Below are 126869 nucleotides of genomic sequence, written 5' to 3' on the forward strand. Positions count from 1 at the left end.
CGTAAATTGGAGACGAGGACTCAGATTTTTTCTTTATTTTTTGTAACATGCCATAATAATTTGGCATAAGATATTTATATCTACATTTTTTATACTAATTTTGTGCAAGAGAATGCACATTCACCTGTTCATACGTCATGTTCAGGAACAAACTAACATTAATGATGCTAAAATGCCTGGAGAGAAGCCCCTAGGATTGTCCGCTTTGCTTATACAGACTTCTTGTGCAGTGGGAAAAAATGCACTGCTACGTGTTCCATATCGAGGAGACGACAGGGACAACCTCGAACTTCAATCATCATTTGGTAAGACTCCACCCAGAGAAGGAAGTGACACGCTATGTTCATTGCTCTGTTGATAGTGGGCGGGGCTTGCTGAGTGATGAACTAGCTAGTGTTAACCCTCTCTCATGTGATTTGCCCTGTTGATAGTGGGCGGGGCTTGCTGAGTGATGAACAAGCTTTTTATCTGTAGCCTGTTAACTAAAATGGGGCAGCCGAGCAGTAACGGTAGTCCAACACAGTAGCAGAGACACTTTCACATAAAGGCAGCAACAGCCACCGTCAAATGGCGCAGCTGGAGTCTTGTTCTCGGACTCGACTCGAAATTTTTTTAGTGACTTGGACTTGAACTCTGGGGACTCCAGACTGGACTCGGACTCAAGGTTTAGTGACTCGACTACAGCACTGATTCACACATCTCACCATACTTGACCTCGTTTCCACCAATATTTTCTTTTGGTCCATATAAGTTTAAAGATTGTCTCCACCAATATTTCCAGCGTGGCACTGATAATCTTTTTTTTTTTAAATGACACTTTCACGTCATGCTCTACGAATATTTCCAAGGCCACACTGAGCTAACTAAAAAAAATCATTTAATCAAGACTTTATTCTTATTTTATACATGATTCAAATTATTTTAAAATATAATGCTTTAACAAATGTGCTTTTCATTTCTTTTTAAATAGAATCATCTTCAGAATCAGAATTTGTCATTGTACAGAGTACAACAAAATTACAAGCTTATCCTTAAGTGCAAGGACTACATTAAAATAAAACATGCACCGAAACAATGTACGACACAACATACATTCAAAAAGTTACATACATGCGTATTGCATTTGTATTATTGCACTGTTAAAATAATAAATATTGCACATCAATCAAGGATGAGTTAATGTTTGCACTATGCTTTATTTCATTTCATTTTCATATTTCATTTACGATTTAATGGAAATCAACATGATTGGCTTTAAATGAGAATATAGTCAGCGTAAAACAAATCACTGTATTTGTGATGTACATCTGTGTGTGTGGTTTTTATATATATATATATATATATATATATATATATATATAAAAAATCACCACAACAGCTTGAAGTATGGCAGTTCGCACTTGGCATTCGAGTGTGTCTCCACATGCGTCTTTGAGTGAACACTTGTGATTGGATCTCACTTCCACGCTGAATATGGAAATAAACATGTACGTCATTTCCATTTACAAAGACCGAATGTGGTGGTGTTGGTGGTGTTTTTAACTCGTGGGAGGCAGCAATGCACTTCCCGTGCATTGTCTGCCGACAATTAGAAGAAGAAACTAAAACTTGCTAGAAGGGTGCTCGGTTTGAGTGCATACTTCCACCAAGCCACATATTCAGATTTGTATCAAAATCTAATGAATTGTTCCTTGGCCTATGGCTCACCTTTCCTCAAAATTTCATCAGAATCCATTCACTACTTTTTGAATTACATTGGAAACAAACAAACGGAGGCAAAAACATAACCTCCTCCAACAAAGTTGTCAGAGATAAATATTGCACTGCACTTTAATATGGCGCCATCGGTGTGTGAATGAGTACATACTTCTGCTTACACAGAGGATGATTTTGAGTAGGTGGGCCTTCGCTGTGGCACAGGACATATTCTTGTACACACGGCTTAAAGAATGGTGCCATATGCAGCTCAGATGACCTCCAAATGTGGTCTGAGTGATCGAATTATAATGCGTCTTGTGGACACATTGGACCCCATTCACACCTGTATAACCTGAGACCTGATCAGCCAGGACACATGTTGATGCCAGGTGTGAACCGGGCCATACTCGTTTGCACCTATGCCAACCTACTAGTTTGTTTTTGAGTAGTTAAAGGAAACAACAGAACCCCAAGGAAACCCACATGGACACGGGGAGAACCCCTGGAACCCTGGTGCTGTGAGGATGCACCACTATCCTTGCTGATTGTCATATCTTCTATTTTCATTCCATCTCATGCTTATGGAAGGTTTTTTTTTTTTCTACTGTAAACCGATGTAACTCGTTTTTCTTTCTTGCGTTCTTTCACCATATTCAATGTATTATAATCTAACCATTAACAATATTTTAACTTGACCTTCACGTATTTACTGATTAGGAGAGATGAACTAAATTAATTGAGACAGAAGAGATGTATGGGGGGGAATACTGACCTAAACAAGTATTTTCAAGTCTCATCCACAGTACTTTGTGCTGTGATTGTATATTGGTAACTGACACAACAATTTTTTTTCCTTTTTCACTGAGCATAGATACAGTGTGTGTTGTTAAAACATACCGTAATTACTTTTGTTGTTTTGCGTTATTTAGCAACTGACTGGTGGCACAGTGGATAAGGCGTCAGGTCACACATCAACTGCTGAGTTGTCTCACTTGTAAGTCACGTTGGATAAAAGTATCAGTAAAACGAAATAAATGTAAATGTCGTTGAAACACAGGTATCAACACTCACTATTCAGTCAAAAATGGAAAAAGTGGGTTGGTACCAATCGACATGGAAATGTTCTCAACATAAAAAATACAGTGTATTTTGGCACACTCTTCTTCACAACATGGCTTTAGGCCCTGATAAATAAAAACATAGACTTGAAAGAGGGTGTACTTTCTTTTTCTTGTGACTGTAGTTCTGAAAACTAGAGAGCTGAGCAGGTCTGAGCTCAGCCTTTGTCCGAGTGGGGTACATAAATAGAAAAAATAGCCCGCTCAGAAACACATCAACGCCAGGATTCGAACCGACGTTGCAAAATCTGTTCCTTTCCTGGACAGCGCTCTAGATCGCTCAGCCATGGAGGATTACATCGCAAACTGAGGTTATGTAACGTGTGACTAGGGCTGCACGATATCAGAAAAATATGCGATATTCGATAACATGACTGAATATCTCGATATCGATATGTATCACGATAATTAAATATGTTTTTCTTACCTCTACTCGCCGTTCTGCCCTGTATCTAGCATTTAAAAAAAACACCCAATGCATCACTTCCATTCCAACATTATTTTTTATTGGAAAAACATGGCTACACCTGCAATGGTGTCCATCAATCATCTTTAAATCTCTTAATTTTTGTGAGCACAGCAGAAAATGTCTTAAGTTGAAGTAAACAAAAAACTGAAAACTACATTACATTAACATAAAGCATTCAAAATGGCAATTTCAGCGGCTCCCGGGAGATGAAGGTGAGCGACACAGATTCACCATAAACTCAAACACAATCTGTTAATAACACATGCGGGTGAGAGAGCAGTGGTGTGTGTGTGTGTGTGTGTGAGAGAGAGAGCGGTAGTGTGAGTGAGCGAGCGGTAGTGTGTGTGTGAGAGAGAGAGAGAGAGAGTGAGAGCGGTAGTGTGTGTGAGAGTGAGAGGTAGTGTGTGTGAGAGAGAGAGTGAGAGAGAGCACGGTTTTATGTTTTTATGCTTCTGTACAGCAGTGTTTGTCCCAGTGAGCCGCCCCACCACTGTTTTACAGGTACATGTCTTGCAAAGTACCCGAGTTTGCAGTACGTCACCCCTCCTGAATCCAAAGTACTTCCAAATAGCAGACGTGCGTTTTTTTTTTGGTTTTTTTTTGGAAACCAGTTCCTCCTCACACAAGTTTGTCTCACCACACTTGCTCCCGCCTTCCGCCATCACCACGAGGCTTTTACTTGTTTTGCAATAGGGGGCGGAGTTATCCCGCAGCGCTTGTTGACATTCAAATGTGATTGGACGGCACAGAAAAATGTGCCTTTTATCGAAATTTAAGTAATTTTTGCGGTATGTGTATCGCAAACTATGATATCGCGATTTCGATATATTGTGCAGCCCTACGTGTGACTTACATAATCAGTACGCAGTGGCGCCACACTGTGACTGTGGAATTGCTACCTGAGGCTGGCACGCCAGTTACATTCTTAAACACACTCGAACTCTGTTAAACACACACATACAGACAGGCGTCTCTATAGGCGTCAGCTAAAGGCTGAGCCAACTAGTGGTTTTCCTGAATAGAAATTTGTGCGTTTCTTATTTGCACATATCGTATTCACAAATAAAGTTAGCATTTGTTTCAGGAAGACTGATCCCATGATTGTCTTTCAGGAGTTTCTCCAGTCTGTCCCCTTACGGTATATCTAATCGCACCTTTAAACTACACTGAGCAGAGTGGCTTTTCAGAAGACCCTTCATGAGAGGCCAGCCGCTTTGGGTTGTTACAGATTTGTAGAACTGCACATTACAACGACAGGTAAGATTGTTTCGTAAGTGCTGTCAGTTTAGGTGTGTTAAGAACCGTAGATGGATATCAACGCACATGAGATACAGCCAGTATTTCCTGAGACTGGTTTTATGAAAAGAACCTATGACTAAGAAACAGGCTCACTGAGCTGTGTATCATTAATTTGATTCTGTTTGAAGCAGTGAGTAAGTATGAAGAGAATCTGTTTTAAGTTTATTTTAATTGTGTTGTGGTTTTTCATCGCAGCAGTTGGCAGGGTGTGTGGGACAGGGCCATGGAGGCACCTGAGGGGGAAGGCCGTACGTTCATGCAGGTGATCAGTGAGAAATACAGCCCTGAGAACTTCCCTTACCGCCGGGGGCCTGGCATGGGGGTGGTTGTACCGTCTGGCCATCAGGGGTCTCCTATGAAAGGTATGACCAAGTCAGACACCGTGAAAGCCAGTCAGAATTGTTATATGAGCTCAGTCAGCGCTTATCAGTATAAAGTCGAGCAATATGTGAATCAGGAGGTTGTATATTTTATTACCCTACCAGACCGACTGAATCTGCCCAGTATTCTGGTCCTGAATGGTTGTGGAATTAGCCATGCAGGGGATGAAGGAGAGATCGCAGCTTTTTGTGCTCATGTGGTTGAACTGGATTTATCTCATAACAAACTCCAAGACTGGCATGAGGTACCATAGCTGTTTTGTTTATTTGTCCTGGCCATAACTGTATGGCAGTAAGAAATCTACCAACTCGTTGCCACACATTACCAGTACAATTTGTCTTACAATATCAAATGCTAATGCTGTCATTTGCCTCTGTTCAGATCAGTAAGATTGTTATGAACATTCCAAACCTGGACTTCCTGAACCTTAGCTCAAATCCGCTGAGTGACGCAGCGCTGGAGTTGGACTGCGCTGAAGCTTTATCTAGAGTGCGCCGCCTCGTCCTAAACAACACTCAGATTTCTTGGGACGTTGTTCACGCTTTCACACGCGAGATGCCTGAGTAAGAGCACCACAGAACTCTAAATACGTTGAATTTCTATGATCCAATCTTGAGCATAATGAATCTCAGTAACAAGGATCTTGTTCTGCCCTCTGGACTGTCCTTATACTGTTTCCCGGAGTTCCTTTAGGGACAAAGTCAAACTTTTAAAAGTTTACTGATAAACTTCGTCTCAGTTAAAACCACACATCCTGAGAGCAGTGTTATAGTTTTATAGACTTTTATATATACGGTAAATAATGTTTATCATGGGTTCACTTTATATATATATATATATATATATATATATGGTCATGCTATGACTGTTGAAAGGTATCAGCATGTGTGCACACATATACAAAATGGTATCCAGGTGATATGACCATGAGGAGGAGGTGGATGTCACGGTAGGGGGTCTGTTTAAACCAGTGCTCTCAATGACAGATGAACAGTTGAGCTGATGATCCGAATGGTGTATACAGAGCATTAAAAGGAAACACACTTCAGGTTCACCCACATGGAATACTGCAAGATCACATGATTGGTTAACAAAATTGATATTACCTTGTCATGACCTCCGGATCTACTGGATCACTGCAATATGACTCTCAGCTGCTCCATTTTAGTATCTTAACTGCTTTTGATGAAAGCGTCAGCCAAATGATCAAATGTAAAAAAAAATTCAGCTATAAAAATGTTGCCGGCTGTTTATTATCTTTTAGATTTAAAAATTTCTGTACAGAATATGTGTCTGATACTGACACCGTACCAGTGTTCTGCAAGACCAGGAAACCGATCAGGTTTTTGCAACGTATATTACTGTGACTGTGTTTTCCATCCTGCTCTGAAATACATTTGGAAATATTGATTTGCTGCTGAAGGTCATCGCCCTTTAACAACAAACCTGAAATCATTCTCTATCCTTTTATGATGACTATATTATTCATGCAAGTAGTTACTCAGTGGGTTTTTTTTTTTTTGGGGGGGGGGGATTTTTTAGCTGACACTCAAAAATGAACTCACCTGCATCCATGTGTGTCCTCTAGATTGGAGGAGCTGTTCCTGTGCCTTAATGAGTACAGCACTGTGATGGTATCTGCCACTCCATGTCCTTCACTGCGACTGCTGCACATTACAGACAACAATCTGCAGGACTGGAACGAGGTGCGCAAGTTCGGCACCATGTTCCCCTCTCTCGACACGCTCGTCTTGGCTAACAACAACCTGAACAACATTCTTGACTCTGAGGACAATCTTCGCCGACTCTTTCCTAACTTGCGTAGCATCAATCTGCACAACTCGGGTATAGATTCTGATAAAAATGTATCATGTAGGCCTGATCTTTCTGTGACGTTAGAGCTTTCAGCTTTAACTCATCACTGCATTCCATAGGCCTGGGAAATACGATGACATGATATTAATATAATGATATACGGACACAAGTCTTTTATTGGGAAATATACCACTTGTATTTTTCATACGGGCTACATCCAGGACATGGAGATTCAAATCCGTGACATAAATCTCCATATGTCACTCGTGAGGATATCAATGAATTGTTTTGATAAATTTGGGTACTTTTTGTTTGTGAATGTGTCTATATAATAAAAAGAAAATCGCACGTTGGCTTGAAGATTTGACGTTTATCTTCTCGTGTTGAAAAACTCGTATTTTTCATATGAAATGCATCGCGGATCTGAGTGACATATTTGAATAATATTGGCTGGCTTTTTTTTTCATGGTATATCAGATATATTCCATTCAGCTAGCATGATATTGAACGAGTAGCTGAATGGAATACATCTGATATACCATGTACATACATACACATTCCTTTCGGGTGTTTAACACGTCTTTCTTTCAAAATTCTCTCAAAATCTTCCGTATTTAACAAAGCAAACCTGGCCATGTTTGTGTACAAATCGTCACAGTCGCTCACTAGCGTGAAAGTTTTACATCTCCGACGTAAAATGTGTGCGATATTGCATGCTATCAAACCAAATGAATGAAACCCACTAGAAGGGAATAGAACACCATGTTTTTATTCCATCGAAAAAGTGTCCTGTCTGTATAATAATTCCTGATTTTTCACTCCGATGATGTCACTTGTAGTGTTTTCCCATTGACTGGACGTGTGTTGTCAAAATGGCAAACTGGTTCAAAATTAAAATTCTTTTGATTGAACTTGTATATATTTTTTGTGACTGTCTACATAATGTAAAGAACATTACACGGTGGTGCAAAGATATGAATTTTATCTTCTCGTGTTGAAAAATGTTTTCACTGTCGCGTCGCTCACTCATGAATATATTCGCCACTTGAAGATAAACTTCATATCTTCACACCACTGTGCAATATCATATATTGTGCCAGAATACAGTTTCCTGAGAGCTGAGTACTTGTATAACAAATTCAAACTCTGATTGGAAAAAAGTGGTTAGATATTAGTTTGGTCATTTACCAATTTCTACCCACTCATTCCACCTTTACATGACACCTAGTAACTGAGGAGGATGAGGGTTCAGATGAACTTCCTCTGAGACACATGAAGTCAACATCTGCATTAACCTCTGGAACTGCTGCTCATGTTACTTCACAGAGCAGCTAATCATTCTCAGAGGATATCACCCAAGATTGTGTCATTATTGTCACTTTGACAGGAGAGAGTAATGCTCTCTCTCCTTACCAGAAAGCATGACTGTGCTATTGCTGGGATTTTGTCTCTTAGTGTCACAATCATAGAGAGAACACAATTTATCACTGAATTTCTCTCTTTTAATGCCGCACTACTGTTCTGATGGCAGTATGTTAGCAAGCTTATATATAGGATATTACACGGCTATGCGAAGATATGAAGTTTATCTTTGGGTGGTGGACATATTTTCAACACTAAAAGATAAACTTCATATCTTCGTGCCACTGTGTAATTTTCTTTATATTATGTGGACACATCCACACACAAAAATATGCAAGTTAATCAAAAGAAATTTAATTGTTAACCAGTTCGCCATTTTGACAATGCACGTCTGGTCAGCGGGAAAACACTAGGAGTGGCATCATTGGAGTGAAATATCTTCCGATATGTCTCTCAGACCTGAGATGAATTTCAGTGTTTCCCTTACCATTATATTGGGGGAGGAGATCTCTATCCCCCAGTGGGAGCTCCCCCCCAACCATACGCGCACACATTTTAAGGTCTGGGAAAAAAAACCAGGAGTGCAATTCTATTGTAAAAATTGTTCACTGCAAAAAATTGAAAACTGAATTTGAGGGGAAAATTACTTAATACTAGTGAAATTATGTTGCTGCATGGACAGATATTTTTACTTGATAAGACATCTTAGAATAAGTTGGTTGCAATCTAGAACTAGGTTTAATAATCTCAAAATTGGTGTCTTGTATTCTTCTAATAGGAAATGCTAGATCGTTTCAGCTATTTTCAAGATATTTTCACTTGCTAAGATATCATTTTTTGCAGTGTTCTCATTATTGTTCTCAAATAAATGAACAATTTATTTCAGAAACTCAAATATGACTCCCTTTAACTGTTTGTTCAGGTCCAAATGCTTTGTAATAGGAGCTGCGGGGATATAGGGCTCCTGCAGGTGACCATCCTCATCCCCCCCACCACCACTAACCTTAGAGAAGAGACTGTATTTTGTATGAAAAGTGTGAGTTTTTCAACATGAGAAGATAAACATCATATCTTCAAGCCTTCATGTGATTTTTCTTTTTATTATACAGACGCATTCACAAACAAAAAGCACTCAAATTTATCAAAACAATTCATCGATTTCGTCATGAGTCAGAGATTTATGTCACGGGTTTGGTTCTCCATGTCCCAGATGTAGCTCATATGAAAAATACGAGCGGCGTATTTCCCAGCAAAACCCTTGTGTCCATAGAATATATCATGATACATATCATGTGATGTACACGTCAAGTGTTTTTTTTTTTTTCAAGTTTCATCAAATGTTGGCAGCATTTTTATACATGTTTAAAAACGTAGCATTGTATAATATAAATTTTGTTAAATCAATTTAACCCATACAGCTTTACCCAACTGTCTCTTAAATTGCTTGTGTGTGTGTAGGTCTCAGTCAATGGGAAGATATAGAGAAGTTAAATTTTCTGCCCAAGCTGGAGGAGGTGAGATTGCAGGGCATTCCTCTGCTGCAGACCTACACCAACACAGAGAGGCGCAGTCTCATGATAGCTCAGTAAGTGTCTCCTTAGCACTACTCTGCTACTTGTATAAGTTCAGCCATTTCCTGCAGGACTCTCAGTACGTCTGTGCTCCTGGCTCAGGTTGCCTTCAGTGAGTTGCCTCAATGGAAGCATTGTTACAGACGAAGAACGTGAGGATGCGGAGAGGTTCTTCATCCGTTACTATCGGGATTACTCTGAAGAGGAGCTGCCTGACAGGTACAGTGCCTTCAACACAGAGAGGGGCTCAGTTATACTGTAACATGGACTAACTGGCCCCTTTAATAGGAACACCTGTATCCCTGCTGTATCCATGCAGTTATCAGCCAATCACATGGCCACAGCACAATTCATTCAAATCATGCAGATACAGATGAAGAGCTTCAGTTAATGTTTTCATTAAGCATCATAATGGGGGAAATGTAATTTCAGTTCATAAACACAAAGTCCTGCAGAGCTGAGCTGTGGTGCTGTGAGGGGGCCAGAGAGCAGAGACAAGAGCACTGTGTCATCTGCATATTTAACCAGGTGACAGTTTGGCTGAGTGGACCTGCAGTTGTCAGTGTACAGGATGAAGAGCAGAGGTGAGAGGACGCATCCCTGTGGGGAGCCAGTGGAGGTGTGAAGGAGGTCTGAGAAGGTGTTATTGACCAGCACTTTCTGTGACCTGTTGGTGAGAAAGTCTCTTAGCCATAGGATTAGCTGGTCATTTAGTCCAAAACAAGAGGTGAGTTGCTCTGCGAGAATGTGAGGCTGCAGGGTGTTAAATGCAGAGGAGAAGTCAGCAAACAGAAGTCTGGCTGAAGTGTTTGGGAATTCCAGGTGTTTATGTATGGTGTCTGTGGTGATGATTTTTGCATCATCAGCATCTCTGCCTGTGCGATATGCAAACTGGAGGGGGTCCATCTGGGTGTCTGTCACCTTGATGATGTGATTTTTGACCATCCTTTCCATTGCTTTCATCACAAGGGGGGTGAGAGCCACAGGCCTGAGGTCATTCAGCACTTTGATGGTTCCTTTCTTGGGGATGGGAATGACTGTGGAGTGTTTCCACAGCTGGGGGACTGTGCTGCTGTCCATGGAGCTCTGGAACAGAAACTGGAACACACCCCCCCAGCTGCTCAGCACAGTGCCTCAGAACACGACCGCCAATGTTATCTGGGCCAGGCGCTGTTTTTTCTTTTGTCTTTCTGAGGGCTCTCACCACCTCCTTTATGTTAAAGATGAGTGCTGAGTCTCTAGGTTTAAGTGATGAAAGATTTCTTTCTTTCTGGTCATTAAATATTAAACAGATGAGTTTCACAAACTTTTCATTAAATGTGTTTGTACAGTTGCAAGTAATAGCATAGCTCATGTGGAGCAAAGCCCTATACTTAAGATAAATGCATCGACCTGATTTTGAACCCGATCGTAAGTGCAAGGCAACATATCTCATAAACACTTGTCCACCAGACAGTGAAATTTGTATCTTTTATTTACAGAAGATAGATGGGTTTTTATCCAGCACTTATTTTTAATAACATGGGATTATTAGCTAACATTTTACAGAAAATATTCACAACAGTTTCATATCTCATCTCATCTCATTATCTCTAGCCACTTTATCCTTCTACAGGGTCACAGGCAAGCTGGAGCTTATCCCAGCTGACTACGGGCGAAAGGCGGGGTACACCCTGGACAAGTCGCCAGGTCATCACAGGGCTGACACATAGACACAGACAACCATTCACACTCACATTCACACCTACGGTCAATTTAGAGTCACCAGTTAACCTAACCTGCATGTCTTTGGACTGTGGGGGAAACCAGAGCACCCGGAGGAAACCCACGCGGACACGGGGAGAACATGCAAACTCCACACAGAAAGGCCCTCGCCAGCCACGGGGCTCGAACCCGGACCTTCTTGCTGTGAGGCGACAGCGCTAACCACTACACCACCGTGCCGCCACAGTTTCATATAAAACTAGTTAAAACAGTTTTATTAGTCCACTACCTTGTTGGACAATTGACAGTTTCTGTTATGTAAGGGCGGTAGATGGATATAATCATACGAAGAGTTTTATTGAAAATGCACGTTGACGTGAGAGATGTAACCAGACAACTATTTGGCATATCAAGTTTGATAGTAATATAATAAGTTCAACTTGTATAGCGCCTTTCTCAAAACTCAAGGTTGATTTACAATTATGGGGGGGGGGGTCCACCAAATAGAGGTCAGGATGTCATTCCAGTGGTGTAGCAGCTACAGTCCCATCAAAAGGCGCATGAAAACAAGTCCCACGCTGCCAGCACAGCCGCCACGACGCCACCAAGCAACATCGCTCGGAACATCATGCCAAGCACTAAAGCACAGAGCGCTGGACAACCACGATGTTAAAATGAGCAATGAGCTCACTGCAGTCCATAGCTACAAGCACAGGCATCACCCACAGCGAACCAAGGCCTGGAGGAAACCGACACCCAAAACTGGGTCCGGAGCTACACCACAAACGGCGGAGAAAATGCTCAAACAAAAACAAACATCAAACTACACAAATACTAAAAAGAAAAAATTTAAAAAAGGAGAGAAAATGAAATAAAAAGCTCCAGAGAAGTGTCAGCCAGAATGCGCACAACGTACTCTCAACCGGAAACGGGCAATGACAAAGTTGATATTTGATTGTACAGTAACTATACAGTAATCATGTATTTACAAGGGCACAAAATCAGCCTGAATAGAATAAAAAAATTATCACATATGAACCATTGAATTGTGTAATGTCGTGTATTTCGTGTCAGTAAATTGCTGCGTTGTATTATGACAGTGACCCCAGTAATGAGACACATCGCAGTCACGAATACATATTTATTCCTTTCATTGATGCCACATGCTATGCGCCAGAAACAATACCACGACGTTTATTATGGTGTGACTCTCCTGGGTGCCTGGTGGACAGCAGTGAACTAGCATTTTCACTTTACATCATTACTATATAGTTACCATCCAATATCAAAATTGATACGTCAAACAGTTGTCTGGTTACATCTCTCAGGTCAGCTTGCATTTTCAACACTCCTCAGGGGCTCTGCTTTTAAGCAGATCCTAAATATCTATATTAAGCTATTTCAGCCTGACAGCATACTAGTGCATCTCAAAAAATTAGAATACCATGAAAAAGTTCCTTTTTTTTCATAATTTAATTCAAAAAGGTAAACTTTCATATACTCTATATTCTTTACATGTAAAGTGAAATATTTAAAGCCTTTTTTGTTTTAATTTTGATGATTATGGCTTATAGCTCATGAAAATCAGAAATCCAGTATCTCAAATTATTAGAATATTCCCTAAGATCAATCAAAAAAAGGATTTACAATACAGAAATGTCCAACTTCTGAAAAGTATATTCATTTATACACTCAATACTTGGTTGGGGCTCCTTTACCATGAATTACTGTATCAATGCGGTGTGGCATGGAGGTGATCAGTCTGTGGCACTGCTGAAGTGTTATTGAAACCCAGGTTGCTTTGATAGTGGCCTTCAGCGTATCTGTATTTTTGGGTCGAGTGTTTCTCATCTTCCTCTTGACAATACCCCATAGATTCTCTATGGGGTTCAGGTCAGGCAAGTTGGCTGGCCAATCAAACACAGTAATATCATGATCAGCAAACCATTTGGTAGTAGTTTTGGCACTGTGGGTAGGTGCTAAGTCCTGCTGGAAAAGGAAATCAGCATCTCCAAAAAGCTCGTCAGCAGATGGAAGCATGAAGTGCTCTAAAATCTCCTGGTAGATGGCTGTGTTGACTTTGGACTTGATAAAATACAGTGGACCAACACCAGCAGATGACGTGGCACCCCAAATCATCACAGACTGTGGAAACTTCACACTGGGCTTCAAACACCTTGGATTCTGTGCCTCTCCACTCTTCCTCCAGACTCTAGAACCGTGCTTTCCAAATTAAATGCAAAATGTACTTTCATCTGAAAAGAGGACTTTGGACCACTGAGCAACAGTCCATTTCTTTCTCTCCTTAGCCCAGATAAGACACTTCTGACATTGTCTCTGGCTCAGGAGTAGCTTGATATTAGGAATGCGAAAGTTGTATCCCCTTTCTTGAAGATGTCTGTTCGTGATGGGTCTTGATACACTGACACCAGCCTCAGTCCACTCCTTGTGAAGCTCTCCCAAGTTCTTGAATCAACTTTTCTTGACAGTCCTCTCAAGACTGCGGCCATTCCTGTTGCTTGTGCACCTTTTCCAGCCACCCTTTTCAGCAATGACCTTTTGTGGCTTACCCTCCTTGTGTAGGGCATCAGTGATCATCTTCTGGACAACAGTCAAGTCAGCAGTCTTCCCCATGATTGTGGCTGTGTGTACTGAACTAGACCAAGAGATGCACTGTGTTCATACTGTTTTACTCAAACTCGAAATAAAATATTCTAATATTTTGAGATGGGGTTTTTATGTTTTTGTACTGTATGCCATACTGATTAAAATTTAAATAGAAAAATGCTTGAAACATTTTAGTTTGTGTAATGAGTCTATAATATATAACATTTTCACTTTCTTAAATAACTGATGGAAAATATTGAACTTTTTCACAATATTCCAATTTTTTGAGATGCACGAGTACACTCACCAGCCACTTTAATAGGAACTTGTTCTTGATTCTAAGATTCCTATTCTTGGCTGCAGGAGCAGAACCCAATGTGGTCTTCTGCTGTTGCATGCTGAGATGCTTTTCTGCTCACCACGGTTGTAAAAAGTGATTTATATTAGTTGCTATATCCTTCCTGGCAGCTCGAACCAATCTGGCCATTTTCCACTGATCTCGCTTATCAACAAGAAGCTTCCACCCACAGAACTGTCACTCGTTCAATGTTTTTTGTTTTTCGCACCATTCTGTGTAAACTCCAGAGACTGTTGTGTGTGAAAACCCCAGGAGATCAGCAGTTTCTGAAATACTCAAACCAGTCCATCTGGCTCAAACCAACACCCATGCTACAGAGAAAGAAAGTCACACTTTGAGATGACAATTTTTCCCATTCTGATGTTTGAAATGAACATTAACTGAAGCTCTTGATTTGTGTCTGCATGATTTGATGCATTATACTTCTGCCAAGGGATGGCTGATTAGAGAACTGCATAAAACAGCAGGTGGATGGATGTACCTAATAAAGTGGCCAGGGAGTGTAATTCATATATGAAACTGCAGTATCTCATGGCAGTTATATGATTTGAAGCCTATTAGTTGAAGTTTGCATTACTGAGTCTCCTTGTAAGTGAATTCACACAAACTGAAAAGCTTTTGTAGGATATACAAATAATTTTCTGACCTCACTGTAGGTGATTTTCATGGATCCCAGGGTTCTTGGAGTTTAAATTATTTTTGCATGCAACTTGATAAATGAGGTCCAACGTATTTAAATAATTCTGGACAACATCCCCACATTAATCAATATACAGGGTTAGTCAAAATTATGTTAACACTTAAATGGTAGAAACCAATCGGATCTTGAGTGGAAGTTCATCAATGGCGTACTGCTGCACCATCTGTAAGTAGACGTCTGACGTCACTGCTGGGGTGTCAAAAAAGTAGGGCCCAATTACGCCAGCAGCGGTCACGGCGCACCACACATTCAGGAGAAAAATAATCCATTAGTGTTAATGTAATTTTGACTAAACCTGTGTGTTAAATTTTATATTTTCTTATATGATGTCTATAATTTTGAAATAGACATGATTACATTTGTGAAATATGAAATTATGGTGATAGATGTTTAGTTAATGTAATTGGTACGTTTCTGTGCACTTTCTGGGACAGATACCACTATTTAGTGACCAGGTATGGGAAGTTGGCACCACTGGCTGAGATCGACCTGCGACCACGCTGCCACGCTAAAGTGGAAGTGCACTGTGAGGATCGGGTAGAGCAGGTGAACATCAGGCTGGACCAGACCGTGGCTGAGCTGAAAAAGCAGCTGAAAACAGTGGTGCGACTCTCCGCCAGTAACATGCGTCTCTACTACATTGACAAGGACATGCACTCGGCCTTTGGGCCTGAAGAGATGAAGTACAGCACAAGGGCCTTGCATTCCTATAGCATTCGGGATGGAGATGAGATCCTGGTGGTGCCCAAGACCAAATGACTGATTGGCACAAGGACCAAGACAACTGTGCTGGAATAATTTATGTCCATACTAACATAGACTCCACAATGTGTGTGAGACATGATACCAGATTTTTTTTTTTTTTTTTAAATCGAGGCTTTTCAGACTGCCTTGGATTTCACAGACATTACATTGTGTTTAAAAGGGCATCTTGCAGCTCACATGGCTGTTCAGTGTGTGCGCCACTGCGCTTGTTGCCATGCCATACATATGGCTTTCTTCATTTATATTGCCTTTTACCATGAATGAGGTTTGCTGTTAACTGTTAGTTTCTTTAAAAGGGAAGCACAAAAGAGCTTTGCCAGTTCAAAAAGTGCATCCTTTGAAACTTGACAATCATCTGCCACCAGTTATATTGTAGTTTGCTGCAGGAGGGAGAAAAGGCATCACAACCTGTGATTGTCCTGAAGGCAAACTGTTGGGTTTGTAGAAGGTATAGGTGTACTCAAAATCTCAGGCCACAACGTTTAACAGTAATTAGTAATCTGACAGTATAATAAGGAGGGATATCCGAAAGAGAAGGGATCTCCCCCCCCCCCCCCCCCCCCTCCAAAATTTTTTTTATTTATGAATGAATGAATGAATGTTTGGTTCATGCATGAATACATTGCAAGTTAGTGTCTACCCTGGTGTTATCTGTCCAGATGATACTTAATCCTCAATATCAGTGTCCAGTCTAAGCAACTATTCTGTGACTTTTATACGTCAGGTCCATAAGTATTTAGACAGTGGTGTAATTTTGCCTCTGTATGAAATGAAGGAATCAAGACGTGATTGAAGTGTAGACTGTCAGCTTTAATTCGAGGGGTTTTCCCAAAAATATAACATTAACTGTTTAGAAATTACAGCCATTTTTTTTTTTTTTTTACATAGTTCCTTCATTTTCACAGGCTCAAAAATAATCAGGCAATTGACTGATCCAGTTTCATGGACAGGTGTGGCCTGTTACCGCATTATTTCATTACAGAAGGAGATAAAATTAATTTCAAATTAAGGAAATAAATATGTATGGACTTGACTGCATGTAAAGGGAAGCTGAAATGGGACAGTGGTCCTTAGTTGATTTGGGTTGGTTTTTTTGGGGGGGGGTTTTTGTTTTTTAATTAAACAGAAAATATCACTAGTCATATTTGCTCATTTTAAATCAAAGAAATATGCACCAACGCAAGCATTATAAAGTAATAGAAGTACATCTGTACTGTTTATAAAAAGTGTAGGGGCTAAGGTTGGAACATGTGTAATAACCTGAATTATATGAAATGTATTGTCGTGCAAGTCCTACCTCCCAAAGTGCTTTTCTTTTTAAATCAAACTCAGACCGTTTGCCTAAGTTCTTTGTAGTCTGCTTGACTTGATTGGAATTTTAAAAAATGCTGCAGAATATATACATATAAGTAAAATATAATATATATGATGTGTAAAGCAGCGTGACTTGAAGTTTCTTACAAAAATATTTTTCATTGAAGAATCTTAAGTATATTTAATCACATATTGAATAGAAAAGGTTAAGGCTTATTAGGAATTTTTCAGGGTATAACAATGTCGTTTGTTTGTTTATTTGTTTTTTTTTCTTCAAATAGTAAAGTGATTTGCTTTATGGAGTAGGAGGTAAATATCAGAACCAGGGATGGGAATTGATACTCGTGCCATTATCGATTTTGTTTCTCGGTCCAATTCTTTATCGATTCCTGATTCATTTTCCGGGGGGGAAGGCCTACACAGGTTGTCAGCATCAACACGGTTGTTTTATATCGGAGTCTGATCACAGTGTAGAACGTCTGCCTAATAACATTTGAACACGTTAAAATAAATTACAGTGCTCCTTTTTTTGGAAGAACATTAATGCTGAAGAAACGAGAGACGCAGGGTTTGACGTGATGATGCACAGTTTTTTGCAATGCACAACTATCATAAAAACATGCTGGCGTAGATAAAAGGAATCGATAACCTCCAAGGCATACCATTCTGATGTACTGAGAAATTTGGAACCTGTTCTCAATTCCCATCCCTAACTAGAACATTTACATTAATACCATGTTAGCATTTGGGAAGAAGATTTCTATAATGATTTACAGTTAAATTGCAATTGATTTTGTTCTTTAGAATTATTGTTTTCCGTAGATAAGGATGAAATTTGCAGTTCTTAGATTAATCTCAATTCTACAAACGGAATCATTTTTGTTTCAGTGCAACTCCTTAACATTCCCTTATTGTTTTATCGTGGTTATTGATTACTCTATAGTATTCTCCTTGACAAGAACTAGATAATTTCTTGTTTTTCTGGTATAAAAAGTATTATGTAAGCAAGAGGTAATTTTATGATCATAATCAAGCAATTAAACACTGTTTATATTATTGATGACAGACACTTCTTGTATCTACTGTGTGTAGTCAGTAGACCGGCAACTGAAGTTCAGTGTTGGTAATTCCAAGCTTAGCGGATACATGGATGTCTGTGTGAGGAACAAATCTTGGAATTTTAGCTAGAAATCCCAATGAACATGAAGCATGGTGTTAACTATGGTGACTGGTACACAGTTGGTTTTTGTTTTCCTCCTCAGAAAGGTTAGGAGTAAATTCTCCACATCATATTTCATAATAATGTGTGTGGTCATCTACTACTGTATACCTTATAGATTGCATATAATAGTATTGCAGTGAGTAGCTGGTTAGAAAAATAATTAAAGTATGAGTTAATCTGTATAACCACAATCATATTTGAAGAGAGAATAAAAGATAATTACTTTGTAGGGCATTTAATTAAGGGACTTACCCATGTAAAACAAGTTTCCCTTAAATTGAAAAAAAAAAGACTACTTAGAGTGGATTCTTTGGATTCAGATGTTAACCTAGTTCAGCTGTTAGTAAATAGATTTTTAAATTATACATAAAATCATATACACACTGTCCATGTTTGTTCCCAGTACGTATATGCTGAAGCCAGAAAAATAATGAATCATATTCACACTGAAAGTGTTTAAGGACAGACATTAAAATAAACAGGAAGTTTGTAAAATGATCCCTTTGTCTAAGTGGTAATGTAATGCATAACACGAAAGATGCTACTGTGTCGATTTTGATTATTGCACCATAATCATATTCAGGTATTATGTATTATTCATTTATAATAGCAGGAAGCATTTGTACAAAATAATAAAGAAATACATTTTAAAAAATGGTTTATTTTGTAACAGTTTGTTTGGTGACTGTTCTATATTGTCCAAGTTAAAGTTATTAAATTAATTTGATGAATTAGGGGTTTTTTTTCAATCATTTTTGTTACGTTTATATCCGATCCACGTTTATTTTGCTTCTTATTTTGTCACTATTCTTAAACCTTGCTTTAACTATTAAACGAGAATGTTTATTACCTGTTTAAGTTTATTATGAATGTACTGTATATTGTGAAAGGTCTCTAATAATATATTGTAACATAAGATAATTTACTCCCACCTTTTGAATGCATTTATTCTGTATGAACATGAGCAGCGAAAACCCGACTGAATGGTTTATCCCTGGTTTATCCATGCATAAACAGCAGTGTGACTTTCACTTCAAATGTGACTGGTTGGTTTGTTTTCACCTCTCACCAATTCACATGCATGTGAACTAATGCTGTTGCTTCAATAAGTTTTCTTCAATCTGTTTTGCATCGAGTTGTCAGTGATTTTCTGGATGATGAAAGAAATTCCACTAAAGTTGAAGGGAAATAAACTAAATTTCTGAGGGATGTTTATAACTCCTGAGATTTTTTTTTTCACATTGGGCATCAGTAACCCTTGGGAAATTAATCATGGTTTTAGTACACCATGTTTACCAAAATTAAGCAATTTTTCTTTGTATCAAAGCAAATCATGAACAAACTATGTTCAAGAGATGTCACTATCTGTACTTGCATCTGTTTAGTGTTGCAAGTATACACTATATGGCCAAAAGTATGTGCACACCTGACCATCACACCCATATGTGCCTATCACAGAACCATGGATATTAACACAGATTTGCCCCCGCCCCGTCTTTCTTAGCCACTCAGATTCATAACTGGTATGCAAGAGGTTTTTTAATCCTACTTGGCTAGTTATAATTTTGTGCGCGCCTGTGTGGAATATTTTCTCATGAATTATTTGGTATTACTGTATTACCTGAAATATAATACAAACCAGTTGTCTAATTTAAAGTACCATGACTGTGACCAGGTGGTTACTAAGGATGAATGAATGAATGAATGCTGTTCATCCTTTTACTTTGTCCCATGAGCTTCATATCTGACCTTTTTCACTTGCGTGAAAGTGAAAATGCACACCTCTAGTATCAGATAGATGTTCTGTGAACCTTTCTGGCAAATTTTCTTTAAAAAAACCACCTATAGTTCTACTATTCTTATCATGAAGGCATGATGAAAGAATCATGGGTCTGCTATTATGTAGATATTTTTACCACTACTAAATGTTATTATATCATTATTGCATTGTTTATTCTTGTTTTACTACTATGTATGCTTCATAATGCACAATGCTATAATGTGGATTGCATTCAGCTCAGCATATATGGACACAATATGGTCAAAAGTGGGCAGCCTGGTGGTGCAGTGGTTAGCACCATCACCTTACAGCAAGAAGGTCCTGGGTTTGAACCTCACAGCCGACTGGGGCCTTTCTGTGTGGAGTTTGCAGGTTTTCCTCATGCCTGCCTGCATGGGTTTCCTCCGGGTGCTCCTAAATTCCAAAGGCATGTGGATTAGATCAACTGGCAACTCTAAATTGCCCATAGGTGTGTATGCAAGTGTGAATGACTGTCTGTTTCTCTCTGTTGGCCCTGCAATGGATTGGTGACCCGTCCAGGGTGTGCTGGACATCACACCCCAATCTCACCTGATGTCAACTGGGATTGGTTCCAGCTTCCCCATGACCCACCATTGATAAGCGGTATAGAAAATGAAATGAATGGCCAAAAGTATGTGGACACCTAACCATCAAACTCATATGTGAGCCTTTCCCCAAACTGTTGCCAAAAAAATGTTTAAATGTACAGGATGTCTTCGTATGTTGTACCTTCACTGCAACTCAGAAGCCCAAGCCTGTTCAGTCATGACAATGAAGCAAGGTTTGTTGAGGTTGGACTGGAAGAAGTCTAGTCTCCTGACCTCAAGCCCACTGAACACCTTTGGGATGAACTACATTGTTCTCCCCAGAGTGCTTTTGCGTGTCGGGGCCGGCACGCTTTAAACTTGCCAACATGCAATTTTTTTGTTCTGACACTTGCTGAAAAATCATGTCAGATTCCTACTTTGCAATGTTTGGGGCATATTTTGAAGAAAAATCAGTGTTTTGGGCTGGTTTGCTGCCATGATGCACTCAGGCAGACCGGAAATGCCCCTGGGAAATCCCCAATCACAACAAACGCCTTCAATCATTTTGCTGCTGCACTGGTACCATGATGCTTCAGTGCATGGGCAAGATCGTGGTTTATGGTTTTTGTGTGATGGGTATACATCTCCACGTTTTAATCATGCCGAAAAGAGGCACAAATGGCACTCAGTGCCCCATAGGTTCATATTTTCGACAGCTAAATGAGAGTAGGACAGAAGAGCCAGAAAGAAGAGGAAAGAAGTGAAACCGAAACTGAAGTCTGAAGTATTAAGTAGGCCGAAGTATAAAGGTGCTACTCGAGATTGTGGCATTTGTGCTGTATTATTATTATTATCTCATCTCATCTTGTTATCTCTAGCCGCTTTATCCTGTTCTACAGGGTCACAGGCAAGCTGGAGCCTATCCCAGCTGACTACGGGCGAAAGGTGGGGTACACCCTGGACAAGTCGCCAGGTCATCACAGGGCTGACACATACACACAGACAACCATTCACACTCACATTCACACCTACGGTCAATTTAGAGTCACCAGTTAACCTAACCTGCATGTCTTTGGACTGTGGGGGAAACCGGAGCACCCGGAGGAAACCCACGCGGACACGGGGAGAACATGCAAATTCCGCACAGAAAGGCCCTCGCCAGCCACGGGGCTCGAACCCGGACCTTCTTGCTGTGAGGCGACAATGCTAACCACTACACCACCATGCCGCCCCATTATTATTATTATTATTATTATTATTATTTAAACTGGAGCAGAACTCATTTAAACTTTTGGTTGGTGGTGCTCTGACAGTGGTTCAGGTAATAAAATTATTATATTCTACATTGTCATCAAATGATGACTTTATTTATTGCTCATGTGGACCCCATGCTGCAAACCACAGCATCACAGACCTCTACTTGTTGTAGCAACCTTTACAATCATGTTAACAGTAAAAAGTGACAGTGTCAGTAGCACCATAAAATGCTCCTAAAAGTCACTAGATACCAACAAATGGCCTCCCTTTAAAAAAAAAAAAAGTTAGGGCTTTATTTTAATCCTGGGGCGAACAATGGTAGGGCGTCACGGTGGTGTAGTGGTTAGCACTGTCGCCTCACAGCAAGAAGGTCCTGGGTTTGAGCCCAGCGGCCAGCGAGGGCCTTTCTGTGTGGAGTTTGCATGTTCTCCTACCCGTGTCTGCGTGGGTTTCTTCCGGGTGCTCCGGTTTCCCCCACAGTCCAAAGACATGCAGGTTAGGTTAACTGGTGGCTCTAAATTGACCGTAATGTGAGTGTGAATGGTTGTTTGTGTCTATGTGTCAGCCCTGCGATAACCTGGTGACTTGTCCAGGGATAGTCAGCTGGGATAGGCTCCAGCGACCCTGTAGAACAGGATAAGTGGCTATGGATGGATAACACTGGTACTGGTACTCCAACTGCACCCCAGACCTCCTCACCCAACATTAGTGTCTGACCAGTGGCTGAATGGGCCATGCTCAAAAATCTAGTGAAGAAGAGTGGAGCTTATTACAACACCAAATTGGGGGGGTTAGACCAAAAGTTTTTTTCTACCCCCTCCAAAATATGGAGATGATCTATCTAAGTATGGAAATACCAATATTTGGCCAACTGAAAAATGCTAACCCCCCTGAAGTTAATAACCCCTCCAAATAGTCAAAAACTGCCTTTTTCACTAATATAAACATTCCTTAATGGAAATAACTCTTAAATATAACATCAAAAATCACAGTAATAACATTTATTTCTCACAAAAAGAGTTGTTAGAAACCCTCATTTTGTCCCTGTTTACGGGTTTGAATCAGAGTAACAAATTCTCCATAAAGTTTCAAGATGTGCTTCTTTATATGTCTGGTGTGGATGGTGTATAAGGTACAAAATAAGCAGTGCTCTTGAACAAGTTCTGCCAGCAACTGAGCGGCAGCATCCCTGGATCTCTGTGCTTGGCCAGCACGCTTTGGCCGCAGCAGATAGAGCGTATTCTGAATGATGTCCTTCCCTGTTGGAAGCATCCCAGAAGGGAACTCAGCCTGCTCTACGGTATGTACTCTACTACACCTACAGTAGTATCTTCTTAGCTTTTGACCGTGTTGCAACAGAAGCCATTATTTACCTGCAAGAATACAAATAATGACTATTTACAGTAATACATTGGGAGATATAATTCAAATATGAATCATTTGTGCATACTGGTTCTTAAAACTAAATTAGTAACCTTAAGTAATGATCCTCTGTGCTTAAAAATAGTTCATATTTGAGGTATTACTGAAGAGTGTGACATTCATCAATAACTTTAAAACTTGCTGAAAAAGAGCAGAATTACCATATGTTTAATTTACTTGAATGAAAGGTTACTAACCACTAAGCTTATTACCTTAAGGGTTGTTTTACAATCAGGGTACAAAGTTTGTGTCACAGGGATCCAAAATTCAAATTGATTCAAACTGGTTCTTGTACCAGTTTTTAAGTGAAGGATAAGTTAAAGAACAGATCTCAGGTAATTTTTTGACATATGTGTAGGTAGTTTTGTGTAATCTGCTATAAGATGGGAGAAACAAATGAAGTGATTCTCGGAGAGGACTTTTTTTTTTTTTGACAATTCAGAATCCACTACTTCCATAGTGCTTTTAAATATAAGGCTGTAAGCTTTGTGTTAGTTGTCTCTAATATTTATGTCCCAATATCTTGACCACATTTTAGGATGAAAATAATCATTTTAGATATGTTATTTTATATTGAAAAATTAGCTGTCTAGGAGAGGATATTTTTTGACACAATTACATACTAATTTGATCAAAATTATCTGAAAACTTACTGGCATTCAACATTAAAACTTAACTATGTTTCCAATGGGGCGGCACGGTGGTGTAGTGGTTAGTGCTGTCGCCTCACAGCAAGAAGGTCCGGGTTTGAGCCCCATGGCCGGCGAGGGCCTTTCTGTGCGGAGTTTGCATGTTCTCCCCGTGTCCGCGTGGGTTTCCTCCGGGTGCTCCGGTTTCCCCCACAGTCCAAAGACATGCAGGTTAGGTTAACTGGTGACTCTAAATTGACCGTGAGTGTGAATGTGAGTGTGAATGGTTGTCTGTGTCTATGTGTCAGCCCTGTGATGACCTGGCGACTTGTCCAGGGTGTACCCCGCCTTTCGCCCGTAGTCAGCTGGGATAGGCTCCAGCTTGCCTGCGACCCTGTATAACAGGATAAAGCGGCTACAGATAATGAGATGAGATGAGATGTTTCCAATGATATGGAACCAAATATTTGTTTTATGGTATAAAGAATGATGTAAGTGCATCCCTTTTGGAGCTACCTGTGGTCAAAAAAGCACTTTTTCTAAATGACACGAACAATTTTGCTAAATATGACATATATTGCCATACATTCACCAAAAATAACGTTATCACCAATTTTTTTTTTTTTTTGCATGGTAAATAGAGCTATCACAGGGCTACAATAAACAACCAAGTTTATTTAGTTAAGCCTTTTGATATTGAAGATAATCAGTGTTAAATGTGATTTTTAGCTTGCGTACCCTGATTGTAAAACAACCCTTAAAATAATGATCATCTGCACTGAAAATGTTGTAGTTGTACCTAGTGGCATACCTGAAGAGGTTCGATAACTTTAAAACACATTTTTAAAAAAGCAGCATTCTAATATCAAACAGCACTGTAAAGTATTTTGTCATATTGTAAGAATGGAAACTTTCAGAGGGTATGTACAGGGGGGTTAGCAAGGTTCAATTTAATAAAATTTGACATTTTCCCACATAGATGGACCATCTCCATATTTCTAGGGGGGGGGGGGGGGGGGGGGACATGGAAAAGGGTTGTTTTACAATCAGGGTACACAAGCTAAAAATCACATTTAACACTTATTATCTTCAATATCAAAAGGCTTGACTAAATAAACTTGGTTGTTTATTGTAGCCCTGTGATAGCTCTATTTACCATGCAAAAAAAAAATTTGGTGATAACGTTATTTTTGGTGAATGTATGGCAATATATGTCATATTTAGCAAAATTACTCGTGTCATTTAGAAAAAGTGCTTTTTTGACCACAGGTAGCTCCAAAAGGGATGCACTTAAATCATTCTTTATACCATAAAACACATATTTGGTTCCATATCATTGGAAACATAGTTAAGTTTTAATGTTGAATGCCAGTAAGTTTTCAGACTATTTTGATCAAATTAGTATGTAATTGTGTCAAAAAAAAAATATCCTCTCCGAGACAGCTAATTTTTCAATATAAAATAACATATCTAAAATGATTATTTTCATCCTAAAATGTGGTCAAGATATTGGGACATAAATATTAGAGACAACTTAAACAAAGCTTACAGCCTTATATTTAAAAGCACTATGGAAGTAGTGGATTCTGAATTGTCAAAAAAAAAAAATGTCCTCTCTGAGAAGTTACTGGGAGACCAAATGGCCAGATTTGGTCTCCTAGTCAATGCCAAACCAGCTTCACTGGGAGACCAAATTTTAAACCAAGTTATGTCTTATCATTTGGTTCAATCAGTTGCAATTAATTAACCAAGTGCCATGTAAGTATACATTTAACAAGGAAAACAAAGATCTATGTTATAAGATATACACACAAGATCATGTTGGTTAAGAAAAACAAAACTAAAATTTGGTTACTGAGATGGCTGATGTCAGAATCCGATGTCGTTACTGTGTAACTTTGAGTGTCTTTGACATAACATTTGTGCTTGGTAATTGCTCTTGATAGCTGTGTAGTCACTGTAGTGTGTTTGTCTGTATGATGATTGGTGAACCATTTTGCATCACAGAATATGCCGCAGCGGTGCAGCCGCATGGACTCTGGGGCCTGTGATTGTATTGCCTAGACCAGTTGGTCTCCTAGTGGAAAATCCTTAAAAAATGCTCTGCCATACACATATGTGGGCGGCACAGTGGTGTAGTGGTTAGCGCTGTCGCCTCACAGCAAGAAGGTCCGGGTTCGAGCCCCGTGGCCGGCGAGGGCCTTTCTGTGCGGAGTTTGCATGTAAATTGACCGTAGGTGTGAATGTGAGTGTGAATGGTTGTCTGTGTCTATGTGTCAGCCCTGTGAGGACCTGGTGACTTGTCCAGGGTGTACCCCGCCTCTCGCCCGTAGTCAGCTGGGATAGGCTCCTGCGACCCTGTAGAACAGGATAAAGCGGCTACAGATAATGAGATGATGATACACATATGTCAAAAAATGACTTGAAATCTGTTCTTTAACTTGTCCTTCACTTAAAAACTGGTACAAGAACCAGTTTGAATCAATTTGAATTTTGGACCCCTGTGACACAAACTTTGTACCCTGATTGTAAAACAACCCATAAGTCAAAATTCTTAAAATAACACACACACACCCAACCAAAGAGGGACTAATGAACAATGGGATGCTCCACGAGCAAACTTTTGGCCATAAAGTGTGTCTTTGCTGTATATTATCATGAATAGTAATTAATTATTGATACTATTTCTCGAATATCCCCTGTCCAGTTAGTCTCCTTCGTGCTATTTCGTATCCACCACTTGAGAACAATGCAGCAGTGTTGATTACTGTTACCAGGGTGATCTTGTGGGCGGGGCTACACAATGACGTTTGAGTGAAAGGTTTGAACCAATAAACTGACAGAACGGGCCTCTGACGTCAGAGTTAAAGTGAGAGGACCGTTATTAGGGCACAGCTTGAGGTTTTACAGAGGCCGAGGTGCGTTAAATTCTGTTAATTAATGTATTAGCGGTGTCGTTTGTGTGTTATTTCTGTGCAAAGTGTGTTCTAGGAGGCTGAAGTGTTGGATTAGAGTATGAGGGAGGTGTGTTGGAGCAGCACAGGGGGATGAGACAGTGCACTTTGTGGTGAGTAATGCTGTGCTGTACATTCTTCCCACGGTTTACAGTTAGCCTGCTAGCTAAGATCTCTCTCTCTCTCTCTCTCTCTCTCTCTCTCTCTCTCTGTGTGTGTGTGTGATTGAACTGTGCATTAGCTTTCCTTTTTCTCCACAACTATCCTAGCAAAAGACTTTCAACTAATAGATAAGAGCTGTTTAATCTTCTTGCCAAAGAAATGAAGCCACATTTCTTTGCAGTTCTCCAGCTTTACACCACTCTGTAATACCAGCCCATGGTTTATTTTATCTCCTTATACACTGTTATCTGCAAGGAACCAATTAAACCCAGAGTTTAGACTTCATTCATTCCTTCATTACAGCATCAGTGGAGCTTTTACTGCAGTGCAGTTTACAGTTTGCCTGGATTTCTAGCAAAGCTTTTCTCCCCAGTGAGAAAGATCTGATGATGATGATGCAAAGCTTTTAGTCTTCTACAAGTTTGTCTGCTTGCAGTGCATTCATCTACCTGCACCTCATCCTCATCCTCATCCTCATCATCTACTGCTTCCAGGAGCTTGGGTGATGAATTGCAGTGTATCTGAGATACGTTTTCATTCGGAAGAGACTTTTAAAGCAGGCATGACATACATTTTATTATTTTACATTATTTCCAGAAAAGGTGGCACGGTGGTGTAGTGGTTAGCACTGTCGTCCCACAGCAAGAAGGTTCTACGGTAGGTTCGAGCCCAGTGCCCGGCGAGAGCCTTTCTGTATGGAGTTTGTATGTTCTCCCCGTGTCTGCGTGGGTTTCCTCCAGTTTCCCTTACAGTCCAAAGACATGCAGGTTAGGCTAATTGGTGGCTCTAAATTGACCGTAGTGTGAATGGTTGTTTGTTTCTGTGTGTCAGTCCTGCGATGACCTGGCGACTTGTCCAGGGTGTACCCCGCCTCTTGCCCATAGTCAGCTGGGATAGGCTCCAGCTTGCCTGAGACCCTGTAGAACAGGATAAGCGGCTACAGATAATGGATGGATGGATTTTATATTATTTCCAGAGAAGGGGGCACGGTGGTGTAGTGGTTAGCACTGTCGTCCTACAGCAAGAAGGTTCTAGGTTTGAGCCCAGTGCCCGGCGAGAGCCTTTCTGTATGGAGTTTGCATGTTCTCCCCGTGTCTGCGTGGGTTTCCTCCAGTTTCCCTTACAGTCCAAAGACATGCAGGTTAGGCTAATTGGTGGCTCTAAATTGACCGTAGTGTGAATGGTTGTTTGTTTCTGTGTGTCAGTCCTGTGATGACCTGGTGACTTGTCCAGGGTGTACCCCACCTCTTGCCCGTAGTCAGCTGGGATAGGCTCCAGCTTGCCCAAGACCCTGTAGAACAGGATAAGCGGCTACAGATAATGGCTGGATGGATTTTATATTATTTCCAGAGAAGGTGGCACGGTGGTGTAGTGGTTAGCACTGTCGTCCCACAGCAAGAAGGTTCTACGGTAGGTTCGAGCCCAGTGCCCGGCGAGAGCCTTTCTGTATGGAGTTTGCATGTTCTCCCCGTGTCTGCGTGGGTTTCCTCCAGTTTCCCTTACAGTCCAAAGACATGCAGGTTAGGCTAATTGGTGGCTCTAAATTGACCGTAGTGTGAATGGTTGTTTGTTTCTGTGTGTCAGTCCTGCGATGACCTGGCGACTTGTCCAGGGTGTACCCCGCCTCTTGCCCATAGTCAGCTGGGATAGGCTCCAGCTTGCCTGAGACCCTGTAGAACAGGATAAGCGGCTACAGATAATGGATGGATGGATTTTATATTATTTCCAGAGAAGGGGGCACGGTGGTGTAGTGGTTAGCACTGTCGTCCTACAGCAAGAAGGTTCTAGGTTTGAGCCCAGTGCCCGGCGAGAGCCTTTCTGTATGGAGTTTGCATGTTCTCCCCGTGTCTGCGTGGGTTTCCTCCAGTTTCCCTTACAGTCCAAAGACATGCAGGTTAGGCTAATTGGTGGCTCTAAATTGACCGTAGTGTGAATGGTTGTTTGTTTCTGTGTGTCAGTCCTGCGATGACCTGGCGACTTGTCCAGGGTGTACCCCACCTCTTGCCCGTAGTCAGCTGGGATAGGCTCCAGCTTGCCCAAGACCCTGTAGAACAGGATAAGCGGCTACAGATAATGGCTGGATGGATTTTATATTATTTCCAGAGAAGGTGGCACGGTGGTGTAGTGGTTAGCACTGTCGTCCCACAGCAAGAAGGTTCTACGGTAGGTTCGAGCCCAGTGCCCGGCGAGAGCCTTTCTGTATGGAGTTTGTATGTTCTCCCCGTGTCTGCGTGGGTTTCCTCCAGTTTCCCTTACAGTCCAAAGACATGCAGGTTAGGCTAATTGGTGGCTCTAAATTGACCGTAGTGTGAATGGTTGTTTGTTTCTGTGTGTCAGTCCTGCGATGACCTGGCGACTTGTCCAGGGTGTACCCCGCCTCTTGCCCATAGTCAGCTGGGATAGGCTCCAGCTTGCCTGAGACCCTGTAGAACAGGATAAGCGGCTACAGATAATGGATGGATGGATTTTATATTATTTCCAGAGAAGGGGGCACGGTGGTGTAGTGGTTAGCACTGTCGTCCTACAGCAAGAAGGTTCTAGGTTTGAGCCCAGTGCCCGGCGAGAGCCTTTCTGTATGGAGTTTGCATGTTCTCCCCGTGTCTGCGTGGGTTTCCTCCAGTTTCCCTTACAGTCCAAAGACATGCAGGTTAGGCTAATTGGTGGCTCTAAATTGACCGTAGTGTGAATGGTTGTTTGTTTCTGTGTGTCAGTCCTGCGATGACCTGGTGACTTGTCCAGGGTGTACCCCACCTCTTGCCCGTAGTCAGCTGGGATAGGCTCCAGCTTGCCCAAGACCCTGTAGAACAGGATAAGCGGCTACAGATAATGGCTGGATGGATTTTATATTATTTCCAGAGAAGGTGGCACGGTGGTGTAGTGGTTAGCACTGTCGTCCCACAGCAAGAAGGTTCTACGGTAGGTTCGAGCCCAGTGCCCGGCGAGAGCCTTTCTGTATGGAGTTTGCATGTTCTCCCCGTGTCTGCGTGGGTTTCCTCCAGTTTCCCTTACAGTCCAAAGACATGCAGGTTAGGCTAATTGGTGGCTCTAAATTGACCGTAGTGTGAATGGTTGTTTGTTTCTGTGTGTCAGTCCTGCGATGACCTGGCGACTTGTCCAGGGTGTACCCCGCCTCTTGCCCATAGTCAGCTGGGATAGGCTCCAGCTTGCCTGAGACCCTGTAGAACAGGATAAGCGGCTACAGATAATGGATGGATGGATTTTATATTATTTCCAGAGAAGGGGGCACGGTGGTGTAGTGGTTAGCACTGTCGTCCTACAGCAAGAAGGTTCTAGGTTTGAGCCCAGTGCCCGGCGAGAGCCTTTCTGTATGGAGTTTGCATGTTCTCCCCGTGTCTGCGTGGGTTTCCTCCAGTTTCCCTTACAGTCCAAAGACATGCAGGTTAGGCTAATTGGTGGCTCTAAATTGACCGTAGTGTGAATGGTTGTTTGTTTCTGTGTGTCAGTCCTGCGATGACCTGGCGACTTGTCCAGGGTGTACCCCACCTCTTGCCCGTAGTCAGCTGGGATAGGCTCCAGCTTGCCCAAGACCCTGTAGAACAGGATAAGCGGCTACAGATAATGGCTGGATGGATTTTATATTATTTCCAGAGAAGGTGGCACGGTGGTGTAGTGGTTAGCACTGTCGTCCCACAGCAAGAAGGTTCTACGGTAGGTTCGAGCCCAGTGCCCGGCGAGAGCCTTTCTGTATGGAGTTTGCATGTTCTCCCCGTGTCTGCGTGGGTTTCCTCCAGTTTCCCCTACAGTCCAAAGACATGCAGGTTAGGCTAATTGGTGGCTCTAAATTGACCGTAGTGTGAATGGTTGTTTGTTTCTGTGTGTCAGTCCTGCGATGACCTGGCGACTTGTCCAGGGTGTACCCCGCCTCTTGCCCATAGTCAGCTGGGATAGGCTCCAGCTTGCCCGAGACCCTGTAGAACAGGATAAGCGGCTACAGATAATGGATGGATGGATTTTATATTATTTCCAGAGAAGGTGGCACGGTGGTGTAGTGGTTAGCACTGTCGTCCCACAGCAAGAAGGTTCTAGGTTCGAGCCCAGTGCCCGATGAGAGCCTTTCTGTATGGAGTTTGCATGTTCTCCCCGTGTCTGCATGGGTTTCCTCCAGTTTCCCCTACAGTCCAAAAACATGCAGGTTAGGCTAATTGGTGGCTCTAAATTGACCGTAGTGTGAATGGTTGTTTGTGTCTATGTGTCAGCCCTGTGATGACCTGGCGACTTGTCCAGGGTGTACCCCGCCTCTCACCCATAGTCAGCTGGGATAGGCTCCAGCTTGCCCAAGACCCTGTAGAACAGGATAAGCGGCTAGAGATAATGGATAGATATTTCAGTTTTTTTTTCTAATGCATGTATGAAAATCCTATAGGATAAGTAAGACAGGCAGATTTGTGCGGCTGTGCTTTTAAAGGTGCCAACTGCAAAATCATCTGAAATTTTTTTTTTAAATGTTTATTGCGCATGGCATTTTCCTATGTCCCACAAGAACGAGCCTTGACTTGCAAGTGACGTCAAAGCAAAATAGAAACCCGGATGTCAGCCATGTTGGTGGATATACAAATGTGGGGTCAAGCGACATTCCAGACAAAACATAGCCACACGTGCACAATTCTCTTTGTTTTTCACTGCTTTAAGCGTTCTTTTAGCTATGCCATATCTTTGTGCTGTATATGGTTGTGGTCACAACAGTATTCGTGACTGTGGCACATTCCGATTTTTTAGAATTCCGTCCGTGATTCGGAAAGAGGGCGAGGAAACTCTGAGGCTTAGTCGGAGAGGAGACGAGCACAGCTGAACAACATCGGCAGGGCTGATCTAACAGAGGCTAACACCAAAACAGCTTGTGTTTGCAGTAATCATTTTATCTCAGGTGAGATTCAAAAGCTTTCTCGATAATATCATGGAAGAATTTTATTTCGTGTTACTAGAAGCTTGCTATAAAATGAGCGTTCTCTTGTCGTGGTTCACTCGGTCGTTGTTATAATTTTAACACGTGTATTACCATTTCGCTTCTAGGAGTGGCAACAAAATTATACGATAGAAACAATCCAGACTGGGCACCCACTCAGAAAATGGGCTATGTTTCGTTCAAGGTCGGACTCGATTCTTCGGCAGCTAAACCAGATAGAATGCGATATCTGGGTACTCGATGGTCAGTAGAAGCGTCTTATCTTCAGAAAAGTCTGACTTTTTTAATAATATGGATCAAAACCACACATATCTAGCTTCCTTTTGTATCGAATCTTTGTTCAATCGTTCAAATCGTGGTAATACTGAGAAAATTCAGCATTGTTTACAGACACGCTTTCAGTGGCTGCCGTCCTAGTTGCTTTGTATATCCACCATCATGGCAGACGCTCATGACGTAGCACATTTTGATCACGTGGTTGCAAGTCATCTATATCATGCGGACAAGGTGTGGTCATTTTGATGTGCTGAGGGTCACTTTTCTCTGTTTTGGGACCGTTTTCCTACCTCTTGAGGTAAACAGTACGGTCCTAGAGAAACAGCCGAACACGAGGAACTTTAACTAATTGCCATAACTATGGAACTGCGTCACACCAAGATGGCGATGCGCAGAAAACATCATGACTCTCCATCGACCTCGGAGAGTTTTGAGTCGCAGGTATGTAATCTGTGGTTGACATTTGCGAATAGACCTGTGAAACAAAAGACAAATAGATATTTTCTCTGTTACTGCTGTTATGTTCTTGTTTCTTTCTCTGTAAGATCAAAACATTAAGTGTATAACTCCATACTCACTACCGTGGAGTCGAGCTCATGCATTCTAAGGCTAAGATAGCTCATCGCTAGCTAGAATGATTTAGTTATCTGTCCAGAAAAATGACACGTCATCTAATCTTGCTCAGTCTTACAGTTGGACTCACTAGGCAGGCTTTCCTTTTCTTTTTTGCTGGGTTTTAGCTGGCGGAAGAGCCGAGTCCGCCATGTTTGCCCGTGCTGACTTGTTTTGGTTAAAAGTTGATCAAACACGCCCCATGGTGGTCATCTGATATTGTTGCTCATTTGCTTCGGCAATCTCCGGAATCGTAAAATGCGGGACACTTTTTATCTCGGCAAAACGTTTACACACAGGATACATGGTGTGTGCAGTAGAGCCCTGCACTCCCGCGGGAGTCCCGCGGGACCCGCCGCAAAGCAGTGCGGCGCGGGACAAATTTTGAAAGCTCATTGCGGGCGCGAGCGGGACCGGAAGTGCACATATGCGCGCGCGGGCGGGAGCGCACATATGCGGCGCGGGTGGGAGCGGTGATAAGCTGCAGTCCCGCTAACTAAAAACGTGCTTGAAATAAAATTTATAAATTATTAATTTATGTCTATCATATATAATTTGTGCTGGATATTTTATTTGGCATTAATAAAAACATTTTAAGATGCCTAAATTTGCAGAGAAAGTCAGATTGAGTGAGAAATGGCATCTTAAACTTGCCACTGATCCCCCTAAGGGGAAATTCTTTGATCACTCTAATGACTCGCAGTTCATACCCAGCTAGTAAGAGAACCATGAGTGAATTGATTTACTTGTTGCGTTAGTCTACAACTTTAATCAGAGAGACAGGTTACACAGTGACAGTAGGCTTGACTCAATGCTATCCCAGAAATCCTTCCTGTAATATGCAAATTTGGCTGTCCAATCAGAGGCGGCCAAATTTGCATATTACAGGAAGGATTTCTGGGATAGCATTGAGTCAAGCCTACCGTCACTGTGTAACATGTCTCTCTGACTAAAGTTGTAGACTAACGCAAGCAGTAAATCAATTCACTTCTTTTACTAGCTCTGCTTTGCAATAAAAAAATTAAAAAAACATTGGTACAAAGCAAGTCCATTCACTTTTTTATGTTGATCAGAGAATTACAATGGTTTCTCATGTGATAAAAATGTGCGATTTGCGATTAAATATTTTAATCGTTTGACAGCACTAATTATTATTATTAGAGATACTACATGCTGAATTCAGAAATAAGGTAAACAATAACAAACGTGAGCTGTAGATATTTATGCTCAAATCCACTCAAAGTAGGGGGCGGGGCACCATCACGCTGTGTCAAGACAAGAACTTTCCTGAAAAATAACGCGAACGTCTGCATCATGCGGGATTTGTGGGCGGGAGTGGGACTGAAAATCATAATTTTTTTGTGGGCGCGGGCGGGAGCGGGACTGAAAATCATAATTCTTTGCGGGCGGGAGTGGGACTGCACAATGCGGGCGCGGGCGGGAGCGGGACTGAAAAATCCGACCCGCGCAGACCTCTAGTGTGCAGCAGCGAAACATCTTGAAATTCCAATAGCAATAGAAATGGAACATTTTGCCCAGAATTCAACTTTGCAGTCAGAACCTTTAATTATTAAATATATAATTAGCTTTACTCTGATTGGCTGACATCTTTTCAACTACAGTTGTGTCTCTGGAGCTTCGGTAGTAATGAACAGTGAACATTCGACGGTTCGGCTGTCGAGTGGGGGTTGGGGTAAGAGTGGGGGTGGGGGTTACCGAGCATGACTTGGGAAGGACTCAGTCAGACGTTTCTCTGTTCTCTGCTGAGATAGTATACAAGGTATGGTCAGAAAGTTCTGAGACTGTTCCTGTCATGAACAAATGGAAAAATCGCAAATGCGCTGTGCATGTTGCCGCTAAAACACGTGTAACACAGGTCCCAATGTTGACAGCGGGACTTCATGCAGCAGACCAACTCATGAATGTTACACGCATGACCGTGTCATGCTCCATTCATTCACAGCAGGAACAGTCTCTGAATTTTTTGATCACATCTTGTACAGGCTATTTCCACTTTTTATTCCCTCAGCATATAATGCAGGGGGATATCGCTATCGTTCTGTCCGTCTGTCTGTTCATCTGTAAACATTTTAGTTTCCGGAGCATAACTCAAAAACTATGAGGATTTTTTTTTTCACGAAACCTGACAGTTATGTTAAGTGACTAGAGGAGTTGTGCCTTTTGACGTTTTGGGATTTCTGTGATTTTTATTTTTCCATACTTCCATGGCAACCAATTCAATTCAGGAAAATTTGGAGTGGGGTTTCATGTGGGGGCCAAAGGGATATCTCATCTCCTAATGACTCTTGGTTTTGTTTTGTTTTTCACTGCAATTAAATAGAGTACAAGAATGTGCTGGCAAAATGTATTTTGCCGTTTGCCTTTCTTGATGGCCGACATTTTAGAAAAAATCTCCAAATCCTAAAATTGAAAACCAAATACATACCCAACGAACAAATATCCAAATAGTCACATATTCAGGTCCAGCCCGACTTTAAGCAAGAACTCCACACTCTCGCTGCAACACATGTTGGATTGTAGCTAACTCTGAGAGGTGAGCAATGGCTTCTGGTCAAGATTACAGCCTTACAAGTGTAAACCCGAGTCAGAAGAGGAAAATGAAGGAGCGGACACTGAACCAGTGGCTTCATCTTCTTGATTCGGATTGCTGTGGGCAGTCATATGTTAATAAAGCGTGGTACCATAAAAAATGAGAGGAGATTCTATCTAAGGTGCATGCACTTTTTAACTGGCCTGTTCTCTCTGCTATGGCCATTACAGCCTTGAAAGGTAATGGTCCACTTTGAAAGACCCAGTACATCCCCAAGTCAAATGGATAGATCTTATTTCAAAACAACTAAAAAATAAAGTTTTCCACGGCATGTCCCCTTTAACCAAAGTGCCTTACAAATGAGGTAAAATGTAATCCATATATAGAGTGTCAAAAGTTAAAGGCTTTGCAGTGGCTCACTGGCAGTCCTGGGATTTGAACTCAGCCTTTTGACTATTAGTATCAGTGTATGTGCAGTGGTGCTTGAAAGTTTGTGAACCCTTTAGAATTTCCTATATTTCTGCATAAATATGACCTAAAACAATATCAGATTTTCACACAAGTCCTAAAAGTAGATAAAGAGAACCCAGTTAAACAAATGAGACAAAAATATTATACTTGGTCATTTATTTATTGAGGAAAATGATCCAATATTACGTATCTGTGAGTGGTAAAAGTATGTGAACCTCTAGGATTAGCAGTTACGGTAATTTGAAGGTGAAATTAGAGTCAGGTGTTTTCAATCAATGGGATGACAATCAGGTGTGAGTGGGCACCCTGTTTTATTTAAAGAACAGGGATCTATCAAAGTCTGATCTTCACAACACATGTTTGTGGAAGTGTATCATGGCACGAACAAAGGAGATTTCTGAGGACCTCAGAAAAAGCATTGTTGATGCTCATCAGGCTGGAAAAGGTTACAAAACCATCTCTAAAGAGTTTAGACTCCACCAATCCACAGTCAGACAGATTGTGTACAAATGGAGGAAATTCAAGACCATTGTTACCCTCCCCAGGAGTGGTCGACCAACAAAGATCACTCCAAGAGCAAAGTGTGTAATAGTCGGCCAGGTCACAAAGGACCCCAGGGTAACTTCTAAGCAACTGAAGGCCTCTCTCACATTGGCTAATGTTAATGTTCGTGAGTCCACCATCAGGAGAACACTGAACAACAATGGTGTGCATGGCAGGGTTGCAAGGAGAAAGCCACTGCTCTCCAAAAAGAACATTGCTGCTCGTCTGCAGTTTGCTAAAGATCACGTGGACAAGCCAGAAGGCTACTGGAAAAATGTTTTATGGCTGGATGAGACCAAAATAGAACTTTTTGGTTTAAATGAGAAGCATTATGTTTGGAGAAAGGAAAACACTGCATTCCAGCATAAGAACCTTATTCCATCTGTGAAACATGGTGGTGGTAGTATCATGGTTTGGTCCTGTTTTGCTGCATCTGGGCCAGGATGGCTTGCCATCATTGATGGAACAATGAATTCTGAATTATACCAGCGAATTCTAAAGGAAAATGTCAGGACATCTGTCCATGAACTGAATCTCAAGAGAAGGTGGGTCATGCAGCAAGACAACGACCCTAAGCACACAAGTCGTTCAACCAAAGAATGACTAAAGAAGAATAAAGTTAATGTTTTGGAATGGCCAAGTCAAAGTCCTGACCTTAGTCCAATCGAAATGTTGTGGAAGGACCTGAAGCGAGCAGTTCATGTGAGGAAACCCACCAACATCCCAGAGTTGAAGCTGTTCTGTACGGAGGAATGGGCTAAAATTCCTCCAAGCCGGTGTGCAGGACTGATCAACAGTTACCGGAAACGTTTAGTTGCAGTTATTGCTGCACAAGGGGGTCACACCAGATACTGATATCTGATATATTAGATAGTAACATGTTTCTAATCTGTTTATCATCAGGTGTCGATTAAGTGGAGTGTACAGCATACATGTTATGTTGAATTAGTTGCTGCTATAGAAATAAAAATATATTAGAAAGAATGCATTCATATAATCATGCGACTCTTAATTATGGTCAAAGGTGCTGTAATAGAAAGTTAATCAACACCTTCAGGAATTCAACAGCGCTGTAGTATTAGGGTAGTATCTCACTGGGCTGCGACAGCCTGCGACTAGTTGGAGACACAACAATTGCGATAAAATATGTGAATTAGCGACAATTTTCACTTGGAATCACACTGAATTGATATTCGCATATTTTATCGCAATTGTTGCGTCTCCAACTAGTTGCAGGCTGTCGCAGCCCACTGAGATACACTCGCACTTCCTGTCTCACGGAAACTGACTTGAGAAGGTTTCGTGACGGCTTTGCGACACCAGCGACGCATTTGCAGCTATTTTGAGAGAAATTTTGTCGCATGAATTTTTTGAACATGTTCAAAATTTCAGCGACAAAGGAGCGACACTTTGCGACTCATGCAAGGAATGTTTCAAGACACTTCTGAAACTCTCTCATGAATGACGTTCGCAATACTGGCTTTACTGTCTACACTCACCGGTCACTTTTTTAGGCACACCCATCCACCTGCTGTTTTATGCCGTTATCTCATCAGTCAATCCCTTGACAGCAGCACAATGCATAGAACCATGCAGATACAAATCAAGAGCTTCAGTTAATGATCGCTTCAAACATCAGAATAGGAAAAATTGTGATCTCAAAGTGTGACTTTCACTGTAGCATGAGTGTTGGCTTGAGCCAGATGGACTGGTTTGAGTATTTCAGAAACTGCTGATCTCCTGGGGTTTTCACACACAACAGTCTCTAGAGTTTATAGAGAATGGTGCAAAAAACAAAAAACACTGAGTGAGTGAGCGAGTGACAGTTCTGTGTGTGGAAACAAACGCCTTGTTGATAAGAGAGGTCAGAGGAAAATGGCCAGATTGGTTCGAGCTGCCAGGAAGTATATAGTAACTCATAGCAACTCTTTACAACCGTGGTGAGCAGAAAAGCATCTCAGCATGCAACTGCAGATCACACTGGGTTCCAGTCCTGCAGCCAAGAACAGGAATCTTAGAATCAAGAACAAGTTCCTATTAAAGTGGCCGGTGAGTGTATAATTGGGTTATCTCTAAGAATATAGAATGTGAAATGAATGTTATTTCAAATAATGTAGAGTCTTGTTGATATTCAACTGTAAAAACCATTAGGTGATGATGATAATAATACAATATCTGATAATACAACATTTTGCTCCTATTTTTATACTAAAATAACATGGAGGAAAAGTGGCGCTCAGGGCTGTTGTTCATTCTGAAGGTCGAAGTCCAATAACTAAAGACTGTTGTTGCATCAGTGCATCAGCAATACATCACAGAGCTGGCCAAATCCAGTTTTTCCATTTTTAATACAATACCAGTCATCAGAGTCCTGCATTTTGTTTGATGATGGACTGCATGTTCATCAAATATTGACCTGCTCCTTACAAAGTTATTTAGTAACAGCCCTCTGCGGCCAAGTCACGCTAAAATGTCACACATGTAATAACAAAGTCGTGTCATGTTGTTCATGTTCATGATCATTGCTGTGTCCACTAAAATCTAAATAATGTTCCATGACATGAACTACTTGAGTGAATTGGAACATAAACTACTATCAAATCTAATACTGATCCAGGATTTCAGGCTGGTATCAACCCCAGATCAGAAAGTTAGCATCCCCTGGTATTTCATACACTCATAATTTGCAATAAAGCTAATCACACACGTCAGCATGTTTCTATCTCAAGCAGACTAGCTTCTTTGCATAATCAGGTGAGTGTGAAGTTCAGTGGCAGATCTGTGGGGGGTAAGGGTTTGATGAATGATCTTCCATGTTGGTTATACAGTATGTGTTTTGGCCTGGAAAAACCATCCATCCATCCATCCATTATCTATAGCGTTCATCTGTCAGGGTTGCGGGGGAAGCTGGAACCAATCCCAGCTGACTTTGGGGGTACACATTGGCCAATTTTTCACAGGGCTAACACAGAGACAAACAGCCTTTTGATGTTTAATGATGCGATTGTAATCATGATTTGGAACAAAATCAGTATCCAGGAAAGGCCTAGTCTTTGAGGAGCAAAATGGGTCGAGGCTCTCCAGTTTGTCAACAAATGCATGAGAAAATTATTGAAGTGTTAAAAACGATGTTCCTCAAAGAAAGATGCAAAGGGATTTGGATATTTCACCTTCTACAGTGCTTAAAATCTTTAAACAATTCAAGGAATATGGAGGAATTTCAGTGCGTAAATTGCAAGGGCGCAAGCCTAAGTTGAACAGTCTGCGATCCCTTAGATGGCACTGGATCAACCATCTATAACTGATATAACCACATGGGCTTGGGATTACTTTGGCAAACCTTTGTCAAGCACGACAGTACAGAGTTACATCCACAAATACCAGTTAAAATTTTACTGTGCAGAAAGGAAGCCTTATGTTAACTGTGTCCAGAAGTGCTGTTGATGTCTCTGGGCTCTGAGGCATCTGGGATGGACCATCACACAGTGGAAACGTGTATTGTGGTCCGACAAATCAGTATTCCAGGTCTTTTTTGTAAGAAATGGACGCCACGTGCTCTGGACCAAAGACAAAAAGGACCATCCAGACTGTTACCAGCAACAAGTCCATACATCTTCTTCAGTTACAGTTGCAGCAGATATATTAGTTCAGATATAAATATATGAAGAACAGTCAACACTAAGCTGTAAATCTCTGCCACCACATGCCAATCTGTACCGTAGCTCTGCTCTTGGTGCTGAACTCATCTGTGAGTTAAGAATCTTCGCTAAGTGTTTAGCATGCCTCTGGTTTAGACTGCTGTTTAGCCTGGATGAATGGATGGTGGTTATATGGGCACCAGTAATGACAAAAGAACGGGTCCTGTTTTCTTTGTAGAAAGAATGTGGGTGGGGGGGGGTGAGTACACCACCCACCTACCCATAAAAAGCCTCAATGTTAGTCCTTTAAGAGCAGATTGGAATGCCACTAAGTGTTGAGTGACTGAGCGAGGTCGTAAGCAACAGCTATATTTACCATCAGGGTAACATGATCTCTGGCATTCTGGATCACTGTGCTCATGCAATCCACTTCGTCTTCTCACTCTGGGGCAACAACCTCCAAAGCTGTACACCATTTAGCTGCATAATGCGCCATTGGTGAGCCTCAAAGCCAGTGTGTAAAGTACTTGCTTTTATTTGTATATTTTCTTAAAATCTAGTATGTATTGTTTGAGTACCATGTAAAAAAAAAATTTTAATGGAAACAAGGGGTGTTACTTTTAGGTCATGCTTTATTTTGAATTGTGCATTTACCAAGAGATTTCTGACGTATTCCAGCCATGTTCTGAACATGAATTGTGCCATTTTGATATCACACAAATAGTTCAACATAGAAATAACCTACGTTTGTTGTGCTGCTGGACTTTATGAAACAAGATAACTGCTAATCCTGCTGTTGTTGTTGTTATTATTATTATTATTATTATTATGGTTTAATTCTCCAGGTTTGAGCATTGACACATTGAAGGTTGGATGGGACATGTGACAAGCTACCCCCTCTGTTTCTCCACTGACTGGAACTGAGAACGGTTCATCATACAGCAGGTACCCCTAAACCTAACACCCATGTCTCCTACACGAGCGCATACATGATACCGAGAAGCAAGTGGCACTGATCACATCCGCGAAGAATGAAGAGGGTTGCAGATTGTTTCTGAACAGGCTTCAATTAGATAAACCAAATGAGCTTATCTAGGTTATTATATCAAATGAATATATCAATTAATATATCAGCAAATGAAATTAGTAAAAAAGAATGATGTTGTATGTATAACCTGGCTGTCGCTGAGGTGGTATAATAATAATAATAATAATAATAATAATAATAATAGTGAATATAATTTAATAGCAGGAGAAGTATACAAATATATTTAATTGTTGAGTCAGTGTTTCATGTGATATTTAGTGTTTTTTGTTGCACTAAAAATGAAGGTAGAACGAGAACAAACATGCTAAGTCATACACATTTTAAAGTTTGTAAGCTTTGTGAACAGGCCGGGTTCAGCTGAGATGAGAAGGCAATCACAGCTCGACCTGAAGTGTCAGTTTAGCCGTGACGGACACCACAAGCTCTTATCTGCTCATATTCCTGGGCAAATATAGACATGCGTGAGACGTTTGGTTTAAGTACTGAACATGCTGACCACAAGCATTGTTTATGTTCCAAAAAACACCTCCAGGTCTGTGATATGAAATGATTAAATTCGTCCTGTGGTTTGAGTGTGTTGTGTTGGGTCAGTATTTTTGCAACTTCATGACTTCAGTACGAAGTCAGTCGCTTTATTATGCACGGAAGTGGGAAGTATGTTTATCAATATTACATTTGACAAGTTTGTGTTGTTTTTGGCTGGAAAAATCATGGAATTGATGTCTCTGGTTTAGATTACTGTTTAGCCTACTTTTCTGTAACATTCTTCATGATATCCGGCTGAGTGTTAACTGTTAAAACCAAAGTAATAATATACTCTCAGCTCTGTTTATGAAAGTCATTATAGGTTAGCTGTGTTGTTGTTGTTGTTGTCTAATGTGTGGCATGATCAACAATGGGTCAAAAGTTTCAGAAAAGCAGTAATTCATCTCATCTCATTATCTCTAGCCGCTTTATCCTTCTACAGGGTCGCAGGCAAGCTGGAGCCTATCCCAGCTGACTACGGGCGAAAGGCGGGGTACACCCTGGACAAGTCGCCAGGTCATCACAGGGCTGACACATAGACACAGACAACCATTCACACTCACATTCACACCTACGCTCAATTTAGAGCCACCAGTTAACCTAACCTGCATGTCTTTGGACTGTGGGGGAAACCGGAGCACCCGGAGGAAACCCACGCGGACACGGGGAGAACATGCAAACTCCACACAGAAAGGCCCTCGCCAGCCTCGGGGCTCGAACCCAGGACCTTCTTGCTGTGAGGCGACAGCGCTAACCACTACACCACCGTGCCGCCGTTAGAAGACCATTTGCTTTAAAAAAAAAAATAGTAGTCTCAGGTCCAGTGAGTGCAGTTTGATAAGGAAATGAGCTGTAGGTTTTACTGAGCATCTTACAGAACCAGCCACAGTTCTTCTGGACACTTTGACTGTCACACTCGCTTCTTCATTTTGCACCAAAACCCAGCAGCCTTCATTATGTTTTCTTTTTTAACCTGAAAAGTGCTCTCTTATGTAATATGCTGCTCAGATGCAAACATGTTTTTTTTTCTGTAACATTTAATTTTGTGCTGGAAAACGAACGTTTGGACTCTAAAATGTTTTTGTACAGACTCGATAATGTAGAAGGCATAAAATAGATTTGTATAACAAATAGGGTGCCTAAGACGTTTGCACAGTACTGTGTTGAGCAAAATTTAAAAAAAAAAAAAACACCATGATACAGTGGCTGAAAAAATGCTTAGAGCGTAATGGTGAACATATACGTAGATCAGATGTTGTAAATAATAAATACAAAATAAAAGATGTATTGTTTTTACTCTCATTAGTTTGTGAGTTTTTGGACACCCTGTGGATTAAAGGAAACATCGATGTGGATTTTAATCGGCATACAAAAATAAATACATTAATAAACGAAAGTCATGAATGAATACATGAGCCAATGTCTTTTATGCATTTTACAGCGCTTACAGTAACAAAGTTTGTATGAAAAAAATATATCTAGGGTGCCTAAGAGTTTTGCACAGTACTGTATGTTCAAAAAGAATGTAGTGCTTAGGGTTTTTGACTCGGTCCCGAGCTTGGGTTCATGCTTGTGTGGAGTTCTGCATGTTCTCCCATGCACTTGTCGGTTTTCTCCAGGATCTCTCTGGTTTTCTCCCAGTCAGATTTCCTCTTAAATGAGCCAGCTTACCCTTCCCAGAATCCAGATTGTTATTTTTGTTTATATAGGCCAAAAGCATGTGACCTCAACTCTTCCAGCTCTCTGTGCAGCAAACCCACAGCAAATTCATTGTGAGTGATCTTTTCGAAACCCATCTCGAACTTTTTCTTTATCTATTGCTGTCTTCACATACTGTATATACCGGTACGATAGTGGTATAACTGTATTGATACAAAGTATACCGGTACAGTTTAGTGCATCTGTCCACACTAGCGAGAAATGTTTGTGGTTTTCTTTCACGGTAGTTGAAATGCGCGTGCGCGAAATGTTTCCGTGGTTACCGAGTAACTTCCTTCCGAGAATATGGCGGATGAAACAACGTGTGTGCGCTTTTTGTTGTCAATGTACAGTCTGTATTTCTGGTGGTCATTTATTCAGTCGAATCGTATAAAACGCGCGAGGCAGTTGAGAAAGAAACAAACGAATCTCCGTTCTTCACTAGGGCTGCACAATTAATCGAATTTAATCGAAAATCGCGATTTTGGCTGCCACGATTAAATTAAATGAAAATCGCGATTTATTTCCATTTAAAATGCGAGCTCTGCTGTATATCTGATCAAGCACTTTTTGACCAGTACTCCAACCATTAGGGGGCGAACCAACGCATGTAAGGTTTCATTACTCCGCCTAAATAAGCAAGTAAGCCAAGTGCAGTGTTGCCAGATTGGGCGTTTTAAGTACATTTTGGCGGGTTTTGAACATATTTTGGGATGGAAAACGTCAGCAGCATCTGGCAACACTGGACAAGTGCGCAGAGCTTCAGTGCAGCGGTATCTTCTTCAAGGGGTGATAGCGTGAGAGTAGGTAACAGATTGAGGTGAGAGAGAAAAGCTAACTATGTCGGAACAACAGTCTATTTAGCACTGGAGGCAATGTTGTGACCTGCCTTCGCTCATGTTTAAAGTCAGAGCATGTTGATAGGCTGGTCTTTCTAGCTAAAAACTTGTAGGCCTCAGTATAATGCTATGTAATTGTTGCAATTGAGTTTTCAGTTCCTTCATCCTTTGGTAATTTCTTGGATAAATTTCATTTATTTGTCATTTGGAAATCAGAATTTCTCTTTTAAATTTCATTCTGCACTGAAAGCTGTTCATATTGTTTGTTTGAATATAGTGAAATAAAATTTAAGTGATTTCCCTAACATCAAGAATAATGATTAATAATCGCGATTACAATTTTGATCAAGATAATCGTGATTATCATTTTTTCCATAATCGTGCAGCCTGATTCTTCACTATTTTATTCAGCGAAGACATCGATTGAGGTGTGTGACTTTGCGCATACGCATTATATTTGTATCGATACAGAGCCGCTTCATCTGTCCACACTACAGCGAAGCGCTACAGTACCGATACAGTTATACCGCTACAGTACCGGTATAGTTGCTAGTGTGGACAGGTGTTGCAGTACGAAAGTAGTATCGTATCGGTACAAAATCCCTAGTGTGGACAGGGTATTAGTGTCATACATGGAAGCTTTGAACAAATTATGTCTTATCTTTTCTTTCATTCGCGGCCACCCATGAGACGGTCGAAACTGGTTCGGGTCCATTACGACGGAATAACTCCATGCAAATGGAATGGATCGGTCGAAAGAATTAACTATAGATACTCTGACAAAATATTTTCCATTTCACCTTACAATTTAAGATTGTTGCAGAGTTGTTGCAGATTGTTTTTGGAATATTGCTAGCATCAGAACTGGCGACTTGCGCTACTTGGCTCAAAGGATTTCGGCAAGGGTGAGCCAGCCCCTTTACTCACTGGGTGTGCATTGTGTCCTGCGATGGACTGATGTACATCCAGGGTGTGTTCCTGCTTCATGCCAAGTGTTTCCAGGTTAAGCTCCGGATCCACCAAAAACAGGACAAAACGATTATTGAAGAAGAATGAATGAATAAATGTGTGCAGTAAACAACAGCAACAAGGACTTTGGCCTTAAATTAATAGAATTTGGTTCATGTATTTGTACAGTGTCTTAGAACAGGACAGATGTCCTAAATTTATTTGAGAGGCCAACGACTGTAATAAAAATGCAAATACAGGGAGTGCAGAATTATTAGGCAAGTTGTATTTTTGAGGATTAGTTTTATTATTGAAAAACAACTATGTTCTTGATGAACCCAAAAGACTCATAAATATCAAAGCTGAGTATTTTTGGAAGTTGGAGTAGGGCTTTCTTAGTTTTAGCTATCTTAGGAGGATATCTGTGTGTGCAGGTGACTATAACTGTGCATAATTATTAGGCAACTTAACAAAAAACAAACATATACCCATTTCACTCATTTATTTTCACCAGGGAAACCAATATAACAACTCAACATTCACTAATATACATTGCTGGCATTCAAAAACAAACAAAAAAAACAAATCAGTGACTAATATAGCCACCTTTCTTTACAAGGACACTCAAAAGCCTGCCATCCATGGATTCGGTCAGTGTTTTGATCTGTTTGCGATCAACATTGCGTGCAGCAGCAACCACAGACACTGTTCAGAGATGTGTACTGTTTCCCCTCCTTGTAGATCTCACATTTGATGAGGGACCACAGGTTTTCTATGGGGTTCAGATCAGGTGAACAAGGAGGCCACGTCATTAATCTTTCTTCCTTTAGACCCTTTCTGGCCAGCCATGCTGTGGAGTACTTGGATGCATGTGATGGAGCATTGTCCTGCATGAAAATCATGTTTTTCTTGAAGGATGCTGACTTCTTCCTGTACCACTGCTTGAAGAAGGTGTCTTCCAAAAACTGACAATAGGACTGGGAGTTGAGCTTGACGCCATCCTCAACCCGAAAAGGTCCCACAAGCTCATCTTTGATGATACCAGCCCATACCAGTACCCCACCTCCACCTTGCTGGCGTCTGAGTCGGACTGGAGCTCTCTGCCCTTTGCTGATCCAGCCACGAGCCCATCCATCTGGCCCATCAAGACTCACTCTCATTTCATCTGTCCATAAGACCTTAGAAAAATCAGTCTTGTGATACTTCTTGGCCCAGTCTTGACGTTTCATCTTGTGTGTCTTGTTCAGTGGTGGTCGTTTTTCAGCCTTTGTTACCTTGGCCGTGTCCCTGAGTATTGCACACCTTGTGCTTTTTGACACTCCAGTGATGTTGCAGCTCTGAAATATGGCAAAACTGGTGGCGAGTGACATCTTGGCAGCTTCACGCTTGACTTTCCTCAGTTCACGGGCAGTTAGTTTGCGCCTTTTTTTTTCAACGCGCTTCTTGCGACCCTGTTGACTATTTTGAATGAAGCGCTTGATTGTTCGATGGTCACGCTTCAAAAGCTGGGCAATTTTAAGAGTGCTCCATCCCTTTGCAATATATGTCCCTATTTTTGACTTTTCTGAGTCCGTCAAATCCCTCTTCTGACCCATTTTGCCAAAGGAAAGGAAGTTGCCTAATAATTTTGCACACCTGATATAGGGTGTTGATGTCATTAGACCACACCCCTTTTCATTACAGAGATGCACATCACCTGGTATGCTTAATTGGTAGGAGGCTTTCAAGCCTATGCAGCTTGGAGTAGGCCAACATGCATAGAGAGGGTAATGTGGTCAACATACTCATTTGCCTAATAATTCTGCACTCCCTGTAAGTCTGTATTTGTTTAGGATTGTTTTGCTAGGAAACATACCTTAGATACTGACTGCAATGCTGTGTGCTACTGGTTAGTTTTTGTTGACTTTGGACGCTAAGGGAACATGGTTTTAGAGTGATAAATTGTCTTATGGGTTTTGGTATCCTCTGTAGTGCGGATTTTTTTTATTCTCGTCTTAGTATGCCAAGTGCTTTGGTCTGCCTCTAGTGCTACCTACCCCAGAACTAAGTGCTGAATTATTGATGCCTCTGTGGACTGCACGGACAGAGAGAGAGAGAGAGAGGAAAGACAGCAAATGTGGATGCATATCATTAACTGAGTGAGAAAGCACGAGAGCAAAGAGAGCAGTTAAAGAAATAGGAGCCTTTTTACTGAACCCAACACGGATCGACAACACCAGATACTTTTATTTATTCAGACGCCGCAGTGGCTCCCGAACAAGAGCCTGACTCTCCATGAGAATGTGCCGTGCCACCTCAACATGCAGCTCTGCTCAGGAGACTCTCACGTTACACACACACAAACAGCAGAGTCTGTAGTGCACAGGCCCAAGTCACATCAGACCTCCCGAGAAGAATGTGGGAGGAAGCTTCACAATGCTATCCCTTAACAAATCTAGCCCTGTTTACACACTTACAGTACTGTATCACACATACCATGTTCAAAATAGACATGTGATGTTTGTCATCAATAATTGAATGGTTTTAAGAGCACAGTGCGCTCAATACACCAAGGTATCCAATATTTATAGCCAGCGATGATATGTTTTCCGATTGGAAATTTGTGTTACAGTTTGGTGAATGAGAAAGAGCGACGTTGTTGAACTTTACTCAGACAAACACAATGTGTTGTGGTATTTCTTTTGCAAAATATTAATGACCATGATGGAAATAGGTTTATTTTATTTTTGTATTTCTAAATTGATTGATTAATTATTGTTATAGTTAATTATTTATGAACCAACAAATTAATCATCATCATTTATTATTATTATTATTATTATTATTATTATTGTAGGATATCTTAACTGTGTCCTGCTCTATGTTTTATTTTCTTTATTCTTTGTTTTCTTTTAACTGACTGTTTTATTGTAGTGTGCGTCTTCTGTTACGGTCTTTGTATTTACTGTAACTTTTATTTGCCGCCTATCTTGGCCAGGACTCCCTGGCAGAAGAGATATTGTAGCTCAGGCCAAGTTTACATTAGACCGTATCTGTCTCGTTTTCTTCGCGGATGCACTGTCCGTTTACATTAAAACGCCGGGAAACGGGAATCCGCCAGCGTCCACGTATTCAATCCAAATCGTGTCTGGTCCGGTGCTGTGTAAACATTGAGAATACGCAGATACGCTGTGCTGAGCTCTAGCTGGCGTTGTCATTGGACAACGTCACTGTGACATCCACCTTCCTGATTCGCTGGCGTTGGTCATGTGACGCGACTGCTGAAAAACGGCGCGGACTTCCGCCTTGTATCACCTTTCATTAAAAAGTATAAAAGTATGAAAATACTGCAAATACTGATGCAAATACTGCCCATTGTGTAGTTATGATTGTCTTTAGGCTTGCCATCCTTCCACTTGCAAGTGGTAAGTGACGCGCATGCCCGATATGCACTGAGATCACACACACAGCGGCTCAGTCCCGAATCACTGCTCGTGCGCTTCACTCGCGCGCTCTGTGAGCTACGCAGGGCCGGAGTGCGCACCCTCCAGAGGGCACTCGCTGTTCAGGGCGGAGTGATTTGGAGCTCAGGATGCCTGCGGAGCCGAGCGTATCCGTGTATTGGCGTTGCTGTGTGCACGCGAATCGTGTATTGGTGTTGCTGTGTGCACACTAATCGTTTTAAAAACGTTAATCTGATGATCCGCTGATACGGTCTAATGTAAACCCCACCTCAATGGGACCTTCCTGGAAAAATAAAGGCTAAATAAATAAAATAAAATAATTTACTATTATTAGGCGTGTAATGATTCACCCAATTCATGATTTGATTCGATTCATGATATGGGGTTCACGTTTTGTTTTTCCCCATGATATTTTTTTGGGGAAAAATAAAATTAAGAAAATGTTATTACCAAAGAAATACAACATTTATTTTCATGTTCTTGATCAACTTAAATATTCCTTTTTTAAATTAAAAAACAACCTTTTGTTTCCTTTTCTTAATGACCTTCAATAATAATTCACGCACGTTTGTAAAGGTTGGCACAAAATATAATAGCCTGTTAACTAAAATATTCCTTTTTATTAAAACTGAAAAAAGTTAATAACAAATAGGCCTTTTCTCAATAAAGATTTATGAACATTTCTACTACCTGCATCTGCTTCTCTTTTCTTTAGCTTTCAGCAGTCTGTAAAAAGAGAGCTCTGATTTCTTGTTAAATTTATTCATACAGTCAGTCCACAACAGCTCTTTCCCATTTTAGATTTTTTTTTTTTTGCATTTTCATGGCATTCGAGCTGTGTTACTTCCACCTAGGGTGAAGTCATGTGCATTCCTGCTGTTGTATATTATTGTCTAAATAACACAACTGTAGGTTAAAGTTGTACATTACAATATGCTACAGGCCTTTAACAATGCAATTGTACAATATAAAACTAAAAGATTACACAGCCTGATAAAAATTGCAGTTCATTTTTTAAAAATTTAATCAGTTTGAATTGTCATACATTTGTATCACAATTTATCATTATATCGTTATTGATATATCGTTACATGCCTATTTGATATTATAAAATAACCCTGAGTATGAAAAAAATAGTTGCTATGAAAATAACGGCAGTTATTATTCTTTTTTTTTGCAGTCGATGCGGCCTGTCACTGTCTCTCCTCTGTCCGAGCTCTCAGCATGTCTCGCGTCTCCTCCACGGCCAAGCGCTACGCTGGCTCTTCCTATACCAGCCACTATAGCTCATACAGCTCCTCCCTGACGCCCTCACTCGGGACTTATGATCGTGACAAGCTCCCCTACAAAACCCCTTCGACGGCTTTCTCCACCTCTAGCTACCTAAGCTCGAGCAGCAGTCGCACACGGAATTACCACTCCTCAGAGCCTGAGCGTGGCCGTCCTATCCCTCGCACTGACCTGCTGAGCGGCCGGCGCAGCGAGAGCCTGAGTCGCACGCCCTTAAAGGGCTATAATTCAGGACTGAATGGCGGCTCAGCCTACAGCTACTCGCCGGCACAGACCAGCTACCTCTCCACCTCTCCCATGCCATCCAGCATCTCCCTAAACCGAAGAAAGTCAGTCAGTCAGAGCGACCTGACACGGGAGTTGTCCTCGCTGGCCCTCAATGACGCTTCCAGCAGCAGTCTGAAGCCAGCATACAGGAGCCGGATAAGTGATGCCACCGAGTCCTATAGCAGCAGCAGCTTGCGCTCAGGCTTCGGGATGTCACGCAGCTCCACACAGGAGGCCCTGAGTAGCAGCAGTAGCAGCAGCCGCTTCTCCACCTCCATCGGACGCTCCAGTTCACCGCTCAGGGAGGAGCCAGTGAGAACGGTAAGCTTTCCTGCACTCACTTCAACATCAGTGGTGTATTTTCTTGCTGGAGGTTATCCTGAGCATTTCATGGATTCTCTTATTCTTGAGCTTCTTAGGGCTGTTATAAAGATACACCAGTTCAATATTACAATAGTCTCTCCACACAGTGCTTTTTGTGCGAAAACAAACCAAGGATAACTCCAAAAGCCTGAGAACAAATGTATCCAGGAGAACTGTTCCACAAGGAAAGAATGTTAAGTCACTGCTCGGACGTATGACACTGAAGTGTTACAGTGTAGGCAAGCAAAAGATATTTGTTTGTGTTGGCAAAAGATGCAAGTGTCGGCTCATTTTTTACAGATTCATAATTTGTATACTCAGCTTGAATCTGTGCGACAATATGGTGGAATGATCTGGATCAAGTGTTCAGATACAAGTACTGCTATTTCAGATATTTTCAGGGTATGACTTTTTTCAAAACCGATGTCAAAAATCTTGTCAAAACTCCAAGTCGGTGGAAAATGTGTGGGGAATTCAGGGGGAATAAAAAGAAACAGTAGCAAAGGGACCAAGTATCGTTTTATGAACTTGGATTGTGTTATTGCTGCTTTTTATAACGTCGATATCAGTATTAATTATGTCACAACATATTCACTTTTTCTGGGACATTGGGGGTATTGTTAAAGGAATACACCACCCCCAGGTGAAACTGAGTCAGTCCCTGCAGTCCCTAGAGTTGGATGAGTGAGCCAAAGCGTTTTGTAGCCGACCCAGCCATTGTCCTGATCTGGAAACGTCCCGGTTAGCTTAGCTTAGCGTAGTCGCTGTAATCCGGCGTGTCCAGCTAGCATTGTCGTTGCAAAAGTGAATCAAATAACTCAAGATTTTTTATAATTATTTCTCATGACCTGTACATTCACATCGAGTCCACATGTCAATGCAAATTAACACGAAGGGATTTACTAGACCAGTTTATATCTGGAACTATTTTCGGCCACAGCACAGGCAAAGCACCGCTGCAGGCGCAAAGACACCACGCAGCACCTGAAAACCCTGGTTTCCCTGGTAACACTGGTGTATTGACGGAAGTTGTGGTGCTGCGTGGTGTCTTTGCGCCTGCAGCGGTGCTTTGCCTGTGCTGTGGCCGAAAATAGTTCCAGATATAAATTGGTCTAGTAAATCCCTTCGTGTTAATTTGCATTGATATGTGTACTCGATGTGAATGTACAGGTCATGAGAAATAATTATAAAAAATCTTATTTGATTCACTTTTGCAACGACAATGCTAGCTGGACACGCCGGATTACAGCGACTATGCTAAGCTAAAGCTAACCGGGACGTTTCCAGATCAGGACAATGGCTGGGTCGGCTACAAAACGCTTTGGCTCACTCATCCAACTCTAGGGACTGCAGGGACTGACTCAATTTCACTTGGGGGTGGCGTATTCCTTTAAGATTTATACAACAGTTTAAACTCTGTTTGGAAGCAGCAGATTACAATGTTTAAAACTGTTAACTTACAATTTTGTACAAAGTTGTGTATTTTCCCTCTTTTTTTCATTGTTACATTCTTTAGTTTCACATATGTGAAGTAAGGGATCATGCCATACAGGGAAAAAACAAAACATGGTGATTCAGGACCCCGACACAGAGCACGGTAACAAGCAGCCGAGTATTCCAAATAGTCCATTAGGTTCTACAGTTGGAACTGCGTCCATGGCAACGTAAACTCTGTAGCCTTCTTTAAAGGTGCCGACTCGCCCTTCCCAGAAGCCTCTGCTCCAAGTAGTGAGTCGCCATATTCGCATCCATAGATATTCTAGTGTTTGAAAAATAATCCGCCACAGTGCAGTGAGATCCTAAGATTTTGCCAAAGTAGTTATATTTTAAATTCTTTTAACCGATCCGTCCCGTCTTCATATGATTAATCTGTTGTAATGAACCAGAACCGGCCTCACGGACAACTACGAAAGAAAGAAAATATCAGGCGTATTCCATTCAAAAGTTCCAAGTATGGCACGCAAATGAAGAAAAACTTTGAGGTGAGTTTTGAAAGGATCATTAACAGTCAGTGCATTTACGTGCACATCCAAATCGAGCTGCTGTTGGTAATCGAGCTAAGGGTCCCAGCAGGGGTGCCAGAGAAATCCAATCCTACATGCACACAAGGAAATCGAGCTATTGTGTGAGGTACATTGTGCACCCGAGCCACAGGTGGCGCTACACGCCCCATCGTGTTGGTACACTTCCGGTTGTCGTCATGAAGAAGAGCTATTCAAGAGTATAAACAAAGTTATCAGTTCCGTGTTCACAAGAAGAGTGTTTGTATGTACGAACAGAAGTGTTCCTAATAAAATGGCCACTAAGTTGAAGTTGATCTGTAATGGTGAACATGCTAATAACTTACCAACTAATTGGAAATGGGTGCGTACATGCCCAGACACAAGTGTTCCTAATAAAGTGGCGGCTAAGGTGAAGTGTCATGCCGACTGAGGCTGTTGTGTTTCCCGCTTGTGGTCTCGTCACTCGTCACTTCCGGAAGGGGCAGTGCTGAAGTAAGTAGCTCGACTACGTAGCTCGATAGGGTTTACATGCACTAAGTAGCTCGGCTACAATCGCATAATCTAGGTCGCGTAGCTCGATTACGAGAAATCCAGTTCGGTTCGATTTCAGCCGAGCTAAGGTGTTTCCATGGCATTTAGAACTTCGATTTCAGTCGAGCTACGGCAGAAATTCAATTTTCTCTATGTGCATGTAAACGCACTGAGTGAGTTTGCAGACGTTTTGCTGAACAAAGAGCTAACAGAGTAGCGGTCAAGTGCTTTCAAACAGAAACGACGAACTGGACTCTGGGATTGAGATTGGTGAGCCAGCCCCTTTAAGCTTAACCTACTTAGTGTTGTAATTCACATTACACTGGACATTAAAATTAATATCAGAAAAATCTTCCATGATGTTTTCTGATGGAGCAATATTTTTTTTCTTGCCGCAGGGTGACACGAAGGAGCCGTCATTGTTGATGATAGAATCAGAATCAGAATCAGAGTCATGTTTATTGGCCAAGTATGCTGACACACACAAGGAATTTGGTTCTGGCAGTTGGTGTCTCTAGAGAGACAGGGGAGGGAAAAAAGCGTGAATATATGAATATGTAACATATGTACATGAAATATAAGAAAAATGTATGTATACAAATACATAATACAATATACTTAACAGTTATTTCACAAAATCGAGTAGTGCATGAGCTGATAGCCGGCGAGGCGCGCAGCATCTTGTATCTTTTTATTCTATCCACATTCACTGGATTTTGAGAAACAGCATTTTTATTTTTATTTTTTGCAAATTTGATAAATAAAAACTTTATACAAAACATCTGACAAAATCATTTCCGCTTAGAATGTAAATAAACCAGCGAAATGACAGGAACGATTTGTGAAAAATGCTATAATAATAAATCTTGAAAAAAAATAAATAAATAAATAAATAAACAAGTTCTTACCATCAAATACTTTTATTCCATATTTTGCTGCTTTTAGTTATTTCTGTTTCTTTTAAATACTTGATGATAAATTTTGGGGTTTTGTTTTCGAACAGTACTCAAGTAGCCAATCAGAGTGCTCGAGTGCTCATATCCAGTGAATGTGGACAGAATAAATATACATATACGTATAAATAATGTACAATACCTATATTATACACTATGTCTAAAATATCTGTATTATACAATACCTAATCTGTAATCTAAATATCTGTAATACAGTGGATATAAAAAGTGTGCACACCCCATTGAAATGATCGGTTTTTCTGATGTAAAAAAAAAAAATGAGACCACAATAAATAATTTCAAAACTTTTCCCACCTTTAATGTGACCTATAACTTGTACAATTCAATTGAAAAACAAATAAATCTGTTGGGGGGAAAAACATAAAAAATAAAACATGTACAATAAGCTGCACTGAAAAAAATGGCTTGTTAAATTAACACAAAAAAATATTGTACATCGGTTGCACCTATTAAAATCATATCCACTAAGACCAATTAAGTCATGTTCAATCAAACAGAACATGACTTAATTGGTCTTAGTGGATATGATTTTAATAAGTGCAACCGATGTACAAGATTTTTTTTATGTTAATTTAACAGGCCATTTTTTTCAGTGTGGTTGTATAAGTGTGCACATCCTTAAACTAATACTTTGTTGAAGCACCTTTTTGATTTAATTACAGCATTCAGTCTTTTTGGGTTCACACCTGCCATCTATTAAAATGACTCTGATTAACCCCAAATAAAGTTCAGACATTTACTCAGTTGCATCCTCCAGCAAAATCCAGGGTTCACAGAGAGCTTACAAAGCATCACAGGGATCTCAGTGTTGAAAGGTGTCAGTCAAAAACATTTCCACGGCATTAGATATACCATGGAGCACAGTGAAGACAGTCATCAAGAAGTGGAGAAAATAGGGGACAACAGTGACATTCCCGAGAACTGGACATCCCTCCAAAACTGATGAAAAGACAAGACAAAAACTGGTCAGGGAGGCTGCCGAGAGGCCTACAGCAACACTGAAGGAGCTGCAGGAATTTCTGGCAAGTACTGGTTGTGTAGTACATGTGACAACAATCTCCCGTATTCTCCATATGTCTGGACTATGAGGTAGGGTCAAAGAAAAACATCCAGGCCCGGCTAAATTTTGCAAAAAAAATACATCAACCCTCCCAAAAGCATGTGGGAAAATGTGTTATGGTCTGATGAAACCAAGGTTGAACTTTTTGGCCACAGTTCCAAAAGGTATGTATGTTTTTGCACCAACACTGTGCATCACCAAAAGAACACCATACCCATAGTGAAGCATGGTGATGGCAGCATCATGTTTTGGGGTTGTTTTTCTTCAGCTGGAACAGGGGCTTTAGTCAAGATGGAGGGAATTATGAACAGTTCTAAATACCCAAAACCTTCAGGTGTCTGCTAGAAAGCTGAAGATGAAGAGGAATTTCATCTTTTAGCACGACAATTTTCTCTGTAGCCGCTTATCCCGTTCTACAGGGTCGCGGGCAAGCTGGAGCCTATCCCAGCTGACTATGGGCGAGAGGCAGGGTGCACCCTGGACAAGTCGCCAGGTTGTCACAGGGCTGACACATAGACAGACAACCATTCACACTCACACCTAGGGTCAATTTATAGCCACCAATTAGCCTAACCTGCATGTCTTTGGACTGTGGGGGAAACCAGAGCACCCGGAGGAAACCCACACAGACACGGGGAGAACATGCAAACTCCACACAGAAAGTCCCTCACTGGCCACTGGACTCGAACCCAGGACCTTCTTGCTGTGAGGCGACAGTGCTAACCACTACACCACCCAGCACGACAGTGACACCCAAAAAGTTTTGGAACGGCCCAGCCAGAGCCCAGACCTAAATCCAATTGAAAATCTGTGGGGTGACCTGAAGAGGGCTGTGCACAAGAGATGCCCTCACAATCTGACAGATTCGGAGCGCTTTTGCAAGGAAGAGTGGGCAAATATTGCCAAGTCTAGATGTGGCAGGCTGATAGACTCCGACCCAAAAAGACTGAACCCTGTAATTAAATCAAAAGGTGCTTCAACAAAGTATTAGTTTAAGGGCATGCACACTTATGCAACCAGCTTATTGTACGCTTTTTATTTTTTATGTTTCCCCCCCAACAGATTTGTTTGTTTTTCAATTGAATTGTACAGGTTATAGGTCACATTAAAGGTGGGAAAAGTTTTGAAATTATTTCTCGTGGTCTCATTTTTTTACATCAGAAAAACCGATCATTTTATCGGGGTGTGTACACTTTTTATATCCACTGTATATCTATCTATAATAAACACTGTCTATACTATGCAAAAAACAATATACAACTATATACGATATCTATACTATGCCTAAGAATATCTATAATATCAATAACATACAATATCTATTATAGACAGTGTACATTATAAAAATGTATGCTATCAACAATATAAACAGCACACCATATACAGACAATATGCCGGATATTTACAGACAAGACACAATATACTAAAAATATACATGACAGTCAATGTACACAGAGTGCAGTGAGGTAGTGCAAACAGGAGTATGTTACAGGAGGTACAAGTGGTGCAATAGTATAATGGCAAGGATGGATCAGGTCAGATATTTATGACATTGATGGCACGGGGAAAGAAGCTGATTTTATGTCTGGTGGTTCTGGTTCAGAATCAAGTTTATCGCCAAGTGCGTTCTCACATTCAAGGAATTTGCTTTGGTGCTTGAACAGTTAAGATAGAAGAATTTAGCAAAGACAAAAAGTAGCTACAGTGTATACATAGAATAAGAAATAGAAGAATCTGAAATATACACATATTTGAAAAGTGGACATAATTTATGGAGTATGTGCATGAGTAGTTGGAGTCCAAGCTGTACAGTATGTCCAGAATGTGCAAAAATAGGTCACATGATGATGATGAAGATGGAGAAGAGACCTGATAAGAGTGCATGAAAGGAAGAGAATATGTGTAGTGGGCTAAGTCAATAACCAAGTTGTACAGTGTGAGCTGGAATGTGCAATAAAAGTTCACAGAACGGAGATGTATGACATGGCCTTGAAATGTGCAAAATCACAGTTCAGAGACAAAATGCATTAATGTCACAGATTGAAAGTGTGAGGTTACAGTCAGTAGTGGTCTCTGACCTTACTGATGAGGCCAGCTGCAGTGGGGAAAAAGCTGGCCTTATGGTGTGAGGTTTTGGTTCTAATGGACCGCAACCTCCTACCAGAGGGGAGTGGTTTGAAAAGTTTGTGTCCGGGGTGAGTGGGGTCGGCCACAATCCTTTCTGTTTCTCTTCAAGGTCCTGGACTCATACAGGTCCTGAAGAGACAGAAGGTTACAGCCAATCGTCCTCTCAGCAGAGCGGATGATGCGCTGCAATCTGCCCTTGTCCCTGTCTGTGGCAGCAGCGTGATGGAGGAGGTGAGGATGGACTCAGTGATGGTGGTGTAAAAGTGCATCATCATTGTCTTTGGCAGATCAAACTTCTTCAAGTGCTTCAGGAAGTGCGTCCTCTGCTGTGCTTTCTTGGTGAGAGAGCAGGTATACGTCTCCCACTGAAGGTCCTGAGTGATTATAGTGCCCAGGAAGCGGAAATACTCCACAGGGGTTACTGGGGAGTCAAACAGGGTGATGGGGGAAGGTGTGGCAGAACTCCTTTTGAAATCTGTGGTTGGTAGAAGAGAGCAACTGGACTTGCTTGAAAAGTCTTGAAGACGTTTCGCCTCTCGTCCGAAAGGCATCCTCAGTTCTGTCTGTCTCTGTTCAGTGATGGTCGTTCCAGGTTGACAAAAATGAACGATCCTCTCTGGCTAAGATGTCTGCCAGTTTTCTGGAAGTCCTCTCATACTCCCACACCAGTGAAGGGAACTCATCCCAAAGTGCGTAGAAACATATCTACGCACTTGTTTCTACGCACTTTGGGATGAGTTCCCTTCACTGGTGTGGGAGTATGAGAGGACTTCCAGAAAACTGGCAGACATCTTAGCCAGAGAGGATCGTTCATTTTTGTCAACCTGGAACGACCATCACTGAACAGAGACAGACAGAACTGAGGATGCCTTTCGGACGAGAGGCGAAACGTCTTCAAGACTTTTCAAGCAAGTCCAGTTGCTCTCTTCTACCAACCACAGCTTACTATGTACCTGGATGACTGAGTATCTTCACAGATAAACTCCTTTTGAAGTCTACAATCATCTCCACTGTCTTTAGAGCATTGAGCTCCAAGTTGTTCTGCCTGCACAAGGACACCAGATGGTCAGTCTCCCACCTGTAGGCAGACTCATCGTCATCAGAGATGAGTCCAATGAGGTTGGTGTCGTCTGCAAACTTTAGAAGCTTGACAGACTGGTGACTGGAGGTGCAGCTGTTGGTGTACAGGAAAAAGAGTAGAGGAGAAAGGATGCACCCTTGGGGGGATCCGGTGATGATGGTTCGGGAGTCAGAGACGTGTTTCCCCAGCTTCAAGTGCTGCCTCCTGTCAGACAGGAAGTCAGTGATCCACCTGCAGGTGGAGTCAGGCATGTTCAGCTGGGAGAGCTTGTCCTGCAGAAGAGCCAGGATTATGGTGTTGAAGACAGAACTGAAATCCACAAACAGGATCTTGGCATAGATTTCTCGTGAGTCCAGGTGCTGGAGGATGAAGTGAAGAGCCATGTTGACAGCATTGTCCGCATATCTGTTGGGTTTGTAGGTGAACTGCATGGGGTCCAGGAGTGGATCAGTGATGGCTTTGAGGTGGTAAAGCACAAGGCACTCAAAGGATTTCATGACCACAAAAGTCAGGGTGATGGGTCTGTAGCTAGGTGTTATCTAGAGACTCGTCGACCTGTCTTTTCGATGGCCAATACTAGAAGTCGACGGGTAATTTTCTGCAACGACGGGCTTCAAAATTCTCATCCGGGGATCCTTCAGAGCACATTGTGCGCACAGGCTTGGGACCCAGTCATTATGAGAAACACCTGATGCTGATCTGACTGCAATCAGCACACTGTTTTCACAGAGACTTTGTGAAGTATTTTGTCAGGTATGCGGCAGTAGATGGGTCTAAGTACATGAAGAGTGTTTATTAGCAGGTGTGATATTTACAAAAATGAAACTGAAAGCAGTCATAAACATGGCTACAAACAAACATGACAGTGAAGATGATAGTACTTCACAAAGCCTCTCTGTCCTTACAGCACATGCTGATTGCGCTCAAATCAGTATCAGGTGTTTGCCATAATGACTGGTTCCCAAGCGCATGCACAATGCGCACCGAAGGATTCCCGAATGTAAATGCACTTTAAAGCTGTGTCCGAAATCACTCACTCATTCATGACTCCCTACTCACTATCTGGGGAATTCTATAGAGAGGATGAAAGTGTGAGCTCATTGGTAAAATAAAAAAAAAAACGCTTTTGGACACTACTCCACTGTGCCGTTATTTACGTCATTACTGTCACACAATTAAAATGTGCCAGATCGGTCGGCTGGTGGGTTTTCAAAATAATAAATACATATAATACTGAGCATATTTCCCACATTAATGAATACAAAGTACTTTGTGTCTGCTGCATCTTTCAGTTCTTGTTAATCAAAGCTGAATACTTTCTTCTTTGCTGCTGCCTTTTATTAAATCAAATTTGAGGCTTTTGATTAATTCCTTGCTCTGCACTGTAACTTTTATTCTGTCGTCTGCCATTTTTCTTTCAGCATGACTGCAATGCATGATGGTACATGTTGCTTTGTTAGTGACCATTGGTTGTACACTACTTTTCACGATGCATTGTGGGATACTATGAGTCCACAATATAGGGTGTAATAATTCTCACTATACATTCGGACAGCACTACAAAATGGCAAACTCACTATATAGTCCACTATATAGTGAGTAGTGAGTGATTTCAGACACAGGGTAAGTCTTGGTGAAGGTTAGGCTGTGCAGAGCCGCTGTGTTACTCATGTTCATGTCACTGGATAAGAATGAGCACCTTGCTCCAGTTGTGAAATTATCTTTTTTTTTTCTTTTGGAATTCTTACCTTTGTGGAAATGAAGTGAGCACCATTGGGTTTTTGACCTCTCGATTCGACACAGAGTCCTGCTGAATGTTTTTTTTTTTTTCATTTTTCCCTTCTACCTTTAGAAATCTCTCTAGTTTTTTTTTGCCCTGATGAATTACTTTTGGTAAATTAAAAAATCTGATGTCTTTGTTTCGTTCAAAATAATTTGCACATTCAAAAACGCAGCAAAACCTTCCCATACCAATCAGTAACAATTAACTTGGCTGAATGAAGCACTACAAGCGTGCCCCCTGGTGGCATAGTTGCCATTGCTATGGGGTCAGATGACGGTGCAAAGCCTCTATTAGAGAAAATTATGATAAACAAAAACAAGCAACGCTAGTTGTACTAGCAGATCAAAATAAACGCCAGTGGACGAGTGGGGACCCCAAACAACACAATAAATCTGCATCCCACGTGCATATTTCTCTGGTATAATGTTTGCTCTCCCTTATTTCTGAAGTGGGACGTGATTTGCTGCTCAGAACCAATAGCGCACTCCCATTGGCCAACGTGCGGCATGGCAACCAACCATAGTCCTTGTTTCATACTACAGCCAGGTTCAGCTGCCGGCCCTGACTGCCTGCCATGTTGTTGCTGAGGACGCAATGACGATGTACATGTAAATGTTAGCTTCTGTGGTTGGGACAGCCATTACCAATTTACCACACCATGCTAATGAGGACTGAGCATTGCAAAATTAGGCACAAAGCCTACATGTGCAATAAAATGCCATAAAATAGAGAATTTTCTTGAAATTATTTGAGTTGACTGATTTCTTTTTCAGAAATTTACTACCTAAAACACCTTATTTTAAGAGCTTCTCCCAACTGCTTTTTCATTCCAAGATTGCACCAGAGGGCTCCAAATTTGCTTCAGTATTTCAAATTTTCCCGGGGGAGCATGCCTCTGGATTCCCCTAGCAGCCCCAGGCGCCCCTGCCGACCCCCTTCTCTCAAGTTCTAGATAATCCCTTGGTATGTAGTCATTTAATCCTGTGATCCTTGGCTTTTTGGGGACAGATATAATGTTGGAGGCCTTGAAGCAGGCTGGCACATGGCATGTCTCCAGTGAGGTGTTGAAGATGTCTGTGAACACCAGAGACAGCTGATCAGCACAGTGCTTCAGGGTAAATGGTGAGACTGAAGCCCTGTTTACATTATTTCGAATCAGCGGATCATCAGATTAACGTTTTTAAAACGATTCGCGTACACACAGCAACGCCAATACACGATTCGCGTGCACACAGCAACGCCAATACATGGATACGCTAATCACATGACTAATTAGACGGCACGTCACATGATCCCAGTGCATATCGGGCATGCGCAAGTCACTCACCACTTGCAAGTGGAAGGATGGCAAGCGAACACCTTCTCCAGCAGATAAACACACCTGGCTGTGATGTTCATGTTCTCATTGAGTTTAAGCGCCTGAAGGAGGTTGAAATGTGTAAATAAACCTCAGTGCGGCGCAGCGCTTCCTCCTGCGCTCCAAATCACTCCACCCTCTGGAGGGTGCGCACTCCGGCCCTGCGTAGCTCACAGAGCGCGCGAGTGAAGCATACGAGCAGTGATTCGGGACTGAGCCGCTGTGTGTGAGATCCCAACGCCAGCGAATCAGGAAGGTGGATGTCACAGTGACGTTGTCCAATGACGACGTCAGCTAGAGCTCAGCACAGCGTATCCGCGTATTCTTAATGTTTACACAGCACCGGACCAGACACGAACCGGATTGAATACGTGGGCTCTGGCGGATTACCGTTTCCCGGCGTTTCCCGGCGTTTTAATGTGAACGGACAGTGCATCCGCGAAGAAAACGAGACAGATACGGTCTAATGTAAACTTGGCCTGAGTCTGGACCTGCTGCTTTGCAGGCATTCAGCTTCTTAAAGAGCTTGTTAACATCTCTCTCCAGAATGGAGAGAGTTGAGGCTGTGATGGAGGGTAGATGGGCCTCCGAGGTGTGAAGTTGTAGAAAGGCCCTGGCAGCAGTAGAGGTGGAGGGGGTGGTGGGCTGGAGCTGGAGTGTAGAGTCACAGGGGATGTTATCAGGCCAGTCCCATTGTCTTTCAAAGCGAACTCATTCAGTTGGTTGGCCAGGTGCAAGTTGTTAACGTATACCCCTTTTCCACCAAATCAGCTCCAGGGCTGGTTCGGGGCCAGTGCTGGTGCTGGTTCACAACTAGTTCAACTTGTGAGCCAGCTGAGAACCAGTTTGCTTTTCCATAGCTCACGGTGCTAAGGGAAGCCACGTCATTACGTCGCTGTATACGTCAGTTACGTCGTTGTATACGTCAGTTACGTCGCTACGTTTGCATAAACCTTGGCGTGAATATCGAAGCAAAAACAACACGGAAGAAGCAGCAGCAGCAACAACAATAATAATAATAATAATGGATGACTTCGCGTTTGTACAGCTGCTGCCTCTCGTCACTTAAAAATGGCGATCTTTCGCTGTCTTGTTATTGTTGTTGGTCTTAACAACTCCGCCCCCCCGCTGAGGTAAGTGGTTCTTTCCTCTGGCCCAGCAGAGAGTTGGTGCTAGCCTGGAACCGGTTTTTCTGGCCCCAGAGCCAGTTCTTTGTCAGTGGAAACAGAAAACCCGGTTCCAAACTAAGCACTGGCCCCGAACCAGCCCTGGAACTGCTTTGGTGGAAAAGAGCAAGAGTGGGGGGCTGAAGGATTGTGGTTAGTGTAGAGTATTAGGATCACTAACCACAATCCTTCAGCCCCCCACTCTCACGAACCACAATCCTTCAGCCCCCCACTCTGTTAACAACTTGTGCCTGGCCAACCAACTGAATGAGTTTGCTTTGAAAGACAATGAGACTGACCGGATAATATCCCCTGTGACTCTACATTCCAGTCCAGAGCGCCAGTCTGAGCTCTTTCCAGACAGACATAGAGTGGTTGACTGAGAACTGGTGTTGGAATTTCTCAGAGTACAGACATTTAGCTTCTCTCACTGCCTTGCTAAACCTGTTCCTAGACTCTTTAAACCTGTCCCTGTCCCTACTTCTGAATGCTTCTTCCTTTTGCCGCCTTAGCTGTCTGAGCTTATCTGTGAACCAGGGTTTGTCATTACTGTAACTCACCCTGGTGCATGATGGAATGCAGCAGTCCTCACAGAAGCTGATGTAGGACGTCGCAGCCTCTGTGTACTCATCCAGACTTTTGGTAGCAGTCCTGAACACATCCCAGTTTGTACAGTCCAAGCACGCCTGAAGGTTCTCCACAGCCTCATTGCTCCACATCTTAAATGCCCTCACTACAGGTTTCCTCAGCTTTAATTTCTACCTGTATGCAGGAATCAGGTGAACCATGATGTGGTCGGAGTGGCCCAGTGCAGCACAGGGAGAGGCATTATTGACTGTAGTGTAGCAGTGATCCAAAATATTTTCCTCTCTGGTTGTGCATTTAATAAACTGTTTGTATTTTGGTAGTTCTTGGCTGAGGTTACCTTTGTTAAAGTCACTGAGGACAATAACTAGGGAGTCCGGGTTAGTCTGCTTCACACCCAGTATCTGATCAGCCAGCATGCGCTGTGCATTCTGCACATTGGTCTGTGGTGGAATGTAAACACCAACCAGAATGAATGACGCGAACTCACACGGCGAGTAGAAGGGTTTACAATTAATGATAAATGATTTCAGGTTGGGAGAACAGTGTTTCAGGATCACTGACACATCACTGTACCAGCCGCTGTTGACATAAAAACAGATTCCACCACCCTTTCACAGTGCTCAATAGCACCTTCTGGAGGGGAGGAGTTGGAAAATGTTGTGACCAGGGTGTGAGGAGTCCTTAATGGTTTTCTGTGCCCACTTCCTGGTTCGTGAAATGTACAAATCCTGGAGGCTGGGCAGGGGAGCACTGATGAACCTTTCTGCTGACCTTACTGTTCGCTGCAGTTTGTTCCTGTCTTGTTTTGTGGCTGCTCCGAACCAGACTGTGATAGATGTGCACAGGACGGATTCAGTGACAGCAGTGTAGAACTGTGCCAGCAGCTCCTCTGACAGACCATACCTCCTGAGTTGCCACAGAAAGTACATCCTCTCCTGGGCTTTTTTAAGGATGGAATTGATGTTGGTGTCCCATTTCAAGTCTTGTGAGATGGTAGTTTCCAGGAACTTGAACGTCTCCACAGTTGGTACTCATTGCTGGTGGATATTGTGAAGCAGAGCCTCACAGAGGGGTGTCTCCTGAAGTCCAATATCATCTCCACTGTCTTGAGCATGTTTCGTTCCAGGTTATTCTGACTGCACCAGAGCACCAACCATTCAACCTCCTGCCTGTATGCAGACTCGTCGCTATCTTGGATGAGGCCTATGACTGTAATGTCATCTGCAAATTTCAGGAGTTTTACAGTTGGGTCCGTGGAAGTACAGTCACTGGTGTAAAGGGAGAAGAGCAGTGGGGAGAGGACCCATCCCTGAGGAGCACCAGTGCTGATTGACCACATGCCAGAAGTGACTGCCCCCAGCCTTACTTGCTGTTCCCTGCCTGTCAGGAGGCTAGTGATCCACTGACATAAGGTAGGTGAGACACTGAGCTGAGACAGTTTGGAGGAGAGGATGTCTGGAATTATGGTGTTGAACGCTGAGCTGAAGTCTTTGTACAGGAATCTTGTGTAGGTTCCTGGGCAGTCAAGATGTTGCAGGATGTAGTGCAGTCCCATGTTGACTGCATCATCCACTGACCTGTTTGCCCTGTAAGCAAACTGCTGAGGGTCTACAGGACTCAACGTTAACTTTTGACACCTTTTGTCCTGCAGGGCAAATGGCCTCAAAAAATTTTTGCCCTAAAATTTTGCAGTATTTCGGCAAGTTTTCAAGTACGTGGTTCAAGGCAATACTGTTATGTTTTCTAGGGATATAACTGAGTTATTTAGACAAAGGTGCATGTTTTTTTTAAACATTTATTTTTAAAAACAACATTTATTTCTGCAACAGAAGAGCAAGACAAGCCCTGAAAACATGAAAAATAAATCAATGTCATATATGTAAGACTTACGTACAATACTAGTATGTAATATGTCTTTTTATATAGAGTTTAGGACACAAAACACACTTTGTTTTGCCTATAACAGTGACTAGCAATATTGCAAAGATGAATTACAAAACTAAAAGCATTATTAAATAGGAGTCTGTACTGCAGTACTATCTTATCATTCAGTTTGCCATTGCATTTAGGAGGATTGCTGTTACAAATCGGGAAGTAAAAACCAAAATGGCAATCACAGGGGAGGTGAAGATCCTGGTTAATACATCTTGTTTTTTGTAATGTACTCATTAAAATAATTTTTGTGCTTAAAGAAGCCGACCATAGGTGTGCCCGAACGGGCCTAACTTTCTAAAATATTTCTGCCCGAGTGTCTTGGTCAGGCAAATCAGGCATTCAGGCAATGCCTGCCATTGAGGCTTGGGTCTAGCAGGTGGCCTGTAATGCTCTTCAGGTGGGCCAACGCTAGTTGTACAAAGGACTTCGTGACCACAGACATCAGAGCAACAGGCCTGTAGTTATTTAGTCCCGTGATGGAGGGTTTCTTGGGAACTGGAATGATGGTGGAGCGCTTGCAGCAGGAGGGGACTTGACACAGCTTGAGGGATCTGTTGAAGCTCTGTGTAAAGATTCGAGCCAGTTGGTCAGCACAGGCTTTGAGACAGGAGGCGGAGACTCCGTCTGGGCCTGGTGCTTTCCTGATTTTCTGACTCTGGAAGCGCCATCTCACATACTCTTCACACATCTCAAGTGCAGCCTTAGCATCGGGGGAGGGAGGTGATAAGGGCTGTTGTTGATAGGCTGGGCTGGGTGATGGGTGTTGATGTGTTGTCTTCAAACCTGCAGTAGAAGGCATTCAGGTCGTCAACCAGGTCTTTGTTTTCCTCAGCCCCTGATGGTCTCTTGTAGTTGATGTCGTCTTGCAGGCCTCTCCACACTGATGCAGGGGTCATTGGCTGAAAACCTGTTTTTCACCTTTTTAGTATAGCTTCTTAGCTACTCTGATTTCCTTAGGCCCTGTCCACACGGCAACGGATTCAGGTGAATCCGATAAAATTTTTTATCGTTTCGGCCTGGCGTCCACACGGCACCGGCGTTTTGGGTGCCCCAAAACGATATTTTTTGAGAACGGTTTCCAGAGTGGAAAAATCTGGCAACGGCACCGTTGCGAAGTCGTCTGGATGAGTAGAACGGATTTGTTTACGATGACGTCACAACCACATGACTAGAAAACAAGCAGCACTCACTCATTCACGTCGGGTAGAAGAAGGGGTTTATGCGCATGCGTCCTACTTCTTCTATTGTTCTGGTGTCTCCGATGGGACCGTCTTACAGCGCATGTAGAGGTGTGGCATGTGTATTGCATCGTTTTCAGCAAGCGTTGCGTTGCCAATGTACCTGATATTTTACTGATCCGTTGCCCATGTGGACGCGATATTTTTTTTTACCCGCTAAAAAAAAAATCTCGTTGCTGTTGTCGTGTGGATGTAGCCTTAGTCGGTGTGTTTCTGGCCTGCTTGTAGAGGGCCCTGTCCCCACTTCTGTAGGCATTCTCCTTGGCCTGTCGGAATTGCCTTAGTCTGGATGTGAATCGTGGTTTATTATTGTTGTAAGTGCAGTAGGTCTTGGTTGGTACAAGCACGTCTTCACAAAAGATGATGTAGGATGTCACAGCGTCTGTCAGTTCATCCAAGTTATTAGTTGCAGCTTCAAAAACACTCAAATCAGTCCAGCCAAAACAGTCTTGCAGTTTGTGTTTTGCCTTGCTGGTCCATTTCTTCATAGTTTTCACTACAGGTTTTGCAGATTTTAATTTCTGCCTGTAGGTTGGGATGAGATGGACTAAGCAGTGATCAGAGAGCCCCAAAGCTGCACGGGGAACAGAGCGATATGTATCCTTTAGAGTTGTGTCGCAGTGGTCCAGGATGCTATTATCTCTGGTGGGACAGTTAATATGCTGTATATATTTTGGTAGTTCCAGGTTTAATTTTGCCCTGTTAAAGTTCCCAATAATTATGAAAAGAGCATCTGTGTGTTTTTGTTCCCAGCTGGCTAGCTGATGAGCCAGGGTTTGCAGAGCATCATCCACGCAGGGGCGTCACTAGACCCAAGACCATACTGGGGCACAAAAGGGGCACAGGAAATGTATGCGAAGCGCGCGAGCTAAAAATTTTGCACTATATTTATATTTATATTTTTTATATAATATATATTACATTTTATGTAATATATATTATATTTTATGTAATATATATTTATATATTGATATTTATATTTAGAAACGGCCTGCTTAAAACTAGTCACTAGAGCTGTAAAACTCAAAATGATTACGAGGACACTGAATCCAGGTCAATCATTTAATAATAACAGTATGAATATTTGCAACATTTGTGATAATAGCAATGTAATACTTATACTGTTGGTAATATTGTAAAAGAACATATTAACATACAATACAACACTGCCGAGTTTTTAAACTCAACCAAGAGTACTTAATGGCCAACAGTATTCACACTTGATACCTTTTAAATCACCAAACATATCTTTGTAAGCACACGCATTTTCAGCATTGAACATCTCTAAACACAATCCAAAAGCCTCTAAAAGCACCACTGTGTGTGTGTGTGTGTGTGTGTGTGTGTGTGTGTGTGTGTGTGTGTGTGTGTGTGTGTGTTACAAAAATGACAGTGGAATTACTGTCTACTAACCTGTAAACAGTTGAAAAACACGGAGAGATGGTTTCCCCTGCTCTGAATTTCATTGCATCTGAGGGCTGCTGGAGTCTGCGGTCCCCATAGCAACCAAGATGTTACTCATGTCACGCGCACACTTTTTTCACATTGCTTAGTGTGCGCGAGGCCAGCCAAAACTACCAATGTAAAAGCATTGTAGATGGTCTTCTTCGCGCATCGGTTAGCCTACCCCACGTTATGAATTAATTAAATTGCAGCTATTCCCAAGTTTAAAATTCAGAGCGTTTCGTCACTGGATTTTTTTTACTGGGGCACTACAGATCTATACTGGGGCACGTGCCCCAGTAAAATACCCCTGGCGACGCCGATGCATCCACGTAGGTCTGGGGTGGGATGTAAACACCAACCAGGATAAAGGAAGAAAACTCCCGGGGTGAATAAAATGGCTTGCAATTTAGGAACAATAACTCCAAATTTAGGCTGCAGTATTTACTTAGCACTGTGACATCTGTTCATGAACCTTCATTTATGTAGAAGCAAATTCCGCCGCCTTTCTTTTTCCCTGATAGCGCCGCTACATAATCCGCTCGGTATAAGTGAAAACCCGGGAGCAGTAGACCACCGTCGGGGATTGAATTACTAAGCCAGGCCTCAGTGAAACAGAGGGCAGAAGAACATGCAAAGTCCTTGTTCATTTCGCTGAGAAGAAGCAGCTCATCCATTTTGTTGACCAAATTTCAGAGAGAACTAAATTTCACCGATTTTATGAAATCGAAAGGCCGTCTAGTTTTAAAACCTGCAGAGCTTCCGGGAGCCTCTGGTGGCCCCTGGACCCCCGGCCTTACTGGGTTGACACCCTCCCCTTCCAATTTTCCTGGATCCGCCCCTGAATTATATAGACACATTCACAAACAAAAAATACACAAATTTATCGAAACAATTCATCGATATCCTCACAACTAAGGATATCGGAAAATGTGTTACTCAATGTCCTGGATGTAGTTCATCTGAAAAATATGAGCGATGTATTTCCCAGTAAAACACTCATGTCCATATAATAATGACATTTCTCTCATATTTCCCACTCCAAGTCTTTGTCTTTGCAGTGGTTAGATTTCGACTTTTGATAGTTGTCTTGCTGTTCCTTTAACTGTGTTGAATATTTTTAGCACAGAATTAACTCCCTACTTGTCATCCTTGTTGTAAATTCTTTTCAAGGAAACCAGGCTAAATTTAGAGCAATGTCTGTCTTACTTCAAAATCAATTGTCTGGATTTCGCAGATTAGTCTTCACATCTGGGAATTTCAGTAGAGCACATGTGAGTTCAGCTCACTTTAATTCTCCTGCTGATGCTCTGAATATCTCGGACCAGTTCCATTCAGGCTACTTATGATGCACTGAACCAGGCCAGTACACGACGGTTGACTGTTCTTTTAAATGGCAGAAGAGAAGTGTAATATCACGAACCAGAGAATAAATGAACTGAATTGTTTACTTTGGGAAAGGCATTTAACGTAACTTTATAAGCATAACTGAAAATTTTGACAAAAGTATGTCATGTTTTAAATAGTTAATATTTCACATCTTTTCTGGCCCTACCAGTGAAGCATTTCTGTAGTGATCCTGGGCTCACGTTAGCCGCTCGCACGTCCGCAAATTGCGAAGTTTTATTCCAATTTGCGAAAAGAAAATCATCTGTATTCGCATTTTATGCGAAAGTCATTTAAAGTTTAAGCAAAATCCATCAAACAATTGCGATTTCTCAAGATAAACAGTACCTTTCGTGTCCATCTTCAATGTTTTGATTTATAACCAACGCCCCCGAGTTTCGAAGCTTCTTATTGGTTGACCGCAAATTACGTCTTCCAATAGCATCGGACCTTACATATAAAATGATCAATTTCTGAGTTGCACTGATAATGTTGGCAATTCTCACTCATTAGTGAACAAGATTATAGCGAGGTTTGTTTAAAATAAATTATCCGACTTTACGTATGACAAAAACTTATCTAAAAAGGGAGATAACATATTAGAATATTCTGTTAGCTTTCTCAGTTAGGGATAAAAACATGATATAACCATTCTAAAGACGTATTTTCTACATAATATCAACCCTGACAGAACTTTGGAAGAACTCACAGATGAACCAGGATATATCGACCAAGTGTACTTACCTTGTTTTCAGAGCGTTTTGACGCACATGGTTCAAAGTTTTGGCTGCAAGTGTTTCATTTGAGAAATTAATGGTGAATATCATTATATTTGGGTTTTGAGATTAATTTATAAGAAACAACCATTGATTTTAACTCCCTGAGCTCCCTTCATCCTACTCATAAAGACACCCCCCTCCCCCTAAACACACATATATACACACACACACACACACACACACACACACACACGGATCCCAATTATACACACACACATACCCACACAATCCCAATCACACACATACACCCATCTCAATCATGAACACACACACACACACACACACACATAATCCCAATTATACACACACACTAGCCTGGGCCCGCCCATCCTAAGTGTGACGCAACACGGGGGCCTGTTGCGAACTTAGTCTGGCAAGGCAAGCTATCTCCAGCTCTTCCAAGCTCCCGAAAAATCGGGAGCCAATCAACTTTGAGCATCTCCAACGGCCCTGGGTAGAGGCGTGTTCAAGGCAGTGACGTAGTAGAACTGCGACCGGAAGCCATAGATTGTTTACTGAATCTATGCCGGAAGCGCTTCATTCACTAGAAACATTACGAACATGGAGCAGCGGCAAGCCTTTGACACAGCGGTAGATGCTGTATTGAAAGCATTCAACGGGAAGTTCTCATTGAAAACGGAGCAAAGAGCAGCCCTTGAGGTATTTATCTTCTTCTTGTTACTCAAGCAGTTTCCGTCGCGTCACATACGTCAGAGGAAAGAATGATGTGATTGGTTTAAGCTTCGTCACAGCCTTTTCTGGCTTCGACCAGTAGCAAACTGAGGCATTTCAGGGAGGCGGATCAACCACGCGCTTTGGGAAACGGTTGGGCTTAATATCTTTGCCAGACCAATGCTTGCAGAGCTTTGAAGTTGCGTTAGCCAGACTACACACACACACACATACATACACACAATACCAACTACACACATACACACATCTCAATAATAAAAACACACACACACACACGAGGCAATACCAGTGGTTGAGATGTTAAAATAGAATTTTGAAAAAAAGAAAATAAAAAATAAAATTAATATATTAGCAAGGCCAGCCACTGATATTGGTCAAGTCAGACACTGATGTTGGCCAGGTCCGACACTGATGTTGGCCAGGCCAACTTGGCCAGTTCAAATTTATACTTGACTATACTAAGGGCTAAAAGGTGCATAGATAGCAAAGAATGCAAAGCACATCACACCAGATCTCATCTCATCTCATTATCTCTAGCCGCTTTATCCTGTTCTACAGGGTCACAGGCAAGCTGGAGTCTATCCCAGCTGACTACGGGCGAAAGGCGGGGTACACCCTGGACAAGTCGCCAGGTCATCACAGGGCTGACACATAGACACAGACAACCATTCACATTCACACCTACGCTCAATTTAGAGTCACCAGTTAACCTAACCTGCATGTCTTTGGACTGTGGGGGAAACCGGAGCACCTGGAGGAAACCCACGCGGACACGGGGAGAACATGCAAACTCCACACAGAAAAGCCCTCGCCGGCCACGGGGCTCGAACCCGGACCTTCTTGCTGTGAGGCGACAGCGCTAACCACTACACCACCGTGCCGCCCCATCACACCAGATGTTAGATATAATTATAATGAAAAATATGGACTCCGTAAACCAGATTAAGCGGGTTAAATTAAACACACAATTTCATTACATATATACAGTTGATGAAATGATCAAAATCAGAGGATTCAAGAATAAATAAGCATGCTATGAACATAAATCAAGAACATAGAAAGACAAAGGCAGGAAACAAGCTTGCAAACACTATTGAAACACCAACAAACTACAATAACAATTCATTTTTCAATATTATGTTAGTGCAAGAAACATTTAGAAGTATAACATATCTTGGTAAAAAAAATTACTTTGCTAAAAAGAAAATTGTTCTTTTAGCATTTCTTGCTAAGCGAAATTGCAAATTGCTAAAGAAAAATTTGAGTCTTTAGCACTTTTCGCTAAAACAATTTGGGTCCTAGAGTGAGCACAGTGATCCTGACACACAAAACCTGAAGCGAGGGCCTCTTAGTTCAAACTACAGCGCTGTGGATGTAAGACGCAAATACCACTTTTCCAGTAACAACATACTTTGTGGTATTACAGTAGACTGAGTGTCTGAGTTAGTACTGGAGCATTAACAGAGCTTTCCTGTCACGTTCTTGCTAGTCTGTGCTTTGCAAGTTTCTCTTCAAATATGAATGTTTTGAAATATATTTTTCCACTTCTGTTTAACAGTTTCAGTATTCAGCCTGTAGCACAGATTGGGACCAAAGTCTCCAGTTCAGATTGTATCATTGAATTCTCAGAACAACTCTCCACACTGCCTTCACTAACCTTATCTTCATTATTCGTGCTTATGGTGCTTGATTAGTCGTGATATCAGTGAAGAGAGTAACAGTTCAGGACATTTTGTTCTTATCTGTTATGACATGCTGGAGGCAGAGAAAGGGGAGATAAAGAAATATCGTTCTTCAGCAGAGAAACAGAATGTGCCTCTGGTGCTGTGTCATGTGTTTGTGTTTGTCAGTAGCACAGTGTTAATTCATACATCTTAGAAGAAAATCTGGATTGTTGATTACGAGGTCCGGTTACGGCATGTTGTGGTTTTCCATGTGTCTGTGTGGGTTTTCTCCAGTTGCCTCCCAACGTCAGTGACGAGCTCCGGACTCACCTGACTCCGACACCTGACTACAGCGGTTACTGCAGATGAATGAATGAACTTCTTTAGGCTGCAACAAATACATCAAATATATGTTATATCTCTCATCTCATCTCATTATCTCTAGCCGCTTTATCCTTCTACAGGGTCGCAGGCAAGCTGGAGCCTATCCCAGCTGACTACGGGCGAAAGGCGGGGTACACCCTGGACAAGTCGCCAGGTCATCACAGGGCTGACACATAGACACAGACAACCATTCACACTCACATTCACACCTACGGTCAATTTAGAGTCACCAGTTAACCTAACCTGCATGTCTTTGGACTGTGGGGGAAACTGGAGCACCCGGAGGAAACCCACGCGGACACGGGGAGAACATGCAAACTCCACACAGAAAGGCCCTCGCCGGCCCCAGGGCTCGAACCCAGGACCTTCTTGCTGTGAGGCGACAGCGCTAACCACTACACCACCGTGCCGCCCATATATGTTATATATAACTATTTATTTATTTGTTTGTTTGTTTATACTTCCTGTAAATGATTTGCAGATAAGCACTACCTTTAGCACACAGACAGAAAATACCTAGAAAATAATGCTACATGGGTTTTAGTTATCTCATGTGTTTTTATGATGAGAGAGCATTAGTGACGTAATTCTCTCATAACTTAAAGCTAGACGGCCTTTCGATTTCATAAAATCGGCGAAATTTAATTTCCTCTGAAATTTGGTCATTGTGATATATGTTTATTTCTGCAATATCTCAAAAAAAAACCCAGGCCATTCTGTGGCTAGGAAGTTATTTAATTTGAAGGGATTCCTGAGCAAATAATGTGCATGAAATCGCTCACTGACAGAGGAAATCCATGTGCGCATGCGTGCGCAGGTTTACTTTCTTCATCTTCTTTTCCTTCTTCTTTTGGGTTTTACGGCAGCTGGCATCCACAGTGTTGCATTACTGCCATGTACAGGTTTACCTTTGAGCGTGCACTGACAGTTCCATCATTCTGTCGCTAAACGAACAGCTGATCACACCGAGGTGCTCGCTGAGCGCCGATATTTATTAGTTTGGCCCTGCGTTTCCTTTCCTTCGTATATAACAGAACGTCTTTTCTTCTCGCTTTCCATTACTGTGGTCGGTCTTTCACGTTTCATTCGCACACTCACGTCCTCCATTTTTCTCTCCTGTTTCAAATTTGTATCCCACAATGCCTTGCGCGAACGGGGAAAGCCCACCACATGATGCATGATGTAGTATCTTGAATTGGGTCATGGTGAAGCAGGAAAAAATAGCGGAGAATTTAGGGCCATGTGGCCCTAAATTCATTAATTGTTCTATTTTAAAAACCTAATAAAATTCGATGTCTGTGATTCGAATTCGGTAGCTTTCGGTCCACTAAACAAAAATAATTGGGTGTCGGGGAAAATTCTTTGTATGACCTACACTTCCAAGTGCTGCTTTGAACATTGGCCACAATAATGTAAAATAATAAAGTGAATTAAAGAAATTAATCAGGCGATTTATATTTTCCAGGGGTTCTCACGGATGTGTTGGAAAACAACCTTGCAGGCAATTGCACACACGCGCGCGCGCACACACGCACGCACACACACACACACACACACAGGCACACACACATACATACAGAAACCCTTCCTGCCTCGAGGTGATTGTTGTGAACATAAACATTAGTGTTAGCAACCGGATGCTTCTTCTCGCCAACCTCTTAAGCCACCAAACCTCCACTGCTATTATTTTATTCAGAAGAATTTCTATCAAATATAAAACTGGTTATTGTTTATACGGTTTACTGAACTAAGTGGAGCACGTGTTTAAAAACCCTCAAAGCTGTGTGTGGTAAAACATTTACACTGCCTCATCGGAGTAAATCAGTAGATAAAAAAGAATAGCTTGGACGTGATCTTCATTCTGTTGGACTGTTAGACGTTCAAACAGAATACACTATTAAACGCTGCTAGGTTTGCTACTTGTCAGACTGCTTATAGAAGGCGTAGTTGTTTTACTAACATGTAAGGAATAACACACAGCAGACCATGCTCGTCTTGTCTCGTCTTCTTCCGCTTTATCTGGGACCGGGTCGCGGAGACAGCAGTCTAAGCATGGAAGCCCAAACTTCCCTTTCCCCAGACACCTCGGCCAGCTCCTCGGGAAGAACACCGAGGCGTTCCCAGGCCAGCCGAGAGACATAGTCCCTCCAGCGTGTCCTGGGTCTTCCCCGGGGCCTCCTCCCGGGGGGACATGCCTGGAACACCTCCCCAGGGAGGCGTCCAGGAGGCATCCGAAAAAGATGCCCGAGCCACCTCAGCTGATTCCTCTCGATGTGGAGGAGCAGCGGCTCTACTCCGAGCTCCTCCCGAGTGACTGTGCTTCTCACCCTATCTCTAAGGGAGCGCCCAGCCACCCTGCGAAGGAAACTCATTTCGGCCGCTTGTATCCGTGATCTTGTTCTTTCGGTCATTACCCAAAGCTCATGACCATAGGTGAGAGTCGGAACGTAGATCGACCGGTAAATTGAGAGCTTCGCCTTTTGGCTCAGCTCCTTCTTCACCACGGCGGACCGGTAAAGCAACTGCATCACTGCGGAGGCTGCACCGATCCGCCTGTCGATCTCACGCTCCATCCTTCCCTCACTCGTGAACAAGATCCCGAAATACTTAAACTCCTCCACTTGAGGCAGGACTTCTCCACCAACCTGGAGAGGGCAAGCCACCCTTTTCCGGTCGAGAACCATGGCCTCTGACTTGGAGGTGCTGATTCTCATCCCAGCCGCTTCACACTCGACTGCAAACCGTCCCAGTGCATGCTGGAGGTCCTGGTTTGAAAAAGCCAACAGGACAACATCATCCGCAAAAAGCAGAGATGAAATCCTGTGGTTCCCAAACAGGATTCCTTCCGGCCCCTGGCTGCGCCTAGAAATTCTGTCCATAAAAATTATGAACAGAACCGGTGACAAAGGGCAGCCCTGCCAGAGTCCAACATGCACCGGGAACAGGTCTGACTTACTGCCGGCAATGCGAACCAACTCTTGCTCCGTTCGTACAGGGACCGGACAGCCCTCAGCAAAGGGCCCCGAACCCCATACTCCCGAAACACTGGGGGGGTCATTTTCGTATAACAGCATGGTCTGCTGTGTGTTATTCCTTACGTGTTAGTAAAACAACTATGCCTTCTATAAGCAGTCTGACAAGTAGCAAACCTAGCAGCGTTTAATAGTGTATTCTGTTTGAATACACTATTAATTAGTGCACAATGCCACTAACACCCAAAACGTATTACTTTCATGGAGCAATGCGGCCTGGAGTGTGTTATAACCACGATAAACATTTTGACCAATCAGGTTCAAGCATTCAACTAGATTGTGGTATCAAATAAGCCTAGCTTAGTGCTCTGGATCTTGGATGTTTGGTATTTACAGAAAACAGTATGAACCCAGTTAAACATTATGGATTTGAAATAATAATAATAATAATAATAATAATAATAATAATAATAAAAATAGAAATCACAAATACAACTGCCTGTCTTTAAAAGTGTGTAGAATAGTTTGGACCACTTCATTCTTATTATGCTATCGATGAGACTTTGTGATATAATGCATTGCTCATCCCAAATAGTCTCATTGCCGAGCTATTGATTAATATCAGAGTTTAGCCTCACATCTAATATCATGAGTTCATAATCACCGTGGGCGGCACGGTGGTGTAAGTGGTTCTCCCCGTGTCCGCGTGGGTTTCCTCCGGGTGCTCCGGTTTCCCCACAGTCCAAAGACATGCGGTTAGGTTAATATGGGACGGCCTTGGGCTGAGGTGCCCTTGAGCGAGGCACCTAACCCCTGACTGCTCCCCGGGCGCTGTTAGCATTGCTGCCCACTGCTCTGGGTATATGTGTGTGTTCTCATTGCTCACATGTGTGTGTGCATGTGTGTGTTCACTGCTTCAGATGGGTTAAATGCAGAGAGGAATTTCACAAGTGTGTGATAACTAAAGTTGTGCTTTCTTTCTTTCTTTGGAGTGGCACCCATGTGGTCACGACTACCCTTCTTTAACAGTGTGAAGATAAGGTAGGATAAAATAAGACTTTATTGTCATTGTAGTTATACAACAAAACTTTGTTTGGTACCGTAGCACTCAGAGAAAACAGCAGCAATAAAAAGAATATAAATAAAATACAAGGGCGGTACAGTGGTGTAGTGGTTAGCACTGTCGCCTCACAGCACGAAGGTTCTGGGTTCGAGCCCAGCAGCCGGCGAGGGCCTTTCTGTGTGGAGTTTGCATGTTCTCCCCGTGTCTGCGTCGGTTTCCTCCGGGTGCTCCGGTTTCCCCCACAGTCCAAAGACATGCAGGTTAGGCTAATTGGTGGCTCTAAATTGACCGTAGGTGTGAATGGATGTGTGTCTCTATTACCCCTTTTCCACCAAATCAGTTCCGGTGCTGGTGCTGGTTCACAACTCGTTCAACTTGCGAGCCAGCTGAGAACCAGTTTGCTTTTCCATAGTTCGGGGTGCTAAGGGGAGCCACGTCATTACGTCACTGTATACGTCAGTTACGTCACTGCGTTTGCATAAACCTTGGCGCGAATATCGAAGCAACAACAACACGGAGAAGAAGAAGAAGCAGCAACACCAACAACAACAATAATGGATGACTGCTGCTTTACTGCATCCATAATATCTCATCGCTTATTTAAAAATGGCGACCTTTCGCGGTCTTGCTATTATTGTTGGTCTTAACAACTCCACCCCCAAATCCCCCCCCCCCCCCCCCCCCCCCCCGCTGACAAGCGGTTCTTTCCTCTGGCCCAGCAAAGAGCTGGTGCTAGCCTGGAACCGGTTTTTCTGGCCCCAGAGCCAGTTCTTTGTCAGTGGAAACAGAAAACCCGGTTCCAAACTAAGCACTGGCCCCGAACCAGCCCTGGAACTGCTTTGGTGGAAAAGGGGCATCTGTGTCAGCCCTGTGATGATCTGGCGACTTGTCCAGGGTCTTGTACCCCGCCTCTCACCCATAGTCAAGATGGGATAGGCTCCGGCTTGCCTGCAACCCTGCACAGGATAAGCGGTTACAGATAATGGATGGATGGATGTGTAAAGTCAGTAAAATAAAGTGCAGTGTAAACAGATACTGCACAGATTGTAATAATTGTATTTACATTCCTGAATGTAAAGTGATCAGTGTATTAGCGGCAACTTGAAGGTGTGTGTGTGGGGGTAATGGAGCTCTGGGGAAGAAGCTGTTCCTCAGTCTATTTGTGCGTGTTCTGATGGTCCTGTATCTTTTGTCCGATGGGAGGGGGACGAACAGTTTATGACCTGGGTGTGTTGAGTCCTTTATAATGTTGTTAGCCCTCTTGCATAAACGACTAGCATAAACTTTGTCCAGATTTAGTAACGTGTAACATGTTAAGTAACGTTTTACACAGTCACGCTAGGCTTGAATCGGACACATCGTCCTACTTTCATTGCATCACCATCGCAGTGTTATTTGTAGCTAATTATAATGTTCGGTGGTTCCCTGGAGTGTCTAGCAACCCCCTTTTTGTGCCATATTTAGCCCAGAAACGTTATCATTTTCCCTTTTATATGAGTGGCATTGTACAATGATTAGCTTTTGCACCTCATTAGATCTGTGTGTGAATATTAATGATGTTTGAATGGTATTGTTTATCACCTTTTTATTAATGTTTGCCTAGAGATGAGTCTACATTCTTTATGTTTTAGATTTTAAGTTATAAAAAGTGTTTCCTTGGAGGCTATGTCGAGAAAGTAGTGATGTGCGTGTGTGTGTGTGTGAGACGCGCACACTAATCTGACATGAGTGAGCGCGCTGAAGTGGAAAAACCCACAACTGCAAATATAGCAGTTGGGAATGTGGGAAGCGTCCTCTTGTACACACACGAGTTGTTCCTCGCTGAGATCTGGCGGATTTTTTTTCCTGTTTGTATGTATGATCATGGAGTTGTTTTTTGTGGATCACTGATCGCTGTGATTATCCCGTTCACCACCTGTACCATCATGCCTCCAGTTTACTGAACTACATTTCTCCACAGACGCACCGGAGATTTCTGCTCGAAGTTATTCAGGAAGGAGTAGAAGAAAGCTCTCAGTGGTTATCTGTGCAGCTCATTTTATTTGAAGGACAGAATGCGCCAGTCGTACACGGTGACTGTGAGCCCTGAGCGCCCCGTCCCTTTATTGTCGTTTATGAAAGCGCATGAGATGCGGCGGAAGAGTCCAGCTATGTCCGGCTCCGTGCTCGTGTCCACCGTCGTTGGGCTTCTGATTAATCAAGTCAAGGTATGAATGTGTGCTGGGGAAAATCTGTAGCGCAGCTCTGATTAGGAGTATTAACTAGGGGTTACACTGGGATTTAGGAGATTGTGGCATTTTATATGGATGTCAAAAGTGTCGGAACAGTTGATTAATTTGCTTTTATAAGGACTTTTCATCATTGATATCATGCATCAGTAAAAATAATGAGAGAAAAGAAGTCCTTAATTTAACTGCAGTTGAATTGCTAGACTTTTAGTCTTCCTTGGTTGTAATTTTGGCTTAAACTTAATAAAATCTGATTTTATTCTGACATTACAGTAGCCCAGGGCTTTTCAAAGTGTGGGGCGCGCCTCCCCTGGGGGGCGCCAGAGTTCTTCAGGGGGGGCGCAACGTGAGGAAACATGAACCAGAATAAGTTACTATTGCGGACATTTAGCGAACTTCAGCTAGCCTTTGCCAGAGACAAAATGGATCGGTTTTTAGTACCTAAAGCTACAGTGAGTGAGGAGACAGAGTCTGGGCCAAGCAAAAAACCACACCCTCCAGGATTTCGCGATGTTGCGATTTGCAAATTCAACCAATCCCCGCGAATTCAGGGCAGTGTTGCAATTATATCCAGTCACCGCAACCTTCCCGCAAATTTGACCAATCGTTGGCGTCTTCTTGAGGTGACGTCAGCAAACTACCTTCTGCCTTACTTCCGTGTATACGTTCAAGAGAAGCAGCATGCGCGCAGTGTTGCCAGATTGGGCGGTTTTAAGTGCATTTTGGCGGGTTTTGAACATATTTTGGACTGGAAAACATCAGCAGTATCTGGCAACACTGCATGTGCGAGACAGTGTTTATAGAGGCTTAAATTCTGTTACTGAAAGTGTGTTATGTTTACAGTGAAGGACTGTGGGCACTTTACATTATTTTTTTACTTAATACAAGAAATTAATGGATGCCAACATTTTTGCCAAAATGGTATTTTATTTTCCATTGTTTATTAGACAGCTTCAGCATCATACTGTGAGATTCTGTTCAAATTGTTTTTTTTCTTCTATGAAGCCTGAGCCATTTATTTTATTAGTTTATAATTATTGTTTAATTTAGTCTTCAGGAGAGACTGCCTGCACACAGTACTAGTATTAATAGTTTTTTTTCTTGCATGAAAGCTGAGGCATTTATATTATATTTTAAGGTAACTTCATGTTGTGCTGTGAGGTTCTATGCACTTTAACTTTTGAACCAACAGGTGCATTTGGATAAGTAAAGCCTATTTTTCTGCATTTTTGTAGTCCTGGTAATCTTTTATATTGGTAAAGTTGTTTATAGGACCATTTCTCAGTGTCTGTTTTTTTAATCAATAGTTTTTCAGTAATAACTTAATATTTAACACATCACTCAATTTTAATCACAAAAAGAGAAAATCGCAACAGTTTCTCGCAACTTTCACTTCCTCCCGCAATGTAATCGCAACAAAAACCTAAAAAACACCGCAACTTTCATCGCAATTTTTTGGAAAACCTCCGCAACATCAGACATTTTAGCCCACAACAATCACAAAAAAGGCCCGCAAAATCCTGGGGGGACTGAAAAAAGAAGGAAGTATGACCACGATTATTTAAAGTTTGGATTTTCATGGACTGGATCTGAAGATGCTCCACTGCCACAGTGTGTTGTCTGCCAAGAGGTGCTAGCTAACGACGCTATGAAATGTTTAAAATGTGTAAAACAAGATGTTTTAAAAAAAGCACAGATGTTTAAAATGTGTAAAAGAAAAAAATAATGTGTACAGCAACCATTTTTTTTTAAATACGAATGGAACATTAAGTATAGCAGCAACAAAAATTGTGAGGGGGGCGCTGTTGTTCATTTGCTCTCTGAGGGGGGGCTGACTCTCCCACACTTTGAAAACCCCTGCAGTAGCCGATACTATAGAACAGTGGTTCCCAAAGTAGGGTCCATAGCTGGGGGTCCGTAACTTTTTTTTATTTTGATACATTAATGGAAAACACAACCTACATTAATCAAAGTTATTATATTTAGGGGTCCAAACACCAAAGTCAAGTGAAGTTTTATTAGTGGAAAGTTCAGGAATAGAAAACTTTACGGCTCTAAAAAAAATAGATTTTGAAAAATCTAAGTCATTTATTTTACAGTTAAAGGAGTTCCTGGTAACAAAACATTTTAGAGTCACTGCTATAGGAGACGGTTTCTATAAAGCAGTGTTAAAATATGAAATAAAACAACATTAAGTCGGGCGGCACGGTGGTGTAGTGGTTAGCGCTGTCGCCTCACAGCAAGAAGGTCCTGGGTTCGAGCCCCGGGGCCGGCGAGGGCCTTTCTATGCGGAGTTTGCATGTTCTCCCCGTGTCCACGTGGGTTTCCTCCGGGTGCTCCGGTTTCCCCCACAGTCCAAAGACATGCATGTTAGGTTAACTGGTGACTCTAAATTGAGCGTAGGTGTGAATGTGAGTGTGAATGGTTGTCTGTGTCTATGTGTCAGCCCTGTGATGACCTGGCGACTTGTCCAGGGTGTACCCCGCCTTTCGCCCGTAGTCAGCTGGGATAGGCTCCAGCTTGCCTGCGACCCTGTAGAAGGATAAAGCGGCTAGAGATAATGAGATGAGACAACATTAAGTCATGCTATGATTCAAATTCCTGTCATATTATAGGAGCTCAGTTCTGTGCTGATCAACTCCCCATAGACCATGAACGAGCTTTGTGGAGCTCATTGCTCCAGATGGCAGTTGGGTGTTGCAATGCATTCTTGTATCAGTATGCTCTAAGTATTTAGGGTTGAGCATTCACTTGGTTATATAATGCTAAAGTAGTGTCCCTTGCTTCTACAAGACTGCATCAAAATATCTTTATAAAGAAATTAGAATAAGAAAAGTTATATAATATATATTCACACACATTCTTACTTTTACACCGTTATCTACGCTGTTGTGGTCTGTTCGCCAGGTATCTCTTGACCATCGTGTCATCTTTGCTGTCGGGGCAAGTTTCTGGCTGCTCTCAGCAACAGCAGCTTCTCAGTATCGGCTGTGTCAAGTTTATCAAATTCTGGGAATTTTCCTTTTCCGTCAGCAAACATAGCAACATGCCGTGCATGTCGGAGGAAGTGTTCTGTCAGATGTAGGCTATATTGTGATAGATTACTCGTGTCATTTTCCTGACCACATGGAAAATTGGCTTTGAACGCTATGAAGAAGTTAGCTGTGAAAGGTTAATTGTTGAATAATGTGCCCTCTGGTTTTGAATGAAGTCAGAAGATCTCTGTAATGTCATCAGCACTCTATGTAGTACTCTAATGGCCCTTTTCCACTACCCTTTTTCAGCTCACTTCAGCTCACTTCAGCCCGTCACGGCTCGCGTTTCGACTACCTTAGAGCAGCACGACTCAGCTCGCTTCAGCCCTGCTCAGCTCCCAAAACTTGCACGGTTTTGGAGTAGGGCTGAAGCGAACCAAACCGAGCTGAGTGGGGCTAGGGGCGTGAGGAGACACTCCCCTGTGCACTGATTGGTGAGGAGGAGTGTCCTCACACGCCCACACATGCCCCGCGAGCACGCTGGGATCTGTAAACACCGTAAACCCGGAAGAAGAATAATTACGAATTACGAGAATTTCTGAAGCTTTATGCGCCTCGCCTCATCTATACGCTCTTGCCAGTATCTGTTGGCGTTGTCAGTGACAACAAGCCACAGCACCAAGACCAGCAACACTAACGACTCCATGTCCTCCATGTTTATTGTTTACTATCCGGGTCGTGAGACTACCGCTTAAAAGGTCACTGATGTCACTGTTTGCGCCACCTAACGACATCACGTGACGTCCACCCACTTTCGCTAACTCCACCCAATGTGTCCACCCACTTCCAGCCAGCACGGTTCAGCGCGGTTGTAGTCGAAATGCAACTCCAACAGCCCCGCTCAGCTCGACTCAGCCCAACTCAGCATGGCACGGCTCAGCCCAACTCAGCCGCGTTGGTAGTGGAAAAGCAGCATAATACAACAGATTAGCTTTGTCACTGTACAAGTACGGTGCTTGTTGAACATCCCATTCCAGACTTAGTCCCTCTTTGATGTTATAATAACCTCCAGTCTTCTGGGAAGGCTTTCCACTAGATTTTGGAGCGTGGTTGTGGGGATTTGCTCATTCAACCACAAGAGCATTAGTAACGTCCGCTTTTGTTGGGTGAGGAGACCTGGGGTACAGTCAGGGATTCAGTTTATCCCAAAGGTGTTCAGTGAGGTTGAGGTCAGGGATCTGTACAGGACACTCAAGTTCTTCCACTCCAGCCTTGGCATACTGTGTCTTCATGGAGCTCGCTTTGTGCACGGGGACTTTGTCATGCTGGAGGTTTGGGCCTCTTAGCTCCAGTGAAGGGAAATTGTAATGTTACAGCACATAAAGGCATCCTATATACATCAGTGTTGTAGTCGAGTCACTAAACCTCAAGTCCGAATCCAGTCTCAAGTCCCCAGTGTTCAAGTCCAAGCCATTAAAAAAACCTTTCGAGTCGAATCCGAGAACAAGACTCCAACCGCACCATTTGACGGTGTCTGTTTCAGCACCTTTAACATTAGTTTGTTCCTGAACATGCCGTATTAACAGGTGAATGTGCTTCTCTTTGTCAGGGAGTGTGAAATATTCTATCACAGATGGTTGGGAGACGGATGTAAGTGCAGAAGGTGTGTTTATTAATACAAGTGAAGACGGTAAACAATCCAGAACAGCAGGCAAAATCGTAAACAGATTGAGTGAGGCACAAACAGGCTATCATAGACTCAGCAGAATCAAAGACGAGTTGATTGATTTTATTTCGTAAAATAATGCACAAAATACATAAATATAGTGTACATTAGGATACACGGATAACACAAGAAAGTGTATAACACTTATTTCCATTGTGGTCCGGCACAATGGAAATAAGAAACAAGAAATCAGGGATCAGGAAACCAAACAAGGAAATAAGGCTCTGTAACGTGTCCACAGCGCAACTCAATACTTTGCAAAGTAAGTGTGTTTTCACAGTTTTTATATTGGCGCACTGATTGCACCTTAATCCTATGCAGGTACGAGTCATTTATGGCACGTGTGCGAGAGTCTATCTGATGCACGCGCCAAGGCGCGCAGGTGTGACACTCTTGCATGAAATTAGCACAAAAATTAATGTAGATATAAATATCTTATGCCAAATTATTATGGCATGTTACAAAAATAAAGAAAAAATCTGAGTCCTCGTCTCCAGTTTACAAGCCCTAATGCAGTTAATGCACGAGTCCGAGTCATCAAGTCCAAGTCGAGTCACAAGTCCTTTAAATTAGGCACGAGTTGGATTCGAGTACTACAAGCCTGATATATATATATATGTTATTTACCAATTGGGCAGTCCGTATCGTGAAATACCGTGACCAAGGTCTTGAAAGTACTGAGCGAGGCCCTCTGGGTCGAGGTCAGTATTTAAGGCTGAGGTCACGGTATTTCACCATACGGACCGACCTTAAGCTGGTAGATAATGTATTAATTTTTTTCTTTACCAAATTCTAACAGAAAACGAGAGCGCCCGAAAGGGAAAACAGCCATGAATCCTCATTCACGGCTGTAATGCAAATGGCTTCCTCCTCGGTATACAAGTGCACTTCCATGGCATGAAAAAAACTACATTTTGCCGCCTATGTAGTCCCCTATTTATACAAAATTGAGTCATTCAGGCTTCAGCCATGTTTTTGCTCGGCGTTGGCAGCAGTTAGAGGTTTTTAGCTTTCTCCTGAAATGTTTTCTTTTATTTCTTCTTCCTCAGGGTAGTAAAACTCGCTTTCGCTGTGAACACTGTCATTATCGCTATCCATGATGTAAAATTAATGCTATTCTCCTGAGAAATGCTGGCAAAAATTTACAAGATTTTTGATAAAAATCTTTTAAATAAATCTTATTTTAAAAAAAAGATAAATGTTGACAAAAATTGCTACTATGTTGTTTGTTGTTGTGAACAAGCGAGTCGCCAGAGGTCCGTAACTGGGGTCTGTATCGTAGGATACGGACCCACTCGCCAGCCAATCGGAGCGCAGGGTTTGATGGAAACCAGACCGCGAAAAAAATAAATATACATATGGGTGTCATGGTCAGGTGTCCACATACTACTGGCTATATAGTGTATTAACGAAGGTCAGTAGATTAAGCCAAATGAAATAGGTAGAAAGTCTAGGTCTGTGAGTGTTCATGTTTTTAGATAAGGAGTAAATGAAATATACATATAAGCAGCTTATCAGTATTATGCGTTCAGTTTGACAGGGAACAGAACAATCTTCAGCAGGGATTAATTGGAAGGAGTGACAGCATGACATTATTGATGCTCTGTCATGTGCTCCTGTGTCTTTTTCTCCAAAATAACGCATTAGAGGGCAATGCAGGCTGCTATGAGTATACATCATCATCATCATCATCATCATCAGCTGCATTAAGTCATGTCGCATAGCCTCCCTTGTATTTATGTTAGAAAACAGCATCCTAATCTCCTACATGCGTTTGTATTAGTCTGTAATGTGCCATATTAATCCTTAGGATTACCAGCAGGCTTGGGACATTATGTAAGCTCGTTCCCATGCTTTGAGATTGTGAATGCGTCCTCTCTGTGCTGACCTCCTGTGGGCCTCTGTTCTGGCCCCTTGGGGTGCTGGCAGAGTGACAGGTAGTGAGTAAGTATGGCTTGTTTATGAGCAGCTGGCTGAAACAGGAAGGACAGGACACAGTGTTCTCCAGCTTTTCTAAGATGTTCTGCCAGCTCCATGTGAAGTATTGGGAGAAAGGTGGACTCTCATTTGAAGTTCATACCCACCTTTTTCCCCCCAGAAAGTCACTGTAGGGATATTGTTATAAATAATAGGTTTAGGGCAAATGGATTAAAGAACCACGTCAAATATCAATCCGGTACTTGTGTGCTTTGAAACAGTTGCTCACGTCACAGAGAGTCACGCTGACTGTGATATAATGATTGTGTTTTACTCAACTGCTTCACTATAAACAGTTTTACTCAAATTTATAGTAATTGGAATATTTGATGTGAGATGACTAGTTTGTTTGTAGTGATGAACTGCATGCAGGATGTTTTCTAGTTGTTCCTTGTGTGTGTTTTACAAATTAATGTTCTGAATTCGATTCGATTCCACATTTGAATATACATTGTATACAGATTTTAGCATTTTAAAATTAATCTGGACCATATTTGTATTGTGCATTCGGTCACCATGAACACAGTTGAGACACGTTTCCTGGTATTTATAAAGTAAAGCCAAGAGAAACCCCAGTAGTGCCGCTTTCAATATGTCACATAATCAGTAGCCAGGCTTCCATTACAGTTTTGTGCAAAATAGAAGCGATATTTAAAAACAAATAAATAAATAGACAAAACACAACTGCGAATGATCTGTTTCCATTGAGTGATGTTACAGTGGTGCTTGAAAGTGTGTGAACCCTTTAGAATTTTCTATATTTCTGCATAAATATGACCTAAAACATCATCAGATTTTCACACAAGTCCTAAAAGTAGATAAAGAGAACCCAGTTAAACAAATGAGACAAAAATATTATACTCGGTCATTTATTTATTGAGGAAAATGATCCAATATTACATATCTGTGAGTGGCAAAAGTATGTGAACCTTTGCTTTCAGTATCTGGTGTGACCCCCTTGTGCAGCAATAACTGCAACTAAACATTCCCGGTAACTGTTGATCAGTCCTGCACACCGGCTTGGAGGAGTTTTAGCCCATTCCTCCGTACAGAACAGCTTCAACTCTGGGATGTTGGTGGGTTTCCTCACATGAACTGCTCGCTTCAGGTCCTTCCACAACATTTAGATTGGATTAAGGTCAGGACTTTGACTCGGCCATTCCAAAACATTAACTTTATTCTTCTTTAACCATTCTTTGGTAGAATGATTGTGTGCTTAGGGTCGTTGCCTTGCTGCATGACCCACCTTCTCTTGAGATTCAGCTCATGGACAGATGTCCTGACATTTTCCTTTAGAATTCGTTGGTATAATTCAGAATTCATTGTTCCATCAATGACGGCAAGCCGTCCTGGCCCAGATGCAGCAAAACAGGCCCAAACCATGATACTACCACCACCATGTTTCACAGATGGGATAAGGTTCTTATGCTGGAATGCAGTGTTTTCCTTTCTCCAAACATAACGCTTCTCATTTAAACCAAAAAGTCCTCTTTTGGTCTCATCCAAGCACAAAACATTTTTCCAATAGCCTTCTGGCTTGTCCATGTGATCTTTAGCAAACTGCAGACAAGCAGCAAAGGTCTTTTTGGAGAGCAGTGGCTTTCTCCTTGCAACCCTGCCATGCACACCATTGTTGTTCAGTGTTCTCCTGATGGTGGACTCACGAACATTAACATTAGCCAATGTGAGAGAGGCCTTCAGTTGCTTAGAAGTTACCCTGGGGTCCTTTGTGACCTCGCCGACTATTACACGCCTTGCTTTTGGAGTGATCTTTGTTGGTCGACCACTCCTGGGGAGGGTAACAATGGTCTTGAATTTCCTCCATTTGTACACAATCTGTGACACTGTGGATTGGTGGAGTCCAAACTCTTTAGAGATGGTTTTGTAACCTTTTCCAGCCTGATGAGCATCAACAACGCTTTTTCTGAGGTCCTCAGAAATCTCCTTTGTTCGTGCCATGATACACTTCCACAAACATGTGTTGTGAAGCTCAGACTTTGATAGATCCCTGTTCTTTAAATAAAACAGGGTGCCCACTCACACCTGATTGTCATCCCATTGATTGAAAACACCTGACTCTAATTTCTCCTTCAAATGAACTGCTAATCCTAGAGGTTCACATACTTTTGCCACTCACAGATATGTAATATTGGATCATTTTCCTCAGTAAATAAATGACCAAGTATAATATTTTTGTCTCATTTGTTTAACTGGGTTCTCTTTATTTACTTTTAGGACTTGTGTGAAGATATGATGTTGTTTTAGGTCATATTTATGCAGAAATACAGAAAATTCTAAAGGGCTCACAAACTTTCAAGCACCACTGTATGTGATCACTCAGAACAGGGTTCCTCCTCTCGTGACAGCTCTTAAAGAGTGCTCTTTTTTCATAAAGGTGGCGTTTCCATTTGCGCGTCATATCATGTCATGTGACTTAAATGCGAAAAATGTGTTCCCATTTCAGTTTTGCAAATTATTGCTTTGTCAAATTATCAGAAGAACCACCTCATGTCAGTGTAAAAGCTTTTTTGGGATATGTGAGTTTTTTTCAAGATTTGTGTGTTTTCTTTACTTGTTTTCGAGTGCACTATTTCAGTTATTTAGTTACTTCAAATTGCCCCTGAAGCAGGTTAATGGAAACACAGCTAGTGTGACCTTTTTAAGCCCTTTTTACACCTGATGCGATGATGCATGTGTGCCTGTCGAATTTTTCTGAACGTGTGGCCATGTGTGGATAGTAAAGGGAAATTCAGAAAGGGATTCGGACATTCTTGCACCCCCATATCAAGATGCTCCCACCTCTGCACTTCACTGTGGGTTTGGTGTTCTCTGTGTGACCGTTGTTCCTGCTGCTTTCAGATTGTCCTGCAACTTTTTGTGTAGTGCAGATTGGGTGTGATCTAGATACTTAATGGGGGCAAAAATAGGTAAATAGTAATATTAGATTAGATCCAACTTCACTGTCATTGGACAAGTACAAGTGCTTTATATATACACACATGTATGCATACATACATGCATACATTTTATATATATATATATATATATATATATATATATCTCATCTCATTATCTCTAGCCGCTTTATCCTTCTACAGGGTCGCAGGCAAGCTGTAGCCTATCCCAGCTGACTACGGGCGAAAGGCGGGGTACACCCTGGACAAGTCGCCAGGTCATCACAGGGCTGACACATAGACACAGACAACCATTCACACTCACATTCACACCTACGGTCAATTTAGAGCCACCAGTTAACCTAACCTGCATGTCTTTGGACTGTGGGGGAAACCGGAGCACCCGGAGGAAACCCACGCGGACACGGGGAGAACATGCAAACTCCACACAGAAAGGCCCTCGCCAGCCCCGGGGCTCGAACCCAGGACCTTCGTGCTGTGAGGCGACAGCGCTAACCACTACACCACCGTGCCGCCCTCTATCTATCTATCTATCTATCTATCTATCTATCTATCTATCTATATATATATGGACACGAGAGTTTTACTGGGAAATACGCCACTTGTATTTTTCATACGAGCTACATCCGGGACATGGAGAACCAAAACCGTGACATAAATCTCTATATGTCACTCACGAGGAAATTGATTAATTGTTTTGATAAATTTGGGTACTTTTAAAAAGAAAATCACACGTTGGCTTGAAGATATGACGTTTATCTTCTCGTATTGAAAAACTTGCATTTTTCATACGAAATACATCTCAGATCTGAGTGACATATTCCTGATATTTCACTCCGATGATGTCACTCCCAATGTTTTCCCGCTGACTGGACACATGTTGTCAAAATGGCAAACCGGTTCAAAATTAAAATTCTTTTGATTAACTTGCGTATTTTTTGTGTGGATGTGTCCATCAGTGTTGCAGTCAAGTCACTAAACCTCGAGTCCAGTCTGAAGTCCCCAGTGTTCAAGTCCAAGTCAAGTCCAAATCATTAAAGAAAATTTCGAGTCGAGTCCAAATCGAGTTCATTATTGACCTGGGTCGAGTCCGAGAACAAGACTCCAACTGCACCATTTGACGGTGGCTGTTGCTGCCTTTATGTGAAAGCGTCTCTGCTACTGTGTTGGACTAACGTTACTGCTCGACTGCCCCATTTTAGTTAACAGGCTACAGATTAAAAGGTTGTTCATCGCTCAGCAAGCCCCGCTCACTATCAACAGGGCAAATAACATGAGAGAGGGTTAACACTAGCCAGTTCATCACTCAGCAAGCCCCGCCCACTATCAACAGGGCAAATAACATGAGAGAGGGTTAACACTAGCTAGTTCATCGCTCAGCAAGCCCCACCCACTATCAACAGGACAATGAACATAGCGTGTCACTTCCTTCTCTGGGTGGAGTCTTGCCAAATGATGATTGAAGTTCGAGGTTGTCCCTGTCGTCTCCTCGATAGTTCTTCTACATATGGAACACATAGCAGTGCATTTTTTCCCACTGCACGAGAAGTCTGTATAAGCAAAGCGGACAATCCTAGGGGCTTCTCTCCAGGCATTTTAGCGCCATTAACGTTAGTTTGTTTCTGAACATGACGTATGAACAGGTGAATGTGCATTCTCATCTCATCTCATTATCTCTAGCCGCTTTATCCTGTTCTACAGGGTCGCAGGCAAGCTGGAGCCTATCCCAGCTGACTACGGGCGAAAGGCGGGGTACACCCTGGACAAGTCGCCAGGTCATCACAGGGCTGACACATAGACACAGACAACCATTCACACTCACATTCACACCTACGGTCAATTTAGAGTCGCCAGTTAACCTAAGCTGCATGTCTTTGGACTGTGGGGGAAACCGGAGCACCCAGAGGAAACCCACGCGGACACGGGGAGAACATGCAAACTCCACACAGAAAGGCCCTCGCCGGTCCCGGGGCTCGAACCCAGGACCTTCTTGCTGTGAGGCGACAGCGCTAACCACTACACCACCGTGCCGCCTGAATGTGCATTCTCTTGCACAAAATTAGTATAAAATTAATGTAGATATAAATATCTCATGCCAAATTATTATGGCATGTTACAAAAAATAAAAAAGAAATCCGAGTCCTCATCTCCAATTTACGAGTCCGAATGCAGTTAGTGCACGAGTCCGAGTCATCAGTGCTCAAGTCCAAGTCAAGTCATGAGTCCTTAAAATTAAGGCAAGAGTCGGACTCGAGTACTACAAGCCTAGTGTCCATATAATATGAAGAACATTACACGGTGGTGTGAAGATATGAAGTTTATCTTCGAGTGGCGAATGTATATCTCACAAGTGAGCGGCGTGAACGAGTGAAATATTTTTCAGCATGAGAAGTTGAAATAATGTGCATATGCAGATACAGTACAATGTATGGTACAGTATGCAGTGTGAATGTGGGCAAAGTATAATAGAGCAACAGTTTCTGTGTGTTCAGTAAAGAAAGCCCTGCAAGGACATCCTCAGCTTACTGGTACAGGTGTGGAGCAGGCCTGGAATTTCGTCATTTTAGGGGCAAGGCCACTTGGCCTTTTGTGCTGTCAATTTTTTGAGGGCACGAAGGCCAAAAGCCAGGGCACCAAGGCCATAAAATAAAACAATGATTTTAAGTTCACGTCTATAATGAATTTAATTTAAGGACTAATGACTCTTCTGAGGAAGATTGGAGTCTCAGTCGAAACTATCAAGCAGGTAAAGAAACATCTACACTATTATGTCTGAAGATAAGAAAATATTGAACACATCTAAACTTATCAATCCATCACTCACTTCAAAAATTGTAAAACTTATTAAACCTATATCCCCCCATAATTTTTGTTCAATTGACACCAAATTTGCAAGAGCATCTTCAGACTGTACTACTACGCAGATTTTTGATTAATCAAAATTGAGCCTGGAGTTCATCAAAATGTTTGACTGTAAATGGAACATATACTAGAATGTATATGAAAATGAATAAAAGTAAATGTTAATGTTGTAATGACGCCAAAAACAATGAGATAAAATCTCTTGCGATGGTGATCTCATCAAGATGGCAACAGTTACACTTTGGTTAAACAGCAAAAGGAAACATGCAATACTAGTAACAAAACAATGCTAACTGCATAGATTAAAAAAGTGGCTATGAACAGACAACAGCACATATCACGTATCATATTACGGCAAGAACAAGCAGTAGTAACATCCATGACCTTACGCTTAAAGCTCGACAAAGGAAAAACTTGACAGCAAACTAATTAGCATTTGTTACCGGCTACAGTCGGTACTCGGCACGTTAAAAGTGGGTCAACGCTGTAACGACATAACGTTACTGTACAAGCAATGCTTATTTAACGGTAACAAACTTAAGCCCTATATGTTGAAATTCCTATCTTATTCGTTCATTAATTTATCACAGTCTTCCCTCAGTCAACTTCTTCCCTCCTTCTGTGAAAATTCAACGTCTCAGACGCGGACACCAGTGGGCGGGGGATGCGTTTGATTAAGTCTCCTGGTTGGCTGGTGATAGATTGGGGTCATTATAGCACGTTGGAGCGGTTCATGCCAGGCTCGAGCCCAATCCACCACTGATGAGTTGCCCAATAAGACTCCAGAATGTCATCAAAAGACGTATTTTTTTCTCAATAGACGCCGGTGATGTTAAAGCCTATTGGCAGTCACGAGGCAGACTACAAAACCGCAAAACCGCAGGGCATCAAGGCCACTGTGGCCTTACGGCAGATATTTTTTTCCAAGGGCACAAGGCCAAATTGAGAGGGCACGAGGGCCATGGCCCTCGTGGCCCTCGTGAAATTCCTGCCCTGGTGTGGAGGCTTCTGTATCGCCTCCCTAAGGGTAATTCTTTGAACAGCCTATGGTTGGGGTGCAAAATGTCCTTGATGATGCCCTGCGCCCTCTGCAGACATCGTTTCCGATGGATGTCCTCAATGCATTAGGAGCTGGGTGCCAATGTATTGGGTGGTTTTTACCACCTGCTAAATGCAGCTCCCATATGACACTAATACAGTGGATCAGTATGCGCTCGATAGAGCACCAGTAGAAGCTCACCAAGGTCCTTGACTACAGCTGAACTTTCTTTAGCGTTCCCAGAAAGTACAATCTCTGTTGTGCCTTCTTAACAAGATCAAATACATTGGTAGACCAAGAGAGATCCTCTGAGATGTGGACCCCAGGAACTTAAAGCTGGAAACGCACTCCACTCATCGATATAGATGGGGGTGTGTATCTATATGCTGTAGATACAGTATAATAACATTTGTTAGCTAATTTTTGTATCAGGAATCACTCCAGCTATAGTATAGGTATAAACAGCTTCTATTTGCAAATTAGCTAGCTAATAGCAGTTTAGCTAGAAAATAATGACACAACAGTGGTATTTATTTAATCCAAATCTTCCAGCCATAGGGAAAAAAAATGTGTGTCAAAATCATGTATAAACACGAGCGCATATGTTTCTTTTGTATGATTACATATGATTATGTCCCATTTTATTTACAGCAGTAATTGTGCACTATAACATAAGAGTTAAAGCTCCTAGTTATGTTGCATACTGTATGAAAGGCCATATATGAGTGCATGTGAGGGTTTTTTTAATAAGTGGGAAAACTTGCCTCCTTTCTGTTGATGTCTTTCTTACATTTAGAGTAGGCATATCAGGTGAAAATTCAAATTCAATCCAAATTGCTTGAAACTGCTCTCACTGAATTCAGAAATTAATGCAGAACAACATACTTTTTACAGAATTAAAATTCTTAATAATTTTTTTCAAGATATTTACATGGAAATTGGCAGGTACATAGATGGTTGTATACTGAATACAAATGTTGAAAAAAATAGTAAAAACAAATTATGCTAATTAGTATTTAATTATGCTCATTAGGTAAAAACAAAATCAGTACACTCAAAAAAAAAGTAATAAAAGATTATTTCTAATCCCCTGTTTATGCTCTGTAGGTCTTTGTATTTCTAAGTAGAGCCTACTAGTGTTTATATGAAAGAATATAAATGATTATTTCGATTAATATTCACAGCTTTCAAGGCGAACCTCGAAAAAACTGTGCGATCCACATCCAATAAACAATTCACATTAATTGACTTGAAATTGACACTCGCGTTTCTGACTTCTGTTTTTTTTAATCTCATTCCGACCACTAAGATCTCAATATTTTTCATCAAAACAACTACAGTTATATTCTAAAATAGTTATTTATTTACATGAATCAGTTTGATTTGAAAAAATAAGTAGGTAAAGCTATGAAAATACACTACAAAATCTCCCGTGAATCCTAACATCAAAACTAGCAGATGGAAAATTTTGCTGAATATTTTATCAGAAACAGTGAGAGCGAGAGAACATCCCTATAAAAGTTATCTGATTCATATTCATGAGTAATCCAGTCGGAAACCGATCAGAAGAGAGAGAGAGAGAGAGAGAGAGAGCCTGACCACTTTCCTGTGACTCAGAAAGCACCAGCAGTTTCCCGACGTCCTGCGAGCAGAGAGTGAACTCTGTTGTACCAACTTCAACCTGCTGTTACTCCTAAACTACTGAACAGATCTTAACCAGATAATTTTTTTTTGGAAAGCGGAGATTATAAGCTTTTTAATGATGATATACATGATAGAAAATATTCAAGAGTTAAGCAATGACAGATTTGGAAACTTAGATAAGCGTCTGCATGGGCAATTTTCACAGCACGGACAGCAAGCGTCTGATATGCCTATTTAGAGGACATATTGTTTAGCTCGTTTCTTTTCTTTGCTTCATGTATAGTTTCTCTTCTGAACTTTTAAGGTGCAACAGTACAGCACAAAAGAGAAATGAGGAATCCATCAGAAAATGGTGCAGTACCTGTCGTTGTTGGTGCACCACAGTTGCAGTTCAAACAGGGTGTAAATGTAGCTGTTGTGACACTAAACAAGACACATAAGGACTTCCGTTATAGGGGCTTTTAGAATGAACAATTTTATTAATCCTTTTTGAAATACCTCGAAATGTAGGGTTTTATATTTATTATGTCATTTTTACGGGCGGCACGGTGGTGTAGTGGTTAGCGCTGTCGCCTCACAGCAAGAAGGTCCGGGTTCAAGCCCCGTGGCCGGCGAGGGCCTTTCTGTGTGGAGTTTGCATGTTCTCCCCGTGTCCGCGTGGGTTTCCTCCGGGTGCTCCGGTTTCCCCCACAGTCCAATGGCATGCAGGTTAGGTTAACTGGTGACTCTAAATTGACCGTGAGTGTAAACGGTTGTCTGTGTCTATGTGTCAGCCCTGTGATGACCTGGCGACTTGTCCAGGGTGTACCCCGCCTTTCGCCCGTAGTCAGCTGGGATAGGCTCCAGCTTGCCTGCGACCCTGCAGAACAGGATAAAGCGGCTAGAGATGATGAGATGAGATGTCGTTTTTACCAATTTGGCCTTACAGTACATTTAAAGCTGCATTCCAAAAGTAATGTTGCATGTCGCTGTCTTGGAAAAACGCTCAAAGTAGCATGAACGCCTTATACACTAGACTTACATTCAGATAGTCTACTTATTACTTTAGAGTTAATGAAATAGATGATTTACAGTACAATAAATGAGATTATATTTATGGTCTGTACACACACAGAGGAAGCTACTATGTAACATGGCGCATAGACAAATGTACACTCAGTGGCTGTAAAAATAGTTTCCCAGCTGAGAAATCTGTCACCCGCCAGCTGCTGTTGTTGTGATGGCATCAGTGTTTCAGAGTACAACAGATGATCCAATGTGCAAAGGAAAGAAGTTTCTATATTCGTCTTTAATGATATAACTGAGCAGAGTACAACAAATCCAACTGAAGCGTCTCCTTTCAAAGTGACACAGCGAGCAGGTTTCCAGTGTCAGTGCTGTTGTGAGTCTTCATGCTGCTGTTTAAACTAAAGGAACTGCAAGAGCTTTGGTGTCCATCCAAGTGCAGAGGAGCTTAACACGTTCCTAAAATCGTATGGAAATAAGGATTTGGATAATCCCAAGTTAATTAAACAAGTTATTTTTGTTGCTGTTAGTATTGGGAAATGGTTAGATGGTAGGTGCTTTCATGGTAACAATGAAGTGGCTGTTCCTTCATATTCCCCAGTATTATGAGGAAATCTGTAAGAGCCATTCAGTTCTCTGTGGGGCGTCAGGTTGCTGTGTGTAGGTGGCAAGGTCAGCATCGAGCTGAAGCCTATAAACAACATCGTCGTCACCTCGCTGCTCACTTATGTTGTAGCTCAGTCTGGATTGTGTTTCCTCTGCTTGAAAAACAGCATAGTTTCAAGTGCTAAACCTGTCTACTCCATGAATGTGCGATTTATACCTAACCTATCCCTCACTCAGTCTACAGGGTGCTTGAAAAGTCAGGAACCAATGAGTATCCAGTACTGTGCAAAAGTTTTAGGCACATGTAAAGAACTGCTATAGACCAAAAATGGCTGAACAGTAATGAAATGAAATGAAATGTTTCAACATTAAGAAAATACTATAAACAGTAATCAGTAAGCCATAATAAATGAAACAAAGTCAGCATTTGGTGTGAGACGACCCTTTGCTTTAAAAAAAAAAATAGTAGTCTCAGGTACAGTGAGTGCAGTTTTAGAAGGAAATGAGCTGCAAGTTTTAATGAGCATCTTACAGAACCAGCCACAGTTCTTCTGGACACTTTGACTGTCACAGTCGTGTCTTCATTTTGCACCAAAACCCAGCAGCCTTCATTATGTTTTCTTTTTTAATCTGAAAAGTGGGCTCTTACAGAGTTGGACAAAGTACTCAACTTCATTACTTAAGTCAAAGTACAGATCCCGCTGGTCAAATGTTACTCCGATACAAGTGAAAGTTGTCCAGTCAAATTTTTACACAAGTTAAAGTACTGAAGTACTTGCTTTTAAAAATACTTAAGTATTAAAAGTACATTTTCTGTCAACACATTGTTGTATTATTGCCACAACGCTTACAAAACCTAACGCCTCTGAAGCAACCGACTGGATTTACAAAATGAACGTATGCTGTGCATCATGGTGGTTTAACATTAAGCTAGCTAGTAAGTCAGTGAAGCTCCACCTGACATGCTAGCAAACTCTTTTCAAACTCGAAATCATATTGGGTAGCTAACGCTACTAGGAAAGAAATATTTCTACATTCTGTTTATTTGACAAGATTATACTAAAACATTTCTGAAAGGACTTCAGATAAGTTAACGTTATTCATGTTAGTGTAACTCCGTTTTTACATGCTAACTAACTATGTGTTAACGTTATCCGTGGACAAGGCTACGGCAACTTGGCGGGCAAATCCACAGAAAGTCATTTGACTAACCAGACTGCATAGCTATTGCAACATTATCGCTAGCTCTAAAAGCACAGACAACTTCGTTGCAAGCTTTCTCTTGGAATAAAATGTTTACAGACCTCAATATGCTTCTGCAGGTTGGACGGTGAGTTTTTGTAGGCCGTGATGTGGTTCGTTTTAGACAAACAAAGCAAACATTTAAAACGAAACGAACCTTTAATCCTTTCAGAAAACTGAAACACTGGTTCCAGGTATGGCCATAAGTGTGTGCATTCCCCAGAAGAACCGCCTCCTTCCATTCTGCCATCAACTGATCGTGTTAAATAACGCTGCTGAGAAATCACTGAACTTGATTTTGTACAGTCTATGGATGTGATGTGACCGTAGTGATTACTGATCGGCTGTTTCAGTGTCACCTACGAAAAAAACAATCATGTTTTAGAAAAGAAAAGAAAAAAAAGCCCATCCACTTTCAAAGCTGCTTCATAGTAACGAGTAATGAGGACCTTGATAGAAATGTAGTGGAGTGAAAAGTGCGATATTTGTTTTTCAAATGTAGTAAAGTTAAAGTCATAAGTTTCCAAAAAAAAAAACTCAAATAAAGTACAGATACTCAAAAAGTGTACTTAAGTACAGTACTCAAGTAAATGTACTTCGTTACTGTCCACCTCTGCTTTTTTGTAATGTAATATGCTGCTCAGATACAAAGGGTTTTTTTTCCCTGTAACATTTAATTTTGTGCTGGAAAATGAACGTTTGGACTCTAGAATGTTTTTGTACTGACTCGATAATGTAGAAGTCATAAAATAGAAATCTATAGCAAAGTTCGTATGAAAGAAATATAGGGTGCCTAAGACTTGCACAGTACTGTGTTGAGCAAAATTTAAATTACAGTGGCTGAAAAAATGCTTAGAGCGTAATGGTGAACATATACGTAGATCGTATGTTGTAAATAATAAATACAAAATAAAAGATGTATCGTTTTCACTCTCGTTAGTTTGTGAGTTTTTGGACACCCTGTGGATTAAAGGAAACATCGATGTGGATTTTAATCGGCATACAAAAATAAATACATTAATAAATGAATGTCATGAATTAATACATGAACCAATGTCTTTTATGCATTTTACAGAGCTCCAAGGCTGCTCAAGGCGTGGTTGGATTAGATAATCTGGGCAATACAGTGAGTACCACACGTTTGTTGTTGTTGTTGTTGTTTTGTTTTTTTCTCCCCAGTGATGATGTTTTTAGAAACCACATGGCTGTATATCTGAATCTCAATTCTTAAAAAGGGATCATCTGAATTAATAGTAGGGAAGTCAACATCTTAATCTGTTTAATCTGTCATATCTTTTATCTTCTGTTCCAGACAAATTCAGCAGGTCAAAATATTTCGATATCACTTTCACATTCTTTTTCATCCCTCCACTCGAGCTTATTTTTCATGCTATCTCATTGCCTTGGAAATTCAGTTAGGTTGCTTTTGCCAGGCAACAGTAATCAGGCAGTCCAAAAATAAATCATTAGGCCCTTCACATTAAACTAGTCTGAGCTGGTGTTCTCACTGCTCTTCCAGTTTAAACCGAACCTTTTTTTTTTTTTAAAGAGCTTTCTATGATCTTTAATGTGATCGTTTTTAAAGCTCTGTCTTATATCTGTTTTTTGCAGTGCTTTATGAACTCCATCCTTCAGTGTCTTAGCAACACACACAGTTTGCGAGACTATTGTCTACACAACTCCTACCGTCGCGACCTCAACAACAGCAACCGCACAAACACTGCACTGATGGAGGGTAAGAGCACTTACAGGATTTCTGTGTGTTTCTCAAGTTAAAGCACAAGCCCTGTCCATGACCATGCTCACAGCAATCCTCCATCTCTTCCATCACAGAATTTGCCAAGCTCATTCGGACACTGTGGACGTCGTCAACCAGCGACGTCATCATCCCTTCCGAGTTCAAAACACAAATCCAGAGATACGCGCCCAGATTTGTCGGCAACAGGTAAGTTCAAACAGAACCTTAAGCTCTCTGAACGCTAGGAAAGAAACTGCCCTCCACAAGTGTGTTGGTGTACAGTTTCTTAGCCTCTTTGTTAGTTCTTTTACGCAGCCAGTGCTGAAAGAAATACTCTGTGTTCTCCAGCCAACAAGACGCTCAGGAGTTTCTGCGCTTCCTGCTTGATGGCCTGCACAATGAGGTGAACAGGGTTACAGTACGGCCACGTGTCGCCACAGAGGACTTCGACCATTTATCGTAAGTGTGTGCGCATTTGATTTTGACTCGGGCTAATTTATCATCACTGAGTGGCTGGATTTTGCTGAAGCTTGCGTGAGCAGCAAATGGGTCTGAGGTCAAATTCAGAATGGTACTTGGAGCAGAGAAGGTGCAAAACTGTGAGCCCCAAAAAGAAAAATTCAGAGCATATTAGATCCGCCATTTCTTGCTGATGTCCTGAAGCAGGATAGCCTATCGCACGCTGAAGCCTGTTGTTAATCTTGTGGATCATTTTAAGCTCAGCCAGTGGAAGATGTTTTTTTGTTTGTTTTTTTATTTATATATATATATATATATATATATATATATATATATATATATATATATATATATATACACTACCGTTCAAAAGTTTAGGGTCACCCAGACAATTTTGTGTTTTCCATGAAAAGTCACACTTTTATTTCCCACCATAAGTTGTAAAATGAATAGAAAATATAGTCAAGACATTTTTCTGGCCATTTTGAGCATTTAATCGACCCCACAAATGTGATGCTCCAGAAACTCAGGCTACATCCACACGACAACGGCAAGGAGATTTTTTTTTTTAAATATCACGTCCACATGGGCAACGGATCAGTAAAATATCAGGTACATATGGCAACACAACGCTTGCTGAAAACGATGCAATACACATGCCACACCTCTACGTGCGCTGTAAGACGGTCCCATCGGAGACACCAGAACAATAGAAGAAGTAGGACGCATGCGCATAAACCCCTTCTTCTGTAGCATCAGCCACATAAAGTTTTGATTATTAATCAGTAGCGTAAAATAGTATCTATTGTCTAAGACATTTATATTTCATATTAAAACGTCTATGTAAATTAATACATAGAAAGCCTGGCCAGGCGCTGAACGTTCTTCCGCCTTCACTTTAAGAGAAATTCAGGGCGAGCATGAGCCTAGGTTCTTCCCTGTCACTGTCACATGCACACACCTTCTCACTCCCTATCCTATGGATATAGTCCCTTTAAATCACGTGCTCGTTTTTTGAATGGAGACGAGGAAAGAGGAATGAACGGGGGTAGATGGAAGCCGGTACACCAACATTCTGATATCCTCCAGAATTCTTTAATGGTCCGGAATAAATTGAATGCTACACGTTGATGGATTACTTTGTTCTTCTACGCCCTTTTTGAGGAATGTATTGTCGGACTTAAACCAACATCTGAAGAGGTGAGATCGCTCCTTTTTTTTCCCTATTTTTGCTGGCGGGATTGTTTTTGTTTTTGGAAAGCGCATGGGCGGTGCACGGTTTTGGTTATACTGCTTCCGCAGTGTTTGGACTAAAGACTCTGCCCTAAGGGCTATTCTCTCACTCTCTCTCTCTCTCTCTCTCTCTCTCTCTCTCTCTCTCACTTTGCACCATTACACAATAAATATTCACAGTGAAAATATTTTGTAAGCGCGTTTCATGAACCAAGTTATAGGATTTGTTGACAACTCGCATCGAGTTCATTACACTTCTACCCAAGCACTCACAGTCATGTGGTTGTGACGTCATCGTAAACAAATCCGTTCTACTCATCCAGACGACTTCGCAACGGCGCCGTTGCCAGATTTTTCCACTCTGGAACCCGTTCTCAAAAGATTTCGTTTTGGGGCACCCAAAACGCCGGTGCCGTGTGGACGCCAGGCCGAAACGATAAACAATTTTATCAGATTCACCTGAATCCATTGCCGTGTGGACAGGGCCTCAATCTGCTCAAAGGAAGGTCAGTTTTATAGCTTCTCTAAAGAGCTCAACTGTTTTCAGCTGTGCTAACATGATTGTACAAGGGTTTTCTAATCATCCATTAGCCTTCTGAGGCAATGAGCAAACACATTGTACCATTAGAACACTGGAGTGAGAGTTGCTGGAAATGGGCCTCTATACACCTATGGAGATATTGCACCAAAAACCAGACATTTGCAGCTAGAATAGTCATTTACCACATTAGCAATGTATAGAGTGGATTTCTGATTAGTTTAAATATTAGGACAGCAAATGGATAATAATTTTAATTGTAGTTTGAAAACCTACTTGTTTTGCCTGGTTTAGGCCTAGATGTAGATCTGTATTTTCATTTTACACTACTGAATTTTAATTTTAGTCATGATATTATTATTATCCCCCGCCATGAAGTGTGCAGGGGGATATAGGAATGGAGTCCATCCGTCCTTCCGTTTCAATCTGGAAAAGTTTTCTCAGAAACTACATAAGCTCCATCAATGAAACTTTACGTGCTCATACTACTGAAAAAAGCTGCATATTGTTTTATGAAAGTGTCATCGCACTTACGACATCATAAGTCAATATGAAAGCAATGGGCTTCTAAGGGCGTAAGTGTTAAGATGTCTTCATAAAATGCTCGTGGCGGGGGATAGTGATGACCATGTCTTCTTGTGTTTTTCTTAGATTTATACAGAGGTCACAAAAGTACACATTCTTTACTTGATTAGGAGTACAGGTGCTTGTAAAAATACTCTGATAAAAGTAGAAGTACTGATTCAGCTTCTTTACTCAAGTAAAAGTACAGGCTCTGAAATGGATTCAAAGTAAAAATTAAAATGAGCCCTTTGAAGGACGTTTCGACCAGCTGTTTTTGTGCAGAACTAACCGAATCTCATGTAATATTCATATAACAGAACAGAATATCTCATCTCATTATCTCTAGCCGCTTTATCCTGTTCTACAGGGTCACAGGCAAGCTGAAGCCTATCCCAGCTGACTACGGGCGAAAGGCGGGGTACACCCTGGACAAGTCGCCAGGTCATCACAGGGCTGACACATAGACACAGACAACCATTCACACTCACATTCACACCTACGGTCAATTTAGAGTCACCAGTTAACCTAACCTGCATGTCTTTGGACTGTGGGGGAAACCGGAGCACCCGGAGGAAACCCACGCGGACACGGGGAGAACATGCAAACTCCGCACAGAAAGGCCCTCGCTGGCCATGGGACTCGAACCCGGACCTTCTTGCTGTGAGGCGACAGCGCTAACCACTACACCACTGTGCTGCCAGAACAGAATATATATAGGATATTACACGGTGGCACCAGCGCTCGAAACTAACGGTGTCCCGACGTCCCGGGGACCATAAAAAATGTCATCGGGACACAAAATTATCATATCTGGGACAATCCCGGGACAATGGAAAAAAATAGATCTAGAAAAAAAGTTCTACATTAATATTATTTACAAAGCCGTAACACATACGTAGACATTCACCTAATTTGTCAATTTTAATTTTAAAACATTAACTTCGAAAAATACATAGTAGCTACACTTTCGATGCACCTGCATCCGTAGGCTACAGAGCAGCGCATTCTGTTCTAGAATCTTCGGCCGGAGTCCGCATTATATGGACTTGGAATGGAACTGCTACCGCACACGCTGCGCCGACTCTTGCCAGAACAAAAATGCTGAAGTGGTTGAAGCGGACCGACCGCGGGGAAGAAACTGAAAGCCCAGATATAACGTCTCCGGGACCTTCAGGATCCAAAGTGTCATCGCCTGGTCTGCAGGCAACGCTAGCAACTGAATGAACTTAATGAACACTGTTAGACACGTTATAAAATACAACAGGAATGATGTGGATGATATTGACGGAAGATACCGTTCAACAGAATAAGTGAGTTTTCTTGGTGTCTTTCTAGTTCAGAAAGTTTAGTCAGTCAGCTGCACAACTAGGCTCGGACCTGGCACTATGCTGATGTTGCTAACATTTGCACCCACGTTTCGGCAGCGAAAGTTCATAAAATGGATAACGGAAAGTTCATAAAAATGGATAACGGTAATGGATAACGGAAAGTTCATAAAAATGGATAACGATAATGGTGAAAATTATAAGTTGGCCTTATAAGTGCCAACAGATATTCAAGGTATAAGTAGATGAAACGAACATAAAAGGGGTCTTATTTTCAACTAAAGTGTACTGCAGATGTAGGGAGTTGAAACATTTTCTGAATGAGCTAGTTGGCCCCTTTAAATAAACGGGTATCTATTCATACAGTGAGCTCGCCAAAGTTTAATAAACTGAAAATGCAATAACTGTAATTTTGAAGTAGATGATGTATAGGACATGTGTCGCTTGTGTTTTGTGACTTATTATAAAAATGATATAAAGGGTTCAAAATCGCATAGTTACAAATATAATAGTAACTTCATATGATAATATTAACCACTGGTTATTTCAGAGAGGAAAAAAATGGGGACACTATTGCTTCCATTCGGGACAATACAACACAGAATTCGGGACCACTGGGGGACACAAAGAAAAAAAGTTAATTTCGAGCCCTGGGTGGCACAAAGATATGCAGTTTATCTTCGAGTGGTGAATGTATATATCATGAGTGAGTGAAGCAAACGGGTGAAATATTTTTCATCACAAGAAGATAAAGTTCATATCTTTGTGTCACCGTGTAACGTTCTTTATAGTATACAGACACATCCACATACAAAAAATATGCAAGTTAATCAAAAGAATTTTTATTTTGAACCGGTTCACCATATTGACAAACGCGCATCTAGTCAGCAGGAAAACACTGTGAGTGACGTCATCGGAGTGAAATATCAGGAATTATTATAAAAACAGGACACTTTTTCCATGGAATGAAAACATGTAATTTAAAAGTTTAAAGAAAACCTATTCGCATTTGTTTGCCGAATTTGAACACAGCTCACGTTTCGATTCACAGTCATGGTTGCCAGATTGGGTTGGTTTAATCAGTGTTGTCTTTTTTATGGTATTGTCCTATCTATTTAAATTGAAATCAGTCTTGATGTTGGGAAAGTGTGCAGTGATCCAAAATTAACACAAATAATCAATAATTCCCTTCAAATGCATTAAAACTGTAGTAACGAGCCTGATTTGAAAATGTAAGGAGTAGAAAGTACAGATATTTGTGTTAAAGCGATTTACCAGGAAATTTCAAAATTACAGAGTTATGAAATGTCATCATTATACATTAATACAAGATGTTCTAGATGAAAAAAGCGGACTTTAGCGTAAAAGACATGTTAAAGTTGTAATATCAGTCCGTTGAATCATTTCCCCGGGCGCGGCCATACTGGATTAGCCAAATACATGGCTGTATTAGGAGACGAAAACGAGGGTGGCGCTGCGTGACGTAGGATTCCGCATGACAGCATACCGTGTCACACATCAAACGGATGGAAGATAAACAGGTAAATATATTTTTTTAAATGAACAGGCAATAAACTAGCCACTACTTTATTTTGATTCCTTTTCTAATACTGCATTGCCATCATTTTTGTGGAGAAATGCAAAAAATTGACCAAGAAGTCACGCCAGACCATAATATTATACTATAGTCTAGTTGTCACAGCAACATAAGGACTCTCAGGCGCACTCTGGACAGCGCACGCTCTGAACTGACTTGCGTACCGCGAATGATGCACACCTGCACGGAATTAAGGTGCAATCAGCGCACCTGAATAAGGACTCAGAATGCAGACTTACTTTGCGAAGTATTGCGTTGTTGTGACACATTACCAACCCTTGTTTCCTGACTGATTTCCTGGTTTCTGTTTCCTGTTCCTTGTTTTTGACGCTGCTTCTGTCTACAATATGCTGTTTGTGCCTTGCTTGACCTTTTGCCTGTTTTACCGTTCACGATATACTGTATGCCTGCCGATTTGGACTGTTTGCCTGTCTGCACTTTTCTTTATAATAAAGATCTTCTGCACTTACATCCGTCTCCAACCATCCCTGACAGAATACTTCACCCCGCTGATACTAGTATAGCATGCGCTTGTACACCTCCACTGTGCTTGTGGAAAATGGCATCACACACGATGGAGTTATGGCGGCCTCCCTGACAAAAAATAGTCCCGTGTGTTTTCATCACTTTAGCGGTTATATCGTTAAGAACAAATTCAACATGCAGCTTTTTTTTTTTTTATAAAGGACAGACGTAAAGACCGACTTTTAGCTCAATTTGTTGATTTGTGAGATGTTTGCTTTAAAATATAGTGGTTAAAAGTAAAAAGTTGTCAGAAAAATAAATACTCAAGTGAACTACAGATACCTGAAAACTCTTCTTAAGTACAGTAACAAAGTATTTGTACTTCATTACGCCCCACCTCTGGATTTATACCATATTAATTAGTAACAGTAGATTGTTAGATTAATATGCTTCCTTAAACACTTTGATACGGCTTCTATATGTAAAGCACTGTGATGTATTGGATGGAAAACATAAATAAATATTATTATTATTATTACTTTGCGAGGTGGCGGCACGGTGGTGTAGTGGTTAGCACTGTCGCCTCACAGCAAGAAGGTCCTGGGTTCGAGCCCAGCAGCCGGCGAGGGTCTTTCTGTGCAGAGTTTGCATGTTCTCCCCGTGTCCGCGTGGGTTTCCTCCGGGTGCTCCGGTTTCCCCCACAGTCCAAAGACATGCAGGTTAGGTTAACTGGTGACTCTAAATTGACCGTAGGTGTGAGTGTGAATGGTTGTCTGTGTCTATGTGTCAGCCCTGTGATGACCTGGCGACTTGTCCAGAGTGTACCCCGCCTTTCACCCGTAGTCAGCTGGGATAGGCTCCAACTTGCCTGCGACCCTGTAGAACAGGATAAAGCGGCTAGAGATAATGAGATGAGATGAGACTTTGCGAGTTTTTTTTTTTTTTTTTTGTAGAGTGTAAGTGATTAACTCTGGATTTTCTCCTGCAGTGATGATGAGAAAGGGAGAATGATGTGGAACAGATACCTGGCGAGAGAGGACAGTAAAATCGTAGGTATGTCTATAAGACTCCACTCACAGTGTCACACTCAAAGTGTTAGGTGTGTAATAGCAGAGAAATCACCAAGCTCTGCTGTATTACAGTACAAACGCCTTCCTGGTTTACATATATGAGCAAACCTCATTTAAATATTGTATAATAGTTATTATTCTATCCACATTCACTGGATATGAGCAATCGCACACTCTGATTGGCTACTCTACTACTAGGCTATCAGCTTATATACTGTGATTAGAGGAAAAACAAAATGGCAGAGCGTGTTGCTGAACCAACCGAGGATGAAATAAAAACTCTACTCGAAAACAAAACCCTGAAAAATTGTTAACAGGTATTTAAAAGAAAGAGAAATAGCTAAAAGAATATAGTTTTTTTTTCTCTCCAGTATCGCCTGCTCCACACTCCAGCCCAGTTGGTGGCGGTAATGCACCTTTAAGTTGGTCTGCCAACTGGCAAAAAAAAAAACCTGAAGAAGAAGAAACACCAAAAAAAGCAAGAAAATATGGAATACAAGTATTTGATGGGAAGAACGTGTGTTTTTTTAATTTTTCAAGAATTATTATTATTATTATTATTATTATTATTATCACATTTTTCACAGATTGCTTCTGTCATTTCGCCGGTTTGTTGACATTCCAAGCAGAAATTATTTTGTTGGACGTTTTGTATAAAGTTTTTATTTATCGAATTTGCAAAAAATAAAAATGCTATGTTTCTCAAAATCCCGTGAATGTGGAGAGAATAAAACAGTTACTCCACTCACTCAATCTCGTCGTACACGGATTATAGCCAACTCGGTGCTACGCGCCTCACTGGCTATCAGCTCATGTACGACTCGATTTCGTGGAATAACTGCTAAATACTGTACACGTCGTATCTAATACAGGTCTGAGTTTGTATGTGTTCAGATGTGTTCGTAGGGCAGCTGAAGAGCTCTTTGACCTGCACCGAGTGTGGCTATTGTTCCACTGTGTTTGATCCCTTCTGGGATCTTTCCTTACCAATCCCCAAGGTCAGTTCCGCTCAGCAACTCTCTTACACACATACTATTGCTGTGCAGTGTAACGTAACTGCAGTACAGTGAGAGGAAGTAAAGGATGTATGACAGTGTGTATTCCACCCAGAAGGGCTACGGAGAGGTCAGTCTGATGGACTGCATGCGACTCTTCACTAAAGAAGATGTGCTGGACGGAGACGAGAAACCAGTGAGGCTGCTTTGTTTATATCTTGCTTGCTTCTGTTGATATTTTACTTTTTTTTTTCCAGAATAAAGTAATCAGTGTCCCTAAAGATCATGTTTGCCTCTGTCTTCACAGACATGTTACAGATGTAGAGCCAGAAGAAAATGTACAAAGAAGTTCACAATTCAGAAGTTCCCTACAATCTTAGTGCTCCGTATCCTTCTGGCATGACTGTTTTATAATACACACTTTTCATAGTTTTATTTTAAAGGAAGAAATACAGGAAGATTATATGTTTAAAATGATCACGTAGTGGAAATAAATGCTCCAAAATGTGGCATATTTCTGAGTGAAAGCCTTTTCACTCTGATAGCTGGGGCCTGGGAGAGGGAGAGATGAAACATGATATGATATTATTGGTTAATGTTATTTTGTGCTATCTGTGCTTGCATGGTTGCGTAGTTTAGTGGTAAGCAGTCATGATGGAAGATGTTATGTTAAAAAAGGATGTCTTCTAAAAGATTAATACATATGAATTATTCACAATAGGACCAAGGACATTAACAAAGCAGTTTTGATGTCGGGCTGTCTTGAAGGATCATTGAAGGGTTGTCCTGTAACAGATATGTGCTTGACACAGACAAATGAGTCTAGGCATTTTATATATAATTTGAATGAAATATAGAATCTTTGAACTACTGTATTTATATGAATTTCAGAGCAGGCTTGTAGTACTCGAGTCCAGGACTCAGCCTTGAGTCTGACTCGTGCCCTAATTTTAAGGACTCGTGATTCGACTTGGACTTGAGCACTGATGACTCAGACTCGTGCATTAACTGCATTCGGACTCGTAAATTGGAGACTTGGACTCGGATTTTTTCTTTATTTTTTTGTAACATGCCATAATAATTTGGCATAAAATATTTATATCTACATTAATTTTTGTATTAATTTCGTGCAAGAGTGTCACACCTGCGCGCCTTGGCATGTGCACCAGATAGACTCTCGGGTGTGCTCCGGACAGCGCGCGCCAAGCAGACTCTCGCACGCACGCCGTAAACAACTCACACCTGCACAGGATTAAGGTGCAATCAACACATCTATATAAAAACTGTGAAAGCACACTTACTTTGCGAAGTATTGAGTTGCGTTGCTGACACATTACCGAGCCTTATTTCCTTGTTTGGTTTCCTGATCCCTGATTTCCTGTTTCTCGTCTTTGATTCTGCCGAGTCTACGATAGCCTGTTTATGCCTCGCTCGACCTGTTGCCTCTTTCACCGTTTTACGATTTTGCCTGCCGTTCTGGATTGTTTACGTGTCTGCACTTGTATTAATAAACGCACCTTCTGTGCTTACATCCGTCTCCCAACCATCTCTGACAGAATACTTCACACTCCCTGACAAAGAGAAGCACATTCACCTGTTCATACGTCATGTTCAGGAACAAACTAATGTTAATGGCGCTAAAACAGCCATTGGAGTTTTGTTCTCAGACTCGACTCGGATCAATAGTGGACTCGACTTGAAATTTTTTTAATGACTTGGACTTGAACACTGGGGACTCGAGACTGGACTCGGACTCGAGGTTTAGTGACTCGACTACAACACTGATTCAGAGTTTCTTTGTATGTGTTATGTCTCCTTTTTACTTTAATGACAGTGTGCACTCGAGCTGGCATGGACTCAACAAAATCTATCTTATCCATTTTAGATCAAATCCAACGGAGTGTCATCTGAACATGCGCTTCAGTATTCAATAAGAGATTAGGCATGAGGAAAAGCTGACCTTTTGTGCAAAGCAGTTTTAATATATTCAGTATCACAAAGTTCAACAGAGAAATAGAAATGGTACAGAATCTTAAATATTGAATCTTCAAGATATTGAACATTGACTTTCTTTGTTTGAAATATTTCAGAATTCTAAAACCTTCTGTTATTTCCAATTTTATATACAACCCCGATTCCAAAAAAGTTGGGACAAAGTACAAATTGTAAATAAAAACGGAATGCAATAACTTACAAATCTCAAAAACTGGTATTGTATTCACAATAGAACATAGACAACATATCAAATGTCGAAAGTGAGACATTTTGAAATTTCATGCCAAATATTGGCTCATTTGAAATTTCATGACAGCAACACATCTCAAAAAAGTTGGGACAGGGGCAATAAGAGGCTGGAAAAGTTAAAGGTACAAAAAAGGAACAGCTGGAGGACCAAACTGCAACTCATTAGGTCAATTGGCAATAGGTCATTAACATGACTGGGTATAAAAAGAGCATCTTGGAGTGGCAGCGGCTCTCAGAAGTAAAGATGGGAAGAGGATCACCAATCCCCCTAATTCTGCACCGACAAATAGTGGAGCAATATCAGAAAGGAGTTCGACAGTGTAAAATTGCAAAGAGTTTGAACATATCATCATCTACAGTGCATAATATCATCAAAAGATTCAGAGAATCTGGAAGAATCTCTGTGCGTAAGGGTCAAGGCCGGAAAACCATACTGGGTGCCCGTGATCTTCGGGCCCTTAGACGCCACTGCATCACATACAGGCATGCTTCTGTATTGGAAATCACAAAATGGGCTCAGGAATATTTCCAGAGAACATTATCTGTGAACACAATTCACCGTGCCATCCGCCGTTGGCAGCTAAAACTCTATAGTTCAAAGAAGAAGCCGTATCTAAACACGATCCAGAAGCGCAGACGTCTTCTCTGGGCCAAGGCTCATTTAAAATGGACTGTGGCAAAGTGGAAAACTGTTCTGTGGTCAGACGAATCAAAATGTGAAGTTCTTTATGGAAATCAGGGACGCCGTGTCATTCGGACTAAAGAGGAGAAGGTCGACCCGAGTTGTTATGAGCGCTCAGTTCAGAAGCCTGCATCTCTGATGGTATGGGGTTGCATTAGTGTGTGTGGCATGGGCAGCTTACACATCTGGAAAGACACCATCAATGCTGAAAGGTATATCCAGGTTCTAGAGCAACATATGCTCCCATCCAGACGACGTCTCTTTCAGAGAAGACCTTGCATTTTCCAACATGACAATGCCAAACCACATACTGCATCAATTACAGCATCATGGCTGTGTAGAAGAAGGGTCCGGGTACTGAACTGGCCAGCCTGCAGTCCAGATCTTTCACCCATAGAAAACATTTGGCGCGTCATAAAACGGAAGATACGACAAAAAAGACCTAAGACAGTTGAGCAACTAGAATCCTACATTAGACAAGAATGGGTTAACATTCCTATCCCTAAACTTGAGCAGCTTGTCTCCTCAGTCCCCAGATGTTTACAGACTGTTGTAAAGAGAAAAGGGGATGTCTCACAGTGGTAAACATGGCCTTGTCCCAACTTTTTTGAGATGTGGTGTTGTCATGAAATTTAAAATCACCTAATTTCTAGTTTAAACATTTGATATGTCATCTATGTTCTATTCTGAATAAAATATGGAATTTTGAAACTTCCACATCATTGCATTCCGTTTTTATTTACAATTTGTACTTTGTCCCAACTTTTTTGGAATCGGGGTTGTAGTTAAAAAATCCCAGTGCTCTTAGACTGTATATACAGTATACATCGTATCTCCAATTTCACCAAAAACTCAAGATCCACTGAACAATTATTCCATGAAATCGAGTCGTACATGAACTGATAGCTGATGAGACGTGTCGCACCTAGTTGGCTATAAGCCGTATGACGAGATTGAGTGGAATAACTGTTTTATTCTATCCACATTCACGGGATTTTGAGAAACAGAGCATTTTTATTTTTATTTTTTGCAAATTTGATAAATAAAAACTTTATACAAAATGTCAGACAAAATAATTTCCGCTTAGAATGTAAACAAACTGGCGAAATGATAGGAGCAATTTGTGAAAAATGCAATAATAATAATAATTCTTGAAAAATAAAAAAAAAGTTCTTACCATCAAATACTTTCATTCCATATTTTGTTGCTTTTTTTTGTATGTTGGGGGTTTTGTTTACAAGTAGAGCTTTTATTTCGTCCTCTGTTTGTTCAGCAACACGCTCCGCCATTTTGTTTTTCTTTACTCACGGTATACCATATGAGCTGATATCCTAGTAGTAGAGTAGCCAATCAGAGCTCATATCCAGTGAATTTGGATAGAATAATTCCGTTTGTCTCATGTTTATTGACTGACAGCGTGGAAGGGCAAAGTCTTTCCTTGATTCACACTTTCAGATCTGAAGCGTTTCTCAGAAGGTCGAGTCAGATCCAGCAAACTGTCTACTTTTGTCAACTTTCCCATGAAGGACCTGGACCTCAGGGAGTTTGCCTCAGACAGAAGCAGTTAGTTTTGTTACATATTAGACCTACAAAAAAAAATTCATGTAACAATCATATCTCCTTTAATCGACCTTGTACATACAGTACCAGTCAAAGTTTGGATGACCCTTCTAGTTCATTGGTTTTTCTTTATGGTTATTAATTAAAAGACACTTCTTCATGTCTTAAAGTAATGATGGATGTTGTTTCTCTTTACTTAGTTGAGCGGTTCTTGACATAATATGGATTACTACAGTTGTGGTGTTGAATAGGGCTATTTACTGTATTGTTATTATGTACTATTTACTCTTTGATCTCAAACTCATTAAGAAGACAAGAAATCACACTAATTAACAAAATTAAATTTTGACGAGGCGCATGTTAATTGAAAAGCGTTCCAGGTGACTCCCTCATGAAGCTGGTTAAGATAATGCCAATAGTGTGCAAAGCGTCGTCAAGGTAAACGGTGGCTTCTTTGAAGAATCTAAAATATGAAACATAATTTGTTTTCTTAAAACATTTATGTTTACTACATAATTCTATACATGTTCAATATGTTATTTCATAGTTTTGATGTTTTCAGTATTGTTCTACAATGTAGAAAATAGTCAAAATACAGAAACTCCTATAAATGAGCAGGTGTGTCCAAACTTTTGACGGATACTGTACATGATACAGAATTGCAAAAAATGGCATTGTATACATTAAAAAACTCTACACAGATTAATTCAGGTGGTGAAGTATAAACACAGTCATTCTGTGATGGAGGATTTTATAAGATTCCATATTAACAAGTCCAACTTTTGCAAAAAAGAATGTAAAACTTCCATGCACCTCTTTAGTACAGATTTTTTTTCATGAACTAGAGCGACGGCTACAATTATCGACACCTTAACGATCTTTTGGCCGTTGCAAAAGTAGAAAAGACTTTCAATACATAAATTATGCATGAATAATTACTCAAACTTCCACTGGAAAAAAAATGAGTTGATTCCCGATTACTTAGCGTATCAGATCAAGTGACACCTTTGTCAACAGTTATCGACACTTTTGTCCACAGTTATTGACATCGTTCCACAATTATCAACATCGTTCCACGATTATCGACACCTAGATGATTATTAAAAAAAAAAGCCATCTCAGGTAACGAGCTGTGTCATCAGACGACCAGATCAAAGGGCAAGGAGGGTCTTCCGGTTGATTAACTGTTGTAACTGAAACTCACCTTTGTAAAAATTTTTTTTTGTTTTGTAAATCTGAAAAGATGTCGATAATTATGGACTGTCGATAATTGTAGCTGCCACTTTGTTCAAATATTAAGATCATTATTCAAATGAGGAAAATAATATTTTGGCTCTTTCTTAGTGTTAAAAGGGCACTAACCCCATGGCTATGCTTCATGGACCCCTGGGGGAACCACTGAACTCGAAATTCTGTGAAAATTTGACAATAAAAGAGGCACAGTGGGTAAAACGTAGGAATATGAGTGCAAAGGATCGTCTTTGTTCTGATATATTGTGCTGAGGCATATAGTTTAGATTGTATGTAGCGCTCTTCATTTCTGTTCTCACGGTTTGTATAAAAATATTCCCGCATGTCTCACTTTGTCTCCAGGTAATACAGTGTATAACCTGTATGCGGTGTCCAATCACTCAGGCACTACCACGGGGGGGCATTACACAGCATACTGCTGCCATCCTGACTCAGGACAATGGTACACATTTAATGATTACAGGTACTCATTCCATATGTATAAGACAAACTAGAGTTCATTTGAATGTGGATTTCTAGTTCTGACATTGTTTTGGTTGTGACATGTGTCCAGCGTGAGGTTTCTGAATTACTTGTTGCCATCTTCCAGCTCCTTTTCTCCCAGCTATAATTGTTTTCCTTTTTCTCTGTCCCCATGACGCCCCCACTTTCACTCCTGCTCTCTAACCTCTCTCCCACTCACATTCTCTGTTTCTTGGTGAAAAACGACTGCGGTTTTCGTTCTCATTGCCACATCTTTAGATCTGACGAAGGTTCATCCTGTTTTATTCTGTGCCTGTTCTCATTGTTGGTCTTTACATTTTGTGTCTACTATGTACCTATACTAAAGTTATATTCAGGAACAGTATTCATGGTATTTTGTATAAAAGTTTTATTTTTAGTAAACAGGAAAACAAATACACACACCAGAAAAAAAAAATCATGTTTGTTCTCATGTTGCATGAGCACAGCTTGAAGTTATTACTTACTAATGTTATAACGTCTACGTTTTTTAGAATTACAATGTTTTCCTTAGTAAAATGCTGCCAGAATACTGAATTTCAAACAATTAGCCATAGTGGCTGATGAGCTACACACTTAATTTCAAGCCATGTACAAACCCCATTTCAAGAAAAGTTGGGATTCACGTGAATCTTTATTTAACTGACAAAAGTGCAAAGAAAAGATTTACAATAATTTTACCAACCAACTTATTTGTATTTTGTAAATATGAACAAAGTTAGACTTTGATGCCTGCAACAAACTCAAGAAAAGTTGGGACACAGGCATTATTGCCATTGTGTTACATCACCTTTCCTTTTAATATCACTTTTTAATCGTATGGGATCTGAGGATACTAATTGTTGCAGTTTTGCAATTGGAATTCTTGCTTGATCCAAGATTTCAGCTGCTCAACAGTCTGTGGTTGTCGTCGTCTGATTCTCCTCTTCATGATGCGCCACACATTCTCAATAGGAGACAGATCTGGACTGGCAGCAGGCCAGTCAAGCACACTCCCTCTGTGTCTATGAAGCCATGCCGTTGTAGCCCGTGCAGAATGAGGCCTGGTGTTGTCCTGCTCAAATAAATATGGACTTCCTGGGAAGAGATGTAGCCTTGATGGCAGCACATGTTTCTCTCAAACCTCAGTATATGCCTCCGCATCAATGTAACCTTCTCACACATGTAACCCGCCCATGCTGTGGGCACTGATACACCCTCATACCATCACAGATGCTGACTTTTGTACTTTTCTCTGATAACAAACTCGATGGTCGTGTTCACCTGTGGCACGGAAAACTTGATGTCCAGTTTTCCCAAAAAAAAACAAGCTGAAATGTGGACTCATCTGACCACAGCACATGTTTCCACTGTCTTTGAGTCCATCTGAAATGAGTTCAGGCCCAGGGAAATCGGCAGCATTTCTGCATAGAATTAATGAATAGCTTCCTCCTTGTGTAATACAGTTTCAGGTTGCATTTCTGGATGCAGCAGCAGACTGCGTTAAGTGACAATGGTTTTCCAAAGATCTCCCGAGCCCATGTGGCTATATTTGTTACGTTAGCATGACGGTTTCTCAGGCAGTGCCACCTGAGGGCTCGAAGGTCACACATATTCAACAGTGGTTTCTGACCTTGATCTTTACACACTGAGACGTCTCCAAATTCCCTGAATCTTTTCACAATATTATGTCCTGTAGATTTTGAAAGGCATAAAATCTCTGCAATCTTGCATTAAGAAATGTTCTTTTTGAATTGACTAACTATTCTGTCACGAATTTTGGCACAACGCAGTGAGCCACGACCCATCCTTGCTTGCTTGCCTTTGGTGCTGCTTCTTTTATACCCAATCATGATACCCTCACCTGTTATGAATTAACCTGCTTATTGTGGAATCTTCCAAAATGGTGTTACTTGAATATAAACCTTTCAATCTTATTTTGCCTCTGTCCAACTTTTTCTGAGTCTGTTGCAGGCATCAAACTCTAACTTCGTTTATATTTGCAAAAATATAATTAAGTTGGTCAGTATTGAACTATTGAAAATCTTTTCTTTGTACTTTTGTCAGTTAAATAAAGGTTCACGTGAATTAACAAATCGCAGATTTTTGTTTTTGTTGCATTTTGGAAAACATCCCAGTTTTCTGGAAACGGGGTTTCCATGATCTGACACTTTTGGAAGTGTGCAGGTTCTCATTGTTCTCTGTTTTCTTACAGAGTAACGTCAATGTCCTCCAGTCATGTGCGCAGCAGCGATGCGTACGTTCTGTTCTACGAGCGAGCCAACTTGTGACGGCTTACAGGAGACAGAAGGAGCGAGGTCATCAGCCTCACGCGGCATCCTCACAGAAAGAAGATGCTGTCACCTTCTCCTGGACACCTGACAGAAATAAATGTAGCGTCATTACTGGCGCTCTGCTGCTGTGTCCAGTTCATTTTCATTAGGGAGGTCTGGAGTCTCCTGATGCCTCCATGTATGTGTGTGTGAGTGTGTGCGCGTGTGTGTGTGTGTGTCTGAGGGCAGCTCCTTGGGAGACACCATCGGGTAATAAAACCCTCGTGACTCCGTCTCCCCAGTCTCTCGCTATGCACTGCAACAGAACTCTGGTCCCGTCTGCGCCTTGTACAAGATCGCCTCAGTACACAGACTGGTTTAACATAGACGTGTTTTCTTGTCAATTGTATCATTTTTATTTGTATTCCCTACACTCCAGGGGAAATGAACTGGTCTGAGGCTCCCTCCGCTGAGGGAGACATGATTTACAACCTCTAAGCTGCAGCTCATATATTTATTTGAGCTCATCGGTTTGTTACACATCTCTGCTTTTATTCAGTGACATAGTTTTTGACTTGTTTCACCTGTCATTTTCTCCCAATCGCTTTCCACTCCATTCTCTCCCTCCTCTTACTCTCCTGAGGGCTGAAAGAGGCAAAAGGTCTGTTTAAGGTGCGCCGTGTTGACAGGACACCGTGTGGCTGCTACTGATCTGATACTCAAATGCTGTGAACGAGAGGACAGTGGAGTCGAGCTGATTATAATTCACTCGGTCGTCCTGATCGTACAGATTGGTTTATCTTTGATTTCATGCCATTGAACAACATGGAAAGAAGGTTTTTTTTGGGGGGGGAAAACTCTATCTGTATATTTTTATATATGATGCAATATAGAGAATGTAAAATACTGTGGTGCTGAAAATGACCTGTTACTGTTTCTGTTTTCAGTTAATTTAACAGGAGAAAGAGAATGGATACTATTTATGCTCACATGTCACTTTTTAACAGTGGCAGTCATATATATATATATATATATATATATATATGAAATAAATTTTAGAGAAAGACTTAACTTGTGTGTCTATATTTATTCAGACCTTGAATTCTGACCCATGATTATGTAATGAGTGATGAATTTTAGATGAATTACAGAGTACACAGTGAGGTCATTTCGGAAATGTTATCCAGAGGACATGAGCAATGTGCTATACTGCCCCCCTCAGGAAAAAAGGTATCTGATGTTTGGTTGTTTGTGTTTTTGTCCAGTCACACAAGTAGAAGATAGACCACTGTACACAGGGTTGTGTGACAAGTAATTAATTCAGGAAAATTTTATATAGTCAAGCCGGAAAGCCTGCACACCCCTTTCACCTTCTACAATAGATTGAGTTCATTTTTTTGTCACAAAATTCTACACAAAATATCCCATAATGACAGTGAAAGCAGGTTTTTAGACATTTGTGCTAATTTATTAAAAATCAAAATGTAAAATATCATGTGTACACAAGGGGGCACACCCTTTGATATGACGCCCAAAAGTGAGCTGAGGTGCATTTTCTTTCCACTGATACTGTTCGAGATGTTTCTACAACTTAATTGGAGTCCACCCATGGTAAATTCAATTGATTGGACATGACTGGGGATTGCCAACACCTGCCTATATAAGGTCCCACAGTTGACAGTGCAAGCCAGAGCAAACTCCAAGCTATGGGGTCAAAGGAATTATCTGCAGACCTCAGAAACAGGATTGTGTCAAGGCATAGATCTGGAGAAGGGTACAGAAAAATTGCTGCAGCTTTACAGGTCCCAAAGAGCACAGTGGCCACCAGCATTCATAAATAGAAGAAGTTTGGAGCCACCAAGAATCTTCCTAGACCTAGCTGCCTGGCAAAGCTGAGCAATCAGGGAAGATGGGCTTTGGCCAAGGGAGGTGAGCAGGAACCCGAGGGTCACTCTGACAGAGCTCCAGAGTATCCTTGTGGAGATGGGAGAACCTTTCAGAAGATCAACCATCCAGGCAGCACTCCACAAATCAGGCCTTTATGGTAGAGTGGCCAGACGGAAGCCACTCCTTAGTAAAAGGCACATGACAGCCTACTTGGAGTTTGCCAAAAGGCACCTAGAGGACTGTCAAACCATGAAAACCAAGATTCTCTGGTCTGATGAAACCAAAATTGAACTTTTTGGCCTGAATACCAAGCGTCACATCTGAAGGAAACCAGGCACAGCTCATCGCCTGGTTAATGCCATCCCTACAGTGAAGCATGGCAGTGGCAGCATCATGATGTGAGGATGTTTTTCAGCAGCAGGAACAGGGCGACTAGTCCTGATAGAGGGAAAGATGAATGCAGCTAAATACACCAAGATACTTGAAGAAAACCTGCTCCAGAGCAGTCTGGACCTCAGACTGGGGTGAAGGTTTACCTTCCAACATGACAACAACCTGAAGCACACAGCCAAGAGAACAAAGGAGTGGCTTCGGAGAGAGTCTGTGAATGTCCTTGAGTGGCCCAGCCAGAGCTCAGACCTGAATCCAATTGAACATCTGTGGAAGGAGCTGAAAATGGCTGTGTAGTGATGCTCCCCATCCAACCTGATGGAGCTTGCAAGGATATGCCAAGAGGAATGGGCAAAAATGTCTAGAACAAGTGTGCCAAGCTCGTAGCTTCTTTCCCAAGATGCCTTGAAGCTGTAATTGTTGCCAAAGGTGCATCAACCACGTATTAGGCTAAGGGTGTGTACAGATATGTAACCCCTAAATAACCTATTTTTGTCAGTAAAATAAAATTGCATATTTTCTAAAAACCTGTTTTCACTTCGCAATTATTGGCGATTGTGTGTAGATGTTTGAGGCAAAAAATGAACTCAATCTATTGTAGAATAAGTCTGTAATGTAATAAAATGTGGAAAAGGTGAAAGGGGTGTGCAGGGGTTTTCAGCTTGACTGTATATGTCACGCCACGGGATTTTTGTACCAGGTGCTCTGTTTACAGAATGCGTAGAAACGGTGTTGAAAAACGTGCAATATTTTGCGGCATTTTCACTAGCTGATCCAGTAACTATCAACAAATAATCACCTCAATAGCACCCCTACAGGATACATTTACTACTTTTAACATCATCCACGACTATGTTGGACTAAGGCTGGTTCTAGAGGACTTGAAACAGGGACTCATTTTAAATGACTACCCTGTAGTTACTGTCCAGAACCGGAAATGAGTCAACACTCGACTTGACAGTGTCCATTCATTGTACATGTACTGACTGATTCTGAGTCCTGGTCTCCGTGTTTTCAAAACTGCATGTTCAGAGGTTAGACAGAATAAAAACATTTTATGACTGACTATCTTCTGTCAACAACAGTTCTAGCTTTGTTGGTAATGTTTTGTACAGGTTAAAGTTGTTCCCATGTTAGAGTATCGGTGGCTAATATTCTGACATAATAGGCACAGTGCTAAGAATGAATTTGGCATGGTGCCAATCAATCAATGAGGCATCAAATTAAATTAGCTAGAGCTGTTTTGCAAATTTATAGCAAAAGTACTGTAGTGTCATTCTGGTCCAAAAATACACTTTAAACCAAGCTGAAACATCACGTGGACATTTTGAAGGCTTTCTGCCTGGAAAATGGACCATTTTGGGTTGTGCGCACATAATTTCATGTCAGATTTACAGTAACTTCCCTTGGGCCAATTTCACTTTGGTTTGTATTTCCTGCATACAAAGGCTTGGTAGTGTAATGCAGTAGGTGTAACTCAAAATTCATAATCTGAGTATTTGGTATGAAAATCTGGTGGACTGACACACGCCTTATACTCAATTTAATGCTCACTGTATACACAGTCAAAGCCCAGGATTATTTATGACACCACTGTATCAACATTATATTTCTTTACCAGGCTCAGGAACATCCATCCATCCATAACCACTTATCCTGTGCAGGGTCGCAGGCAAGCTGGAGCCTATCCAAGCTGACTATGGGCGAAAGGCGGGGTACACCCTGGACAAGTCACCAGATCATCACAGGGCCGACACATAGAGACAAACAACCATTCACACTCACATTCACACCTACGGTCAATTTAGAGTCACCAGTTAACCTAACCTGCATGTCTTTGGACTGTGGGGGAAACCAGAGCACCCGGAGGAAACCCACGCGGACACGGGGAGAACATGCAAACTCCACACAGAAAGGCCCCCATCGGCCGCTGGGCTCGAACCCAGAACCTTCTTGCTGTGAGGCGACAGCTCTGACCACTACACCACCATGCCACCCCTTGCTCAGGAACATGTACACTTTTATTTTCTCACCTTCCTAGAACTATATTTTAGTTTACAGCGTTTATGAATGATTTATTGCAGTGATATAATGTTTTCCTGAATGTTTTAAAGACCTCATATATAAATGTTCTTGAATGTTTTTATTGTATCACAACAACATATTACAACTTGCAAAGAAGTGAACTTTGTAACTAGAAGTAAATCACAGTGTTTGCTCGCTGGTCATTGGGTGTTGCTTATAAAGCCAAATATAGGTGTGTGTGTGTGTGTGTGTGTGTGTGTGTGTGTGTGTGTGTGTGTTTAATGCTTACAATATTTATATCTGTATTCAGACTTGAATCTGGCCAAATCTAAACAAAATATTAACAATTTGAATTATGTTTTAATACTCTATATGAAAAATGTAACCATAATTACTGTAAGTCACTGGAGTTATTGTCAGTGGTGTCACAAGTCCAGGCCGTTACACCACTGACAGTAACACCACTGACAAATTTCCTTTCAGGATGTATTTTCCTTTCTTGTTTGCCATAGTGATGGATAGCTTGAGGGATGAAGTGAGGCAAGAGTCACTATGGAACATGATGTTTGTGGATGATATTGTGATATGTGGTGAAAGTGGAGAGGAGGTTGAGCTGGGTTTGGAGAGATGGCGGTATGCATTGGAACGAAGAGAAATGAAGGTGAGCAGGAGCAAAACAGAATACATGTGCATCAGTGAGAATGGGGATGAGAGTGTAGTGAAGATGCAAGGAGTAGACGTAAAGAAAGTTGGTGAATTCAAGTACCTGGGGTCAACTGTGCAGGAAAATGGGGGCTGCGATAGTGAGGTGAGAAAGAGAGTGCAGGCAGGGTGGAGCAGTTGGAGAAGGATTTTGTGATAGGAAAGTCCCAGCAAAAGTGAAAGGAAAGATGTATAAGACAGTAGTGAGACCAGCTGTGATGTATGGATTGGAGACCGTACCCTTAACGAAGAGACAGGAGGCAAAGTTGGAGGTGGCGGAGTTGAGGATGTTAAGGTTTGCAATGGGAGTGACGAGGTTGGACAGGATAAGGAACGAGCACATCAGAGGGACAGCACATGTGGAGAGCTTGGGAATTAAGCTAAGAGAGATGAGACTGAGATGGTATGGGCACATCCTGAGAAGAGATGCAGAGCATGTTGGAAGGAGAATGTTGAGGATGGAGCTGCCAGGCACACGAAAACGAAGAAGGCCAAAGAGGAGATATATGGATGTGGTGAGAGAGGACATGAAAGTGGCAGGTGTGGTAGAAGAGAAAGATGCGGAAGACAGGGTGCAATGGAGATGAAAGATCTGCTGTGGCAACCCCTAATCGTGAGCAGCCAAAAGAAGAAGAAAGAAGATGTATTTTCCAAAGTGGTATCAACAGCCACTCAAACCACACATTGTTAATTGCATCAGCATCAATATTTTTCCAATAAAAATATTTTACAGGACAATTTAATGATGTAACTCCAGTGATACACTATATAGCCAAAAGTATATGGACACCTGAACGACTAATATGGAAGCACAAAATTGTCCATAACTTCATTACGCATTCCCTTCACTCGAACTAAGAGACCCAAAGCTGTTCCAGCATGACCACTAGGCGGCGTGTATGACTGGTAATTACTAACACTGGCCACTAGGTGGTGTGCAGGACTGGTAATTACTAGCACTGGTCACTAGACGGTGTGCAGGACTGGCAATTACTAACTTTGGTCACTAGGCGGTGTGTATGACTGGCAATTACTAACACTGGCCACTAGGCGGTGTGTCTCATCTCATTATCTCTAGCCGCTTTATCCTGTTCTACAGGGTCGCAGGCAAGCTGGAGCCTATCCCAGCTGACTACGGGTGAAAGGCGGGGTACACCCTGGACAAGTCGCCAGGTCATCACAGGGCTGACACATAGACCCAGACAACCATTCACACTCACATTCACACCTACGGTCAATTTAGAGTCACCAGTTAACCTAACCTGCATGTCTTTGGACTGTGGGGGAAACCGGAGCACCCGGAGGAAACCCACGCAGACACGGGGAGAACATGCAAACTCCGCACAGAAAGGCCCTCGCCGGCCACGGGGCTCGAACCCGGACCTTCTTGCTGTGAGGCGACAGCGCTAACCACTACACCACCGTGCCGCCCCAATTAGGTAACAGTTTTGTTATAACTTACCAGTGAGAAGTTTTCATCACATTGGTATCAGGGTGTAGCTGAGATCAGAGATTTTTATTATAGCTCTCTTTCTTTTGCTTCTTTTTTCTCTAAATGTCGTCTTTGTGTTGAATGTTCATCTTTAGAGTCTTTTTTAAAAATAATTCACTGAGCTAATTGTGAAACAAATCAGATGATAAATCAAGATACGACACGTCACTGATCTTTTCCATATCCAGAGAAAACAAAAATAGCACAACAGAAAGAAATGGGCAGTTTCCACAATATTTTGACAAAATCCTCTAAATAGTATTTTAAAAAATTAAGTATGGGTCCTATCGAGAGAATAGACAAATATAGGACTGTCAAATCAAAAGTGTCACCCAAAAAGAAAAAAGTCTCCTCACAGCAGATTAATATCGGAAAAAAATAAAGGACAATAAAGACAACGTCCACACTGCATCTGAACCCTGTGGGAAAATGAGAGCCAGAGAGAAGTGGAAGTTCTTACACAATGGAAAGGTCAGTGTAAGAAATTTGAAATGTAAAATAGGTTCTGATTTGTGTGTCCTTTCCTATGTTTCATGTCAGATATATTCGATTGTGTATGCCCATCGTTGTTGGGTGGGTGTACTTGTATGTACAGCTGTGGTCAGAGTTTACATACAGTGACATAAATGTGATCTTGAATGTCATGGCAATATTTGGGCTTTCAGTAATTTCTTTGAACTGTTCTTTTTCTGTGGCAGAATGATTGTACAGCATACAGCTTTAATTAAAAAAAACCTCACATTTGGTGCACAAGTTTTAATTTTCTTTGGGTTTTCTGAAATCAACACAGGGTCACAATTATACATACAGGGTCAAAAATTTACATACAGCACACCTAATATTTGGGTAAAATGTCTCTTCACAAGATTCATCTTGACCAAACATTTTTGTTTACCATGAACAAGCTTCTGGCAGAATTCTGGTTCGATATTTCATGACTCTTCATGGTAGAACTGGTAGAGTTCAATTAAATTTCTTTTTTTTTCTTGCCATGGACTCAACTTATAAGCGCTGTCCATATATTTTCAATAGGGTTGAAGTCAGGACTTGTTTTAAGCTTAATATTAGCCTGCTTTATCCTCCACAACCAGCTCTGATGTGTGTTTGGGTTCACGGTCCTGTTGTAACTCCCAAGTCGTGTTCAAGTTTTTGATGGTTTATGCTGAAGAATTCTGAGGTAGTCCTCCTTCTTCATTCTTCCATCCACTTTGTGCAATAAACCAGTTCCACTGGCAGCAAAACAGCCCCTGAGCACGATGATCCTACCACCTCCACCAGCTGGTACAGTGTCCCTCTGTACATGGTGGTCATTGTGGCCAAACAACTCAATATTTGTCTCATCTGACCATACAGCTTTCCTCCAGAAGGTTTTTTTCTTTGTCCGTGTGGTCAGCTTCAAACTTTAGTTAAGCTTGAAGGTGTCAATTTTGGAGCAGGCGGTTATTTCTTGGATAGCAGCTTCTTAGTCCATGGTGATCTGAACTGTAGACAGTGATCCATCAGCTTCCAGTTCATGGCAGGGCTGTGCCATGGTGGTTCCCAGGTTGTTCCTGACCATCCAAATCAATTTCCTTTCAGCTGAGGGTGACAGTTTGGGTTTTCTTGAAACAAAGTGACTTGGCAACACCTCACAGTAACTTGGATACAATTGTTTGAACTGATCTTGGAATTTGCAGTTGTTTAGAAATGGCTCCAAGAGACATTCCAGAGTTGTGTATATCTGCGATCCTCTTTCTCAGATCTGCACTGAGCTCCTTGGACTTTCCCATTTTACTGTGTGCTGGTCAAGCCAATGATTGCTGTAAACAAACCCTTTTTATGAAGACACAGAGAAGCTACCAGCTGTAGTCAATCATGATCACTAAAAGGAAGTTAAGAGACCTTGGCCTCGGCAAGATAAGAGACATTTTGGAAGTTTCAGCACCTCTGAAATGTGAGCGTATGTAAATGTTTGACCCTGTATGTATAATTTTGACCCTGTGTTGATTTCAGAAAACCCAAAGAAAATTAAAACTTGTGCACCAAATTCTAGTGTTTTTTTTTTTTATTAAAGATGTATGCTGTACAATTATTCTGGCACAGAAAAAGAACAGTTCAAAGAAATTACTGAAAACCCAAATATTGCCATGACATTGATATCCAAGATGACATTCATGTCACTGTATGTAAACTTCTGACCACAACTCTGTGCGTGTGTGTGTGTGTGTGTGTGTGTGTGTGTGTGTGTGTGTGTGTGTGAGAGATTAGTCTATACACTGATGAGGTTGAGATCTTTCCAGAGAAGCTTGTGTCAGTTTACTGACGTGAAGAAAGAAAAATGCTTCATAATGTAAATGGATCAATGTAAAGAACTGAACTATCACATTAACACAGAAATATATTAATCACATCCTGATTAATCTGCTCAGGACTTTGTTGAAGCATTCCACACTTTACAACACATTTTCTACATCATGGACTCAGTCAACAACAGATCAAACACATTGCATTTCATTCTTTACTTGCTTTATAATAATAATAATAATAATAATAATTCTTATGGTTCCCATCACTTCATGACGATGGGGGACCCTTGTTAGCACTCTGGTGCCTCCTCCTGCGACGTTCTGCTGCCCTGGATTGGAGGCCGTCTTCACAAAGCTTCTTGCCAGAGTGGAGAGCGCATCTCCACTCATGTTGATCTTGCGTGGTCTTGTACCAGTTTTTGCTGTCAATCCCAAAAAATCGCAGGTCTTCTTTAATGCAGTCTTTCCACCCTTTTCGCAGGCGCCCCCTGTCACGTTTACCCGGCTTGAGCTCCCCAAAAAGCAGTTGTTTGGGTATCCTGGTGTCGCTCATCCGTGAGACATGGCCCAACCAGCGAAGTCTGTTATTACGAATCATGGTCTTGATGGTAATGGAGTTGGCACGTTCTAAAATCTGGTTTGTCATGTGCTGCCACCATTTGACATTCATTATTTGCCGAAGCGATCTTTGGTGGAATATTTCTAGTCTTCGGATGTGGTGTGCTAACGTTGGCCACATTTTGGATCCATAGAGGAGTGAGGGTAGAACAATGGCTTTATATACAGTCAGCTTGGTAGACAGGGTAAGCTCCCTTCTGTTGAAGCACCTAGTTCGAAGTGCACTAAATGCAGCTGCACCGCAGCACACTCGTCGCTGGATTTCCAAGTCAAGGCTTGCATCGTCAGACAGATTGCCTCCAAGGTATGTAAATGTTTGGGCGTTTTAGCTCAGACCCATCGATGGTGATGACGGGTGGTTAATCACACTGAACGTGCATTACTTCTGTCTTAGGCTTGCTGATTGTCAGATCCCAGGCCCTGCAAGACTTATTCAATGCTGAGACGCCTTCCTGTAAGGACCCTGCAGTTCTGGTAGCCAATGCAGCATCATCCGCATAGAGAAAGTCGTCGAGGCTTGAAGTCGCTGTCGACTATAGCTTTGAGTCTCTGAAGATTGAAAAGCCTGCTGTCAAGCTTGTGTTTTATCTCCATACCGAACTCCCTGATGGATTTATGGGCGTGTTGGAGGACAAACAAGAAGAACAGGATAAGCAGCACGGGAGCTAGGATGCATCCTTGACGAAGGCCGTTGGTTACATTGAAAGATTCAGTGAATTCTCCACCAACCAGCACTCTTGCTTCCATACCGTCATGAAAGCTTTGGATGATGTTAACTATTTTGGGAGGGATTCCGATCTTCTGCAGTAGTGCCCACATAAGGGGTCTGCTAACTGTGTCAAAAGCTTTTACTAAGTCCACGAAGACTACGTGCAGTTCATGATGTTGTTCTCGGCATTTTTCCAAAAGCTGCTGGATAGCGAACATCATATCACTGGTCGCACAGCCACCTCTAAAGCTACACTGTGCCTTGGGGAGGTGTTTCTCAATGCAAGGCCACACCCTGTCCAAGATGACATGAGCAAATAGCTTGCCAATGACAGATAGAAGTGTTATCCCACGGTAGTTACTACAGTTAAAGCGGCATTGCTTCTTGAAGATGGTGATGATGTTACCGTTTTTCAGATCTTGAGGCACCCTCTCCTCCTCCCAGATGGAAAGAAGGAGGTCCCGGAGTTCCATGAGAAGGGCTGGTCCGCCTGCTTTGAGGACCTCTGCAGGAATACTGTCTGGGCCAGGGGCCTTGTTGTTGGCCAGATGGTCGAGGGCTAACTTAACGTCCTTGATGGTTGGGGGTATTGTGAGTTCACTGATACCCCTTTTCCACCAAATCAGTTCCAGGGCTGGTTCGAGGCCAGTGCTGGTGCTGGTTCACAACTCGTTCAACTTGCAAGCCAGCTGAGAATCAGTTTGCTTTTCCATAGCTCGGGGTGCTAAGGCGAGCCATGTCATTACGTCGCTGTATACGTCAGTTACGCCGCTGTATACATCAGTTATGTCGCTGCGTTTGCATAAATCTTGGCACGAACATCGAAGCAACAACAACATGGAGAAGAAGCAGCAGCAACAACAACAATAATTGATGACTTCGCGTTTGTACAGCTGCTGCTTCTCGTCACTTAAAAATGGCGACCTTTCGCGGTCTTGCTATTGTTGTCGGCCTTAACAACTCTGCCCCCCCGCTGACGTAAGTGGTTCTTTCCTCTGGCCCAGCAAAGAGTTGGTGCTAGCCTGGAACCGGTTTTTCTGGCCCCAGCGCCAGTTCTTTGTCAGTGGAAACAGAAAACCCGGTTCCAAACTAAGCACTGGCCCTGAACCAGCCCTGGAACTGCTTTGGTGGAAAAGGGGCATGAGTGGTTCTTCCTGTGTTATCTCATCGAGGACGATTGTATTTGCTGTTCCAGGTTGATTCAGCAGATAGCTGAAATGCTGTTTCCAGTGAGCCAAGATGCCCTCTTTTTCCATCAGCCGGTTCCCTT

At 41.7% G+C, this 126869-nt stretch overlaps 2 protein-coding genes across 11 annotated transcripts in view; both read left to right on the plus strand.

Moving 5' to 3' along the window:
- Nucleotides 1–16392, plus strand: part of tbcela (tubulin folding cofactor E-like a) — a 19015-nt gene extending 2623 nt beyond the window's left edge. For 2 of the 4 annotated variants that reach the window (XM_060943883.1, XM_060943884.1), the window contains exons 2-10: nt 2628–2692; nt 4398–4542; nt 4780–4946; nt 5070–5209; nt 5347–5528; nt 6554–6810; nt 9601–9727; nt 9816–9932; nt 15517–16392. In XM_060943883.1, the coding sequence (XP_060799866.1) occupies nt 4808–4946; nt 5070–5209; nt 5347–5528; nt 6554–6810; nt 9601–9727; nt 9816–9932; nt 15517–15841 (1287 nt within the window). In that variant the 5' untranslated portion in view covers nt 2628–2692; nt 4398–4542; nt 4780–4807 and the 3' untranslated portion in view covers nt 15842–16392. The remainder of the gene's footprint in view (nt 1–2627; nt 2693–4397; nt 4543–4779; nt 4947–5069; nt 5210–5346; nt 5529–6553; nt 6811–9600; nt 9728–9815; nt 9933–15516) is intronic. The other 2 variants (XM_060943886.1, XM_060943885.1) reach the window with 2 other exon arrangements.
- A 10526-nt stretch (nt 16393–26918) lies between these two features.
- On the plus strand, nt 26919–116482 carry usp2a (ubiquitin specific peptidase 2a). Of its 7 annotated transcripts, XM_060943888.1 has the most exons (15): nt 26950–27086; nt 31873–32020; nt 40996–41095; nt 49832–50529; nt 98093–98143; nt 98629–98752; nt 98851–98962; nt 99104–99214; nt 105925–105989; nt 106901–107004; nt 107117–107197; nt 107309–107387; nt 111383–111490; nt 113081–113201; nt 115434–116482. In XM_060943888.1, exons 4-15 carry the CDS (start codon nt 49876–49878, stop codon nt 115507–115509), a joined length of 1686 nt encoding a protein of 561 aa, XP_060799871.1. In that variant the 5' UTR covers nt 26950–27086; nt 31873–32020; nt 40996–41095; nt 49832–49875; the 3' UTR covers nt 115510–116482. The 7 variants fall into 7 exon arrangements, with proteins under 7 accessions (XP_060799875.1, XP_060799871.1, XP_060799874.1 ...); XM_060943892.1 differs by lacking the exons at nt 26950–27086; nt 31873–32020 and adding an exon at nt 26919–26937; XM_060943891.1 differs by lacking the exon at nt 31873–32020.
- The last annotated feature ends 10387 nt before the right edge of the window (nt 116483–126869 follow it).

This window comes from Neoarius graeffei, chromosome 17 (assembly GCF_027579695.1).
Source record: "Neoarius graeffei isolate fNeoGra1 chromosome 17, fNeoGra1.pri, whole genome shotgun sequence".
NCBI lineage: Eukaryota > Metazoa > Chordata > Actinopteri > Siluriformes > Ariidae > Neoarius > Neoarius graeffei.

What these genes read in the sequence shown, in the direction of transcription:
- usp2a (XM_060943892.1), top strand. Translation starts at nt 49,876, where the DNA reads ATGTCTCGCGTCTCCTCCACGGCCAAGCGCTACGCTGGCTCTTCCTAT. An exon ending in CCCAGATTTGTCGGCAACAG is followed by an intron (nt 98,963 to 99,103) that starts GTAAGTTCAAAC and finishes TGTGTTCTCCAG; the next exon opens with CCAACAAGACGCTCAGGAGT. An exon ending in TTTCCTTACCAATCCCCAAG is followed by an intron (nt 107,005 to 107,116) that starts GTCAGTTCCGCT and finishes TATTCCACCCAG; the next exon opens with AAGGGCTACGGAGAGGTCAG.